This window comes from Liolophura sinensis, chromosome 6 (assembly GCF_032854445.1).
Source record: "Liolophura sinensis isolate JHLJ2023 chromosome 6, CUHK_Ljap_v2, whole genome shotgun sequence".
Classification (NCBI taxonomy): domain Eukaryota; kingdom Metazoa; phylum Mollusca; class Polyplacophora; order Chitonida; family Chitonidae; genus Liolophura; species Liolophura sinensis.
The window spans coordinates 20442063-20582583 of record NC_088300.1 but is presented as its reverse complement, the minus strand read 5'-3'; the positions used below and the strand labels follow the sequence as shown (position 1 = coordinate 20582583).

General features: G+C 39.2%; 5 protein-coding genes, 30 non-coding genes and 27 pseudogenes across 35 annotated transcripts in view; 32 read left to right on the top strand and 30 right to left on the bottom strand.

Moving 5' to 3' along the window:
- The window catches only part of LOC135466763 (DNA-directed RNA polymerases I and III subunit RPAC1-like), an 11756-nt gene extending 1092 nt beyond the window's left edge, over positions 1-10664 (bottom strand). The window contains exons 1-10 of the mRNA XM_064744430.1: positions 10585-10664; positions 9896-9967; positions 9511-9618; positions 6984-7116; positions 6603-6722; positions 5748-5797; positions 5257-5322; positions 3278-3344; positions 2211-2330; positions 1929-2045 (exon numbers count right to left, since the gene is read on the bottom strand). Of these exons, the coding sequence (XP_064600500.1) occupies positions 1929-2045; positions 2211-2330; positions 3278-3344; positions 5257-5322; positions 5748-5797; positions 6603-6722; positions 6984-7116; positions 9511-9618; positions 9896-9967; positions 10585-10644 (913 nt within the window). The 5' untranslated portion in view covers positions 10645-10664. The remainder of the gene's footprint in view (positions 1-1928; positions 2046-2210; positions 2331-3277; positions 3345-5256; positions 5323-5747; positions 5798-6602; positions 6723-6983; positions 7117-9510; positions 9619-9895; positions 9968-10584) is intronic.
- Positions 10665-10684: 20 nt separating this feature from the next.
- On the top strand, positions 10685-14569 carry LOC135466762 (AP-2 complex subunit sigma). Its single transcript, XM_064744427.1, has 4 exons — positions 10685-10759; positions 12262-12411; positions 12816-12989; positions 13921-14569. The coding sequence occupies exons 1-4, from the start codon at positions 10757-10759 to the stop codon at positions 14020-14022; spliced, it is 429 nt and encodes a 142-aa protein (XP_064600497.1). The 5' UTR covers positions 10685-10756; the 3' UTR covers positions 14023-14569.
- An 11797-nt stretch (positions 14570-26366) lies between these two features.
- Positions 26367-27781, bottom strand: LOC135466988 (cyclic AMP-dependent transcription factor ATF-3-like). The gene is made up of 3 exons (XM_064744742.1): positions 27557-27781; positions 26781-26891; positions 26367-26546 (listed from the first exon to the last, which is right to left on the bottom strand). The coding sequence occupies exons 1-3, from the start codon at positions 27779-27781 to the stop codon at positions 26367-26369; spliced, it is 516 nt and encodes a 171-aa protein (XP_064600812.1).
- Positions 27782-31768: 3987 nt separating this feature from the next.
- Positions 31769-55863, top strand: LOC135466987 (TPR repeat-containing protein DDB_G0287407-like). The gene is made up of 27 exons (XM_064744741.1): positions 31769-32023; positions 34554-34730; positions 34974-35108; positions 35375-35413; positions 35986-36181; positions 36554-36691; positions 37155-37387; positions 38076-38237; positions 38566-38670; positions 39297-39364; positions 39533-39617; positions 40352-40491; positions 41042-41104; positions 43183-43231; positions 43546-43688; positions 44055-44214; positions 44509-44604; positions 45926-46071; positions 48135-48243; positions 48791-48949; positions 49898-50016; positions 50797-50941; positions 52284-52401; positions 53575-53818; positions 54291-54516; positions 54815-55033; positions 55320-55863. Exons 1-27 carry the CDS (start codon positions 31769-31771, stop codon positions 55368-55370), a joined length of 3780 nt encoding a protein of 1259 aa, XP_064600811.1. The 3' UTR covers positions 55371-55863.
- A 22885-nt stretch (positions 55864-78748) lies between these two features.
- LOC135469418 (5S ribosomal RNA) lies at positions 78749-78867 on the bottom strand. Its single transcript, XR_010444326.1, has one exon. It is a non-coding gene; the product is annotated as a 5S ribosomal RNA (ribosomal RNA).
- Positions 78868-79231: 364 nt separating this feature from the next.
- Positions 79232-79350, bottom strand: LOC135469423 (5S ribosomal RNA). The gene has a single exon (XR_010444331.1). It is a non-coding gene; the product is annotated as a 5S ribosomal RNA (ribosomal RNA).
- A 120-nt stretch (positions 79351-79470) lies between these two features.
- On the bottom strand, positions 79471-79589 carry LOC135469426 (uncharacterized; annotated as a pseudogene).
- Positions 79590-79709: 120 nt separating this feature from the next.
- On the bottom strand, positions 79710-79828 carry LOC135469455 (uncharacterized; annotated as a pseudogene).
- A 5401-nt stretch (positions 79829-85229) lies between these two features.
- Trnay-gua (transfer RNA tyrosine (anticodon GUA)) lies at positions 85230-85319 on the bottom strand. The gene is given in 2 exon segments: positions 85230-85265; positions 85283-85319. It is a non-coding gene; the product is annotated as a tRNA-Tyr (tRNA).
- Positions 85320-86197: 878 nt separating this feature from the next.
- On the bottom strand, positions 86198-86316 carry LOC135469417 (5S ribosomal RNA). Its single transcript, XR_010444325.1, has one exon. It is a non-coding gene; the product is annotated as a 5S ribosomal RNA (ribosomal RNA).
- A 120-nt stretch (positions 86317-86436) lies between these two features.
- LOC135469452 (uncharacterized) lies at positions 86437-86555 on the bottom strand (annotated as a pseudogene).
- A 410-nt stretch (positions 86556-86965) lies between these two features.
- On the bottom strand, positions 86966-87065 carry LOC135469440 (uncharacterized; annotated as a pseudogene).
- Positions 87066-92405: 5340 nt separating this feature from the next.
- Positions 92406-92524, top strand: LOC135469444 (uncharacterized; annotated as a pseudogene).
- A 120-nt stretch (positions 92525-92644) lies between these two features.
- LOC135469425 (5S ribosomal RNA) lies at positions 92645-92763 on the top strand. Its single transcript, XR_010444332.1, has one exon. It is a non-coding gene; the product is annotated as a 5S ribosomal RNA (ribosomal RNA).
- Positions 92764-98502: 5739 nt separating this feature from the next.
- On the top strand, positions 98503-98621 carry LOC135469457 (5S ribosomal RNA). Its single transcript, XR_010444335.1, has one exon. It is a non-coding gene; the product is annotated as a 5S ribosomal RNA (ribosomal RNA).
- Positions 98622-98742: 121 nt separating this feature from the next.
- Positions 98743-98861, top strand: LOC135469439 (uncharacterized; annotated as a pseudogene).
- Positions 98862-98981: 120 nt separating this feature from the next.
- Positions 98982-99100, top strand: LOC135469419 (5S ribosomal RNA). Its single transcript, XR_010444327.1, has one exon. It is a non-coding gene; the product is annotated as a 5S ribosomal RNA (ribosomal RNA).
- Positions 99101-99320: 220 nt separating this feature from the next.
- Positions 99321-99437, top strand: LOC135469451 (uncharacterized; annotated as a pseudogene).
- Positions 99438-99557: 120 nt separating this feature from the next.
- Positions 99558-99676, top strand: LOC135469430 (uncharacterized; annotated as a pseudogene).
- A 121-nt stretch (positions 99677-99797) lies between these two features.
- Positions 99798-99916, top strand: LOC135469436 (uncharacterized; annotated as a pseudogene).
- Positions 99917-100037: 121 nt separating this feature from the next.
- LOC135469447 (uncharacterized) lies at positions 100038-100156 on the top strand (annotated as a pseudogene).
- A 266-nt stretch (positions 100157-100422) lies between these two features.
- On the bottom strand, positions 100423-100512 carry Trnay-gua (transfer RNA tyrosine (anticodon GUA)). The gene is given in 2 exon segments: positions 100423-100458; positions 100476-100512. It is a non-coding gene; the product is annotated as a tRNA-Tyr (tRNA).
- A 2358-nt stretch (positions 100513-102870) lies between these two features.
- On the bottom strand, positions 102871-102953 carry Trnal-uaa (transfer RNA leucine (anticodon UAA)). The gene has a single exon. It is a non-coding gene; the product is annotated as a tRNA-Leu (tRNA).
- Positions 102954-103048: 95 nt separating this feature from the next.
- On the bottom strand, positions 103049-103138 carry Trnay-gua (transfer RNA tyrosine (anticodon GUA)). The gene is given in 2 exon segments: positions 103049-103084; positions 103102-103138. It is a non-coding gene; the product is annotated as a tRNA-Tyr (tRNA).
- Positions 103139-104106: 968 nt separating this feature from the next.
- Positions 104107-104225, top strand: LOC135469450 (5S ribosomal RNA). Its single transcript, XR_010444334.1, has one exon. It is a non-coding gene; the product is annotated as a 5S ribosomal RNA (ribosomal RNA).
- Positions 104226-104339: 114 nt separating this feature from the next.
- LOC135469433 (uncharacterized) lies at positions 104340-104458 on the top strand (annotated as a pseudogene).
- Positions 104459-104798: 340 nt separating this feature from the next.
- Positions 104799-104917, top strand: LOC135469435 (uncharacterized; annotated as a pseudogene).
- Positions 104918-105038: 121 nt separating this feature from the next.
- LOC135469446 (uncharacterized) lies at positions 105039-105157 on the top strand (annotated as a pseudogene).
- A 266-nt stretch (positions 105158-105423) lies between these two features.
- Positions 105424-105513, bottom strand: Trnay-gua (transfer RNA tyrosine (anticodon GUA)). Its single transcript is given in 2 exon segments — positions 105424-105459; positions 105477-105513. It is a non-coding gene; the product is annotated as a tRNA-Tyr (tRNA).
- A 707-nt stretch (positions 105514-106220) lies between these two features.
- Positions 106221-106303, bottom strand: Trnal-uaa (transfer RNA leucine (anticodon UAA)). The gene has a single exon. It is a non-coding gene; the product is annotated as a tRNA-Leu (tRNA).
- A 94-nt stretch (positions 106304-106397) lies between these two features.
- Positions 106398-106487, bottom strand: Trnay-gua (transfer RNA tyrosine (anticodon GUA)). Its single transcript is given in 2 exon segments — positions 106398-106433; positions 106451-106487. It is a non-coding gene; the product is annotated as a tRNA-Tyr (tRNA).
- A 707-nt stretch (positions 106488-107194) lies between these two features.
- Trnal-uaa (transfer RNA leucine (anticodon UAA)) lies at positions 107195-107277 on the bottom strand. Its single transcript has one exon. It is a non-coding gene; the product is annotated as a tRNA-Leu (tRNA).
- A 191-nt stretch (positions 107278-107468) lies between these two features.
- LOC135469420 (5S ribosomal RNA) lies at positions 107469-107587 on the top strand. Its single transcript, XR_010444328.1, has one exon. It is a non-coding gene; the product is annotated as a 5S ribosomal RNA (ribosomal RNA).
- Positions 107588-107701: 114 nt separating this feature from the next.
- On the top strand, positions 107702-107820 carry LOC135469431 (uncharacterized; annotated as a pseudogene).
- Positions 107821-107940: 120 nt separating this feature from the next.
- Positions 107941-108059, top strand: LOC135469428 (uncharacterized; annotated as a pseudogene).
- Positions 108060-108179: 120 nt separating this feature from the next.
- LOC135469429 (uncharacterized) lies at positions 108180-108298 on the top strand (annotated as a pseudogene).
- Positions 108299-108419: 121 nt separating this feature from the next.
- Positions 108420-108538, top strand: LOC135469445 (uncharacterized; annotated as a pseudogene).
- Positions 108539-108804: 266 nt separating this feature from the next.
- Trnay-gua (transfer RNA tyrosine (anticodon GUA)) lies at positions 108805-108894 on the bottom strand. The gene is given in 2 exon segments: positions 108805-108840; positions 108858-108894. It is a non-coding gene; the product is annotated as a tRNA-Tyr (tRNA).
- An 881-nt stretch (positions 108895-109775) lies between these two features.
- On the bottom strand, positions 109776-109865 carry Trnay-gua (transfer RNA tyrosine (anticodon GUA)). Its single transcript is given in 2 exon segments — positions 109776-109811; positions 109829-109865. It is a non-coding gene; the product is annotated as a tRNA-Tyr (tRNA).
- A 708-nt stretch (positions 109866-110573) lies between these two features.
- Trnal-uaa (transfer RNA leucine (anticodon UAA)) lies at positions 110574-110656 on the bottom strand. The gene has a single exon. It is a non-coding gene; the product is annotated as a tRNA-Leu (tRNA).
- A 97-nt stretch (positions 110657-110753) lies between these two features.
- On the bottom strand, positions 110754-110843 carry Trnay-gua (transfer RNA tyrosine (anticodon GUA)). Its single transcript is given in 2 exon segments — positions 110754-110789; positions 110807-110843. It is a non-coding gene; the product is annotated as a tRNA-Tyr (tRNA).
- Positions 110844-111543: 700 nt separating this feature from the next.
- Positions 111544-111626, bottom strand: Trnal-uaa (transfer RNA leucine (anticodon UAA)). Its single transcript has one exon. It is a non-coding gene; the product is annotated as a tRNA-Leu (tRNA).
- Positions 111627-111816: 190 nt separating this feature from the next.
- Positions 111817-111935, top strand: LOC135469438 (uncharacterized; annotated as a pseudogene).
- Positions 111936-112056: 121 nt separating this feature from the next.
- Positions 112057-112175, top strand: LOC135469456 (uncharacterized; annotated as a pseudogene).
- A 120-nt stretch (positions 112176-112295) lies between these two features.
- On the top strand, positions 112296-112414 carry LOC135469414 (5S ribosomal RNA). Its single transcript, XR_010444323.1, has one exon. It is a non-coding gene; the product is annotated as a 5S ribosomal RNA (ribosomal RNA).
- Positions 112415-112535: 121 nt separating this feature from the next.
- LOC135469441 (uncharacterized) lies at positions 112536-112654 on the top strand (annotated as a pseudogene).
- A 120-nt stretch (positions 112655-112774) lies between these two features.
- LOC135469415 (5S ribosomal RNA) lies at positions 112775-112893 on the top strand. The gene has a single exon (XR_010444324.1). It is a non-coding gene; the product is annotated as a 5S ribosomal RNA (ribosomal RNA).
- A 120-nt stretch (positions 112894-113013) lies between these two features.
- LOC135469424 (uncharacterized) lies at positions 113014-113132 on the top strand (annotated as a pseudogene).
- A 120-nt stretch (positions 113133-113252) lies between these two features.
- On the top strand, positions 113253-113371 carry LOC135469413 (5S ribosomal RNA). Its single transcript, XR_010444322.1, has one exon. It is a non-coding gene; the product is annotated as a 5S ribosomal RNA (ribosomal RNA).
- A 6049-nt stretch (positions 113372-119420) lies between these two features.
- On the top strand, positions 119421-119510 carry Trnay-gua (transfer RNA tyrosine (anticodon GUA)). The gene is given in 2 exon segments: positions 119421-119457; positions 119475-119510. It is a non-coding gene; the product is annotated as a tRNA-Tyr (tRNA).
- A 93-nt stretch (positions 119511-119603) lies between these two features.
- Positions 119604-119686, top strand: Trnal-uaa (transfer RNA leucine (anticodon UAA)). Its single transcript has one exon. It is a non-coding gene; the product is annotated as a tRNA-Leu (tRNA).
- Positions 119687-120091: 405 nt separating this feature from the next.
- On the top strand, positions 120092-120181 carry Trnay-gua (transfer RNA tyrosine (anticodon GUA)). Its single transcript is given in 2 exon segments — positions 120092-120128; positions 120146-120181. It is a non-coding gene; the product is annotated as a tRNA-Tyr (tRNA).
- Positions 120182-120277: 96 nt separating this feature from the next.
- Positions 120278-120360, top strand: Trnai-uau (transfer RNA isoleucine (anticodon UAU)). The gene has a single exon. It is a non-coding gene; the product is annotated as a tRNA-Ile (tRNA).
- Positions 120361-121510: 1150 nt separating this feature from the next.
- LOC135469453 (uncharacterized) lies at positions 121511-121628 on the bottom strand (annotated as a pseudogene).
- Positions 121629-121749: 121 nt separating this feature from the next.
- On the bottom strand, positions 121750-121868 carry LOC135469437 (5S ribosomal RNA). Its single transcript, XR_010444333.1, has one exon. It is a non-coding gene; the product is annotated as a 5S ribosomal RNA (ribosomal RNA).
- A 120-nt stretch (positions 121869-121988) lies between these two features.
- Positions 121989-122107, bottom strand: LOC135469454 (uncharacterized; annotated as a pseudogene).
- Positions 122108-122228: 121 nt separating this feature from the next.
- LOC135469422 (5S ribosomal RNA) lies at positions 122229-122347 on the bottom strand. The gene has a single exon (XR_010444330.1). It is a non-coding gene; the product is annotated as a 5S ribosomal RNA (ribosomal RNA).
- A 120-nt stretch (positions 122348-122467) lies between these two features.
- Positions 122468-122586, bottom strand: LOC135469434 (uncharacterized; annotated as a pseudogene).
- A 120-nt stretch (positions 122587-122706) lies between these two features.
- LOC135469427 (uncharacterized) lies at positions 122707-122829 on the bottom strand (annotated as a pseudogene).
- A 120-nt stretch (positions 122830-122949) lies between these two features.
- LOC135469448 (uncharacterized) lies at positions 122950-123066 on the bottom strand (annotated as a pseudogene).
- A 4150-nt stretch (positions 123067-127216) lies between these two features.
- LOC135469442 (uncharacterized) lies at positions 127217-127335 on the bottom strand (annotated as a pseudogene).
- Positions 127336-140514: 13179 nt separating this feature from the next.
- Positions 140515-140521, top strand: part of LOC135469133 (multiple coagulation factor deficiency protein 2 homolog) — a 9363-nt gene continuing 9356 nt past the window's right edge. The window contains exon 1 of the mRNA XM_064747667.1: positions 140515-140521. This exon is cut by the window's right edge and continues 89 nt beyond it. The gene's annotated coding sequence lies outside the window, so the exon portion shown is untranslated.

Below are 140521 nucleotides of genomic sequence, written 5' to 3'. Positions count from 1 at the left end.
TCAGTCGTACTCAAGAATATTTTATTTATATGGCGGTGGTCAACATTGTGGCGGGAGGAAATCAGGCAGAAACCGGGGAGACCTCCAACCATCCACAGGTTGCTGGTAGACCTTCTCACATACAGGCGGAAAGGAAGCCAGCACGGGCTGGGTGCACAGCGACCGTATTGGTGAGAAGCGAGCGCACTGGTGAGCGGCTCCTAATTCGATGCACCGTGCTGGCAGCTAACCCCTTAGTTCAGGAAGGCCCCTCATGCAGTGTAGGGCGAAGATATGGTGTTAGAAACCACTGGGAGAATCACATAAAACAAATAATTGGGGACAGGTAACTTGTATCGATATTACTTTGTCCTTTTTTATTTTTCTTCTTACAGCTGAACAGTATTATGTTCTGTTCAGTGTAACTTCCGCCGAACAACTTTAGGCTTCAATACCACTATATATATATGTAGCTGGAACTGTATTTTTCTGACAATTCAGCTTATTTGTATAGCCGGTAAATCTGGTAAATCTCCACTTTATTGGATAAAGTCACCATATATTTATTTAATGTGTACTTCAGATTCTAGACAATGGCATTAAGGCTTATGGATAAATCTAGCGATAATAAAGTTGTGGTCCATCCTGCGGCAGTTGAATGGACAAATGCATCCTAATTAGACTCTGTTGGCTTTGGAAGATTAAAGAAACGTTCCGGTGGAGTAATCATTGCACATCCGTGGTGTCCATAAAAGTAAGGGGATATTGAGATATTTTACTTCATAAATATTTACGATGTAACCGTTTGAGGGATGTGTAATGTTCAAGATATCCAGCTTCTGAATGGTAGCTTTATTTATGGTACAGCATGAAGATTTTGTAACATACTTGCCTCGACACAGTTCTCTCTAACTATCAATCAGATTTACACAAACGGACGAGGTACCTGAGACTGATTCCACAAAGCCATTTAAGACTTAACCCAATATTTTAAATGTGCCTTTGGGTTCTCGAAATTAAAACTCTGACCACCTCGCAAATATTATCTAACAAATAAATGGGTCCAAATTTCGACTTTCAGAAGCAAACATTAAGTATTGTGACAAGGTTTTAAATTTTGATTTAAAGGAGAAGAAAACATAAAAAAGATGCCAAAATCTGATTAATGAGCATCAAAACTTATTTGCAAATATGATTTGTAATATTTTCTTGGATTTTTTTTTTTAAAGAAAAAAAGAGTATTTCAAAATATTTTTGTACAGTGGGTATTTGGGACCAACTTATCGGTATTTATTGTTGTTGTATAATAATGTCTTAAATATGGATGTGATTCTTGTCTAATAAATTTATTTGAATACAAATTTGTTGTTTCTATCGAAACATATGCATTTAACCTATGATAATATTTATGAACATATTAAAAATATACATATGATCCAAATTGAGGTTTCATACATTCGTTAGCTGAAAAGAACAAATTCTAGCACAAAAACATTTAATAAACCTGTGATATATCCTCATTTATGACATATATTAAACAAAGACTATAAGTACCAAAAGGTGGTCCCAAATGCCCACCATACAAAAATTATTTTTTGTCATTTGTCATTTTAATGTTTTCTCCACCTTTAAGTTGGAAATGACTTTGTGGAATAGGCTCCAGCTCTTTTGAACTTCAAGTTCCTCATCTAAGAAATAGGTGCTTTTGAGGTAAACATGATGAAAACTTATTTAACAGACTATAGATAAGACCTTCAGCCTTGGTTCTACTCCTTCCAGATGAACTCAAAAAGATAAAGCACCAAAACAGCAATTTTTTTTGTTCTTGTCTTAGGCATGATCCACCTAAGGACTGAACCCTTGCCCTCTTGTCTACACTGTACATCCCATAACTTTTCGCATTGCAGTTTCGTACAAGTACTTTTTAATGTATGAGAGGTAGGACTTACAAATAAAATGGTTTCTTATTCGGCCCAATTTCACACATTCCTTTAAATCTGGGTGTCGGAAAACTTCCCTGCTGCAGGTGTCTCTTCGGGGGTGCGCTACTCTGGCTACAACCTTTCCTACAAACAAACAAACACAGGGTGAAATAGAAATAATTTCAAATACATGTACTATAATTTTTCAAAATTTTAAAAGTAATACAGATTATATTGGAAACAGTCTGAAAATCTTAACAAGGCATTACACTTGTGCTCTCTGTATACAATATCTGTACACGTCTTTACCTTTTACTTCATCCAGTTCAATAACACCTGGGGAAAAACAGCCCTGAAGCCTGCGTGCTGCTTCTCCTTCAACAGGACGAGTTAAGACAATGTCTGGCAACAATCTGTAGGATGCTGTGGCTGCAACACAGAATGTCATAATCACCAATGGAAACCAAAAGTTGCCAGTGGTATGAGAGAATGTAATCCTTCACTGGTTACACAGCAAACACTGAATGCTGTAATGATCTGTTTGATGCTATGGCTGTAACACTGAATGCTGTAATGATCTGTTCGGTGCTATGGCTATAACCACTGAATGCTGTAACAATCTGTTTGATGCTATGGCTGTAACCACTGAATGCTGTAACGATCTGTTCGGTGCTATGGCTATAACCACTGAATGCTGTAACGAGCTGTTCGATGCTATGGCTGTATCCACTGAATGCTGTTACGATTTATTCGATGCTATGGCTGTATCCACTGAATGCTGTAACGATCTGTTTGATGCTATTGCTGTAACCACTGAATGCTGTAACCATCTGTTTGATGTAATGGCTGTAACCACTGATTTCAGGTTCTTCAACCTTTTCACATGTTTGCAAGGTGCTTATTTAACCATATCCTGAGGGCATTCATCAGTATTCAGGTAACCAGGCTTGCAAACCAAAAGTTGCAAGTGCTATGCAAGTGCACAAGCCTTGACTGGTTAAAACCAATGCTTTTCTGACAGATTCTTGTGGAATTGATCACATGAGGAAGGGGACGGGTGAGAGCAAACATTTATGTTTTTACCATAGTTTATTTGTCTGTCTGCAAATTTAAAATAAGTCATGCACGATTTCAAATCCATTATATTTTGCTGGTGCTCATCATCCAGGGATTTTTTCTTTCATTTTTCATTATTTTTAGATTGGACACATAGGCATATTTTACTCTTACCTGGTGAAAGCATCTAGCAGATTTTGTCTAGCAGATGGTGCCATGTGCCTTTGTACATTTAGCAGTTATCAAGGTTTGAGCTCTTGAGGGGCCTTTCACTGCAGCTTACTGTTTACAAACAGGATTATATAATAAACAATGCTTACCAACTGGGGAGAATTTAGCATGGTCTTTTCCAATACCTTTCACACAATGCACAGAAAGGTCAATTTCCTGGGTAAAACAAAAAAGAAAAAAAAACAGGTTACTATACAGAACCATTGTAGAATAAAATCAAATTTATGATTTATTTATTTCAAAGTGTTTTTTGTTTTATCATACTAAGGAATAATTCATGTCTTATGCAGAGCCTGGGGGAAACCCCATACTATCCGCAGGTTACTGACAAACCTTCTCACACATGTTCAAAATTATGTATTTATTTGATATGAGTTTATGCACTTATGTCATGGCAGTCATAGCTGTGGATGGAGGAAAGTGGAATATCTGCAGTGAACTACAGACCTGATAAACCTCCAGATTTAAATCTTTCATCAAACAAGTAAGTGCCTTATATGTATGTCAAGCCTGTGACCCATCAGTTTGGAAACTGATCAAAGAACAATATGCTATAACCTCTGAAGTAGCCAGTGTGGTACCAATAACACTTTTGCCAACATTTGAACACACACATGTACCTATGACTTTGTAATGACTCTCATGGACAAATGACATCAGCTGAATTGAATACCATCTGACAAAGCAATGATGCGAATAGAAGCTATGTTTTATGTTCAAACTTTGTACAGGAACACTAAAAATGACCTTATGTAATGCAAACTAATTTCTTTTAAAGAAAACTCTTTTTTTTCTCAAAATGCATAATGGTGGGTAATTTGGATGCATTTCTGAGCTATTCAGTACAGTAAATTAGCAAGTATTTCTAGGTCCAATCTCATCCTACAGTTTCTTCTGTGAAGTCTAAAATGAGCAAAGTGTGAGAAGTGATTTCTGGAAATACATCTAACATACTTGACTTCTCAAAAAGTTCAACTGAAAATAAAAGGAACAGAATCTAAATTTATTGCAAAAGTATTTCAGATATTTTTCTTTAATTTAATGTTACTTTTAATGTCTATTGGTTAAAACTTCAACTTGAGCAGGTCACACAACAGAAGGGAGACAACTTTGCATCACACAAGATGCACTATTCTGACATATGCGCTGTTTCACATCACACACAAACATCTGATACAAACAGTTGGTGAAAAACTGGGTTTTAATGTACTACAAATCATCAACCATGTCCCCCACTAAAGTATGTTTTTTAGTGAAATTTATGCATACAATTTTTATGACAATGATGTTTCAATGTTTCAAAATATTGGTAGCAGAGGTGGTTAGAAAGGTTGAAGAATTGCGGTATTCACAAGTCATCTCTAACATAACGCATGTAAATTGTCAACTGAATCAAACACTACTGGAGTGGGAATTACCAGTATCTAAATACAGAACATTGCTCTAAACACTCAAGTCAATCACATTATACTATGGTACTAATCTATATGTACTTGTAGCTGCTGAAACCCTGACAATAGTGAAATTCAGAACTTTGACTTCACCATCAAAACTGCATCGATCATGACTCACTCACCAAAAATACCCCGGGCCATTGTACTTCATAAAGCAACATGAATTTCATGTACCATGTACAATGTACAACAATACAATGTAAGTTTTCATGTGCATACATGTATACTAAGTTTTCAAGTACATGTAATAGGTTTTCATGTTCACATGATAAGTTTTCAAGTTCATGTAATAGGTTTTCATGTTCACATGATAAGTTTTCAAGTAGATGTAATAGGTTTTCATGTTCACGTGATAAGTTTTCAAGTACATGTAACAGGTTTTCATGTTCACATGATAAGTTTTCAAGTACACCTGTACTTAGGCCTAGTGGTGCTCAGGGTTATACGCAGGAAACACATGTTACCACCTATAGCTGACCAATCACAGTGTGATGTTTATGACGATTAATGGACCCTATGTAATTAATCCGACTGGGCCGGTGACACTGATGCTTCCACATAATCGTTAGCACCCTATATGTCGATATATTTCAAGTAACCCTTTCAGAACCCACCTGTCCAGGCCTCATCTTTGCAATCAGGATGTCATCGTGAACTGGTCGAAGGTCTCCTTCTTTAAACTGGAAAACAAATTTAGAAATATTTAGAAACATGTATTTCAACAAAGTAACATTAGAAATCTCAAAATCAAAGCTTTTGAGACAATAGGTTTATTGAGATAAATTTGAGCTTTGACTTAAAAACTGAATTACAGTAAAACAAAATCTAATCACATCTCACCAGGGGGGAAGGCCAGCGAGGTTATGTATGAAATTTGTTTGAATTTACATGAACCTGAGTACATGTGTACAGATTTGGCTTAAGCAAGTCACACATGGGTGTTGGTGCAGTAGTTTTGGAGATATTGAGCTTAATAATGGAAAAAGACAGTGGAACATTCCATCAATGGGTCGTACTGGTAACTTCCTTCAGTTCTTTTTATTTCCATTTGAACCATGTGATAAAACAAAATAAAGTAATTAATTTATTCAAGAAATGTACTCACCATATCAGCCTGATTTCCAACAGGGATCCACTTCAAGTCCTTTGTGAGCACTGCAAGATTTGAGAGTGAATACACATTAACATGTACACATTCATCTCGTCACAATTCTACATGTAGAACATGTACACATTCATCTCGTCACAATTCTACATGTAGAACATGTACACATTCATCTCGTCACAATTCTACATGTAGAACATGTACAAATTAACATGTACATATTCATCTCGTCACAATTCTATATGAAGAACATGTGCACACTAACATGCACACATGCATCTAGTCACAATTCTACATGTAAAACACAGTATCGAATTTCATTACCGCTCCTATTACATAATTACATTCCAACTGAGTGACTTGTTAAAGTCTTGTACACTCAATCACGCCTTAAAAATAACAGGTTAATAAAAATTTTCTTGACCACGGTACTATAAACAAGACTAGCTCTTTCATTTTATCTCCACTGCTTTAGGTACAGTATAGTTGTATTACTCCTGTTACATTTAAATATCCTATAGACTGACAGCACTAATCTTTACTTACATGTACATGTATTACAGTAATAATTCTTTTTTATTTTTAGGGCAGACAGGCTGAAAGCTAAAACTTACATTTATGTCCTAGTTCTTCCAGAAAAGTAAAGACATGGATGTGTTGTTTATTAGACGGACTAACCATGTGAAAACAGAGAAACTGTGTATTCCTATTACAAGTACAATTGTATTGGCAAAAGACAAGATTAGATGTCTCAAAACGAGAAGACCAGATGTCTCAAAACAAGAGACTAGATGTTCCAAATAATGTGTGGGTATTTACGGTATAATGTGGCAACACAGTAAATATTTTGTTTACCTTTATGATTGATATACATTTCATCAGGATCTGTGGCCTCTTTCGGAGCTTTGGGCGATTTTGAGCACTTTATTTTCAACTGAAACTCAATAGTATCTTCTGAAGAGCCTTCAAGATCACCTGCAAAGCAAGATAACTGTTAACCATTTTCAGTTGGGACTATGTATGGACTATGATAAGTAAGACTGTGTCAATTACCGTTACATGTACTCTCCAAAAACTGGTTCTACAAATACATATTCATTTGACAGAGGTCAGACATATTCAAATTTTAAACATCAGAGTTTACTTGTACTGTAGACTCTACATGTGTAAAAGAGAAATGTTGTATGTAATCTTATGCTATCAACAAAGCAAAATACATAAAGAGGATTTTCACACCTTCATTTCTGAACTCAAAAAGCCTGGGGTCTGCATTGATGGGGATGAGGCCAAGTCTGTGAGCCAACACTTCATCCTGTATAATGGATGTGTTATTGTTGATGAATACCTTCTCTATAGCCATTGTTGGGACCTGGCAGAAATAAAAGAGGATTTTAAATGTTTATTTTAATTAATGTAATCATTGCTAAGCTGATATCATTTATATTACTTATTTCAAAGGTGGAGAAAAACATAAAAATTACATAAAGTTCAGATGAAATAGTTGAAAAAGTTAGTTGTAAATATGGCCTTCAATATATTTTTTTGGCTTTGTCTTTGGAGAAGAGACACTTGAAAATATTTTTGTATGGTGGGTATTTGGGACCACCTCTGTATATACACTGTTTTCGTACAATGGTATCACAAATGAGGATGTAGAACACCAGCACCAGATGTTGGTCTTTTTCAGCTAACAAATGTGTTCATCCTCAAATTCTAATCATATTGATATTTTCAAAATATTCATAAATACTATCATAATTCAGATTAAATAGATATGCTTGGATATAAAAAAACAAATTTGCACTCAAATAAATTTATTAGACAAGCGTCTCATCCGTCATTAGAACATTAGTATGCAAATGGGTCCCTAATACCCACCATAGACAAGTATTTTCAAATATCCTTTTTCCTGAAAGAAAATATCCCCCAAAATATTAGAGACCATATTTGCAAATAAGATATTACCCTCTTTCATCTGCTTTGGCATCACTTTTATATTTTCTTCTCATTTAATAAGCTTCTTGATGAGGGCAAATATCCAGGTTTCCCTTCTATACAAGTACGTGCATCTTTCTTCCAGCACGGTTGATCCTACTGCGCTACAGGCCTTGTAATCTCCTTTGATGGACTGTACATATGAAAATGTTCAGAAACCCACTCTTTTGATAGCCAAGGGCACTGCGGTCTGCATTAATTCTTCTGCCAGGGGATTTTCAGTCTATCACTGATTATCTTTGTGTACTTTCTTGTTTTGATACAAATGCATGTAGGTTCGGATCCAGTTCATTGTTTGACACAACATTAGAAAACACTAATAAACAGAGCTGTGAATGGTGTTGATGTGATTTTAACAACACAAACAGGCAGTGAAAAGTCAATGTTACATCAGGAAATACCAGTGAGGAAATAACTAGCGAGTACTTTACTCTGAGTATGTTCAGGGAGTTATTGTTTGCGCTATTAAGGCGCCCGTCGACCTTTAAAAAGTGGTACCTGATTGGGCCTTAAATGATGCATATTTATAGAGGAAAAATGCAGGCCTCTGATTCATGAATTAATATGGTTTAGTAAATGCAGGTAGATGATTCAGGACAACGCTTGTTTGAATAAATGAAGATGCAGTATGTGACAATTTAATTTAATACATCCACATGTAGCTTGTAAATATAACAATTTAGCACGGTAAAATTAAAGAGCTACTCTAGCTCCCAAAGCCCAAGAATTTCAAATTAAGTTTAAGTAATAAGGATCACTATACATATACATGTATAAATCAGGGTCTTCTTTCCTTCATAATAACAGGGGTTAAAACAACGCCTTGTCTACCTGTCGCGACAAGTCACAAAAAAATTCACCTGTCGCACTGACATGTAGGCTCAATAAGTTTACAATCATGTTTCAGTCAATATCCATGCATGTCTATGTTTGTGAAGTCTGTACATTCACTTGGTGTTCCCAGAATCAAAATATTATCGCATTTGTGGACAGAAAAAAGTCAACCCTATTAGATGTCATTTAATAGACAAGGAACCTATCGTATTTACGCTTTCAATTCCGAGATCAAACGTACCTTCAATGTCAGAGAACACGCTTTGGTTATCATAGCAACAGCAAAAGTAGATCTGCAAGAAGCCATTTTCATTTTTTGCAAGGATCGACAGCTATGACTGAACGCACAACATCAACAAGTGCCAGTCTACCTGATTTAGAGGACAGTCAACACAGAGCAGTGAATCAATCAAAAATGTAAGTGTCATGCACGACTCAGGATCGAGTCTCCCACCACTACATTTGCAGTCGGTGCGAGTTGCTGGTCACCGTCATATAAATTACATCTTCTTGAGTACAGTGTGAAACATCAGTCAAATAAATAAATGATAAAATGTGAAGTTAATATTTATAGTCCCAACATGTTCTTATGCCCCAAAAGTGTACAGCTTTAGGGCTATCACATATCTAAATGCACACAGACCGGATGGTTTTCCTCGGTTGTCTCCCTTGAACAGGAATTGCATGTGTACACAAGTACAGATTTGAACTAAGAAAGTTACTGTGTTACATACATATGTGGCAGTTTTGTCTTGTACCAAACAGCTGACCCCTGTCAATTTACCACAATTGGGTGTATTTAGTGCAGGGAATTAGACTGGAAAGGCAAACACCAAAACAACATGGTCGTGGCCCATTTCCCCTGGTGACAAAAACGTACGTTCCCAGCCAGAATATTTCTAATAATAAGTTCTAGTCACGTTAAGCACATCACCTCTGCCAGAAGAATTCTCCGGAAGGCATTAGCTATAGCTGCATCCACACCGACCATATCAAACTCCATCAGCTCCTCATCAAGATGTATGATATTGATCTGAAAACCCTGAAAAAGGAGATGTTAGATTCTACTTGGTTCAAAAGCAAGGAATATCGGCATCATCAATGTCAGACTTGGTACATTACAGCTGTTAAAGGGTGATGTACAGATAAAATGGTGTAAAATGCTTGCTTTTGCATCCAGCCATTGGGAGATAAAATATAAAATTTTGCATGACTGTGTTCATGTATCTCTAAGGTCAAAATTTCAGTAAACATTAGATGGTCGACCAGAAGATTTCCACAAACTGGGCGATTTCAGAAGGAAATACCCTTACATGTACCTGTTTAAATTTTTCGAAGTCCCAGTCATCATCATATCCCTCGTAAGTACCAGGGAAATCTGTGCTGTGTACCTAAAACATAAATGGTAGAAAAGTTATATACATTAGATATTTACTTGGCTTGGGATTTAAGGTCTACAGTTCAACATTATTTTTTGTGCCTATTAATTAATTTAAAATTTATGTTCACATTTTCTTTTGTCGTGCTGCCTCATAGGAAACCTGATGCAGCAGAAAGAATGGATTAATGGTCCACTGGACTAGTGGTCAAAGTCAGTAAAACTATACTGCACAAACTACATGTACAACTAGCGAGACAGTTGAGGTTCAACCCCAAGTTTTTATCAGGTTCTACATGGAAATGTGGTAAATATATGGTGAGGTAACATTGCGACAGTTTTGTAAAAGAGGGCCAAGGGTGCCGAATAACGTTGTATAAATAGATCGGTAACTATTCTGCCTCCATGTATGCCATGCATCAATTGGCTGTCACATGGAGAGAGCGGCGCTGGCGGGCGCATCACATACATAACATAACACCAGTGATCTGTGATGTTGTTGTTGTTTCATCTCGTGATTAAACACATCACACTGTTATTAACATTTTATGTCAGTAATTCTAGCATACACCCTTTCACGTAATATAAACTGACAAATAATCTGCCAGTCCGCTGTTTTAGAACACTTACATTTTCAACATTGTGTTCATTGAGCCTTACTCTTGAACGAATGTCTTCTATGTGATCCATGATAAACACGTGAAGTCTAGATTACGTCTTCACTGCGCATGAGCGGAAGAGGAGTTGCCGGATAAAATTAACTCCCTAATCAAGCCTGTGTTAGCATACATTAATTAACGCAATGGTAAGTATTGTAAATTGCCTGTACTTAGAAGTGAATATTTGTATGGGTTTAAGGCAAATATGATTATTCGAAGTTGTTTTCCTCTGGATAACTGAGGATCAAAACGATGTCATTAAATATCAGTAACATGTTATAAAGTGCTCAGTTTTCGCCATTTGTCAGTGGATCCATTTAAAGTGTTAACATACTCTACAGTGTAATACACTAATTAGATTGAACGAATCAGGTTCTTGCAAGCAATATTTTTTTCTTCAAGGGTTCATGGACATGGGCGCTAGCATTAGGCCTAGTGATACCGAAATGGTTAATTCTTGGAAACATTTAAATAATGTGCACGTCTTACTCTACTGAACTGGGTACATAATAGACCTTCCCCTGAAGATCACTGTGAGCCTGTCAGCCAGCTAAGTCTCAGTTTCCTTCATGAACTGTTACTCATTCAAAATAAACCATCCTTAGCCAGGAGATTTCTTACTAAAATATGTCTTGGTATGCTGACAGCAGGCGCTCGAATTCGTAAACCTTATATATGCCATATGCAAATACCAGCCCCTAGCACTATAGGGCTGTGATTATGTATGCTATCCATACTTGATCCATAAGCTTACCTTGCACACCTCTGTACTTCCTGTGCTGGTTTCAATACACTAGTGTTGGCCGCCAAATAATGTGTCTGTCCGTACTTATAGTTGTCTCAGCTATCGATTCCTGCTAGGTGTCCCCATGTATCATTCCTAATAAATCATCACAGGCATGAAACTGATGGCAGCTGGATAAATTCAAACTCCAACTGCCATTTTACTAGGGATGATACATGGGGACACCTAGCAGGAATGAATGGAGATGTCTATGAGGTCAGACACATTATTTGTTGGCCAACGGAAGTGTATTGAAGCCATCATGGGAAGTACAGATGTGTTCAAGGTAAACCTATGAATCAAGACAGGGCTGTGGTAGTATACATAATCACAGCCCCACAGAGCTGACCAGTCCCCTTCATATATTTAAGACTGAACTGTGACTGGGTCAAACTACTTGCAGTGTTTAATTAGGTTAAGGGTTTTGCTGCAGTGAAGTAAAAGATAACCACTGACATTGTGAAGGTGGTATGAAGGTTTACGTGTGTAGCCAGTGTATCTTTGACATAATCTTTGTGTATACATGTGTGTACATGTATAACAGTCAGGATGAATTCAACACTGCAGGGAAGAGAAAGCGAACTGCTGACATTGTGAAGTTGGTCTAAATATGTATCTAGCATGTTGTGACACATATACTCCAGACTAACAACTTTATTAACTATGTCCATCCTTTGCTGAAATAGATATAGTTGTGTTTTATTTTACTTCTTGGTTATTTTTTTTTTTCACGTCAATGCCATCATTCAGTTATAAAGTAGAACCATGTGTTTTTACAAAGTCTGTGTTACACATTAACCTTAATTTTCCAATATCAAGTGGAAAATGAAACAGGGGATCAATTGATGTTTTCACAAATTTCAGATTCGGTTTATCCTGATACAGAACAGAGCTGGTAAGACTCGTCTTGCCAAGTGGTACATGCACTTTGACGATGATGAGAAACAGAAGCTGATTGAGGAGGTCCATGCTGTGGTCACAGTGAGAGATGCCAAACATACAAACTTTGTAGAGGTAAGCAATTAAATGTTTGTACATTTGCCACACAATCCACTACCTTATAAACATTCAGGAAAAAGCGTTCATCTCTATTCTTCTACATTCCAGGACACGTTTTGTTTACTGGTGTATAAATTTGAAATTGGAGAAATCAGTTTGCTTGTATTGCCTCAATTGAATTGAGTTCTGTTTAAGTGAAATCACTAATTATAAGGATGTTTTTCACAACATAATGTTTTGCTAATGTATTTTAATTTTATTTTGTAACGCATGTTTTTTTTAAAACTTTGTTCAGCCTCTGTTTTATAAAATGTAAATATTAAATACATGTACAGACATGGACATACATGTTACATGTTAAGGTTGTATCAGTATAATGAAACAAGTGGAGTTATGATTTTGTAATTTTATGTTTACAGTTTCGAAATTTCAAGATCGTCTATCGTCGATATGCAGGCCTGTATTTCTGTATTTGTGTGGATGTCAGTGACAATAACTTGGCATATTTGGAGGCAATTCACAATTTTGTGGAAGTGCTAAATGAGTACTTCCATAATGTTTGTGAGCTGGATCTAGTCTTTAATTTTTACAAGGTAAGGATGATTTATTGCTTAACTGTTTGTGTAGGCAATTCTTCTCGTATATTTGGCTCTTTCTTGTTGATCTCCTAGCTGTTCAAATCAGGTTGTGAGTTCAAATCTAGTTTTATGCTGGAAAATTTGATTGATTGATTGAAAAATTGATTGGTTTTTAATACTGTAGGTACTTACGTACATACTTACATGTAAAAATTTTACAGGCAGTCGGGATGGGTGAAGAAAATTAGAGTAAACCATCAAGCTGGGCCAGGTACTTTTGAAAACTGGCTCACAGTTGCGGCCAAAACAATGAGAACTGGATTTGAATGTTGCCCTTTTATGTCTGGCGTTCTTTGTCAGTTACAAGTAAATGGACAAAGCACAGTGGGTTTCTTCTGTTCTCCTCACCCATATACCTAACCCATAGACAAGTGTGCTGCTATAATATATATATATATATATATATATATATATATATATATATATATATATATATATATATACATGTATATGTATTGCACCCGCACAGTATTCTAATATTTGATCATAACAGCAGGCATTGGAATATTGTTCCTTTTATTGCAGGACTTTCTCCACTTAAATGTTCGAGATTTAGCTTAGCGAAAATGAGAATACTGTGGGGTGTGCAATGTACATGATGTACAGTATTTCACCTAAAGTTTAGCTTTTTTCAAGTGACACATTTCACCAGAGTTTGATTTATTCTTTCACCTTTTAGAGTCTTTTGTAAAGTTAGATAAACTTCTTATCAGAAAAACTAAGTGTTGGCATCAAAACAATCATTTTAAGGTCTTTATTGGCTTCTGAAAGTGCATTTTTATGTACCAAACTTTAGGTGAAATACAGTAGTTTCCTCAAAAATGTTCATCTTAGTGACTGCCTCACCAATGTAGCAAGTCTGCAGATTTTTATGTTCATGTTTCAGGTGTACAGTGTTGTGGATGAGATGTTTCTAGCAGGGGAGATAAGAGAGACAAGCCAGACTAAAGTATTAAAGCAGCTGTTGATGCTCTCCTCGTTGGAGTGAGCCATTGACTTATGATACACATCATCCCATCTGAACCTGTCTGATGCTGTAAAATCATCATCTATGTCTGATGTCAGAATCCGGTTTTATGAAAGCTGTCGCTGTATTGTGAAATGGTTAACATGAAAAATTACCAGTTTAGAATGTCAACGAGATATTCAATTTAATAGTGGATAATTTTTGTATGCAACAACCAGAATGTCTTTGTCATGTCAAAACCTGGTTGTAATTGTGGTGTTGTGTTGGATTTAGGTAGCCTGAAATGTTTCCCTCGGGTGTATTTCACGCATCATTGACATGAGGAGGTGTAGCTGTGTATTGTGAGGAAGTTGTTCACCCATACTTTTTTTATCAATCATTTGGAACATTTCTGTATGTTAGAGATTTAGAGGGAGAGGTTGAAGAAACAATCTTATGTTGAATGTAAGCAAGAATTGCCAAGGCATTACCCCTAAAGTCATAAATTGCATGTGTATAAGTATTTATGCTGATAAACTGATTCATACAGATCTGTTTATCCTAGACACAGAAATCTGGGAAGGCGTACAGTGTTCGTTTTAATGGAGAGAAGTGCCATTTGCTATCAGTTGTATGAATGTTTTAGAATGATAAAGTTATGTAATACTAAACTGACTCTACACAAAAATACACATGCTTGTTAAGGACTGGTGACAAAACGTTCCACAGCTGCATGGAGTCTGGTTTTAGACTCTTCTACCTTTTACAGGTTTATGTACTTGTAGCCAAGAATGTAAGGTGCAAAGGTTTGAATAAATATATTGAAAGTACCAAGCAATTCACACCCAATATAAGGTCATGACTGTGTTAGGGTGTATGTGTGTAATACTGTGCAAAGGAGAATATTTTAATTTTGGTAAATCAAGAACAAAACAGAGTATTCTAATGTCACAACATTCTGATAGGGGAATTCTGAGTAGCAAGTGACACAAGGTTTCTAAATAACCAATCATATTTGGTTTAAGGTAAATAGGCAAGTTTTCTTGCAATGAATACAGCATTATCAAAAAAACAGATACCTTTATGCCAAATGTTCTACAAAACTTAAAAAAAAGAAGGAAAAAATCCTGAAGTTTTTTTTGATCCTTCTGGTGAAATAGCTAACTGTACAAGTGTACAGCTTTGTCTGTAATGCATGTACACACATGTATATGTATTCTTTGGATCACAATGTTCCAGGTTTTATTACACATGATATGGCTGCTGTGCTAGGTTTATGAGCTGACACCAGTAATATCTTTGGGAAGATTTTGGTGAAGTTGTCCCCCTAGTAGCTAGTCTGTAGGATCATAATCACCTGCAGATATGCTGTACATGTGTAATTAGCAAATTGTGTCAAAAGAAAAGGTTATGACTCATTTGTATATATTACCAACTTTTCTTTATCACAATTCTTGTCATCATTCCTATTTACAATTAATGCTTATTGTACAGGGCTTCGAATATTATTTCATTTATATGTAGATATACAAATACTCAATTGAGATCCCTGGATGAACTTTTTCAAAGCCTGTTTGTCTGGGAACACCCAGAAATCATTAGCAAGCATACTGTATAATAAGATTTATGGTGAGTATATCACATGGAATTAATTGTCGTAGTGGAGTTAGCCCAGAAAGTACAACTCTGTGTACAAATGTTGGTGGATCGTAAATAGAGTTTTTGTTGCTAAAAAGAAATTAAAACTTACTAAACATGCATAGGGAGAACCACTGAAAACTATGGTAAGTGACCCAATATTTCGCCCAAAAAGTTCCATATTAGGGCCAAATTAAGTAACCTAAAATATTACTTTTGGAGCTAAATCTCTCAATTTTCCGTCAAAATGAGCAATTTATCATTGACAAAATATTTGGGTTCGCATAATACCATAAATGCGAAAAGGAATTACTTATTTTGCTGTCAAATGTTAAAGTGTATGCTTGTTATCGGTGATCATCGTGGTTAATTTATGTATGACCACGGTGCGTAAGAATGCCCGTTGAAAAGTGATGCTGAGTGTACAGTAGCATAATGTCTCAGAGATAGGTAACACTGCCTCCACAAGAACCAACTTACAAATGTGGTGAATACAGTGATGCATTGTTGGTGTTTTTTTTTTTGGTGTTTTCCCCCAATTTTTAAATAGTACAAAATTATGTGTAATAAAAATATATCTGGTATGGCCAGTTTGAATTAATGACCTTGTTTTCTTACGTATACATGATATAAATTAATGCACACTCTTTGACACTGGATTATGTTTTGTGAATATTGTAATGCGTGACCATACGGATTAATGTCTTTGAATCAGGTTCACAATGAGGTGACATGTTCAAATCCAGCCCTTGATTGGCCGCACTCTGAGACAGTACACTCGTAATCAACTGTAAATCTTCAACTTTTTCTACCTGAACCTGAAGTATTTTTTCAGTAGAATTTATGCATACAAAAATTATGACAAAGACCCCAAAAATGTTTTGTTCGTGTCAAGAAAAGATGTCGGCTTCATAAAACTCTCTGACTGTTTCAAAATATTGTTCGCATTGGTTGTTGAGACGGTTGAGGAATTTGGGTATGTAGCGAGTTATACAGGTTATGTGTGCAAAAACACTTTGGTGTGGCGATAAATACCATTAAATAAATAAAATAATCAACATACCATGGAGTCCTTCGCAAGCATTATTAAACCATGTACACAGTGACAAAACAAAGGAAAACAGCATGCAAGTCTACTTTATATACCACTTTATCGTCTTGGGCGTACGTGGATTCGTTGATAATGAAGCATGGCATCACCACCGACACCACGTAAGTGTTAAAGTTTTCACAGGCTTGTTAAACCTTTTACATTTACGTGGTGATGCCTCCACTTCTTCATTTTTAAGTTTAAATACTAGTTTGTTTCTCGGCACTCACGTCGCTGAGATATTGATGTAGCAGTAGAAACAATAGTGTATGAAGGAAATGCCTTTACTTTCATCTTTCTAAGCTTTTCCAGAAAGTAAGATATAAGTACGTTGTTCATTAGATTGTCTCACCATGTGAGAAAAAAATATTCTCGCTACAATTACATGTGTACTGGCTAAAAAGAGCAGACCAGGTGTCCCAAAAACTAGAAAAACTACGGTAAATGTATTTCAAATCGGATTATTGCTAATTTAATTTAACAGCACGCTGTCCAAGATATAAGTAATTTCTAAGTAAATTAAGTGTAAGTCCCTAAACTTCGTGGTTTCTCTGGCTGTGCTTTTTCGCGTACCATTTTCTGCATGTGTGTAAACTGGGAATAAATGAATTTGCTCCTACTAGTAATGCAAATGGTGTATGAACTAACAGCTTGAAATCTCTCTTCTGAAGGTGGTTATCAGAGAAATCTCTTTGAGTGGGAGTGGGGGTGGGGGTGGGGGTGAGGTAGGGTTGGAGGGAGCAATAATCCTGAGAGAAACGACCAGGTACAGATTGGCCAATACTGGAAGGTATGCTATCATGTAGCCGATGATTTAACAGGGTGAACATTTTTCATTTTTAAATTAACAAAGTTTCATTTTGTAAAGAAATAGATGGATGCATATAACATAGGAAAGGATTATCTGTTGATGCAAGGTATTAATGTATACCTAAAGCTCTCAGTTTGATCAGGCAGCGTGAATCAGCGGTGCCTAGTTCATTTATTTATATATGTACATGCATTTATTTAATTGCTCTACCCCATTTCCTCTCACCATAATGCTGGCCGCCGTCGTGTAAATGAAATATTCTTGAGTGAAACACCAATCAAATGATAAATAAATAGATATGTATTGATAGGTTGTTTAACGCAAAACTCAAGGTCTTTTCACCCATTCGATGGCGTTGTCCTGAATTTCTACAATCTTTGCCCGATTTCTCCCAACCCTATTTGCTGGCCACCGTCGTAAAAGTACGACCAGCGTAAAACACTAATGAAATAAATATACGATGATGGTCTTTTTTACATCTCACCAATGCGGTCGCTGTGAGTTCAAGACCAGCTCATGCTGCCTTCCTCTCCGGCCGTACGTGGGAAGGTCTTTCAGCAACCTGCGGATGGTCGTGGGTTTCCCCCGGGCTCTGCCTGGTTTCCACCCACCATAATGCTGGTCGCCGTCGTATAAGTGAATTATTGTTGAGTACGGCGTAAAACACCAATCAAAAAAAAAAAAAAAAAAAAAAAAATCTTTTTTACAGGTGGGATAAACCGCAGACCGTTGGCATGGTAATAACGAACTTTGCAACTTTCAGCGTACAGATATGCAGTCTATACATATTGGTGGAAGACAGGTAATCGTCAACGAACGTTGCACTGCAAAACGGCAACATGAGTGTCATCGATTGCTGAAAATTGTCACCAAGGCCCAGCAACAACTGAGAGCGAGCGAAACCACAAATTCCAAGGCCGGGTTTGAACTCTGACCTCCAAGGTGTGTCCTAGCAGTTGAATAGCACTTTACTCAGGGCTAAGTTTTTCTCTCCATTTTTTGGCTGAATGTATGTTGAATACCGACTTGGACATATTGACGGTAACCCTGAAATAAGCATATGGATTCCTACCCCATGGACGGATTGCATGTTGTAACATATACTACGGCGTGTTTAGCATTTGAATAACACAATGCCATTTATGTTATATTATCTTTACTCACGTCCACAATCATTAGATACTACTTCTGCGTAGTGTTTTCACATAACACACTTTTATATATACGGTACTTCTGTGTGTATATACTTAAATAGGCCTATTCCTACATAAACCTGCGACCGACCTGTCGACAATTATTAAGCTTGTATCATGTTAATCTCCATTCAGCAGATTTCGGTAAAGTTACGTTGCTGTGTATAGATGTATAATAATAGCTTGCTGTGGGTGTCATTTACGTGCACTGTGCAACGTGGGTTTAGCTGGAAACTCTTGGGGGTCAAGAAAAGAATGAACCCGAAAGGAATCAAAGAATTTCCGTGACCTTCAAGTCAACTCGGTAAAGTTCCCTGGAAGGGACTATATAGCTATGGTTAAAATATGAAGTGTGTGTGGAAGGGAAGATTTAATATTGCAGATATGTGTCCCTGTAGTAAATCTTCAGATCTACGTCCATTTATATTCCACACATAAAAGATCTTCGACAAATTTGTTTTCTGACTGATGATGGATTGCATTTCGTCGACCTAACAGATTAATCTGTTCCTGATAACAATTCTTTCAATCAATTAGCCTAAGGAACAAAATGTATTTTGAAAAATATATCAGTTAATTCACTTTCATGGTTTTATGTTCCTTTTTTAAAAGACGAAGGAAGTCCAGATTGACTAAGATGCTTCTGTATCAATCCCGATATTGTAAATTTGTAAATTTCATTAGAACTTGGTGACAATGAACGTTTGGCGAGTCTCTTTTCACAGGTCGTTTGTGAAGTCTGTTACGAAAAGGTCACTTATCTTCTATAAATGATGTGCGTATTTGAACGTCAAAAGTGGGAAAGATCAATAGCAGCATGACTGATTTTGATTTGCGCACTGTGAACCCTTTTATGCATTTATATTCTAGCATGACGTACGTGTATTAAGATTTTAAGTGTTTTTCGGTTATAATAGAATGCGAAGACAAAGATGGAAAATTTATACATATATATTTATATATATATTAGACAACATGATCAAGAAGTTAAGTTAGAGTTAAGTCAGATTTAGTTTTAGCTTGTGGTATTATTTTTTGACTAAAGTTTGTACTAATACACGCTAATTTTGATGTCACTGAAATCTAAAACAATTAACACATAGGCCTAGTATTAACACGAAAACTTCTGAGGAAAGTCACAATTTAAATGCAATAAACTGTTCTGAAAGTAGAACTAGCCCTGACTTAAGTATAAGACCGCTTCATGACCCTTTGGCCTGACGTGGTATATCTCTTCAAATATAGTCTTTGAAAGCTTAAATTAGTGTTGTCAGAAGGGATGTTGGCGTATTTAATAATACATAGGTTGTGTCCCTGTTGCTTTTACCCTTGGTACCTGTATCTGTGTTAACGCTACTTCGTCGAGTCCTGGGACCGGATTACACGCAGTGAAAGCACATTGCGTAGCTAGGAGCAAATATGTCATTAAAGACTGATTCGTTATTATATAAGTTGAAAGAACCAGATACTTTGTGACCTAAGCTTGCTTATATGGGCCAGTGTAAGTTGCTACAGGATTTGCTCTACATTTTCTGTTCAACTGATTGGGTGTGTCCTGTGTGAGATTAACCACGAAAACTTACACAATGCTATCAATAAAGTTCAACGCGAGGTTATTCCTTTAATATGTAACATTTGAAGTCATCGTTCCCACTAACTGTTGTGCATAAAAAACTCATAAAAAATGATTCGAACTCAAAGGTATGTACTTTAACACGCATTACCTTCACTTGCACGAACAAACTTCAAACTGTACTTTCGTACTACACGTGGATAGAGTTCAGTGTGCTAACTCATAAACTGCCAACAGTCTTACAATAACAGCGCTATTTGAAACCCCAATCAACTCAGGAACAGAGTGTGTACCTTTAAGAATACTTGCTTAACTAATTCAAGCTATTTTTCTCAAACATAATGGCAGATTTGTTAATGAAAGATGAAATTTTGGCCCTCTCTGGGTTTGGAGAGCTACAGGGGCGAAAAGGACTGCACCAGCAATTTTCTTTGCAGACAGAAAACGACAGAAGGCATAAAGCTTACGTTTTGTAATAATTTAGGGCATTCTATTCTGGTTGTGTTAAGAATAAACTGTTGACTTCAAGTTTAAAGATCACTAGTAAATTCCAAATGGCACACCGTAGTGGTGTTTCTGTGACATCAAACACCAGTGGGGGCCATTGATGCTTCACTAACATCTTGTTCCTTTAATTTGATGTCTTACTTGCATGGTTGCTTTAATTACGGTGTTGACAGTCATTGGTTCGTTGTAACCGCAACCAACTGGATAGAGCAGAAGAGAAGTGATTAATCGAACTCATTCTGAAACATGATTGTTTGCAGACATTTTAACCTTGATCTTATATCTCACTTTTTGATTTAGAAGGAAAACATTGTTGATAAGAAATGTTTTCCAGGGTTTTTCATTGTACCTTTTCATGACCTCCTACGGTTTGTTTCTGTTCCTGCCCTGCACTACTGCTGGAGAAATGAATGAATGCTTATGGATTAACGCCGCTATTTCTGGAGGAAGACTCCTTTTTGTGTACAATATACGGCTTCAAATATATGACTGCAGCATATGACTGCAGGTCCGTCTTGTGTAGCGCAAAGATTCTTTCGTCGAGTTTTTGGATAGCTGTTCTTAGTATGCTGCCATCAGCGACAAGCTAAGCAAACTCGATGGGAGGCTTGTTTGTTTTCGTCCATGAGAGAACAACTGCACCTGCATGATAATCCTTGAGACATCTTGTCTGCCTATTGCTGGGGTAGTGTGCGCCCACAATCTCATCTATAAAGAGCGAATGTGTATAAAGCAAATTTTTGGGTTGAACGCTCTGGAAGTAATTGGTGTATACCTAGAACATCTTTTGCAAATGATAATTATAAGTTAATCACAAGTAAATTTGGACAGTACACTCAAGTTTTTGTCATGGTGAAAGTGCTACTGAACTATTTAGCAGCCATGTTACATTTTTGAAATTTGTACATGCTCAAGTCCTGTGGCCTGATGTCCACCGCTCGTCGTAAAGTGTTCCACGAGCCTAATTTTAAGGCAAAGCGTTATGTGACGTCACAGTACACAGTATGGTCAGAAAAGGCTACTCAAGAATCCAATGTTTTAAAGACAATTTACTAAGTTGTAAAAATTTGAAAGAAAAAGAAGTATTTTATCTGAAATACACTTCACAATAGTGTTTTTTGTCCTTAACTTCATAGTAGACATTTAAGCTGTGCAAAGAATTTCAATTACCAGTATTCTTGATAGAAAGTCAAACAATCTGATCAAAGGTTTGCTCTGACATTGTAGTTTTCAGATATGTAGATCACAGGTGAAGGAAGTGATATGAACGCTTACTCACCTTAGCAAATCTACCTTGACTCACCGTAATAATAGGCGTAGATAAAACAAGTACACAGCTGCGCATACAAGCTGTTGATAAACTGTAATCAACCCAGGTGAAAACCTACATGTAAATGAACAGCTCAACTGAATATTCATCTAATAGCGTGCATGTAATACACACAGAATGCGGACTGCTAAATGTCTGACTTTCATAAATAATACAAACCACCCTTTTAAATTGGTCTTATTATGGTATATACTGATAGTCCATGATATATTGATGTTCTCTTGCTTTTTGTAATTTACGCAACGCTTTATAAGGCGATTTTCCATTTTATCAAATTGCGGGATAAAGCTACCATTTAAGAAAGACTATCATGTCTTGATTTACTTCTTCTGACCCTCGCCTCGTGTTTTCACCTTGTTTTCGCCACTATATGGCTGAACTATTGCCGATGTGGCGTTAAACCATAATCATTCATTCATTCATTCTACTGACCCTATAAACATGTTAGTACCAATTAGGTTTGGCCACCTCAAGTGGTACCAATATCTGGTCTGGGCAATGGACTATAATACATGTAGCTGTGACTAGCATTTCGCCTTGCTGCAATATCGCCCACCCAAAGTATCTATATATGCCTGCATACTTTCCTTTCTGGGCACCGTTTTGAACATAATATTTTTTCTCGCGCACAAAAGAGTAATATTTTGCAAACCATAAATGTTTAACTGCCGTTCATCTCTCTTTAAAATCTGCCATCTGTTGTTCCTTGGCGCCAGATGGATATATATGTTATGTGGACGGTATAGGCATGATATAGATGCCTATGTTATTCCCGGGGTTCCCTCAGACTATCGTGAAAATTATCGATAGAGTAGGGTTTGATTTGATTTTGATTTGATTGGTGTTTTACGCCGTACTCAAGAATATTTCACTTATACGACGGCGGTCAGCATTATGGTGAGTGGAAACCGGGCAGAGCCCGGGAGAAACCCACGACCATCCGCAGGTTGCTGACAGACCTTCCCACGTACGGCCGGAGAGGAAGCCAGCACGGGCTGGGCTTGAACTCACAGCGACCGTACAGAGTAGGGAAGACTATATCGTGAACATTGCGTTCTCGAATTATACGGCAACGCAGCAACGCTAAGCTGGTCTAGAGCTCTCGGCGAGTTCGTGGATGACATCATTTCGGAAAATTTCTGACCATTGACGGAAAATATGCATAGAATGTGGGGTTAATAAAATACGCCTAAAAAGCGATTTTTAAAAACATTTTTGGAGGCATAAGTTTCTTCATTCCTTAAAACCATAATCTTTTGTTAAGAGCTCCTTTTATATATCATTTAGCCATATAAATGTATGCTCGTTCTTAGCAACGATTTGTTTTCATCACTGATTATGGTGGCATCTTTCCCAGTTCATTTCATCAGATCCTCAAAATTTCTACCAGTTAATTAGAGATGTGGTATATTAACGCTGCGCTGAAAGACTTGCCAACAACGGAGTGATGAATATGTGTTAGTTCCAGCACCAGCATTTAACAACCATTTTCCCGGATATCGACCTATATACATGGAGACAAAAACAATAAAAATAAAATGCAACACTAAGTTGGTCTATAGATCTCAGTGGGTTCATCGATGACGCCATGTCAAAAAATCAGCATGTTTTCCTCTGCAGGAGGCCAACAGTGTTATATATAAATGCCCCTGTACACAATTTATGTTGGTCATACGGTAGCGGAAGCAACTGAGAAAACCAAGTTATAAACTGCCTTCAAATGTAACCCACAAAAATATCTGAATTGCTACTTATATTCCTTTTGCCCTCCTTCACAGTTTTGGCTGAATTTTAATTCAAGTAGGCCTACACGTACGACGATTTGATCATAGGATTTATATCATATACAGAACTCCGCAAGGCTCGAAACCACATCCAGTGAGCACAAGGGCACAACACCGAAAGATTTCGGTGCATGAATTCTTCCGGGGTTTTCCATGCAGTTAGCCTCGGTCCATTTATTTTTTAAAACATATTAAATATTCTTGAACATGATTTAAAACGCCATTGAGCCTAAAAAATGCGATTTTTGGCGAAGTTTGAAGAGCCAGCATTAAATCTGTCAGTCAGCCATATATGGTCAACTGGAATCCTGTTTTGGCCAAATTCACACGAGTCGAGGTGTTCCTCACATCGCCAAATTCACTTGCATACATATACCATGTAGGCTACAGGTAAAATGGTCAAATCTTGCTCATGCTGGCTGGCTTTTGACATTCTGTTGTAACGGGTGCCAAGGAAGTGGTAGAATTCATTAGGCTTTTCATTACCAAAATCCTAAAGCTGATTGACACTGTATAATCAAAATATCCTTCTGTAAAAGGGATAAAACAGTCTTCTAAGATAACAGAATGCATTCTAGCATCACTCAGACTTTCTGTTAAATTTAACAGAATATTTTTTTCCGAGTATGTGTGTGCTCAGATCACTTATAAATAGTACACAAAAACAGCTGCATGAAAGCAGAAACCTGAAATTTTTTTTGTTGCGGTTTTGTGTATCCGGTCAGTGTCTCATAATAATGAATTTTGAATATTTATATATTTATAGTTTACTCATATTTACGCACACTATTGTTCATGTTAGCAGTGAAATGATCTAATTTAAGTTTCTTTTTTCTTACAGTTTAAAATCTTCTTTGTAATTTCGACTGTAGTCACTTTCACACTTGTGCAGTACCCATGTCAAGACAGTGGAAATGTACGTCAGCATGCATGGACATACTCATTGTCCGAGTTGCCAAGAAATTTAACATGGATCATAATTATCATGTTTACCTGGTGGACTGATCGACCGGGGACAAATATATCAGTCATCATACTACATTTGGCTTAGTTCGTCACGCCTTTCCTATCGCGGTTTGTATTTCCTGTCACTTTAGTGTGTTTAAAGATGCTGTGAACATTACTACAGTTATTAGATATTGCCGTTTCTGTAGGTTACATATGCACATTTTGGTTTGAACAACGTAAATATTGTCAAGGAAGACAATTGTGGTGTTTGCTCGCGGTTTACAAGAATATCACATGCAGATGCCTCTCTCAGTGTGGTTTCCGGGCCTGTATACGCTATATTTACCTCGAATATAGAACTAAGGGAGTTTCAGATCACATATTTAGCCATAGAAAGACTCAGGCTGTCATAGCTTTTGTTGTGACATTCAGGCAGTCCACTATCAGTGTACACACCGTGGCACACGTATGAGCTACATGACACAGTTTTAAAAATAGCCCAAAGCACAGACATGTTACAACAGGCTTAGCTTTGCTGACAGCTCTGGTTCGAGAGTAGGCCTACTACAGATATGTAGGTTACGCAAATGCCACTGTCTGATACACAAGTAGGCCTATAGCCTGTTACTCACAGCGTACAAAGGACAGAACACATGCACCGTGTACATATAGCATAAAACACAACTCCAAAATCCACTGAAATCATGCTTTATATATAAGGCTATATATTTTTGTATTTTCATCTGTTAAATCATATTATCTTAATGATAGCTGACTTTGAAGTGTAGGCCTAGATCCAGATGCTGGTGACAATGGTTGAATAAAGTTTGATCTTTAGGACAGAGAAGTCATGTATATATATGAGGATTATTCAGAAATACACACAAATGTGCAATAATTTGCACATAAGAAATTCTGTAATGAATACATAGCTTTGAATTTGCGCCAATTACATAATATTAACGCAGCATATACATGTAGGTAAGAATGTGCATTCCAATATTTTTCATAATTCTAACTATTTTTTTGCACACGTTTGTGTACATTCACACACCGTAATATCAGACCGAGATTCTCTCCAGAAAACAAAACCTGTTCTTTTGCAAGGCTGGAAGCGGGTGGTTGCTCTTCATATATGTGAATGTACAAGTGACTTGGATCTTTGGATCAGTGCAGTATCAAAGCCATGATGCAGGTTCCGCCTCCACTCTGTATATACATTGTCATCTCACTGGAAACAGTGTTGATGTTGATAAACGGCTCAAAGTAAAGACTGCTGATGCTGTAAAGTTTCTGGGAACCAACCATCAGGTTGTAGTGAGCGGATTTAGGTATAAAGAAGCTATAGCCAGTTTCCGGATTGTTGTAAACCATGAGCTTATGAGACGCCAAAAAGACAACTTTGTAAACGTTCAAAACTTGTCCGCGACTTTTCCAATTCTGGACATTTGGTTGTGACTCAGGCACCTTTGGACTCTTTGAGACTGTAAAAACATGACAGGTATTTGGCTGTTACGAAAGAGTGGGGCATAAAGTCTGTTGTAAGCCAAGTGGAGATTGGGACTTGTTTGGACCAAGTGGACAGATGCGAAGATGTTCAAGAATTATCCTTTGTAAGTGCTGCTTTTCGGTCTGCAATTCGGCAAGTTCAGCTTTCAGTCGTGCATTGACAGTCAAGAGTTGTGTAGTCTCCTTAATAAAGAAACAAATAACGGGATAAGTAAAATACCAGGAACACAGAGAACAGCGCTTATAAATACCAGTTAAAAGAATATAAGTTCTTTGATACTAATGTATGTTTTGAAATGACGTTATAATAAACGTGAATTGACAAATGTCCGGTTTTCTGCGGCGATAAATCTGGCCATTGCTTGAGTATGGCGTTAACCAACAAACAAATAAATAAATTAATTAAAAACTACCTACTTGTTTAATTAAATGGGCCTCCTCTTTCTTCTTTTGGCGGTATTTCCGAGCTGCCCGTCTGTTCTGTTCCATACGGGAACACCGCTTTTTGAGATCGCACATGCTTATGATCTGCAGAGAAAGGTTCAGATGTATACCAAGCTGACCATTTATCAGAAATTGTTCGATATGTTATATAGGGGAAAGTAAGTTTTACTTTCTATAGCCAAACGGGAAGGACATCAAGGAAAATCCCCTATGTACCAACAGCTATGAGTTTCCTGTATGTGAAAGATAGCTATAGCTGATATAATACGTCGTCAGTGTTATAACAAAGGATCATTTATTTATTTATTTATTTGATTGTTGTTTTACACCGTACTCAAGAATATTTTACTTATACGACGGCGGCCAGCACTATGGTGGGAGGAAACCGGGCAGAGCCGGGAGGAAACTCACGACCATCCGCAGGTTGCTGATTATTAGAAATATTCGAAATTTAAATAGCCGTAAAGGTCGAAGGTAGTTCACAAATATATTACGGTAGAAGCCAGCACATATACCTATACGTAATGTATATAGGCTCAAAAAAAGGGATAAACTTTCATAGTTAAGGTCAGTTTATATATTTATGTAGAAATTACATTGTGTAAGCACGGGATTAAAAACTTTTAGACTTTAAAATGCCATATGTATTTTGACCAACAAGGGCATTTGGGTACTCTTATCAAATCGACCGGAACGTGTTCATATACACAATGTTTGTTTCTTATGTAACGGATAGAGCATATACGCACATCATGGTTTGGGGAGTCTGTCTGATGATTAATGACGAGCTCCTCACACCCCTGGGATAACCGCCGGGATTGGATCACGCACCACAGCTCCTCCTTGATCAGAGGTGTTAACGTGCCGGAGATCCGGGCAGCCTCTGCCGCACTCATCAGCCGGTCATCCTCAACATTACTCTGGCAACTTCGCACCTCCGCCAGAAAATTGAGACTGTCAATCGTGTCTACCATCGTGACGCCGCTGGTTTACTATATGGGTCGGTCGCGTGTCTACGGCTTTAAAACGCGAGCCTCAGGCATGCTGACGTGAGGTAGATATAGCCTCGTTACCAAATGAACACACAATAACACAGGGGACAGAACTACTGGTCTTTACGTGCCTGTGCACATCTTCTCTTGCACTGCCGCATAACCTGGGTGAATAGGACAACGAATGTGGCACATGCTTATCATTCAACGGAGAGGTTGTCAGATGAGAACGTAGCCGGTACAAAATAATGACAATAAAAACGTCAAAGTCTTCTATGAGTTGTCACACAAATTAAATCTACATATTCTTAAAACAGTACGGGTACGTCATGTTTATTATTTAATTATTTATCTGATTAGAGCTTCACACCGTAGTCATTGATGTTTCACTTCGGTCATGCCTGTCGATGAAGCAACCCGCGGAAAAGCACCGCCCCATTTTCGGGCAGGCACGACTGATAAACCCTCTGACCTAAAGCTGCAGCCAAACCACGTAGTGAGATGACTGCAGAGAGAACAATGCTTCAGATGTATGTACCAGCTAATAACGGTGTGGTAAAATCAAAATTTTGTAAAGGTTCCTAATTATCTTTGTACATGAAGGCCACTGAGCCGCTGAGTTGCGCATATGGATAAATGTAAGGCGTAGGTTCGATTTCAGCTCTTGCAGCCTTGTTGTTGCCCGGTAACTATGAAAGTGTGTCTATCTTCCGGGCTCCAGCTTTACGTAATTGTCTAAGCGACATTGACTTAAGTACGTCTAAAGTCTGTCGTAAAAGAGTTAGTTGTATTAATTCATTTAATAAATTAATTATAAATTAATCTCACGGAATTCATTTATTTTTGTATTGATATGAACGCCGTGCTCAAGAGTTTTTCTCTTGTGCGATACTATAATCAGTTTAAAACCATGGAACAGGTAATGTACATCATTTCCTATACAAATGTACACACAGAGATGAATGATTTTTTTTATAATCTTCAGAAGACTTAAAATGTCATTACAGGTATATGTTTTTTTAAAAGTTCATCTGTGTTTGCAGTATATATTACAAATTACAATACATAGCCAGCAGAAGCCAGCGAGAGCTGGTACCGAACCAGCACCCTCATTGGTCAGTTTATCCGAATTAACCATCGGGTCCCCTAAAATACACAACAAACATGCACATATGTACACATATTGTGTTCTAGCCCTGTTATTTGAAACATAGTTCAAAAGGTTTTAGATTTTAAGCACGGTTGAAGGCCTACATGAAACTGAGATCGTAGCCTTAACAGAAACGTTTATATATGATTTAGAAAAACTAATTAGCCTGTTCTAAAAGAGTGGAGTTTGTTGATTTGGAATTGTTGCTGTTTACAATGCACATATTTTAAGTGTCTCAGAGAATAATCATCAGTATGCTGACAGCAAAGGCATTGCGAACCAAGAGGACATAAATTTTCATACCCCAGGCCTGTCATTATCGGGAGAGATTCCAGCCCTATATAAAGAGTTACTTCCCTTGAAAACAACAAAATAACCACGCAAGGTGTATTATCGATGTTTGGTTGGTGCGTAATTCTTCGAATGGAAGAAACTGGTGGAAGCCACAGTGTCTTGACATATACACGACAAACCACCTGTCAAATAAGCGACAGCTGAATTTGAGCTCAGGGTCTCATAAACATTTTGTTTTAGCTGATATGCATTCTTCACACGACCGCCATCTATGCATCTTTAATCAACCACAGATACATAATATATATAACTTTTATAAAATAAGAATAATTTAGCAACCGCAGATTCTCTATTTCCATCATTATCTGGGACTTGGCTGGCCTTTAGTGGGCCATGGTTTTCTCTTGTGTGGACTTGCATGACATTCGCTGAAGCACAAAGGCCTACCTTCCATCAAATACCAGTATCCCATATTACTATTTATTATAACACCTCAACGAAGTTAAGGAGAGGGTATACTGGAATCACCATTTCTGTCTTCTGTCAATCTGTCTGTAGACACGACGTTGCTCGTGCGTTTCCCCTCCAAACCACTGCCCCAATTTTGATGAAACTTAACATCCATATAATCTGAACTTGTGCATGCTTAAGTTAAATGGCGATAGGGGAATTATTTTCATAATTAGCCCCGATTAGTGCTTTGGGTAATAGTACTTTTCCATGTATTCAGATTTTGTCCATTCAAATCTTCCTAAAGTACTAAACCTATTTCCATGAAATTTAGCATACATCTTCCCTTAATCAAAACTTGTGCATGCTTAAGTTTATTTACAATCGGATAATTATTTTCATAATCTCTCCCGTTCAGGTGTTTAGTGCAATAATGGATTTTCATGTACACAGATTTTGTCCATACAACTTCTGCTAAAGAATTGCATTAATTTTCCTGAAACTGTGTGTAGGCCTATATATTTTTATGCATGCTTAATAATAATGAAAGTCTGATTAACGGACAGGGTCTATTTTGGACATCCGGATTTGAGTGTGATTAGTCTTTACGAATACTTAAGTTATATGCCGGAGATAGATCTATCCATGGGTGAAAGAGACCAGTCAGACTTCGATGAAACGTTATTCCAGGGAAAGCGTTTTTCCTATTCGCAATTTTAATGACATTATATAAGAATCAAATAAATAAAGAGAGGGTCTCCCCGGTCTAGTGATTTGCGTGCCAGCACAGCAAAATGACACACCAGCATCTCTCCAAATCGATCGCCATGAGTTCAGCTTATGGGCATGCTTCCTAAACGGTGCATATTACGCGGGAATGTCTGCCATACGACAACCTGCAGAACGTCGTTGGTTTTCCCCGGGCTCTGCCCGATTTCACCAGAATGCTCAGAACTAAACTAAAACCATGCGAGTATTATTTTAATTAATCTAAGTTTTCACTGTTCTCGGGAATCTTTTTGTCATGCAACGTGTGGGAGAAACCGTAACAAATTTTTCAGGTGCATGAACATGGCAAGCCTCTTGACTTCTCAAACACGCAATCCCACTGTTATATGTATCGCAGTCATCTAGGAGCCTCCCACCATGCAATGCGGTCGCTGTGAGTTCAAGTCCAGCTCATGCCGGTTTCCTCTTCGACCGTACGTGTGAAGGTCTGCTAGCAACTTGTGGATGGTGGTGGGTTTCCTCCGAGCTATGCCCAGTTTTTGCCCACCAAAATGCTTGCCGCTGTGGTATAAGTGAAATATTCTTGAGTACGGCGTAAAACAACAACTAAATAAATAAATAAATTTAAAGCACAAAAACAACGGAAACCATATTAGTTGCGGGATTTTGTATGAAATAAGTTAAGCTTCCTTATCAACCAACAGTGGTATGCATATATTCATACTCGAACAAACGTCGCCTAATTCTGGCTAGTTTGTATTCACTGATTTTCCTGATCGATGACGTTTCTCTGGACACAGTTAACCATGTAGCGCGCTGTGCGCCGAACTGTTTACATGTCGCTAAGGCATATGACCTAGTCTGAACGCGTAGCGTCCAGAATTTATGGATCCAAGCCTGAACTGAACGGCTCTATAGGTGTATGTCAAAGGCATGCTTTAACAAGGCCGCTAAACCCGGACAAAACCGCCATGCACGCTGAGCCTCACATCGGGGCATTCACAGAGTATTTCACAACGTCCGCCTCTAATGCATAACGATTGTCATGTATGATATTGTATAGGCCTACTAGCGTGACGAAAAATGAGAGTCATATACATGTAGGCGTACACGAGTATCAGTGTGGAAACCTCAATGCCTGAGGGTTATTCAATCTCCGTCTAAATACACCCGCATGGATGGTTAACCTTTGTGGTGGCGTACGGAACATTTTGTAAGGTGCACACCTGACCTTCGTGGTGGATGACAGGTGAAGGCGATCGGCGCCACTGCTGGTCTACACTATACTGATTAGTACTTTATTCTCCACGTTTGACTAAGGTGTGGCTGCTGCCCTATGAGCGAACATGGGGCTGAAGGATCCACGGACCTGTCGGATCTTCTTCTCGTCACCGTTTGGTGGCATGGAGGGAGAGCGGGAAGAATTGACCAGGAAATACTTCCCTCAACTTCACCATCTCTGTAACTCCAAAGGAATACAGTTTGTGGCCGTTGACATGAGATGGGGAATCACTGCGGAGGCCTCCTCCAACGCCCAGGTCATCAAGATATGTCTGCGAGAACTTGACCGCTCAGATCTCTTTGTGGGCTTCTTTGGTCAGGTAACGGTTAACAGTACGATAATCGAAACCTTTCAAAATGTTAAGAGCGTTATCTTGAACCTATCCTCACAAGTAATAATTTGAACCTATCCTCAGAAGTGGTAATTTTATCCTACCCTCATAAGTGATAATTTGAACCTATCATCACAACTGGTTATCTTATCGTATTCTCACAAGTGGTAATCTTACCCTATCCCCACAACTGGTAATCTTATCCTCTCCTCACAACTGGTAATCTTATCCTATCCTCACAAGTGGCAATCTTAACCTATCCTCACAAGGGGTAATCATATCCTATCCTCACAACTGATAATATTACCCTATTTTCACAAGTGGTAATTTTACCTTATTATCACATGTTATAAATCTTGCCCTATCCTCACAAGTGGTAATCTTACCCTATCCTCACAAATGGTAATCTTATCCTATCATCACTAGTGGTTATCTTATCCTAATCGTATCCGCACAAGTGGTAATCTTACCCTATCCTCACAAGTGGTAATGTTGTCCTAATATCAACAAGTGGTAATCTTTCCCTATCCTCACAAGTGGTAGCCTTATCCTATCCTCACAATTGATAACCTGAACCTATCCTCACAATTGATAATCTGAGCATGTCCTTACAAGTGATAATTTGAACCTATACTCACAAGTGATAATTCAAATTTGTCCTCAGGCAATAATCTGAACTGAATGACAAGTGATAATACGAACGTATTCTCTTGAGAGGTAATCTGAACTTGTCACCAGAAGTTGTACTCTGAGCTTATCCCCACAAGTGATCATCTGAACCATCTTTACAAGTGATAATTTGAACTTATACTGACACATGGTAATCTAAGCATGTTCTCTCAAGTGATACCCTGCGCCTATCCAGACAATATTCTAAATTTGTCCTCACAAGTGATAATGCCAACCTATCCTTACAAATGATAATCTGAATGTCTGCTCACAAGTGATAATGCCAACCTATCCTTACAAATGATAATCTGAATGTCTGCCCACAAGTGATAATGCCAACTCATCCTTACAAATGATAATCTGAACGTCTGCTCATAAGTGATAATGCCAACTCATCCTTACAAATGATAATCTGAACGTCTGCTCATAAGTGATAATGCCAGCCTATCCTAGCAAATGATAATCTGAACATCTGCTCACAAGTGATAATGCCAATCTATCCTTACAAATGATAACTTGAACGTCTGCTCACAAGTGATAATGCCAACCCATCCTTACAAATGACAATCTGAACGTCTGCTCACAAGTGATAATGCCAGCCTATCCTAGCAAATGATAATCTGAACGTCTGCCCACAAGTGATAATGCCAACCCATCCTTACAAATGATAATCTGGACGTCTGCTCACAAGTGATAATGCCAACCCATCCTTACAAATGATAATCTGAACGTCTGCCCACAAGTGATAATGCCAACCAATCCTAACAAATGATAATCTGAGCCTATCCTCACAAGTAAGAATCTGAACATACCCTTCACAAGTGATTAACTGAACCTGCCCTTACAAACAGTAACATGTACCTATCCTCAGTGTTGATGTGAGCCTATTCTCGCAAGTGGCGATCTGAACCTATCATCGCAGATGATGATCAGCAATTATCTTCACAGGTGTTGACTTGAACCCATCCTCACACCTCGTAAAAAATCTGAAGTGTTTATGTCAACGACAGACGACATGATCATTCACAAAGCTTGTTTAACTTAAACAAAATAAATAAATAAATAAATAAATAAATAAATCAATAAAACAAAAAGATCAGATAAACTCAGCAAAAAGTACAGGTTTAATCCAGTGACCAAGCATAAATATTCCTAACGCGAAAAATGAAGAAAGTATGTCCCTCTTTTAATATATAGACCATCAGGGTTTACTCACTAAATAAAACACTCTACGGTGCTAGATATAGACTATTTGTATTAATCTTGTAGTTCTCCCAGTAAATCCTTTTTAGGGTATACTTTTCATTCGAACTACACCTTATCCAGCTGTCCTTGACTCTTTACATACGTAAATATTTTGCAGCTGTACTTGTTATGAACAGTTCATGACTTTTGTTTTACCTTTTTAGCTCTGCTTCACTATTAAAAGTTCTGGTACAATTATCAAGCTTTTTAAACACACAAAATGCAGACAAGCTAGCAAACTAATGTAAGCCTTTGTACTTTTATCGATTCATAATCCGTATACTGTTGCTGCTGTCTATAGCATAGTGTTTCACTGAGGCAGCACGATCAGTATGTCGGCATTGAATCGATAGCTTGTTACAAATACATACAAACACAGTCGTGAAGTGACTCAAATAATGTTAAATGACAAGCTAAACTCTATTAAGGCAACGAAACTATCAAATATGTAGAGAATTCACAATCTAAACATTACATTTCACTTTATTTCATCAATCATAATCGTACATATAGGTATTTCTCATCAGATTTGCTCAGATCATCACCATTGTTATTTGTGAGTTATTTCATGACACCTTACTCTTGGCCCTGACATTGGTTGCAGAGGTATGGGTGGCATGGCAAGAATGATGAGCTGCTGCAGAAGACATTCGACGAGGCAATTGAGAAATATCCTTTCTTGGAAAAGTGGCGAGACAAAAGCGTAACTGAACTGGAATTCCTACATGGTCATTTGAACGCTCCAGGGCAAATGCCAGCCGTGATCTGCTTCAGGGACAAGGTGACAGCGCGGTTTGTTTTCTCAGGCAAAGGTTTTTAAAGTAATCAGTTTTTAAAGAAAAACTCAGAAAATTATCCAAACTTCATTGAATTCCAGAGGCACTGGGAAATTACAGATTGAATTAAAAACTCGGCCATTTTACTTTAATGCATACCCAAACAGACTTACTTACATATAAAGGTATTGCAAAGAAACGAAGACTGTTCACAATAAAGTTTTTCTTGTATGTTTCTGCACAATAAGGCCTTTGATGACATGAGGAGAGAAGAAGGCATTCAGACAGGAAACAAAAGCCTCGTATACAAATACTCGGCTGAAGAAGGTTCAAGACCATTAATGGACGACTTGAAGACACGAGTCAAAGCCACGGAAAGGCAGGTGAGGGAGATCGGAGTTGTTTATAGATTCACGAAGGACAAACTGGGTGGATGGCCTCTCTGTCTTAAGGGTACTTGTTATTAAAAGCATGACACGTAGTTTATTGGCGCGATACGTGTTTAAAATAGATGACATCTGTAGGTAATGTGTCGAACCTGCATGTATGTAAATGTACTGTAAATCTGGATCTTTTGTATTGTGCAGCTATTTGGTTTTAGAAAACGAAGCGAATTTCTCATTTAAATGAATGAAGTTTCTTTTCACAGACACTTGGCGTGAACATGGCGTACAGTACACCTGAAGAGGTAAGTGCATACATACCTTTAAACCTAAATACATATTGCACATTGACGAAATGCTGGCCCCTATATCACGAATCGGTCTGAGACTCAGTCAATATTTCAAATCCCTTCAAAAGTGACATTTCTTATGTAACAATATCAGCATACTTCTTGAAAACGTAAATTCTGGGCAAGATAATGTAAAACAAATTTCAGCTAAAATAACGGAAAGGAAAATACCAAGTTTAATGACTGAAATTATGACTTAGGTCTGAGATCACTTAGTTATCTCGGGGCCGGGTCGGTTGAAGTGTTAATATGTCCAGTATTCTGGATGAATTATTGGTCAGTTTGTTGCTCCTATATGGTGTACGATGTGTACCTATAACAAAATGCCATGAACCGCTTTGTGAAACTGGGCCAAGGATTTTTCCTGTAAACTTCTGTACTAAAATTACTAATGTGTGTATGTAGCAAATTTGTATTAAAACTTATGTAATTTTCATTTACCACATTAAAGTTGACAGTAGTAGGCCTACAACTCGTTCTCCTCTTCCATCTAAGTATGATTATGTACCGATTACAATTCTGAACAGGGGGTCAAATTTATGTTCGACGCTATTTGGAAACACTTAACAGAGGTAACGTTTAAAGATATGTCTAACCAGCAACTGACGAGGCGGGAAAATGAACTCCTCCAGCACACAGCATTCTTAAAGAACCGATCAGGGTTGTATGTAGGCGGAGACAACTACCTCGCCATACTGAATCGGAGCTCAGAGACAACAGAAGGTAAGACAATTACCCTGGCAACATTGGGTAGAAACGTAGAGAATTCAGAAGGTAAGGTTTATTGTAGGAAAACTTCAGCAAGATATAGGCATGCTTAAATAAATAGAAGAAAATAAGAATTGACTATAGAGAGTTAAATTTTTTCAGGCATTAAAATGGTAAATAACAATTAAGAGAAAAGAATTTGAACAATTATACGCGTTCAGAATGCGGCATAAATTTGTATTATATAACAGCAACTTACTCTCATCGATTTAGATTCACTGATTAAACGCTGTCGTTTCTAATGAATGGAATGTCTATTCGTGGTGAATAAACATTATAATTCTTAACACAGGATGAGGAGAATTGTTTTTACTTAATGTTTTACAGGCAAACCGGTGTTTGTGAAGGGAATAAAAGGCAGCGGGAAGTCTGCATTGTTATCTACATGGATAAAAGCACTCCAAGAGAACAACACAGAGATTCTCATTGGGTACCATTTTGTAGGATTTGCTGAGGGCAGTACAGGTGAGCTTACGCAGGTCTTGCAGCAATCTGCGGATGGCCATGGGTTTCTCCCGGGCTCAGCCCGTTTTCCTCCCAACATAATGCTGGAAGCCGGGTTATAAGTGAAATATACTTGAGTGCGACTTAAAACACCAATGAATTATATAAATAAATAAGAAATCTCTAGTCTTTGAGAAGTGAAGTCTTAAGCTAAAATCCGATGTCGGCTGTTTGATTTACTCGAGCAAAATATCCTACAACAAGCCCTAAAAAAACCCCAAAACAAATCGAACAAATGGATATGTAGTAGTATATTTACACTGACAGTCAACAATATTGATTAAGGTAAATTTTTGGCGTTTAAATCTTGAAAAAAAAAACAGTAAAAGATCTTTATTGTTGCGCTTAGCTTTTTAAGAAAGAGAATTTCCGTTTAAGAGGTTACACGTAACGTTAATGATAATATTTTCCTCCTTGCCGCCAGGTATTCCTAACATATTAAGAAGGTTGCATGAAGATCTAGGATGTCAGTTGGGAAGTCATGCAGACTCGGATCAAACGAAGGACAAATTTGACCAGTCCGATTTGATGGAAACAATTCACCACTGGGCGAGGAAACTGAAACTGACGTTACAAAAAATATCTTCTGTTGGCAAGAAGGCTGTTATTGTTATTGACGGATTGAACATGGTCGATAGTCCGGGAAAAGTGGGCAAGGTACGAGATTAGGTTCAATTACTGCATACATGTTGTGTTCCCATAACCCTCAATGTAACATTTTTAGCGAATCAGTACAACATGCTACATTATTATTTTGTTTCGCAGATTCAGATAAATGAAATACGATTTAAAACAAGGTGCGAAGTTTCAGCTAAAACAACCATAAAAAACAATGTAGCCTGGATTGTCGTATACATTACTCTTGAGTCTACCGGTGAAGTACATTTTGACATTTGGCCATACCGGTACTAAATAATGGTGTAATTCTACAAATGCTATTCTCGTTGCTGTTGACAGACCGATTTGTAGTTAAAACTGCACGTAAGAACGTTTCACGGCTGTCAGCTTCATTGATGGAGAAAACTAAAGTGCCCGGGTTAAAAAAACGGACTTCCGCAAGTTACGAAGGTTTTCAATCTGTAGGGCACAGTCAGAGGCCAGTGCGTAAGTTTTCCCATTAGATGAAACTGGATGATTGGGCCGGCGTAACGTTATGACCCTTTTGAGAAACAGCCCCCTGGATGATTGGGCCGGGGTAACGTTATGACCCTTTTGAGAAACAGCCCCCTGGATGATTGGGCCGGGTAACGTTGCCACCCTTTTCAGAAACCGCCCATTTCAATTTCCCATGAAGATATAACCAATGAATATGTTATGGTTCCCCGCTGACTGTTTTGATTCACAGCACCTCTTCTGGCTGCCAGACAGTTTACCTAAAGGGACTCATCTGGTGGTGTCCAGTGTATCTTCAGATGAGAAGACGATCAGAGAACTGGTGGAAAGACGCGGTTTCTCAGTTGTGGAGATCACACCACTTCTTCCCGAGGATCAAGCCACGTTTTGTAAGGTAAGGCGCCTATATAATCAATTGACAAAGTGCTTTAAATCTCCACTAAGACAGTTTCAGCTAATTATTCTGTTACAATGTTTTTACCCTATGCGTCCAAGTACCTTGACTATCTAAATCATACAGCATACATAAAATAATTCAGAAATCAGAAATATCCGCATTATCGTGGTTGTCTGTCATGACTTCGTTTTATTGAATAGTGTTTAATAAATGAACAGTTTGTTTGAATGACTGCATTGCTACTATAAGCTTTATGCAATTTTGTTTCCAGAATGTGACCTAATGATTAGATGACCATTGACCGATTTTTTTTATACCTTTGTAGAAATCTTTGATGGCGTCTGGCAAAGAATTGTCCCCTGATCAGCTGGCCCGGGTAGTTGTTGCTCAAAACACCCACAATCCACTCTTCCTAACAATTGTCATGGAGGTATGAGTTCAGACTTATTTATTTGATTATTTTTAAACTCCAGTTTCAAAACTTGTTCACTTAAACGACGGAAATGAATGGGGTGGGTAGCGTGAACTCAGTGGTTTTGATGGTTAAAGCACTGACTTCCTGCAACCGTCAGGCCCTTGACCACTCTGGTCGCGTGTTCGAATCCTACTCTTACTGTTTCGATAGCAACTTAAAGGGTTTTTTTAGATTCCCGCCGAACCTGACCGCCGTCATATGAAAAAAATTTTTGAAGAAGGCGTTAAATACCAACCAAATCAATAAACAAATAAAAAGATAAATACAGTATGAAACCGGGGGCTAGTATTATATACTAATACTAATACACTGTCGACCACTTGTAAACAGGTCGACCTCTTGTAGAGCTGTCGACCACTTGTAGACGTGTCGACCACTTGTAGACGTGTCAAAAGAAATGATGTGTTTCAGTGTCAAATAATTCTAAAATAATGTTAACTGCTGAATCCCGGTGATGAAGTAGTGGACTGAGCATATCGCTTTGACATAGATTCCTGACTGTAACAGCTCCATGCATATGTGTGGCCATCATGGTCGCAATTTACACCACTATGTTCAAAACAAGTGACGTTTTCTTTCAGGAATTGTGTGTCTTTGGTTACTTCCGCAATTTAGACAAGAAAATCGACTCCCTAATTAACTCCGAAAGGTGAGCTAAATATAGTTGTTTTTCGACAATTCGCAGTTAGATCTACATCAGCTATTGTATTGTATGCAGCATTCAGGTTTTACTGTTAGATTTACAAGATAATAGAAGGATACATGAATAGAAAAATCAAATGACGCACTTATGGCACAAATCCTTTTTAAATTTCAGCGTTGAGGAACTCTTTCTGCAATACCTTGAGCGATTGGAAGTGGACTACAATGTGAACGAATACCCAGGGAATGTTGTTGAAAAGGTGAAATAAACATCTAATCAAGATAATTTATGTTATGTCGGGGATCTAGAGTCACGGGAACATGAAATTCAACGACTGGTAACACTAAATTTCAAGAATAATTTCTGGGTAAAGGAATCTGAACTTCTTTTTTTATTTTCACATATATACCTGTATTAATGTATACCCGTTAAAGGGTAAAACTGTCTTACCAGTGCGCCTTAGACCCTTAGGGTCAGAAAAGCTGCTCATATCTCTCCATAACATATTGGTTTCGTACATTCACTCCAGAGATAAGAACTGCTTTTTGTTCATATAATTACTTTATAATTAAAGTCCTGTGGCAGGACGAGGCCAAGTAGCCAATGAGCCAACGAAAACACCAGACATGACACTCTATCCAGTCACATTATACCGACACCTGGTTGTGTAGACCTGTGTTTCATTCCTCTTTCCTCTCAGCATTGAGCCCCAGGCGAGGCAGCAACGTACCATTTTAAAAATCTTTGGTATGACCCAATCTGGCTTTAATCCCTTGTCTCCCGACGACATAATTACTTTCACCGTCCAACTTTGCGTTTTGTCGCACAGTTTTCAAAATGCCTGCGTTCTTTATGGTGCCAAATTGGGTTGGATAAGACATAGATAAGTAATGCCACTGTACGAAGGAATGACATGCGTAGGCATGAATTATTGGTATAGATTGGACACCAGTGCCCTTAATTGATCCACTGCTGTGTTTCCCTGGCAAACAGGTGATGTGCAGCTTGGCCCTGTCTCACCAAGGCCTTACTGAGAACGAGCTGATAGAGATGCACTGTATCCCCAGCTATGTCTGGTCACCACTCCACTTTGCCCTGGGCAAATACCTCGTGGATAGATCAGGAGTGTACGGGTAAGATCATTACCTCCAGGTCCCTGAATAAGCAAATTCCCCCAAAAGAATTCGGGAATACGCCCTTCGAGTAGAAGTACACTAATCTTTAAACTCCGAAATTATTTATCTTTTAATACATGACTTATCTAATGTTTGTAAGTAAGCGTCAATAGATAAACCACTTCAAAGTATGCATAAATTACTTAGATTTAATTTTTTTCAGATTTTGTAAACATAGTTCAAGGCAATCAAACATTTGACTTGGTTGGCTTTTTTAACCATACAACCAGCGTTTATAGAAGTTCCGACATTAGTGGAAGTTTCAATTCTAAACGAGACATATAATGTTGGAATAGCCCTTTTTATTCATCAGTAAAACATAACTGAAATAATGTTCTCAAAACTTATATGAGATTATATAGTACTCTTCAAAATGCCTTATAAGATAAATGACCGTTCTTTCTGCACACAGTTTTCACTTCAACCTTACTCCATATTTTAGCATTCTATTATTTTAATACAATATTTTGTTTTACAAAGCAGTTTTCTTTAATCTCATTTCTTTTAGGTTTGCATTTAATGAATTAAGATCAGCCGTCGTGAGGAAGTATATGGATTCGCCGGACACAAAGTGAGTAAGCTGTTGTTATGGCCATGCAATATATCATTTATTTTGTCATCGTCTCTCATGCCTAAAGAGACGCTCAGAATGAAAGTGTTGAACGAAATGAAAACAACCACTTTTTTACCATTAGTGGTTAGTGCTTGTGTTTTCGTTGACGCGTTCGCCTGTTGTCATTCCCCAACTGGACAAGACACAGCTCAAATAAGCTAGAAAATCTAGCTAGAAAATGACAGGGCAGAAAAGGCAGCACAAAACTACCGTGAAAAGAAAAAAAGTAAGGCTTTGATATTTTCATAGAGGGGGATATTATCATATCATGACTCCAGAGCACTTGTGTTTCATTTACATGTCTTAACAAGTTAAATACATGTCAGGGATAAAAAATGTCCGGTCATGCGGTTGCTGATTAAACATATTATATCTTAATCATACAAGCCCCGAGCCACACCCCACAATAAATACTGACCGTCTGTTGCAGATCAGAAAACAACCCAGTGAAACCCAATCTTTGGTGATCAGACAGGTGATAGCCTAACCAATCCCAAATCGGCTTCTGTGGCATCTCTACAGGTCATATGATACACTAAATATTGTCTGTGACAACTTCTTTGCTGATCAGACACGTGATAACCTAACCAATCCCAAATCGGCTTCTGTGGCATCTCTACAGGTCATATGATACACTAAATATTGTCTGTGACAACTTCTTTGCTAATCAGACAGCTGATAACCTAACCAATCCCAAATCGGCTTCTGTGGCATCTCTACAGGTCATATGATACACTAAATATTGTCTGTGACAACTTCTTTGCTGATCAGACACGTGATAACCTAACCAATCCCAAATCGGCTTCTGTGGCATCTCTGCAGGTCATATGATACACTAAATATTGTCTGTGACAACTTCTTTGCTGATCAGACACGTGATAACCTAACCCATCCCAAATCGGCTTCTGTGGCATCTCTGCAGGTCATATGATACACTAAATATTGTCTGTGACAATTTCTTTGCTGATCAGACACGTGATAACCTAACCAATCCCAAATCGGCTTCTGTGGCATCTCTACAGGTCATATGATACACTGAATATTGTCTGTGACAACTTCTTTGCTGATCAGACACGTGATAACCTAACCAATCCCAAATCGGCTTCTGTGGCATCTCTACAGGTCATATGATACACTGAATATTGTCTGTGACAACTTCTTTGCTAATCAGACAGCTGATAACCTAACCAATCCCAAATCGGCTTCTGTGGCATCTCTACAGGTCATATGATACACTGAATATTGTCTGTGACAACTTCTTTGCTAATCAGACAGCTGATAACCTAACCAATCCCTAATCGGCTTCTGTGGCATCTCTACAGGTCATATGATACACTAAATATTGTCTGTGACAACTTCTTTGCTGATCAGACACGTGATAACCTAACCAATCCCAAATCGGCTTCTGTGGCATCTCTACAGGTCATATGATACACTGAATATTGTCTGTGACAACTTCTTTGCTAATCAGACAGCTGATAACCTAACCCATCCAAAATCGGGTTCCGTGGCATCTCTACAGGCCATATGGTACACTAAATATTGTCTGTGACAACTTCTTTGCTGATCAGACACGTGATAGCCTAACCAATCCCAAATCGGCTTCTGTGGCATCTCTACAGGTCATACGATACACTAAATATTGTCTGTGACAACTTCTTTGCTGATCAGACACGTGATAACCTAACCAATCCCAAATCGGCTTCTGTGGCATCTCTGCAGGCCATATGGTACACTAAATATTGTTTGTGACAACTTCTTTGCTGATCAGACACGTGATAACCTAACCAATCCCAAATCGGCTTCTGTGGCATCTCTACAGGCCATATGGTACACTAAATATTGTCTGTGACAACTTCTTTGCTGATCAGACACGTGATAACCTAACCAATCCCAAATCGGCTTCTGTGGCATCTCTACAGGCCATATGGTACACTAAATATTGTCTGTGACAACTTCTTTGCTGATCAGACACGTGATAACCTAACCAATCTGTAGAACAAGAGTTTAATCACTTAATCTTTTTTTCTTTTCAGACACAAACATTGCAAAGAGATGATCACATTCTTTCAAAACCAGTTGAAGGTATATGATTCTTGTATATATAGAAAGTGGACACGGCATGGCAACAACATACATGGGTTATATCGACAGTTCTTAGAACATTCCGATGTGTTATACTCTGATGTAGTTGTAGATTTATGAACTGATTGTCATAGTGGCAAAAGAATTAACATTTGCTGAATGGCACGATGACTAGATAGGTAATGTGTTATACTTTATAAATTTGGTTCTTCATGCGTCAGAGTAAAGATAACACAATCTTTACAAAATGTAATACAGCAAAGTGTATAACATGTTGAATATTAGTTGATGTGGTTCCATGTCTTCGTTTTCAGAATGCTCTAAATATCTCATTCTCCGACAAAGCACAGAACGTTCGCCCATGTTTTGAGCTTCCATGGTTGTATATTGAGATAGGAGACAAGCTTGGACTTGCAACGGTGTTATCTCATTTACTTGTGTTCAATATCCTGTACAGGTAAGGTTATTTCAGCGAAATAATAACTTTCCTTGTGAAACGGTTTCCTTTTGTAAGCTCATATGGAAATTATATAGACAATAAAGTCATCGATACCTTTAAATCCATGTATGTATTTATTTCTTGGGTGTTTTACAACTTACTCAAAAATATTTCACTTATACGACGGCGTTGAAAGAGTTGTTTCTCTGCAAGGAACAAATCCTGCACTTAGTAATGGCAAATTCATTTTGGCCAACAGTCTTTGACTCTCTATTATGTATAGACAATATCACAGAATAGGAAAGACGAAAAGTAAAACGACCCTAACGTGGCCAAGTATATTTTATTAGTCTTTAATTACATCACCCTGTATTATCATTTCAGCGACGATGTCTACCAGTTGTTGGAATTATGGAAACAAACAGGTCTAAATGGGAAAGAAATAGCCAAACGTTGCATCCGGTCCTTTAACGCTCTTTTGACGAAAGAGTATTGCGAAAAAATGGAGGACTTTTTGGACCAAGACATGTCTGCTCGAATGAAGGTAATGACGATGGATAGTCAATCAAGAATTATTACCGACTCATGCAAACGTGCAAACATTTGATTTCACAATAAATGCTATTTCATGACCACAAATCTGCAAGGTGACAATGACATTATACGAAAGCTTTATATTTTATATGTTACAACAAACGTGTTTCAATATTTCCATATCAAGACAAATGCAACGGGTGCTACACTAGTAATTAATTGCTAAGCCTTCTTTACATCTGTTTGACCCCTGTATCAATACAAATATATAAACTTCTTCAGTGAATATTAATGTTCGTTGCAGTTACTGGATTTGCTTGATAAAGTTCGAGAACTCTTAAACCTTGCTCAGATGATAGAAGGCGAGGAAATGATTCTTCATAGAGCTAAGGAACTGATGGTATGTTCACGGGAATTAGTAGAATCTGGCTATCAACAAAGGTGTGTGGGAACTTATATCTGTCCGTCGATTTTCTCTTCAACCATATATCTGATCGACTCCACCCTCCACCATGTATAGCTCGAACATTATTTTTTTATTTATTTGATCGGTGTTAGACACCATGCTCAGGAATATTTCACTTATATGACGGCGGTCAGCCTTATGGTGGGAGGAAACCGGGGAGAACCCGAGGAAAACCCACGACCATCCGCAGTTTGCTGAAAGACCTTCCCAAGTACGGCCAGGAAGCCAACATGAGCTGGACTTGAATTCAGAGCGACTGCTTTGGTGTGAGGCTTCTGGATCATTCCGCCACGCTGGCGTGCTAACCCCTTCGTCAACGAAGACCCCACTCATAAAGTAACGCAAAGATTTATTTATTTATTTATGTATTCATTTATGTATTTATTTGATCGGTGTTTTACGCCATACTCAAGAATATTCACCTAATTATTGAAAGGCTCCTGGGTCATTGCGCCGCGCTAGCACGATATAACCACCTCGTTTTATGGAAGTTTAAATTAAAATGACAGCGTCTTAAACTGGGGATTAGAGTTCAATAGTTTCGCACTTTAAGATCAGTAAAATTTCATTGCCTTTATATGACGTCATCATAACCTAAGTTGCATGCACAATTTGCAATTTTTGGAGTAGTTCCTTTGCTCCTCAACAATACGTCCGGCAAGTAGTCTGGGAAAACGTTTGTAGAGAAAACTGAAGAAAATACATACAAGCATACACACACGCGCACGCACACATACAGAGATTCCTTCACTTATGGTTCAGACTCTGGTCGGGTCATACCAAAGACTTTAAAAATGGCACTGAGAAGTTAAAGTGAGGAAAAAGGACTGCTTGGTCCGGTGTCGATATAATGTGACTGGGTGGGGTTTCATCTCTGGTGTCTTGGGCATGGTACTTCAGTGTCGGCAGCGCTTTGGAAGCATGAACTTTGCATTTTTTCCTTCCGCTATAATGATGGCCGCTGTGGTATAAGTGAAATATTCTTGAGTAGGGCATTAAACACCAATCAACTAAATAAAAAAATAGCTTATTTGATCGGTGTTTTCACTTATACGACGGCCGCCAGCATTCCTATTTCATTTGATGCCAATCAAATAAGTAAATAAATAAATAAATAAATTGTTTGCTATAATCCTGCGTGTCTAAAACTATAAAACATATTAACAAGCGTTGAGAAATATCGAGCTTGCTTATGTTGATTTATGCAGAACGTTAAGGCGTGTATTTCTGAAAAAATAAATAACATATATTACAGGAGAATTTGGAGGGAAAGATGGACGAATCAGAATGGACGGATAAGTTTAACAGTATTAAATACTCGCTGGCATGTTTATACTGTGACACGGAACGATTTGAGGAGGCACAAAGGCTCCACGACGACGTCATTACTTACAGGCTAAGGTGTGTATATATTGCTTGTTGATGGCCCTAGGTCCGTTTAACATTTTGTTATTGGTGCTTCAATTGCTATGAGGTCGCGAGTCTTGCACACTGAGCTGCTGGTGCCGTTAATGGGGCACTCTTAACCGTATCAGTGGAGTTATATTTATAGAGCCTTTTCAGTAGGACGTAAAATACTATAATAATAATCTATTGGATGCCCATAAAAACCAAAATGTATAGTGATATCATAAAATTGGAGTAGATCGACGTATAACCTGAGCTACTGAAAATGCATACAGGGATTTACCTAAATTGGTAATGGCATGAATTGAAAGCGTCGGGCCTACAATATTTAAAGCATAATGATGGACTTCTAATCAACCAAATACATACAACAGAATAATTAATTTATGCAATAAAATCACATGCAAGAGTAAGCACATTTATTATGTATACATCAGTAAAATCCCAGTATTTCCTTCGCTGATAGAACTTATATCTTCACTAGTTAGATATCACTTTTGGAATTACGTTTTGCTATTACACGTCTGGAGACTTTGACCCTTCGTGGATCGCATCACAAGGCTCTGCACTCCCGCACAATATATAGTTTGCCAAGAAAGAGGTAGAAATTCTTCATATGCTTAATTTACATAAATACCTATATTGCATTAGCATCGACGCTTCACGTCTCCTAGGTTATCATTTCCACCTCTATAAACAATATTTATGGTATTCAACCTTCACTGTGCAATATCCTCTATGACTTCGATTTGCAATCCACATGTGGGTTATTATATGCACTCTGATTTGAGACATGAAGACTTTCATAAACATGGTAATACATACAATGGCAAATCGGTAATGTAAATCTTGTGATTTAATATAAAACTTTTAACAGCCTGCAATTTGTGGTCTTCAAGGATTTGTTTCAAAATATTTTTAAAGCGAAGTCAAGAAATGTTTTTAATAAAACGCCTTACTAAGTTGATATTTAATAATTCGAGTATTTCAGCGATTAGGTGTGCCTCTGTTATCTTGGTTGGCGCACGATAATATCTACCTTGGACAGATTCTCCTGCTTTTATGGGTCGTGCAATTTTGCTGACATTAAGCGCATATAGGGCCACATTAAGCGCATATAGGGCCACTTGGACAGTTTTGTATACAATAAATATGGTAATTAGTAACTTGCCAAAAGTCGTAGGTTTACGCTGGGCACTCCAGTTTTCCATCACCGTTAATATCAACAACCATTTTATAAGATAAAATAATCATCAGTTTATGCCTTAAACGAAAATTTATTTATTTATTTGTTTCATTGGCCTTCCACCATAATGCTGGCTGCCGTTGTATGAGTGAAATATTATTGACTACGGCATAACACACCAAACAAATAAATAAATATTATATCGGTGTTTTACCCCGTACTCGAGAATATTTCACTTATACGACGGCGGCCAGCATTATGATGGAAGGAAACTGGGTAGAGTTCGGAAGAAACCCACGACCATCCGCAGGTTGCTAGGGAACCTTCCCACGTACCGAGGAAGCTAGTATGAGCTGGACTTTAACTCAGAGCGACCCCATGGCATGGTGGGAGGTTCCTAGATCATTGCGCCGTGCTGTCGTAGGCCACGGAGGCCCCATAAACGACAGTCAGATAGACAAATAGATAAGGTTTGTATAAAATGTGGCATAAAACTCTGAGAAACTCCCGACTGCATACTTTGGCATATGTAAACGGACAGGCCCCAATTAATGTTGTTAAATTCATACCAAACGTTAGCATTTTTCAAAACAACTACACATTTCATATACTACCTGTTTCATTGTTTACAGCATGTATAGTACACAGTATAGTACTACTTTTTTAAACAGTAAGAAAAGTCTATCTGATGGGATCACCTATCTGGACGGTGATCGTACCCCTGACTCCATGATGAAACTGACGAGAGGCACCTCAGGAGTGACACGTGATATGCAAGGGATTTGTATGGTTTTCTCTCTGGGCACAGCTTTACTATCAAAATAATCTGTACGATGCAGATTTATCTCTTTTTTTGTTTAACATATTACAGACTCTTTGAGACGCCGGGTCATTCACCAAGCTTACAGGAGATCCGAAACTTGGCTGTTAGTTATCACGGCGTAGCAGCCACACATTTGTGTCAGGGAAACTGGGACAAGGTAAGCTGCTCTAAAATTAGGGCTTTATGTGTTTTCCTTGCCAGGTGTAATGACCCAGGAGTTTCTCACCAATGCGGTCGCTGTGAGTTCAAGTCCAGCTCATGCTGGCTTCCTCTCCGGCCCTACGTGGGAAGGTCTGTCAGCTACCTGCCGGTGGTCGTGAGTTTCCCCTGAACTCTGCCAAGTTTCCTCCCACGATACTGATGGCTCCCGTCATAAAAGTGAAAAAAATTGAGGATACATTAAATATAGTGACGTGGAATAATCTGTTTTAAATATTTTATGAAAGCATCGCAAGCAGCGTTCTGAAAATTAGCGTTGGCTTTCTTCAGACTTTATTAAGTTTCCTAAACTTAGTGTTATTTGACTTCATTTATTTATTTGATTGGTGTTTTGTGCTATACTCAATGATATTTCTTTTGTCAACGGCGACTAGAACTATAGTTTGGGGAACCGGGCAGATTCCGGTGGAAACTCAGTTATTTGTTAGGCTGTATGGACATTTATTTATATGGACAGATTTATGGAATATTTGCCTGTTTCATAGGCTGAAGAAATGTTTTACAAATCCATCGAATACGAAGAGAAAGTGGAACAAAATAAGGCGGAGAAAACTGCTGATTGTTACGTAAACTTGGGAAATGTCTATATGAATGGACGTTCGGACTTCGTTAAGGCTTTAGAATACTACAGAAAAGCCTTGCAGGTATGTTGCAGAACAAGTATTACCAAAAGCGAAACAAAAAAAAAAAATAGAGGAGGGCGTTATTGGAAAGATCAGTTAAAACTGTACCCCAAAATACCTTAAAATAAAGGAACACATTTATACAACGTATACCTTAAATAAAAGAGCTATACAAACTGTATGAAACTTTTTTTTATAGATTTTCTAAAGTTTTCTTAAGAAAAAAAACTGTTTTAAGCATCGATCTTTTCTACAAAATCCACCGATTCGAGGAACATTGAAACCCCGACATGTTTTTGGGCTTGTCCATCGAAAACCTTCTTGACTCCTCTTGAATATTCATTGCGACGTCATGATGCGTAAGAATTTACTCTTACCATATGATTAACATACATTTCCAGTCTCAACTATATACACATGTATATCGTGACAATCGTGGTGTTAAAGTCTGTGAAAACCAACTCTAAAATGGAAAAGTTTTGGATGTGCTACCGGGCCACACAGCTATACATGATGACGTATGTAATCTGGTAAAATCACGGCCTAAAGAAGATTTCTAAGTCTTTGATCTTCAACTATTTAATATTCAGATAACAAGCACTGCTGGCAGAAAATTGAGATCTTTCATTTAACCTCAGGTATAGCTCTTTCATTTAAGGTATGGGTTGTATAAATATGTTCTTTTCTTTTAACACATTTTTTTCGGATTCTCTTTTGACGGAATAAAATGCAGTTAAATGGTTAAATTCCATATATGGGCCAACTAACCATATTTATAATGTTGCATGTCAGTTTTTGTACTTTTGTTTTCGCCTTTGGGTGAAGTTTTTATTACTTCTACTGTTGTAATATTTACTGTTGAACGGAAAGAGTGGATTCTAAGATTAAATACGGTTGTTGGGATCATAAAATATTTGTGATTTTATAAAACCATGCACCGACACAAAATTCAAAATTAACATTTTTCAGATGTACGAGGAGGCTTTTCCCGGTCAGCTGCCATTAACAATAGGAAATTTGATGACAAACATGGCCCTCTGTCACAGGAAGATGAACCAACTTGACGAAGCTGAAAAACTGTATAAACGGTGAGCTTTTGTAGATACTAACACTTGTCTTTTTTATGTGAATGGTCTTCAGCGCCGTGCTCGGGAATTTTTCTTCTGTCCAGATCCTGGTTAGGCCACCAGCCATTACGTCAATTTTGTAGGGCTGGTGTCGGTTCATTTCGTCTCAAATGTTCTCAGTAGGTCCTAAACCATGTGAATTTGTAAGCCATGCGTCCACATGAAAGTTGTTTGCATCCATAAATGTTATTGTCATCCGAACCGTATTGAAACGACCATTGTCCTGCTGAAATGTGATTCGGGCCGTGACACTATTGGAAAGGGAACGACATCAGACTGAAGGATCTGATCTCGATAACCTGCAGCATTCAAGTTAAGCCATCAAGAAAGGAGTACGGTGGCGAAATGTGAAAGTTCGCCGCCAAAACGGTTTCTCTCTGTTCTTTGTTGTTGTCTCTACGTAAGTGCGTGTATATTTTATTCAATTTTTTCATTTAAGAGTTCCAGTTTTTGTCCAAAACTAGATCACTTATAGGTCGTAGAAGTTACGCCTAGCGGAGAGATTTAAGACGTGCTTTGAGATACCGACGTAGTACATAAAGTTAGTCCGTCGAGGAGTCATTAGTTGTGTGCAGATAAACTTGTTGTCGGATGGTGGCGAGTTTCCGCAGGGTCTGCCCAGTTCCTCCGACCATAATGCCGTCACAGAAGTGAATGTTCTTCAGTACGGCGTAAAACACCAATGGAATAAAAAAAGTAAATAAATAAATAACGTAGCTTTAAGGCCATTATGTGTTGTAGATCGCTGGAGATAAAAGTGAATGCAGTGGGAGAAGATCATCCGAGCACAGCTGTGGCTAACTTGAACTTGAGTACACTCGAAGTTATACGCAACAACTTTACCAAGGCTGAGGAGTACTGCAGAAACGCCTTAAGAATCTATGAGGTGATGTTAAAACCAACAACCGTGAAACATGGAGAAAAACATAATGTCGATTTATTTATTTATTTATTTCATTGGTGTTTTACGCCGTACTCAAGAGTATTTCACTTATAGGCCAACATTATAGTGGGTGGAAACCGGGCAGAGCCCGGGGGAAACACACGACCATCCGCAGGTTTTCGACAGACCTTCCCACGTTCGACCGGAGAGGAAACCAGCATGAGCTGAACTTGAATTCACAGCGACCGCATTGGTGAGAGACTCCTGGGTCATTACGCTGCGCTAGCGCGCTAACCAACTGAGCCACGGAGGTCCCGTAATGTCTAGCCTTTATACATTACAACTCATACCCAAATGCTAAGAGTAATCTATGATGGTCCATATACGACATTTTCCTTTTTTCCTTTTATAACTTTTTTCTTAGGTTTCCACTTGGTTGAAAGGTTTTCACCTAGGTGAGAAGGTTTGCGCCCAAATGGAAACCGTTTTCACCCAGGTGGAAACTGGTTTCACCTGCGTGAAAAGGTTCACCCAGGCGATACTCATGTGATACCAAATGCCTCGTTTTGGTCCAAAAATGGCGGAAAATGGAAGATGAAATCATTTTGACTACAGATAAAATTTTGGGGACACATTTTGGGGAGGTCGTGTGGAATTCCATGTGACTTGTCTCTTCCACGCCTTTCTCCGTCATGCTGAAGCTCTTACCTGTTGTAGTTCATCATCATTCTGCCCACGGAAACGAGAACGAGGCTTCTTGCATCACGTGAGTTTCCACCTGGGTGAAAACGTTTCCACTTGTTTCACCAAGGTGAAAACGTGGAAACCTAGCAAAAAGTTACAAAAGTTAAGAAAAAGGGAAAATGTTCTGCTATTCTGCTATGCTATTCTGGATGTTAGAATATCGCGAACGCATAGTTGTACATATCTATACTTTTTTACTCTGGCTAAAAAATACACAATAACCCCTCCTGTATAGTTGTTCTTGTTAAGCATTCTTGCGTATATGTTAACACCGCCTGTCTAAGTAGTTTTGTGTACAAGTTAACACCGCCTGGCTAAGTATGGTAGTTGTGTTAAGTCGTGAAAGTTTAGTTTACAGGTGGAATAATTTAGTGTTTGGTAGACACGTATTTTTGACAAGTTTAACTTTGAAATTTTGCAACAAGGTGCAGCTCAGATTTAAGTAGATTTCTTATCCGACATGCTGCTTTTTTGTGTTACTCTATTTACTCGGATTTTGCTATATGTCATTATTCACAATGTCGGGAACAACCTTTACTGTTATCTACTCCTTTTCCTCTACTTGAAAATCTTACTCCTTTCATATCTTTTTCCATTATAGGTAAATGAATATCCAAGTCACCTCAAAGAGATAATCATGGCAAGAGAGAACCTGGCGCTCAACCTAGCTAGGCATCAAGGCAGACAAGAGGAGAGCCTCCCTTATTACTGGCCGGCGTGTAAGTAGGCTTTTCCGTTGACGATATTTGTTAGCGAAGTACCGAAGACACAGAAGAGTTTTGTATGTAATTGAATCCCGGTGTTAACATAAACGTTAAACGTCTCATACCAGTAATGAAGTCATAGTACATATACGCCAGACTTCCTCTTATACCATGCAATTATGAAGTCCATCTTGCTCCTTGTTGGTTATCGTATTTATTTATTTGATTGGTGATTTACGCCGTATACTCAATGATAGAACGGCGACCAGCAAGAAAACAAGAAGACCCCGAAGGATCCCGACGCCCATCCACAGATTAACAGTGCTTAAGTTATGTGGCATGTGGGACGTTCTCGTCATACCAGCACTGGAGGTTGTTTCTCAAAAGTGTCTTAACTCTGTGACGGCGTATGGTATTTACGACAGACTTACTATTTTTCTGCGTCGGTTTCTCAAAGCACGTCTTAAATCTCTCCAGCGGGCGTAGCTTCTAGGACCAATTAACTACCTAGATTTGAACAAGATGTAGAGCTCTTCAAAGAAAAATTAAAGGTAAAAAAAAGTTGACGCAACATCGCAGGGACAACAACATAAAAGTTGACGAAAGGCTGCGACGAGTGTTTTCTGAGGCGAGTTACTGAAAAATGCATAATGTTTTCCCTGACGCTTAACGTGGCGTCTGTGTTCCACATTTGCCATCATATTTACAGGTTTTTCGTGGCTTAAGGCGGGCGTAAGTGTAAGATCGTCGTAAGTCCCCTTTGAGAACAAGCCCCATGAAATCGCCAGAAGTTTCTGTAACACGAGTAGTGCGCCTGAGCGTCATATCCGACATTTGTATACCACTTCTAAACCACGGAGCCACGTTCCTGAGCGCAACACCCATTTAACCTAGACACCAGTAGAGTAATTAGGTAGTAAATGTGGTAACATGTAACCATGGACAGATGATTTTCTAAGCATGGATTCAAATTCAATTCCAAAATGTAACAAAATGAAGGCATGCATGATACATATGTCTACATGCGCCAAGCCCTGCTCTCGTAACTGTGCTAAAGCCATGGTAGTTGGAAATGAAAACTGTTTAAACTGTAACAGTCACATCCGTGATGTTTTGTGGTCAGATTCAGATTTAGCTGTCCCATGCTTTTTGTGGTTGTTGTAAGATATTACTTTTCCCGATTTTCAGTCAATGCTCTCGTTGAAAAGAATGAAATGGACCGTTGTCTGCCAAGGCTGCACGCTGAGATTGCCCGCTACTGTTTGGAGAAGGGTCGCTATGATGATGCCAGGAAGATAACCATGGCGATGCTGAAGAGTTCGGTTGCGTGCGACAGAAACTACATCCACCTTCACTTCTTAGACTCAAAGCTCCCAGAGGACCAAAGGCCGGAGCATCCTAAAGAATATAGTTTGGAACATGCTATCTCAATGTCAGTGTAAAGTATTAAACAATTTTATAACGGGAAGACATTTGTGTATTGCTCAATTCCAAGTGTTGTCCGTTTGTGCCCAGTTGTTTTTGTGATGAAGCAGTTCGACGTCGGCTATCAAAGTAATAGCACACAGTTAAATTTAACAGAAATTCTTTTGTGTGAGTGATGCTGAAATGTATTCTGCTATTACATCAGGTCATTCTCTTAAATGTAACTCACAAATTCTATTAGACTTAAACAATATTATCTTAAATGTGACAGAATATTAATAGGACATTATGTTATAATAACAGGACAAATTCTAGCATCACTCAGACTACAGAATTTCTCTTAAAATGAACAAATTAATTTTTTAAGCGTTTCCAAAACACAGTTTACACTCGGGTAAATATTCTGTTAAAGCATTAATAAATGCATAACTGTTTTATGCCTGCACCTTATATTATTCCAAGTTTTAACTAAATTTCAGCTGGCCGTTCTCAAAAGGCTTGGTTGAGTATACCGCGGAATTGCACATGATACCGCGCGATGACAAGGAAGGTTTCCTGCGAATGATTGAGAACTATCATACTTCCACTGAGGGGACAGAAGGGGACGAGTTCTTCAAACAAGCAGCTGGCTGGTGTGGACCTGAAAAGAGAGATCTGATAATGGAGGTTCTGCACATGGGATTGAAATACTTCCCAAGCAGCAAGGTGTGTGATGAATGCTATTATGTAACTTATATATATATATATGGATACGACTGAAATGAAACGTCTCATATTCTAATAAATACATACCATCGCCCACAAAATCGCCTCTTGGGTGATGGAAACATTTAAAACACAGATCCTGTTGTGTACCGCTTTAGTGCAAAGAGGTATGAAAAAGTGTGAACATTGTATAAGGCTGTGAATCGATTTTTCTTCTAGAAAAGTATTAAAACATTCGTTTTCACTTTAGGATGGAATTCAGATTTCATGGCAAACTGTTCACTCTTTTTGATTGTAGATATTGTTGTGCAATGTAATACTATACATGCGAGAGGACAATCAAGTTTGTGACGCTGTCCCGTTTGCAGAACGACTCTACGAGAGTTCCATGGATGAATGTAGGTTCCAAATGTTTGCCTCAGAGACAGTTGCCATGGCAGCTAGATTTGATCTCGCGAGAAAATTTCTCTCTGAGATAAAGGTTAGATGGAGCAACGAGGATGGAATTTCAGAAAAGGTGAGAAGGGACAAGCCTTAATACCACATGGCAAATTTTTGGGAAGAACATTGAAACAACAAACTAAAATGTACCGTAAGAAGCAAAAACCTAATTAACACTACTGATACCTTAAAAGCAGTTTCTTAAATGTATTAATAACTACTATGTAGTGTTATCAACTGATATTATGGCGATTATATATTTTCATTGGAAGTGGCTCTAAAATCAGAAAATGCTTAGTTTAGAAATTATTTGAGTATAAGAAATATAGTTCTGTAAATTTGTAAAAATTTCGCAATTGTAGGTGGAAAACGTTCTCAAGGTTTTAGATTCAGCTGAGGCAGAAACCAAATAAGCACCAGTAAACAACGAAGAATTATCTACACCAGAATCTAAAGTGTCACCATCCGGAGAAACGGAAGAAAAACAGAGCTAACTCAAGGGATATCCGACCTTCAGAGTGCTCGAAGATAAAATATCTTTTTCCTAACTTTGGAAACCACAGACGTACATGTATAAAGGCACTGGAACTAACTCTGGCCAGAACTGAGCAGATCCTGGAAATATGTATGGCATTTAGCCTACTCACAAATGTTGATTGAACAACATACTACACGTGGTCGTCTCGGAATTATTCTTGATGCGACTGGCTTCCCGTATGGGTTGTAGGTGAAATAACGATCACTTTATATTCGAAAAGGTCAGGGTAGGAAATGTCAGGTTACACAACGCGGCTTTGTTGTTGTAATTAATCCCCTCATATGGCGACATCGGTAGGAAATACCCAATCCCATGTTTCTATTTGTAGACGAGTACGTAGCAATGTACTCTTATAAAGTTAATAAATAAAGGACTGAAAGTGAAATGCTGCAGACATTTGTCGAGAAAACGGAGGTGAACAATGTTTGTGGACGAGTCAAAATGAGACACCCAATTTTATTCTATACAACATTAACAGTTCACCAGATGCTATTTATTACTTTTTAAAAATCCTTTTCTTTCTGCAACGACCAGGGAATGCAAGCTTACGACTGATGTATGTTTGCATGCATGCTTGGGATTTAAGATTGTACTAAACAATTTTGTCATATGACGATAATGAGTCATTATATGTGTATATCATGTCTCCATGGTGACATGGCGAGACCATGTCGCTAAAGTGCTGCAGCCACTAAAGTATCATGCTGAAGACATTAGACATGACACCCCACCCTGTCACAGTATACTGACACCGACCCAACCAGTCATGGGCCCGGTTTCACAAAGCTTTTTAAGTTCAGTAAATTGTTTAAGTCGTTAGTGATTTGCTTAAGTCCAACATGGTGTGGTTCTCGAAAAAACTTAAGCCACACGCAAAACTTGAGCAAATTACGTAAATTGCTTAAGTATAGTAAGGAGGTTGCTTAAGCAAAATACTACCACCAATCATGGCGGCTGCTAGGCGAAATATCAGGCGGACAATTGATCGCATTTGTCCAGAAGGTGTTTTACGTGACAGGCAAAATCTGTTGGAACAATCATGCACACTTCACCAGGTACGGGTGTGGTACCGATTTTGGCCCAAGACGATCATATTTTTGTCAGGCTGCCTTGTTTACTTGGAGAGAAACACATCTGGTGCACTGCCTGTGGTGGTCCAAGTCTGTATGTCTCTGATTTATGACCAAGGACAGCTTTCTGATAACCATGGGAGACTGTTCATGTGATATTTTCAAGTCTAGTGTGTCTAGGATTGTGCGGGAAGATGTAGCAGCCAGTATCGGTCGATTACTAAGGAGGTTTCCGAGAGGGCTTGAAGCTGATCAGGTCATGGCTGGCTTTCGTCGCATTTCAGGTACCTTTTTATCATTTTAGAAACAGCATTTATTGGCGCTTGGTTTAATTGCCTTGCCATTGAAACATCGTTGTGGAAATGTGAAAAACACATACTTGTGGTAAATCAAAAAGATGGACTTCAACAAAGTCTGGAGAAGAATTAAGAAAAAATTCGTGATTACCAAATGGATACAGTAACGGGTATTTTTGTGTGTATATGTGAGAAACTTTTACCTCACACGATACACATGCACACGCCAGAAAAATTGTAAACATCTTTAATGTCCCACTGCCAAAAGTAAATAAGTTATAAAAATTATGAAAAAACGAAGAAGGTAAAGGGAGGTAATTTGATACAGAAATTATATAAATATAATGTAAAATATATTTATTTACTTGGAAGAAAACCTCACCCTGCAGGAACCCCACCATCAGAGGTACAAGTGCCCACGCAAAGGCCAGGGTGCAAGTGGGGCAGACGTTTGAGGTGCAAAAGCTTAACTTGCCTTCATGAGCATGGTACTAAACAAAGCACACATACCTATACCTCTACGCAGAGACAACTCTCAGCTATGGACAGAGGAGACATTTTACACCGCCCCCCCCCCTCCCCCGTCCCCGCTGTGGAGAACACATGTACATGTAATAACAGGGAATTGTAAATTCTTTTATAACACTCATAAACGACTAATACGGATAATTAATTATAAAGTAAGAATAAAATTACAATTTGAATGGTTACCACATCACTACTGTCCAAACTCAGATCAGTTATCAGTACACGTTTTATATGTAAATGTGTACACATATATATTTTGAATTAAATGTTTTACGTGTAATATCACTGGAAGTGTGGAGGATGTGTTTCCCCACCGGTTTGCTAATTTATGTTCATCATTCAGTCCAGCATTTCTCAAGAGTACTCGATCACCTAGTCGACTCTCTTACCTCTCCTACCGCTTCTTATATCTACTTGAAGACTTAAAAGCTTCAGCGGAGGCTAATTTGTAAGCACACTCCAACCTTTTTTGGAGTTCGGAGGCGTACGTTGTTTTAGGTGACTTTATGTTACAATCATTAGGGTCAATACCAAATATGCATCAATAGGCAACCGAGGGTGTCGGTCGAACATAAGGTAATATGGAGTATAGGTTGTTGACTCGGGTCTGGTGCCATTGTATGCGTGTACAAGACACGGAACATGGCTGTCCCAATCAGACTTCTGCTTTTCCGCTAGAACACCTAGCGAAGTGAATCAAATTCTAATTAAAACGTTCACACATACCATTACCTTTTGGATGGTAAGAGGTCGTCCGGGTCTTCTCCTCTCCAGCAATTGTACATAACTCTTTGATCACATCGGACTCAAAATTTCTACCTTGGTCACTATGGAGTCGCACCGGGAAAGCGTAATGTACAAAGCAATAATCGAACAATACTCAAGCCGTTAATCTGACAGTTTCATTCTTGGTCGGTAAGGCCTGAGCGTACCGTGTAAAATGATCAGATATCATCATAACCTCCCTTGGAAGTTTCCAAAGATGGGTAATCAAGACAAACCAACTCCATGGGCTGGGTGGAATTAACCCTCACAAGGAAGGAGGTTTTACTGGGCGGTTTGGATTTACGACAAATGTCCAGGGTACTGGACACGCCAAGGTGACCCATGTCGTCACGCACTCCCTTGTTTTGAGGTTGTTTTCCGTCCGCTATAAAGTTGTTTATAAAAGCAACTCTTGCAATTGCTGGGTCAGAAAGCTGAGATGAACGCCATCCAGAATGATCGGATAGAAAAGGCAAACATCGGATAGCAATGGCAAACATACCAGAGATGCCGCCACACATGTTAAAAGACTCACCTTTTCTTCCTAGTCACGGTCCAGAGAACACCCTAAACTTTCCACCAATGGTCCAGCACCCAAACTTTGGCCTGCGCAAACCGCAGGAGATAAAATGGCAGGATGCCGAGAAAGAGCGTCCACTCAAAAATATTTCACTTATACGACGGCGCCCAGCATTATGGGTGGAAACCCGCAATGTTGTAAACCGGACATGTACACGACATTTAAGTCGTACGTGGAGAAGTATAGCAAGGTGCGCATAATTTTACCACAAAACGGCCGTAATACCCCGAGAATCCGAGGAACTGTCTAAGTTCTTTTGGATTTCTGGGCTCCGGCCAGCACTTTAAAACTTCGATTTTCTCAGGATCAGCTTGAAGGCTGTGCTCCCACACAATGTGTCCCAGGTATCTGACTTTAGTTTGGAAAAAACTCACCCTTAGAAGGCTTCAGTTTTAAACCATGCTGCAGGCGGACGAACACGTTTTCCGGTCGCACTAGATGTTCTTCCAAGGCCTTAGAGAAAACAATGTCGTCAATATAAACCTGACACTCTATTAGATTGATATCCCTAACACAGTTTTACATAAGCCTGTGAAAGGTAGCCGGGCGTTAGTGAGGGCAAACATTTTACATTCATAAAACCCGAGTAGTTCTACGGATAAGGCAGTTTTGTATTTATCCTCCTCTCGAACTTCTATCAACCAGAAACCTGGTCGAAGCCCAAGTTTGGTAAACAATTTTGCACCTGTTAGGCAGTCCAAGGTCTAATCGATGCGAGGCAAGTCATACGCGTCTCTGATTGTTCTGGAATTAAGTTAGCGGTAGTCCATACTAAATCTCAAAGAATTTTCTGTGGGGAATGGGCTGTTCCACTCTCGTATGGCACCTATATCTAGCATTTCTTGTATATTTTTACTTACATCTTTGGTCATAGCAGAATCCTCCTATGAGGTTCTTTGAAAGGCGTCTCGTCATGAAAGTTGATTTCGTGGGTCACCGTTGATGTGCGACCTCAATCCAAGGAATTCTGGGAAAAGACTCCAGACCAACGATTTAACAGTGATTTTACCTTAACACGTTTGTGCCGGTGTAAGTTTGTCACCTAAATCAGATTCTATCTCAGTCTGCTCATGCTGTTGTTTAGGTTTAGGACCCGACAACGACGAGCCCTTGGGGGACACAAATGAAACAGCCTGAATGGCACACAGCTTACTTTTTGGCGAAATAATGATGGGCTTAGCAGAAACATTACAAATTCGTATGGTTACAGTGGCTGTACCCCCATCTGGCGCATACTCCACAAGCTGTGGACTGACAGGTAAACTGGTGTTTAACCCTACATTATCTCATTCTGCTATAACTGGTTGGGATACCCTTAGAGGGTCCTAACAAACCCCATGACACACACTTGTTGATCGGACTGAATACAGACTGGTCGACAGCTTGTGGCCCGAACAATACCTACCAGGCATCCAGTCTCCAACACTTTGGCTGCTTACCTCATCTACATACAACTTAATGACATTTGTCAAGACAATCATCGGAACATGGTTGTTATGGGCGGTATCTGGAACCACGAGCACAGGTGCTACAATACTTCTCCTTCCACCTGGAACCCCTAGCAAGACTTCTACATACCCGTGGTAAGGAAGGCTATCTCCTTCCACTCCACAGATATGTAATGTAAACTCTTCAAACATCTTTCAAATGGTTAATATAAAAACAATATGAAACAGTAGTGACCACTGAAACAGTGTCTAATAGACACTTGTAGTGTTTACCATTAACAATTATACTGGGCTCATTTGACTTCCTACTGAGCGTTGTGGTATCCGGGCACGCAGCAGAACGACTCCCAATCCGCCCGGTAGGGGAGGTCGTTGTTCGTTGATTAAGTCCAGACGTTCGAGTATTTGGGACAAACCGTGGGAACGGTTTCTTCAGACTTGTTCTCATTGTCTTCCAAGCGTTCCATGATCGATTTTAACTGAGCTCTGTTTTCATTACCACTAATTTCTATTGAAGTTTGTTGGACCCTTTTCGATTTACCCGGTTTTAAATGGCCTGCATTCAGCATATTTTCTTCACTGCTCGAACTTGACGTAACAGATCATTATACGAGATGTCCGAATTAAAATTATATAGCAGCCTTGAAGCTTTCATTTAGTAACCCTGTCAAGAATGTAGTTCTAAGCCTTTGTCTTTCACCCAGAGGTGCCTTTTGTTAACTTATTGAATTGTATTCTCTCACCACTAACCACCTGACTAAATGTAACTTGACTAATTTGACTAATGTCAAACCCTAGCAGCTTCACCTCGTAATGACTTTCTGATAGCATCTAAGATAGCTTTGTTAGAACATTCTTTTTCTCTCGGAAGTCAGTTAACTTCACACTTTCACAGTTGAAAACACTTTTCGGACTTAAGGACTGGTTCTAGCCCTGAAAAGAAGATGCACGCGGTAGCTGGAAATATGGCTCGCTTGAAGGAGCGGAAAGATTTGCAACAGGACTGGTATTAACCCTGAAAAGAACGGTGTACTAGGTAGATGGAAATAGGCCTCGCTTGAAAAGATTTGCAACAGGAGGGACAACAAATGAATTGTTACTCGTTGGGGTAGATTTTTTTTTTTTTTTTTTTTGATTGGTGTTTTACGCCGTACTCAAGAATATTTCACTTATACGACGGCGGCCAGCATTATGGTGGGTGGAAACCGGGCAGAGCCCGGCGGAAACCCACGACCATCCGCAGGTTGCTGGCAAACCTTCTCACGTACGGCCGGAGAGGAAGCCAGCATGAGCTGGACTTGAACTCACAGCGACCGCATTGGTGAGAGACTCCTGGGTCATTACGCTGCGCTAGCGCTTTAACCGACTGAGCCACGGAGGCCCCCCGTTGGGGTAGAGGGCATGGTCCTAGGCACGCGCGTCCGATCACGGAACGATATTGTATTTACCCGTTCTGTTTAGATAATCAACCATTTTAACCTCATCCGCATCGGGTAACTGCCTTCCAGCGATGTAGTTTCCTGTGGATTATCACAGGAATCACTGGTTACCATAGTAACTTGTACTGTTGATCTGCAAGGGAAACTAAGGAAAATATAATGAATAGATTTGGGAGAATTTTTAGGGCAAATAATGTAATTCATACAATTTTCTCACACCAGTTTATATGTCCATTGTTTACTCATATGTATTAATATTAATAAAAATATAAATGAACTATATAACTGAACTTGAGGATAGAGTTTATTTATTTATTTATTTTTTGGATTGGTGTTTTACGCCGTACTCAAGAATATTTCACTTATACGACGGCGGTCAGCATTACGGTGGGAACAAACAGGGCAGTGCTCGGGGGAAACCCACGACCATCCGTAGGTTGTTGACAGACCTTCCCATGTACTGCCGGAGAGGAAGCAAGCGTGAGCTGGACTTGAACTAAAAGCGACCGCATTGGTGAGAGACTCCTGGGTCATTACGCTGCACTAGCGCGCTAACCGACTGAGCCAAGGAGGCCCCGCCTTGAACAAGTTCACCAAATTATATTATACCGGAAACGGTTCTCAAGATATTCTGGTAATAGACAGACAGACAGACATAATTTTGACAATACAGTGAACCTTCTGGTTGAAAATGGTGAAAAACTGATAACGCAAAACGCTTAATAATCAATTTTGTTATCTTCTTGAATGCCCAGCTGTTGACCTCCTTCTTCTTGGGCCTCCTTTCAGATATATTGGAAGACAGCCAGACTGTGTCATGATCTTGATCCAGCAAGGTAAACATACCAGGTAGTCAAGCCAAGTCACCAACTGTAAACTCAAAGGCAAAACTATAGCAAGGATAAAAAGAGATAACCGCATGTCAACTCCATGTATTTGAAGTGATAACCCTATCAGAATGCAAAACTAAATGCCTTGGTGTAACGTAAAACAGAATGAACACCAATCATTGACATTGACTCACACGTGTATAAACTATCATGTAAAACAACACTCGTATTTAATACCATTAAACAGCTGAAGAAATGTGACCCACATAAACCAAAAAACTTGGCATGATTAATTTGACAATGATGTGATGGTTGTTGTGCTATGTAAAATAGAGACAAAGATAGTCAAATACAGCTATACACATATTCTGACAAACGCCACTATCATCAGGATACTCATGCTGAAGCGCGATTTTTTGCATGATGGGGAACTCCAAGAGCATATTATTAGGTAATATTTCACGAACCATGACGAAAATATAAAACAACTTACATTAGGCCAAGTATTTTACGAAAACGCTTGTTGAGTCTTACCCTACGTGCGCGTAAAACTAAAATGTTGTTGACTTGTAGCCCTGGATGACAACGTACGTCCCCATAGCTGGGTGCCCTTTAGCCCGGTAGGATGAATTGTGAAATTTCGGAAAACAGTCAAAGGCCGCCATCTACACGGCGCGCATGCGCTTCCAGGCACCTGGATACGAAACTATCCCTCCCTTCAGTTATGTTGCTTATGAAGTCCATTTGTCGTCATGTGAAGGCTGATGTTTTGACATGCGTTGTTTTGACATGCCTGACCTCCCACAAATGAAGCCGTGTAGATGGCAGCTATTTCGTAAATGAAAAAGAGGAGAGGCGGACTTTAATAAATATTTATGGATATTTACCTTTCGGAATGATCGACTTCTCGGGATTTTAACAGTCACGTGCCCTATGACCCTAACCATTCTAAAGGATGGATGGGTGACGTACGGTAGTAATCGACTGTTTTCCGAAATTTCACAATTCATCCTGCCAGGCTAAAGGGAACCCAGCCATTACTACGAGGCCCTACGAGCGTTGTCATCCAGGGCTATTGACTTGAGGTAGCTAAGTTAGGCCTAGTGTTGGACACTATCTTTCAACGCACCTGTTAATGGCTGACCTCTGCGTGTCGATCCTGGCAGATTGTTTTGTACTCCTTGATACGCGATTACAACTACTCGGTCTCCGCTTCTATGCTTCTATGCTTTGGTGAAAGCAGGAGGAAAGTTTGGATATATATTATTGCAAAATCACAAACGGTTTTAAAAATAACAACAGCAATAGTCATTTTTTTTGATAATAAAATAATTTATTCACAAGTCACGATGTACATCCATTTAGCCTTATTCAATACTATGAGCAGTATTATGGCGGATAAAATATATACTCAGTTTGACTCAGTAACCTGTTGAAACTTCTGCATACTTCCCCATCATATATATATATTTAGCCTTATTCAATACTATGAGCAGTATTATGGCGGATAAAATATATACTCAGTTTGACTCAGTAACCTGTTGAAACTTCTGCATACTTCCCCATCATATATATATATATATATATATATATATATATATATATATATATATATATATATATATATATATATATATATATATATATATATATATAGTTAATATTAGTCCATACAACATAGTTAACATCTATTAATTTGTTTTGATACACCACACCATTGCGAGCACACCACAGGGAAAACAGTATAACATGCAAACATACAGTTCGGACATTTTCACCTACATTGTCAAAATCTTATTGAATAGGCTCTCTTCATTTAAGCGCGGTATAAAATTTCATACAAAGCCAAAACACGAAGAAATTCATTAAATACTTACTGCACCATGCGGCATTTAACAAACAGATGTATCTGCGTTTTTGAGTCCTGACAGAAAACACATGAGACATTCGTGGCGATATTACGGTAATACCCTTTCCTGAACAGGCAATATATCATGAAACATCTTGAAATAGAAATTTAGCAAGTTATGAAACAGAAATGGGCAAAAAACTGTCTTCGAAATAACAGGTCAGTCTAACTGAATGCGCTTCATTACAACTCTTGGAACCTCTACAACACTTTTAATGAGCTGAGTGTAAATGAACTTAATGGTATATGGTAGCACAAGTAATGTTTGTCCCTGGTAAAACTCTTTCCATGCTGTCATGACGAACTGATAAAATGGTCGTGCATATTGAAAGTGAGGTATGTTAGGCCTGCCAAACTCTGGCCTAACATTCCGCAAAGACAGCCCTATCCAATAAATGGCGAAAGTAAGTCCAATTGGCCGCGAACCAAGAAATAAACTTCAAAATATGTCTGACAGTTAAAGCATTTTTTTTACAATCTATGTGTTGTACATTAGTCCGCCAGCACGAAGGTATAGTATACGACAGTTCTTTTCAAAGAATCGGGTTTGTTGTTACATTTGGGTACACTGAGTAACACATTTACTATGTAGACATACACACTGAGTAGTAACCATAACATAAAACCAACATCAGGAAACACTGTTTCAACCCACTACCCAATGGGGAGAGCGGCATTTTTCGAAAGACTTAGTTTTTTTCCCCATGCTTTACCATACATATCAGCCACCATAATCAGGTGCAGGACCGAATTCTCCTCAGAAACAATGGCAGGTGTATCATCTGCAAAAGCAGAAAGCTTTGCCTGTCTGTCCGTTTCTGGCATTCCCGCGCCTCTAATTAAGCTATTGTTCAAACTGCTGCAATGAATGGCTCCAATGACAATATGTAAAGTAGCGGCGAAAGGGCACTGCCTGTCGGACACCACGAGATAAGCTAAATGATTCTGTCATGTGACCATTAACAATAACACGGCTAGTTACATTTGTATACATCAGTTTTACAAAAGTCATCTAAACAAAAACGACCAGTTCAGTGTAAAATGCCTTTTCCTGATCCAAATTAATAAAACAGACCTCAAGGTCCTTTTGTTCAACACAATCTTAAATATTTCTTAACAGATGCAAATTATCGAAAATACTCCTTCCAGGAAGTTTAGTTTTGTGGGACTGTTGTGTCAGTAACGGACTTAACGGAGGTTACACAGAGGCAATTTTGTAATCCACGTTGATTGGTCTCCAATTTTAATATTGTCTGGATTGTAAGGATTTTTACAAAGGAGGTTATCAAACTAGATATCTGAGATGAGGAGAGTAATCCTGAACGAAAGCAACAACTGACGACGTATGTATACGCTTCACCAAAGATGGGACAAAACTGAATATAGAATTCCGCTAGAAGGCCGTCACTACCAGGAGAACGGTATTTAGACATACATGTATGTTTTAAAGCAAAATACACTTCATCCTCAGTTAGTATACCCTGACAGGTATCTCTGCAATTCTGTGACAACTGACAAAAAGGTACCTTGCAAATCGGTATCAGTTGTCTCCTTAGAATACAAATATTTGTAATACACACGGATACAACCAGCAATATCACTTTGCCCTGAATGAACGTTTGAGCCTTCCTTATGACATTTAATATTCTTAATCATTTTCTTTTTTGATGGCCGACCTCCCGCTTAATAAAGTACCTTGTGGGCTTTTCACCCTGATCAAAATACACCGATTTGACTCTAATTACCGCTCCATCACGGGCTAATTTGTGAAGGGCATCTATTGTTTTCTTCATTGAGTTCTTTCTCCAAATCCGCTAATTTGCACATTCTTCTGGAGGAAATAATACCATAATGTGTGCGAATAACATCCTTGCAATCACATTTAAGTTCATCCCAGCTATTAATTAAATTCCTTTCATTCATATTATCTATATTAGCGAAATGATTATTGTATACATTCTTAATTTTCCGTGGCTTAGTTGGTTACCGCGCTAGCGCAGCGTAATGACCCAGGAGTCTCTCACCAATGCGGTCGCTGTGAGTTCAAGTCCAACTCATGCTGGCTTCCTCTCCGGCCGTCTGTCAGCAACCTGCGGATGGTCGCGGGTTTCCCCCGGGCTGTGCCCGGTTTCCACCCATCATAATGCTGACCACCGTCGTATAAGTGAAATATTCTTGAGTAAAACACCAATGAAATAAATAAATAATCTTAATTTTAACAGTTAACTTCGGGTCTAACAGCGCAGGCACATCACATTTCCAGTAAAATGGACCCCAGGTGATAACATACTTAAACACGCACATCAAAGTAATTACACGAGTGGTCAGGGAACGGCACATGAAAAAGATTAGATGATATTACATAATTTTAAAGAATTGTTGGCAAATATAATCGGTGAATTCGCCTAGCCCGTCTGGTTTCTTGACCAGGAAGAACATTTCCTATCAGGGTAACACAAGAACTTCACTACCACATACCAAAATGTCTAAACTGGAGGAGAAGTCTATCTTTACAACTGCTAGGGGCATAAATGCACACAAGGTAAAGGGCAGTGTTATTATCTCCATACGGGAACCTAATTACCTTCCGTATGCTACAGTCTACGATATATCTTATAATGATCCACACCCAACAGCTTCTGTTTGTCCCAAGCGCCCATTGTGCATCACCGCGGATATTTACACCTTTTTGTGTCGTTATGATTGGCAAAATGGGTTTCTTGCAAAGAAAGGACATCAATATCGTTCTTGAATACAAAATTCTTCACCTTGCTCTTGCTAGTTAGCATTACGCAAACCATTTACATTTAATTAACCAAAACGAATTGAGCCTTGGACAGGCACTATAAATAGTAGAAGAAAGGCCGTACATACTCATTGTTCTTAATTAGTTATACGCAAATTCTTGTCCAGTCAGTCCATATAACCTTTCTTAACGTTCTTGCACGGGAAGTTAAAGATTTCCGCTTTGAAATTCCAGTCAACTTATTGTCACTGTCCTGAGATGGTGCTGGTGTCATCTACACTAATGAAACCTCCGGATCATCACGAACCACGTCATCGGACGTAACAGTGCAAATACTGTCATCCATATCAGCCAATGTAGCATCTCTTTCAGGGACGTTGGTCTTTTCCAGTTTCGCTTTTCTCTGTTGACCCATTGTCTTAAGATGTGTTTTCATCGTGATATGGCCGTAGGCGAAAGCAGAAGGAAAGTTTGGGTATATATATATTTGTTTGGGAACATAAAATAATTTATTCCAATAAACAAATACAGAGTTGACATTAAAAACATCAGCCCAATTAAAACAATAGATGTGTTTATCACAGTAGATGTGGGCTGTCGTCTTTTTACATTTATGCATGGTACATGTATTTATAACAGATCAAGTATTCCATTACAGAAAGAACTTAAGCTTTGAGTTGTCAATAGCACATATAACGTTTCCTCTGGCCCATGTTTTCCTGAAAGTTGACTTTACTGAGACGGAAGAAGTCTGACAAACTCGTGATTCAGACATGACTTAATAGGACATAACTATGCTTGCAACAGATTTCCTTTTACCTTGAAAAACAGTCCTCATTTCTAGCGCACCATACACAAAACAAACAAACTGTTATAAGGTATGTGTACATTGAATTCTCGTCCTTTGATAGCGGAACACCAAACAATTTGTGTATTAGATCCTTCTCTGAAAAGCAGGGGAAAAGCTTCCATACATCCAAAAAAGCCTTGAAAATTCAACAGTACCTGTTGTGTAACGTCGCATTCTACAAACAAATGATTCCTGGTGTCGGATTTACCACAAAAGCTACACAAATCATCTGTGCATATATTTCTTCTTAAGAGAATCTCCTTGATAGGCAGAATATTTATGAACTAATTTAAATGAAAATTTATAAGATTGTTATCCAGGAAGCCGTTGAACACTGTGCACCAAATCAGAGGCCACGGTAACATTGGTTGAGAAGCTACAACTCTCGGAGGTTCAGAAATCTTGGACAGAAAGACACTATATATAATTTTATTGGGAAACATTGCTGGAGATAACTGTTGACCATGATAAAATTCTTTCCAGGCAGACAACACAAACCTATAAAAGGCTGGAGCATTAACGAGTGCGGTAAGCTTGACCTCACAAACTCTGGCTTAACCTGGTTTGCCATTCCAAAGAACTTAAAGACATGCTGAGTACAGTGTAAAATACATTTTGGTGTTAACATAAAACATTGGCCAATATACCACAGAACAGAACAAGGCAACAGTGTTAATTATAACAGCCCGGCCCCGCATTGTAAGGTACCGGTCACCCAACATGACACATTTTTTTTACTTTCTTGAGTACACGTTCAATGATTAGATCTTCCTGGTTTTCACCAAAATATACACCACATATTTTAATGTTTTCGACAGTCCTAATGCCGGCTACAGTATCGTCACTGACCTTCCATGTACCAATAGGAAGTACCACACTTTTAGGCCACATTAAGTTTAGCCCCTGATGGTCTCCCAAATTCATGGACCAATTTAATAACATGATGAGCTGATTCTTCATCAGACACAATAATCGTAGCGTCGTCAGCATGTGCAGCAATTTTAGACTGTCTGCTTCTACCAGGCATAGGTATACCACTAATTCTTTCACACTGCCTGACAGCCTTTATAAAGGGTTCTAAAGTAAGTATGTACAGTAATGGTGATAATGCACATCCTTGTCTAACACCTCTTTCTAGAGCAAAACTGTTCAGTAACATAACCATTAACTAATACAGAGCTATTTATATCAGTATATAATAACCTCGCCCATCTGCAAAATGATGGCCAAAATTATACTTTTCTAAACAATTAAATAAGAAAGACCATTCAACCCTATCAAATGCTTTTTCTTGGTCTAAGCTAATAAAGCAAGCATCCAATTCTTTTTGACCTACATAGTCATATGTACTTCTTAATAGATGCACGTTATCTAAAATTGATCTGCCAGGAACACCAGATGTCTGGCATTTGTCTACAACACTAGCCACCACTACTTTGAGACGATTACATAAGACTCTAGACAATATCGTGTAATCTACATTTGACAGAGAGATAGGACGCCAGTTCTTTATCATATTCGAATTTTCAGTACCTTTACACAGCAATGTTATCAAACCTGACTTCTGGCTTAAGCTCAAGCAGCCCTGGCTGAAGCATTGATTTATAACCTGGGTATATGTGTCTCCAATAACTGACCAATAGTGAAGATAAAATTCACATGGCAAAACCATCACTGCCTGGGTGACTTATATTTAGACATACCTTTAAGGGCAGCAAATAATTCATCATTTGGACATAATTCCTTCACAGACACCCCTATCAGCACTGTTCAAACAGGGCAAGGAGGACAAAAACTTATTTGGGGCATCTGTGTCAACCCCTTGAGAAGAATACAAACTCTTATAATAACTGCACACACACTTAGAGAGGTCTGCTTGTTTGTCATGTATACATGATTCGTATCTATGACATTTCATAGATTTTATCATTTTCTTCTTAGAACGCACATTCACGTTGTAGAAAGTACCTCGTTGGCTTTTCATTGTCTAGAAAATGGGTAGCCTTAGTTCGAATTATTGAGACCCTTTTAACTTCTGCCTGAATGTCGTTTATAGCGGCATCAGTATAGAAATTTCATTTTTGTTCCCTACTGGGTCAGATTTCAGACTGTTCAGTTCTTGATTTAAATCCCTTAGCTTTTGCTTTGATACCTTATTTTTTCTTTCCAGATTATTCTTGAATTATCTGTTTGGCTTTGGCTTTGAAATAATGCCACTTTTCAATAATATCTACTATATACCCAGTCCCAAAAATGTCCTCGTGCAATTTCTCAATACTATGTAACAATTCTGCTTCCCCCAGCAAAAACACATTACATTTCCAATAGCTTGGACCACACACAAAGGCATTTCTAAAAGACAAATCAATAAAAATACATGAGTGGTCTGAAAAGGATAGGGGAACAAATCAGCCAATGTCTTGTTAATGAGGTAGATACATAAAATCTATCGATTCTAGATGCTGCCCTGACCCCTACACCATGTATACACTTGACAATTTGGATACAGTTTTCTGTAAACATCACAAAGGGAAAAATCATGTTTTAAACAGTTCATTTCAATTTTACCAAAGTTAATTGCTAATGGATCACCTCCATACGTGTCCCAGGTTATTGTTTTCAACAAAGTTAAAATCACCACCTAAAATTACAGGACTACTTCCAGCGATAAGTTTGTCCATATTCCGAATAAATTCATTCCTATCAACAGGCGCATTAGGTGCATATATACATATTAATTTAACCGGCGTATCATTTATGACTGCTGATATCGCCACATATCGACCCTGAGGACAGTATTGCACATGCTTAATTGTGCAATCCACAGAATATCTAACAATAATTCCGACACCACAACTCTGAGTCGAACCATAAGTCCACCTGCAATCACCAGGATATTGAGTTTTTTAGTGTCACTATAACAGGCAAAATGCGTTTCTTGTAAGATAAGTATGTCAATATTATTTTCGAATACAAAGTCTCTAACTTGGTGCTTTTTAACATCATTTCGGAGCCCATTCACATTCAGTGAAGCAACTCTTACACTGTCAAGGACAGACATGTAGATAACTAAAAGTAAGACCTTGTAATATCCTCTTCTCGAGTGCGGAAGTCACGTTTATTTGTGTTCGGATCTTTATTATGATTATACAGTGTTGACTGTGTAATTTGTTTAACACGCTGACCTCACCTGACCGACAAGGTCGTCAAGGACTCTAAACTGAAGTTTTCAGTTTTGCAAAGGACGTTCGTTCTGCCACAAGGTGACATTACTCTACGTCTCTGAACGGCTCGTTTGTGAGCTTCTGCGGGAGCTGTGACTGATCTAAAGTGGATTATACCTCCATGCCTGTATTTAGCCTGTGTTGTGCTCTGCGGGTGTGACGTCATTCAAAGGCTTGACTGTTCCAGTTCTGTGTAACCTGTGTACTGTGTTCGCGTTCGCTATCCTGGCGAAGTACCTGTCTAGGACAATTTGTGACTTGTGTGAATTGTGTGTTTATCCCATGGTCTTTACGTTGGATCTCCTGGAACACGTTCCTTGGGATGAAAAGGTGAACTGGAAACTTTTAAAGACCGGTAATACTGATATGTATGTTTTTTATGTTGTTGTTGTTGAACTGTCTGTAAAACTGTACGTCTCATTTTATATATAAAGCATTGTTTACATTGTAATATTGAGTCACTGAGTCTGTTTTCTGTTGCTGTTTTCAATACCGTAACAGAAATTGGGGGGCCTGTCCGGGATCTGATTGTTTCCCTTTGGTTTTGCACCGGATATTTGAAGTTAAACACAAGTGAGAAGCGATTGCTTAATTTTAACGGTGAATGATTCAGTGGCTAAATATTTACAATGGGAGATTTTGATCCTAAACAGTTTGTTAATGCGCCCGATCAGGATGTTTTTGAGAGTTTAAAGAAGGAAGACTTGGTTAAGTTAGGGACATTTTTAGGTTTGTCCATAAAGTCTTCATGGAGGAAAAGAGATATGCAGCATACTTTGTTTAAACATTTAGTGGAGATAGGGAAGTTTGATAGTTCTGCATTATCTGAGTATGAGTTCGAGAGTCAGTCTGATGCCGAGCTTAAGTTTAAGCAGTTAGAGTTAGAAAAGTTGAGATTGGAGAAAGAGGAAAGAGAGAAAGAGAGGGAACATGAGATAGAAAAGTTGAAAATGGAGAAAGAGGAAAGAGAGAAAGAAAGAGAGAGGGAAGTGCAGAGAGAGGAAAGAGAGAGAGAGGGAAGTGCAGAGAGAGGAAAAAGAGAGAGAGAGGGAAGTGCAGAGAGAGGAGAGAGAGAGGCAAGAAAGAGAGAGGGAAAGAGAATTGGAGTTCCAAATGAAAAAGTTAGAGGTAGAGAGAGATGGGAAACCGGGTCCTTCCGGTAGACAGGATGCAGGATTTGATGTGACCAAATACATTCGGTTAGTTCCATCCTTTCAGGAAAAAGAGGTGGATAAATATTTTCTGCATTTTGAAAAAATTGCAAATAGTTTGAAGTGGCCCAAAGAGTTCTGGACTATGTTATTACAGAGTGTGCTAATTGGAAAGGCCAGGGAAATTTACACTCAGTTAAGTGTAGAGAATGCTTCCAATTATGACTATGTGAAAGAGGTAATTTTGAAGGGTTATGAATTGGTGCCTGAAGCTTACCGCCGAAATTTCGTAACTATGAAAAAGGTAGAGATCAGACATACGTTGAGTTTGGTCGAGCTAAGGAGCAGTTGTTTGATCGCTGGTGTACAGCCAAGAAAATAGGCAGGGATTTTGAAAGTTTGCGTCAGCTCGTGCTGGTAGAAGAGTTCAAGCGTTGTATTCATAATTATGTAAAGGTGTTCGTTGATGAGCAGAAGGCGAGTACACTTGAAGAGGCAGCCAGTTTAGCTGATGATTATTCCTTGACACGTAAGGTTACATACACGGGTAAGCCATTTAATTCATTTATACGTAGAAATACCCAGTCACATGCAACAGGTAGAGGTAGCTCTATACAGAAGAGTTCTACACCAGGCTCCAATGGTTCTACAGCTCATGGTTCACGTAGTTCAGATTGGAATGGTAGTCCTCGAAATAGGGTCACTTGTAATTTTTGCAAGCGGGTAGGTCACGTGATGAGTGAATGTTACAAGTTGAAAAGGATACGGGAAGCTCAGAATGAGTCTAAGCCCACAGGTCTTTGTGTTGCAATGCACAAAACATTGCCGGAAGTTACATCAGCAGTTAAAAGCAGATCTGAGTTAGCTGATACGGGATTGGATAAGATTCCCAAATGCTCTATGGATAGCTTCGCTCCGTTTATCAATTCTGGTTCAGTGTCGCTTAGAAGCGACATGTCTTGTGCTACCCCTATAAAGATATTAAGGGATACTGGGGCATCTCAGACTCTGTTGTTGATGAATACTCTGCCCTTTTCTGAAGAGTCATACTCTGGGGTTCGTGCCCTTATTAGAGGTGTAGAGTCTAGTGACTTTGTCAGTGTTCCCCTTCATGATATTTATTTGTCATCAGATTTGATATCTGGACCTGTCAGGGTAGGCATTAAGCCTTCATTACCTTTTGAGGGTATTCATTTGTTGTTGGGAAATGACTTGGCACATGATAAAGTTACTGTTGATCCCTTAATGGTTGATAAGCCTTCTCTGAATTCAGTCACAGAGCCAGTTGAAAGCGAGATAGCGGGTTTATATCCGTCCTGTGTTGTTACAAGAGCTATGTCTAGAAAAGTCAGTACAGACCAGGGTAGTACTGTTGATTTGAGTGAGACTTTTCTCAACAACATGTTGGATGGAGATTCTTCCAAATTAGACAGCCAGCAGGAAGTAGATACTAATTTTGTTAGTGGTGATCAGCCATTTTGTAGGACTGAGTTGATTGCTGAACAACACAGTGATCCAAGTATTTCTTGCTTGTTTAATGATGCAGCTAAAGATGGTGAATCTTTACCTGACCCATGCTACTACTATGTCAAGTCTGGCATATTGATGCGGCAGTGGAGACCTCCCGATGTTTCGTTGGAGGATGAATGGGCAGTTAAGCATCAGGTAGTTGTGCCCAAGTCTTATCGTAAAGACATACTGACTATAGCGCATGAAACGCCGTTAGCAGGTCATTTAGGTGTTAATAAGACCTATCATAAGATTCTCAGTCATTTTTATTGGCCAGGAATAAGGAAAGATGTTACTGAATTTTGCAGGTCTTGTCATGCATGTCAGTTAGTGGGGAAACCTAACCAGACAATCCCCAAGGCAGCCTTGAGGCCTATTCCTGCAATTGGTGAGCCATTCAGTAGAATCTTAATAGATTGTGTTGGTCCGCTACCTAAGACAAAGTCTGGAAATCAGTATATGTTAACCATAATGTGTACTTCAACTCGTTTCCGTGAGGCAATTCCGCTAAGGAATATTACTGCCAAGACTGTAATTAAGGCTTTAGTTAAGTTCTTCACCATGTTTGGTCTGCCTAAGTCAGTACAGTCAGACCAGGGTTCAAATTTCATGTCTGGTGTGTTCCAACAAGTTATGCATGAGCTAGGTATTAGCCAGTATAAATCCTCAGCTTATCACCTACAAAGTCAAGGAGCACTAGAGAGATTCCATCAGACACTGAAAAGTATGATAAGAACTTACTGCTTTGAGACAGGGAAAGATTGGGACGAGGGTGTACCTTTGTTAATGTTTGCTGTAAGAGAGTCTGTACAAGAGTCACTTAGATTTAGTCCATTTGAGCTTGTGTTTGGTCATACTGTGCGTGGTCTACTACAGTTGTTCAAGGAAAAGTTTGTGTCTGGTGATAGTGACAATGTTAACCTATTACAGTATGTGTCAAGTTTTCGTACTAAGCTCAACAGAGTATGTGAGTTAGCCAGAGAGAATCTTACAGCTTCTCAGAAGAGTATGAAAACTAAGAATGACAAAGAGACAGTAAGACGCAGATTTGAAGTTGGTCAGAAAGTACTGGCCTTACTTCCAGTTAGTGGTAAGCCACTTGAAGCTCGTTATTTTGGACCTTATGTAGTAGACAAGAGGCTAAGTGATCTTAATTATGTTATTTTCACTCCTGATCGGCGCAAATCTAGACAACTTTGTCACATTAACATGTTAAAGCCACATGTAGACAGAGATAGCACTGATCTCAATGTTGTACATCCTAGTGGAGTTGTTACCTCTAACTTATGCCCTGATTCAGCTGTTAGGGTTGATCAAGATTTTGACTTAAGGTTCCGGTCAGCCAAACTCCAGAATTCAAGTATTCTTGAGAACATTGATTCTGTGTTGGGTCATCTGGAATATCAGCAACGCCAGCAGTTGAAGGATTTGGTTCGTCGATATGAACATTTGTTCCCTGATGTTCCAACCAGGACTGAATCCATCTACCATGATGTTGAAGTTGGAGATTCCAAGCCAATTAAACAGCACCCATACAGACTGAACCCAACTAAAACTGAATACTTGAGAAAAGAAGTTCAGTATTTACTGGAAAATGATCTGGTCGAGCCCAGTAACAGTAACTGGAGTTCACCTTGTATTCTTGTGCCAAAACCAGATGGGACGTACCGTATGTGTACAGACTATCGCAAAGTGAATGCCGTCACTAAAGCAGACAACTTTCCCATTCCAAGGATCGACGACTGTATCGATGCCGTGGGAAAGTCCAACGTTGTCTCCAAGTTTGACCTATTGAAAGGATTTTGGCAAGTACCGCTCACGCAGCGTGCTCGTGAGGTGTCAGCGTTTGCTACCCCAGATGGTTTATACCAGTACAAAGTCATGCCCTTTGGGATGAAGAACAGCCCTGCCACCTTTCAACGACTTGTGAACAACGTTACATCAGGCCTTAAAGGGTGTCGTGTTTACATCGACGATGTAATTATATTCAGTGACACTTGGGAGGAACATTTAAATATCATGGAGGCATTATTTGCGAGACTGTCCCAAGCCAATCTTACAGTAAATTTGGCCAAGTGTGAGTTTGGTTGTGCTTTTGTCACATATCTAGGGCATGTTGTCGGACAGGGTCAGGTAAAACCTGTTAATTCTAAAATCAGTGCTTTCTCTTGTTTTCCAGTGCCAAGTTGTAAGAGAGAGTTAAAGCGTTTTTTTGGCATGGCAGGTTATTATCGAAAGTTCTGTAGGAACTTTTCATTTGTTAGTGAGCCATTAACTCAGCTGTTAAAGAAAGGTGCTAAATTCTTGTGGTCCATTGAGTGTCAGAGATCTTTTGATAGATTAAAGGCCATGCTAAGCAGCGGCCCCATACTTGTAGCACCTGATTTTAATTTACCATTTAAGCTAGCTGTTGATGCTAGTGATATATCTGCTGGGGCAGTTTTGTTACAAGAAAATGAAACAGATCACGTTGATCACCCTGTATGTTTTTTTTCTCGCAAATTTGACAAGTGCCAGAGAAATTATTCAACAATAGAAAAGGAATGTCTGTCCTTGATTCTAGCATTACAGCATTTTGAAATATATGTGACTTCGTCAAGTTACCCCATTGTTGTGTATACAGATCACAATCCCTTAACCTTCTTGCACAAACTAAAAGGTAAAAACCGAAGATTGTTACGGTGGAGTTTGCTTTTGCAAGAATTTAATCTAGAGATTAGACACATAAAAGGGAAAGATAATGTGATTGCTGATTGTTTGTCACGTGTCTAGTTGGTTTTCTGCAGCTTTGTTTTTAAAGACTGTGGTAAACGTTATTATTATTCATAATTATGAATATGTTAAAGAAAGTTTTATGCAAAAACTTTCTTTCCCTGAAGGGTGGGGGTGTTATGTATGACTATTTAACGTCTTCATGTACTGTTAGTCTGCGGACCTTTGTGAAAGCATAACAGGCCCTGTTATATATGTACAGCGCGGACCTGGCCGAAAGCACCTTGTTCTATGCTCTGTTTTTTTAACTGGCTGTTCATTGGCTGTTAAGCTCTGTGTTTAAAAATAGTTGAATCCACCTGGCACGTATATCAGCCGTTTTCTGTGCAGAGGGGAGGTATTTTGCTGCATCCACTGGGAGCGAGGAGAGTGTGCGACGCTCTCGTATCGAGTCCATTGTATTTATATGAGCTGGTGATGCCAGTTTCATTTGGGAGGACAGATTTTTAGGCCGGCACCGTTTGTGTACCACAGTTGTACTGATGTCTGGTTTATGTGAATTTCTGCGGAAGTCACGTTTATTGGTGTTCGGATCTTTATTATGATTATACAGTGTTGACTGTGTAATTTGTTTAACACGCTGACCTCACCTGACCGACAAGGTCGTCAAGGACTCTAAACTGAAGTTTTCAGTTTTGCAAAGGACGTTCGTTCTGCCACAAGGTGACATTACTCTACGTCTCTGAACGGCTCGTTTGTGAGCTTCTGCGGGAGCTGTGACTGATCTAAAGTGGATTATACCTCCATGCCTGTATTTAGCCTGTGTTGTGCTCTGCGGGTGTGACGTCATTCAAAGGCTTGACTGTTCCAGTTCTGTGTAACCTGTGTACTGTGTTCGCGTTCGCTATCCTGGCGAAGTACCTGTCTAGGACAATTTGTGACTTGTGTGTTTATCCCATGGTCTTTACGTTGGATCTCCTGGAACACGTTCCTTGGGATGAAAAGGTGAACTGGAAACTTTTAAAGACCGGTAATACTGATATGTATGTTTTTTATGTTGTTGTTGTTGAACTGTCTGTAAAACTATACGTCTCATTTTATATATAAAGCATTGTTTACATTGTAATATTGAGTCACTGAGTCTGTTTTCTGTTGCTGTTTTCAATACCGTAACACACTAGTAAGTGCATCACGTTCCTCCAGTTTTCGCTTTTTCTGTTCCGGTCCTGACTGCAGAAAACAAACTTCACTTACCCCAGCTTCGGTGAACGCCACGGTGCAGTCAGCCTGCACTACCTCCTGCTCTGCCTCAGTCTCTCTGCCTGCCGCTATCAGACAGCCTTCTCGCTCACCGTCCTCGTCGGATAAGCTTTCAGCCGAGTCAGTGCCAACACTGTCCCCCTCCTCCTCTCCCCCCTCGGACTCACTGGTAACGGACTCCCCCTCCACATCTACCTCGCCCTCCTGATCGCCGTTATGTTCCATGCGAACAACAAAAACTTTTAAAGTTCGGCACGTACCTGGTCTTATGGCACCGAAACCTGTACACTCGTATGCCTCTCCTTACATGAGCGATCTCAACTTGGGAAAACTTAGGTTTGTTTACACTGAAGCATGTCCCGTAAGGCTGTAACGCCGCCGCTATTATGTCATCGGACATTTCGTCCGGGGCCCAGTGCACAGTTAAATTCATGTAGATCGAGCTCGCCGGCACAATGCTCCACATAGTATTGCCCATAACAAAATTCCCTTTACTCAACAACCTGTTATGAGCAGGCTGGGTGGCCACACGAACGTAGAACATTTTTTTCAAATAATTCTTCTGGAAGCTGACTAATTCTGCCTTTATGTCAATCAAGTCAGACAACACACCAAAAAAGTCTCTCTGAACAGCGCTAGAAAAACTGGCATTACTCTGCGTGGAAATCGCTACCGACAAGGTTCGATCAGGTTTCGTTGCAGGGTTGTACGACACAGGTTTCGACATCCTTACAGAATTAGGGCTACACCCAAAACAATCTTTACCTGCAACAAGCTCAGTACAATTCCGGCACACTGCAGCTGCCCCGAAAGAAATTCCTCACGTTGTTGTTGTACTCAGTATTTGCCAGGAGCTTGTAAAACACGTCTGCACTCTCAGGACACCAAGTTACTCTCTCCTCAGTGATTTGCTTGCACTCAAAGCAAAAAGACAAGAGCCTACAGGACTCGGTGTTCCCAGGCAGTCACCCATCCAAGTACTGACCAAGCTCGACGTTGCTTAACTTGGGTGATCGGACGAGAACCGGTGTTTTCAACGTGATATGGCCGTAGGCGAAGGCAGAAGTAAAAATTGAGTAGGCCTATATTTTATTGGAAAATCACAAAACTTTAAAACATGCCAACAGTAATTGTAAAAGTTCTCTCAGTGATTTGTTTGCACTGGAAGCAAAATGACAACAGCCTACAGCACTGGGTGTTCCAAGGCAGTCACAAATTCATGTACTAATCAAGCTCGACGTTGCTTAATTTCTTTGATCGGACGAGAACCGTTGTTTTTAACGTGATATGGCCGTAATCAAAAGCTATTAAAAAGTTTGAGGGTATATCATGGAAAATTGAAAAGAGGTTTAAAAGCGGTCAACAGCAATGGTAAGAGTTCACTCAGTGATTTGCCTGCACTGGAAGCAAAATGACAACAGCCTACAGCACTCGGTGTTCCCAGGCGGTCACCCATCCAAGTACTGACTAAACTCGACATTGCTTAACCTCGGTGATCCGACGAGAACCGGTGTTTTCAACGTGATATGGCCGTAGGAGAAAGCAGATGGGAAGATTGATAATATTTTTTTCGAAATTGACAAAAAGTTTAAAACATGCCAACAGTAATTGTAAAAGTTCTCTCAGTGATTTGCTTGCACTGCAAGGAAAATGACAACAGCCTACAGCACTCGGTGTTCCCAGGAAGTCAAAAATTCAAGTACTGTTCAAGCTCAACGTTGCTTAACTTCGGTGATCGGACGAGAACCGGTGTTTTCAACGTGATATGGCCGAAGGTAAAAGAAAAAGGGAAGATTGAGTATATTTTTTTGGAAATTGACAGAAAGTTTAAAACATGCCAACAGTAATTGTAAAAGTTCTCTCAGTGATTTGTTTGCACTGGAAGCAAAATGACCACACCCTACAGCACTGGGTGTTCCCAGGCAGTCACAAATTCAAGTACTCTTCAAGCTCGACGTTGCTTAACTTGGGTGATCGGACGAGAACCGGTGTTTTCAATGTAAAATGGCCCCGGAAAAAGGTGAATAAAAAGTTTAAGTGTATATTATTGCAAAAGGACAAAAGGTTTTTTTTTTTGAAAATTGTTGAATTTATTACCAGATTGTCATCAAATACAAAAGATTTAACATTACCCGGCTATCACAAACTTTTGAAATCACAAGGCAGTCTTAATTAAAATAAAATATCGCAGAAAAGATGACTGCTTTGTGAATAGAACAATTGCACATTAGCTGCTCATTTCAATAAATACACAAATTTATCATTCCGTAATGTACAGAAGACTTTGTTTATACACCAGATTTTCTCGAATGATGGCCTGTCTAGCCGAAAAAAGTCAACATGAATACGGGTTTTAATTATTCCTTTGGCAGCCTTAAGAATAGCAACAGCATCCCTGCTCTTTTTCTGAAATATTATGTCGTTGCGTGCACACCAAATACTAAACTGAAGAACACATATGACATACACCATCACCGCTCTGACTTCCTGGTTAAAGGTGGAACTGAATACCTTGTAAATTAATGTTTCCGAGTCCATATTTGGTAGGTAGTTCGCAAACAAAACAAATATCCGGTTAATGTCATTAAACACATCCTGAACGATTTTACATTGTACAAACAAATGTTGCCGAGTTTCAGACAGGGAGCAAAAAACACACAAGTCATCGGTGGCTACATTTCTCCTAAGAAGTTTTTCCTTAACGGGCAAAATGTCATGAACCAACTTGTAACTGAAGTTGACCAAATTGTGGTCTAAGAATTGATGAAAAACAGTTTTCCATATTCTAACCCAGTCCAAATGCGGCATAGACACCATTGCTCTTGGACAATGTACTATTTTTGTCACAAAATATTCATAAATATACCTGCTTTAACACAATGTTACAGGTTGCTGTACACCTGTGGTAAATTCTCTCCAGGCGCTCAAGGCCAGTCTATGAAATGGTGGAATGTTTTCAGAATGTGGAACATTGGAACGACAGAATTCACGACAAACATGCCTTAAGGGTAAACCCAACCAATAGATGGCAAAGTATTTCCATTCCGCTGTTGTTCCATGAATTAATTTTAAAACATGCCGAGTAACAAGTGCTTTTATTTTACATTCTATATTATGTACGTTTAGACCTCCATTCCCTATTTTATTATGTGCGACAACTCTCTTCAAAATTTCGGGCTTGTTATCCCACAAAAATCTGAACACAGTTTGGGAACATTGATTGACACATTTAGGTGGCAACAGAGTACACTGTGCAGAAAACCATAAGACAGCTAAAGCAACTGTATTAATTAAGACAGACCTCCCCCGTAGGGTCAAATATCTTCCATTCCATGCTGATACATGTTTCTTTACCTTACTTAAAACACGCTCAGAATTGAGTTCTGTTTGATCTGGTCCAAAAAATACCCCACAAATTTTCTTTGAGTTTGTAGTGATGTTAAGCCCACCACTGTGCACGTTAGTTTCGTCCCAGTTACCAATAGGAAGAACCGTGCTTTTCAACAAGTTGAGTTTTACTCCTGAGGCTTTTCCATAACTTTCTGCTAGTTTAATTACATGCGGAACAGAACTCTCTTCAGATAAAATTGCAGTCGTATCATCTGCAAATGCCGACACTCTTGTTTCCTTATTTGTGCCGGATAACCGTACACCATTAATTTCGTCATTGTTTCTAATGGCGGCTATAAAGGGCTCTAAGGACAACACATAACAATAATGGTGACAAAGAACAACCCTGTCGGGCACCTCGACTCTTCTGTTATGTGTCCGTTCACAATTACACTACTTGTAATGTCAGTATATAACAGTTGCACCCACTTACAAAAGTCGGGTCCGAAGTTAAATTTCTCTAAACATTTGAACAAAAATGACCAGTCTGCTCTGTCAAAGGCTTTCTCCTGGTCTAAGTTAAGAAAGCATCCTTTTAAATCTTTTTGTTCAACATAATCATATGTATTTCGTAATATGTGAAGGTTGTCAAAAATACTTCGGCCTGGTATTCCACATGTCTGATTCTGAAGTACAATTGTATCGATCACATTTTTTAACCGATTGCACAAAGCTTTAGAAACAATCTTATAATCTACATTTAGTAAGCTAATTGGCCTCCAGTTTATTATGCTTTCGACATTGTCGGGGTCCTTACATAATAGTGTGATTAACCCAGAACGCTGTGAATTACTTAATCTACCCAAGTTAAAACAGTAATTAACTACATCCGTAAACACACCCGAAAACAGGGGCCAAAGTTGTACATAAAACTCTGCTGGCAAACCGTCGCATCCCGGCGAACGGTTTTTAGACATATTTTTTACTGCAAAAAACAACTCCTGTTCAGTCAAAAGGCCTTCGCAGGCAGTTTTACAATCGTCATTTAACATCGGAAGCGATGACAAGAACTCATCTTGAATGGAGGAGTCAGTATCTTGTTCAGTATACAATTTCATATAATACGACCTTATACACTTAGCAATACCTTCCTGAGATTCATGGGATATTGAAGAATCACTATGACAAGTAATACTTTTGATCATCTTCTTTCTGCCCCTGCCAGCTTCTCGTCTAATGAAATATTTGGTTGGTTTTTCTCCCTGATCAAAATGAACAGCTTTAGCACGGATAACCGCTCCCGCATGATTCGACTTATAAAGGGCATTTAGAGTCTTTTCACAATGTCAATACGCTCACAGTTAATGATTTGACTAGATTTCAACGCATTTAATTCTTGTTCAAGTACCAACAAATCACGTTTTTTGTTCATAGATTTCTCCTTACAGTAACTCCGAATTCTGTCTTTACATTCCCTTTTAAATGTCTCCCATCTGTCTATTAGATCTGCATGACCGGTTGTACAGACAGAGAAAATATCATGGAAGACGGATTTAATATCATCAACAAGCTCCGTGTCATTTAACACAGAAGTATTACACTTCCAGTAGAACGGCCCCCATGAAATGACATCTTCAAAAGAAATATCAAAAAACAAACACGATTGATCGGAGAAAGACACATGTACAGCATCACACTGGGTTACATACTTAAACACAGCGTTAGGGATATAAAATCTATCCAATGTACTGGCACACTGGCGCCTAGACCACGTGTAACAATTCTTATTCCGATGCAGTTTCCGAAAATTATCACAAATACCAAAATCTCTTTTCAAATTATTAATTTCGTCCACTCCATCATTCCTTCCATTAGTGGCACAGCCAGCTCTATCTAATTCAATGCTCTCGACACAATTAAAATCCCCACCCATAATAACCAACTCACTGCCCTGCATCACATTATCTAGATTAGAAATAAACTCTTTTCTTTCCTTTGGATTATTAGGGGCATATACACAAACAAGGTTTAAAGCAGTGATGTTGAGCTCAACCCTAAGGCTTATGTAGCGACCGTTAGGGCACCTCTGTATTTTCCGTATAAAGCAGTCTACCGTATACCTAATAATTATTCCCACCCCACAACTTCGATTGGACCCATACGCCCACCTTGCATCGCCCGGGATTTGCAAATATTTAGTGTCATTATAGTTTTCGAAGTGTGTTTCCTGTAAGAATAGTACATCAATTCCTGTATCGAAAAATAATTGCTTGACATGTTCTTGTTTAGACGGATCCCGTAAACCATTAATGTTTAAAGTCCCAAAACGAATATTATTTAAGCTCATTATACAAATAAGTAAAGGTAGAGCGTACATACCCATTGTGGTCAAATAAGAGAGTCCTAATTACGCTACAAATCATTTGTCTCTTTTCATTCGCTGCCTCGCAGGAGAAGCAAGTGATTTTCTTTTCCTGTATTCCAGAAGCATGGTGTCCCCCTCCTGAGATGGAGTCGGCGTCATACAGTCTGACGACTGATCGGCATCAACACCATCATAATCAGTAGGATGGGAACTGGGCGGGATAAATGACGCTGCCTCTTCGGCTGTACTGCCATTGTCCAACTTAGCTCGCTTTTCCTCGACTGGGACTGGTGAACGCATGTCGGGAGCGTGCACGTCAGCCACGACCACAGTCTTCACTCTCAGGACAGCTGATGACGTTTCATTATCACCAACATCCACTTCTTCGGTGTTCTTAGTATTCTCCCGGACGTCCATCTCCTTATCAGACTCGCTGTTGTCGCTGACGTCATCATCGGCGCTGTCGTCACCATTCCCGTCGATTTCGTCTTCGTTCTCGTCGTTGTCTTGAACCAGTTCCATAGCAGGTGCGTTGAATGGGTCATCATTTTCGCTGACGTCAACATCAACGTCATCTTGTTTAACGGCGTCTTCCTTATTATACTGGCGCATAGTCGGTAGGTTTCCCTTAACTCGCGCCGCGTACGACATTGCTCTCGCACAACAGTCTCTGACCGTATGAAGCCCCGAAACACATTCGGCATGGATCTGTACAGTCCTTCTCTGTATGAGGATTCTCATGGGGGGGGGGGGGGGGGGGGGAGAAACCGTCGCAGTTAGAACACCACAGTGCCCTACACTCTGCCCTGCCGCCTTGTGTGATTTTTGGCCACACTTCCGACATTCATAGGTTTGCCCGGGGTAGGTAAACATAACAATATCGCCACCGAAATTAATAAAATTTGGTACATAACGAACTTTGTGACACCTAAATCTGTAAATCCGAATACCTGTCCGAACATGTGAGAGCTCCAGGTCTGAAAATCTGGGTTTCGTCACACCCAGGCATTCACCATAGGGTTTCAAAGCTGCCTCAATAGTGTCATCTGACATTTCATCCGGTGCCCAGTGGGCCGTCAGATTCAGGTAAACTGACGACGCGGGCATAATGGACCACGTCGTTCCATTTATAACAACATTGGATTTACTCACTAGGGCATTATGCCCAGCCACTGTAGACACGCGGAGATAGAAGTGTTTCTTTAAATAATTCTTCTGAAAACTTATTAGCTCTGTCTTGATATTTAACACACTTGACAGAAAAGGGAAAAAAGTCCCTTTGGACAGCCGTAGAAAATGCCGGGCTGCTTCGTGTAAAGATTGACACAGACAAAGTTCTGCTTGGCCTGTTTACAGGCGAGAACGACACGGGCTTGGACATACCTGATCCAACGGGGCACACACCCTTCACCAAACAGTAACCACTGGCCAAACTCAAGCTCTGTGGGCACCCAGTTCATCAAAAAATCAGTTTCAAAAACAAGCGTTGTTGTGGCACAAATGTGTAAACAGCAGAGAATAACCGACACGTCCGTTCACTTCGCCGTCTAGCACCTCTCTCCCCACGCGGGCTCTTGTCTATTGGGACTTAAGTCCAACGCCTTAACCACTCGGCCACCGTACTATACTATCAACATCATGCAACTTCATGTCAGTTAATTTGTACACGATTGGAGTTTTAACACGTAACGAGGATAAATAAAAAAATAAAGAAACCGAAGTTCCGTCGAGCCGGAATCGAACCAGCGACCTAAGGATATCAACTTTCATTTCCGCTACAGTCCTCCGCTCTACCAACTGAGCTATCGACGGATCGCTTTCGGTTCGTGCTAAATATTTGACGCAAGAACAGGGATTCATGAAAATGAAAATCCATGTCAAGGAAAAACAATCCGTTCGTATTTCTTTGACAGTAATATGCAAACAAAGCCATCTGTTTTCTCTCAGAAATGACAACTAAACATTCCTTTCTTTGGACCAAAAAACATTTTCAAAGAAAAGACTGTAATTCTATGAAATCAATGCACAGTCTCACAAAACAAACCACTTTACAAAGCTAAATCTTGTAATAGTTTCTATAAAAAATAAGTATTTTACTTTATTTGGGGCACATTTATTTCATACAAATGAATGTAATACTTGTGACAATGTATCATACAATGACAAACTTGTCGTTCCGCAAGATAATGACTGTCTTCTAATCAGTTCAAAACATGTTGTAATTTTTGATCAAAACCTGTACATAGTACATTAGCCTATAAATACACCGATGGTTTGCAAAATCCTTCTCCACTAAGTCAAATAAAATAGGCAGGAATTGTTATTTCCAATAACTGATTTGACCTCAACAGCGATTTTCTTAACCTATCGGTATGTTTCTTCTCACGGTCCACCTCACATTAAGGACACTACACAGAAAACTGTATGACGTTAAACAAAGTACAGAGAGCTGCGTCGCTTTCCTCACTCAGGTTGAAAGTAGAGAAAATTCCTACAGTGAATCTTTAATCAAAATGAAACAAATAAGTACGGGTGGGGTTCGAACCCACGCGGACTCTTGTCCATTGGAACTTAAATCCAACGCCTTAACCACTCCACCACCGTTCTATACTATCAACATCTTGCAACCTTATGTCAGTGAATTTGCACACGATTGGAGTTTTAATACGCACTGGAAGCAAAACGACAACAGCCTACAGCACTCGGTGTTCCCAGGCGGTTACCCATCCAAGTACTGACTAAATTCGACGTTGCTTAACTTCGGTGATCGGACGAGAACCGGCGTTTTCAACGTGATATGGCCGTAGGCGAAGGCAGAAGTAAAAATTGAGTATATTTTATTGGAAAATCACAAGAAATTTAAAACATGCCATCAGCAATTGTAAAAGTTCTCTCAGTGATTTGTTTGCACTGGAAGGAAAATGACTACAGCCTACAGCACTCGGTGTTCCCAGGCAAACACAAATTCAAGTACTAATCAAGCTCGACGTTGCTTAACTTCGGTGATGGGGCGAGAACCGGTGTTCTCAACGTGATATGGCCCTGGATTTTTTTTTTTTTTTTTTTTTTTTGATTGGTGTTTTACGCCGTACTCAAGAATATTTCACTTATACGACGGCGGCCAGCATTATGGTGGGTGGAAACCGGGCAGAGCCCGGGGGAAACCCACGACCATCCGCAGGTTGCTGACAGACCTTCTCACGTACGGCCGGAGAGGAAGCCAGCATGAGCTGGACTTGAACTCACAGCGACCGCATTGGTGAGAGACTCCTGGGTCATTACGCTGCGCTAGCGCTTTAACCGACTGAGCCACGGAGGCCCCCGATATGGCCCTGGGCAAAAGCTGATTAAAAGTTTGAGTGTATATTATTGCAAAAGGACAAGAGGTTTAAAAACTGCCAAAAGCAATGGTGAAAGTTCTCTCAGTGATTTGCTTGCACTTGAAGCAAAGTGACAACAGGCTACAGCACTTGGGGTTCCCAGGTGGTCACCCATCCAAGTACTGACCAAGCTCGACGTTGCTTAACTTGGTGTTTTCAACGTGATATGGCCGTAGGCCAAAGCATAAGGAAAGATTGAGTATATTTTTTTGGAAAATGACAAGAAGTTTAAAACATGCCAACTACAATTCTAAAAGTTCTCTTAGAGATTTGCTTGCACTGGAAGAAAAATGACAAGAGCCAGATGAGTAACTTGGAGTCCGGAGAGTGCAGACGTGTTTTACGAGCTCCTGGCAAATACTGGGTACAACAACAACGTGAGGAATTTTTTTCGGGGTAGCTGCAGTGTGCTGGAATTGTACTGAGCTTGTTGCAGGTAAAGATTGTTTTGGGTGTAGCCCTAATTCTGTAAGGATGCCGAAACCTGTGTTGCACAACCCTGCAACAAAACCTGATTGAACCTTGTCCGTAGCGATTTCCACGCAGAGTAATGCCAGTTTTTCTAGCGCTGTTCAGAGAGACTTTATTGGTGTGTTGTCTGACTTGATTGACATAAAGGCAGAATTAGTCAGCTTCCAGAAGAATTATTTGAAAAAAATGTTCTACGTTCGTGTGGCCACCCAGCCTGCTCATAACAGGTTGTTGAGTAAAGGGAATTTTGTTATGGGCAATACTATGTGGAGCATTGTGCCGGCGAGCTCGATCTACATGAATTTAACTGTGCACTGGGCCCCGGACGAAATGTCCGATGACATAATAGCGGCGGCGTTACAGCCTTACGGGACATGCCTCAGTGTAAACAAACCTAAGTTTTCCCAAGCTGAGATCGCTCATGTAAGGGCAGGCATACGAGTGTACAGGTTTCGGTGCCATAAGACCAGGTACATGCCGAACTTTATAAGTTTTGCTGGTGATGTGGTGATGTTTATATACCCTGGCCAGATTTATGAATGTAGGAAATGTGGGCAAAAGAATCACAAGATTGCCCAGTGTAAATCGGTGTGGTGTAAGAACTGCAATGGATTTTCTCCTCATGAAAATCCACACGGGGAAAAAGACTGTGACGATTTGTGCCGCTCGTGCGGCTAGAGCTGCAACCCACACCATCAGTGAGTGTTGTGCCCGTGCGTGCTCGTATGCAGCACGGGTGAAGGGTGACAACGTAGCAGTGTCACAGGCTACTGTTGTTCGCATGGAAGATAACGGCGATCAGGAGGGCGAGGTAGATGTGGAGGGGGAGTCCGTTACCAGTGAGTCCGAGGGGGGAGAGGAGGAGAGGGGACAGTGTTGACACTGACTCTGCTAAAAGCTTATCCGACGAGGACGGTGAGCGAGAAGGCTGTCTGATAGCGGCAGGGGGAGAGACTGAGGCAGAGCAGGAGGCAGTGAAGGCTGACTGCACCGTGGCGTTCACCGAAGCTGGGGTAAGTGCAGTTTCTTCTCTACAGTCAGGACCGGAACAGAAAAAGCGAAAACTGGAGGAACGTGAGGCACTTACTAGTGTCAGTGATTCACAGCTTGTTGGGGCGGTGAACGAAGTTTCAGATTGTTTACGAGTTATTGAAACTCAGGATTCAAGGAATGATACAGTGGCTGGTTATCAGGCTGATGCCAGTGTCGGTGTGGTAAGCACTCGAGAAGAGGATATCGTAGGTGTCAATGTGGGTGACTTGTGTGCAGATCCGACCGGTTTTCCTCACACTCAAATGACACCGCGACCCATGGAGATCACCGAGATGTCAGTGGTAGACATTCGAAAGAAGACGAGGAAGGGGAAGAAGAAGGTATAGTGCGTCTCTTTAATTACCCATCAACTTTCAAGGTCTTACTTTTAGTTATCTGCATGTCTGTCCTTGACAGTGTAAGAGTTGCTTCACTGAATGTGAATGGGCTCCGAAATGATGTAAAAAAGCACCAAGTTAGAGACTTTGTATTCGAAAATAATGTTGACATACTTATCTTACAAGAAACGCATTTTGCCTGTTATAGTGACACTAAAAAACTCAATATCCCTGGTGATTGCAGGTGGGCTTATGGTTCGACTCAGAGTTGTGGTGTCGGAATTATTGTTAGATATTCTGTGGATTGCACAATTAAGCATGTGCAATACTGTCCTCAGGGTCGATATGTGGCGATATCAGCAGTCATAAATGATACGCCGGTTAAATTAATATGTATATATGCACCTAATGCGCCTGTTGATAGGAATGAATTTATTCGGAATATGGACAAACTTATCGCTGGAAGTAGTCCTGTAATTTTAGGTGGTGATTTTAACTTTGTTGAAAACAGTAACCTGGACAAGTATGGAGGTGATCCATTAGCAAGTAATTTTGGTAAAATTGAAATGAACTGTTTAAAACACGATTTTTCACTTTGTGATGTTTACAGAAAACTGTATCCAAATTGTCAAGTGTATACATGGTGTAGGGGTCAGGTAGCATCTAGAATCGATAGATTTTATGTATCTACCTCATTACAACAGTGTGTTACATTGGCTGATTTTGTTCCCCTATCCTTTTTAGACCACTCATGTATTTTTATTGATTTGTCTTTTAGAAATGCCTTTGTGTGGGATCCAAGTTATTGGAAGTGTAATGTGTCTGTGCTGGGGGAAGCAGAATTGTTACATAGTATTGAGAAATTGCATGAGGGCATTTTTGGGACTGGGTATATAGTAGATATTATTGAAAAGTGGCATTATTTCAAAGCCAAAGCCAAACAGATAATTCAAGAATAATCTGGAAAGAAAAACAAGGTATCAAAGCCAAAGCTAAGGGATTTAAATCAAGAACTGAATAGTCTGAAATCTGACCCAGTAGGGAACAAAAATGAAATTTCTAGACTGAAAGCCACTATAAACGACATTCAAGGCAGAAGGTGAAAGGGGCTCAATAATTCGAGCTAAGGCTACCCATTTTCTAGACAATGAAAAGCCAAAAAGGTACTTTCTACAACGTGAATCTGGGCGTTCTAAGAAGAAAATGATAAAATCTATGAAATGTCATAAAGACGAATCATGTATACATGACAAACAAGCAGACCTCTCTAAATGTGTGTGCAGTTATTATAAGAGTTTGTATTCTTCTCAAGGGGTTGACACAGATGCCCAAAATAATTTTTGTCCTCCTTGCCCTGTTTGAACAGTGCTGATAGGGATGCCTGTGAAGGAATTATGTCAAATGATGAATTATTTGCTGCCCTTAAAGGTATGTGTAAATATAAGTCACCAGGCAGTGATGGTTTGCCATGTGAATTTTATCTTCACTATTAGTCAGTTATTGGAGACACATATACCCAGGTTATAAATCAATGCTTCAGCCAGGGCTGCTTGAGCTTAAGCCAGAAGTCAGGTTTGATAACATTGCTGTGTAAAGACACTGAAAATTCGAATATGATAAAGAACTGGCGTCCTATCTCTCTGTTAAATGTAGATTACAAGATATTGTCTAGAGCCTTATGTAATCGTCTCAAAGTAGTGGTGGCTAGTGTTGTAGACTTTTATCACACCCTATCAAATGCTTTTTCTTGGTCTAAGCTAATAAAGCAACTGTCCAATTCTTTTTGACCTACATAGTCATATGTACTTCTTAATTGATGCACGTTATCCAAAATAATGGTCTTTCTTATTTAATTGTTTAGAAAAGTATAATTTTGGCCCATCATTTTGCAGATGGGTGAGGTTATTATATACTGATATAAATAGCTCTGTATTAGTTAATGGTTATGTTACTGAACAGTTTGCTCTAGAAAGAGGTGTTAGACAAGGATGTGCATTATCACCATTACTGTACATACTTTAGAACCCTTTATAAAGGCTGTCAGGCAGTGTGAAAGAATTAGAGGTATACCTATGCCTGGTACAAGCAGACAGTCTAAGATTGCTGCACATGCTGACGACGCTACGATTATTGTGTCTGATGAAGAATCAGCTCATCATGTTATTAAATTGGTCCATGAATTTGGGAGAGCATCAGGGGCTAAACTTAATGTGGCTAAAAGTGTGGTACTTCCTATTGGTACATGGAAGGTCAGTGACGATACTGTAGCCGGATTTAGGACTGTGGAAAACATTAAAATATGTGGTGTATATTTTGGTGAAAACCAGGAAGATCTAAACATTGAACGTGTACTCAAGAAAGTAAAAAAAAAAGTGTCATGTTGGGGTGACCGGTACCTTACAATGCGGGGCCGGGCTGTTATAATTAACACTGTTGCCTTGTCTGTTCTGTGGTATATTGGCCAATGTTTTATCTTAACACCAAAACGTATTTTACACTGTACTCAGCATGTCTTGAAGTTTCTTTGGAATGGCAAACCAGAAGCTATTAAGAGATCTGTTTTGTTTAATGCATATGATAACGGTGGGTTAAATATCCACAATATTTTTTGCAAACTGAAGGTATTTGCAGTCAAACATGTCTTAAAATTATTGAATGACACTGAAGCGGATTGGAGATATTTTGCTATTTACTGGCTTGGAATTTCACTGAACCAGGTTAAGCCAGAGTTTGCGAGGTCAAGCTTACCGCACTCGTTAATGCTCCCAGCCTTTTATAGGTTTGTGTTGTCTGCCTGGAAAGAATTTTATCATGGTCAACAGTTATCTCCAACAATGTTTCACAATAAATTTATATATAGTGCCTTTCTGTCCAAGATTTCTGAACCTCCGAGAGTTGTAGCTTCTCAACCAATGTTACCGTGGCCTCGGATATGGCGTACAGTGTTCAACGCCTTCCTGGATAACAATCTTATAAATTTTTCATTTAAATTAGTTCATGATATTCTGCCTATCAAGGGGATTCTCTTAAGAAGAAATATATGCACAGATGATTTGTGTAGCTTTTGTGGTAAATCCGACACCAGGAATCATTTGTTTGTAGAATGCGACGTTACACAACAGGTACTGTTGAATTTTCAAAGGCTTTTTTGGATGTATGGAAGCTTTTTCCCTGATTTTTCAGAGAAGGATCTAATACACAAATTGTTTGGTGTTCCGTTATCAAAGGACGAGAATTCAATGTACACACATATTATAACAGTTTGTTTGTTTTGTGTATAGTGCGCTAGAAATGAGGCTGTTTTTCAAGGTAAAAGGAAATCTGTTGCAAGCATAGTTACTTCTGTTAAGTCTTGCGTAAAATCACGAGTTTGTTCAGACTTCTGCCCTCTCAGTAAAGTCAACTTTCAGAAAACATGGGCCAGAGGAAACGTTATATGTGCTATTGACATCTCAACGCTTAGGTTCTTTCTGTAATGGAATACTTGATCTGTTGTAAATACATATACCGTGCATAAATGTAAAAAGACGACAGCCCACATCTACTGTGATAAAAATATTGTTTTAATTGGGCTAATGTATTATAATGTCAACTCTGTATTTGTTTATTGGGAATAAACTATTTTATTTTCAAAAAAAGAAAAAAAAATATAGACTTAAACTTTTTATTCAGCTTTTGTCCACGGCCATTTTACGTTAAAAACACCGGTTCTCGTCCGATCACCGAAATTAAGCAACGTCGAGCTTGAAGAGTACTTAAATTTTAGACTGCCTGGGAACACCAAGTGCTGTAGGCTGTTGTCATTTTCCTTCCAGTGAAAGCAAATCACTAAGAGAACTTTTACAATTACTATTGGCATGTTTTAAACTTTTTGTCAATTTCCAAAAAAATATACTCAATCTTCCCTTCTGCTTTCGCCTACGGCCATATCACGTTGAAAACACCGGTTCTCGTCCGATCACCGAAGTTAAGCAACGTCGAGCTCGGTCAGTACTTGGATGTGAGACCGCCTGGGAACACCGAGTGCTGTAGGCTGTTGTCATTTTCCTTCCAGTGCAAGCAAATCACTGAGAGAACTTTCAAAATTGCTTCTGGCAGTTTTAAAACCTCTTGTCCGGGAGAGTGTGCTAGACGGCGAAGTGAACGGACGTGTCGGTTATTCTCTGCTGTTTACACATTTGTGCAACAACAACGCTTGTTTTTGAGACTGATTTTTTGGTGAACTGGGAGCCCACAGAGCTTGAGTTTGGCCAGTGGTTACTGTTTGGTGAAGGGCGTGTGCCCCGTTGGATCAGGTATGTCCAAGCCCGTGTCGTTTTCGCCTGTAAACAGGCCAAGCAGAACTTTGTCTGTGTCAATCTCTACACGAAGCAGCCCGGCATTTTCTACGGCTGTCCAAAGGGACTTTATTCCTTTTCTGTCAAGTGTGTTAAATTTTAAGACAGAGCTAATAAGTTTTCAGAAGAATTATTTAAAGAAACACTTCTATCTCCGCGTGTCTACAGTGGCTGGGCATAATGCCCTAGTGAGTAAATCCAATGTTGTTATAAATGGAACGACGTGGTCCATTATGCCCGCGTCGTCAGTTTACCTGAATCTGACGGCCCACTGGGCACCGGATGAAATGTCAGATGACACTATCGAGGCAGCTTTGAAACCCTATGGTGAATGCCTGGGTGTGACGAAACCCAGATTTTCAGATCCGGAGCTCTCACATGTTCGGACAGGTATTCGGATTTACAGATTTAGGTGTCACAAAGTTCGTTATGTACCAAATTTTATTAATTTCGGTGGTGACATTGTTATGTTTACCTACCCCGGGCAAACCTATGAATGTCGGAAGTGTGGCCAAAAATCACACAAGGCGGCAGAGTGTAGGGCACTGTGGTGTTCTAACTGCGACGGTTTCTCCCCCCATGAGAATCCTCATACAGAGAAGGACTGTACAAATCCATGCCGAATGTGTGACTCAGGGCTTCATACGGTCAGTGACTTGTGCGAGAGCAATGTCGTACGCGGCGCGAGTTAAGGGAAACCTACCGACTATGCGCCAGTATAATTAGGAAGACGCCGTAAAACAAGATGACATTGATGTTGACGTCAGCGACGATGACCCATTCAACGCACCTGCTATGGAACTGGTTCAAGACAGCGAGGAGAACGAAGACGAAATCGACGGGAATGGTGACGACAGCGCCGATGAAGACGTCAGCGACGACAGCGAGTCTGATAAGGAGATGGACGTCCGGGAGAATACTAAGAACACCGAAGAAGTGGATGTTGGTGATAATGAAACGTCATCAGCTATCCCGAGGGTGAAGAATGTGGTCGTGGCTGACGTGCGTTCACCAGTCCCAGTCGAGGAAAAGCGAGCTAAGTTGGACAATGGCAGTACAGCCGAGGAGGCAGCGTCATCTATCCCGCCCAGTTCCCATCCTACTAATTATGATGGTGTTGATGCCGATCAGTCGTCAGACTGTATGACGCCGACTCCATCTCAGGAGGGGGACACCATGCTTCTGGAATACAGGAAAAGAAAATCGCTTGCTTCTCGTGCGAGGCAGCGAATGAAAAGAGACAAATGAGTTGTAGCGTAATTAGGGCTCTCTTATTTGACCACAATGGGTATGTACGCTCTACCTTTACTTATTTTTATAATGAGCTTAAATAATATTCGTTTTGGGACTTTAAACATTAATGGTTTACGGGATCCGTCTAAACAAGAACATGTCAAGCAATTTGTTTTCGATACAGGAATTGATGTACTATTCTTACAGGAAACACACTTCGAAAACTATAATGACACTAAATATTTGCAAATCCCGGGCGATGCAAGGTGGGCGTATGGGTCAAATCGAAATTGTGGGGTGGGAATAATTATTAGGTATACGGTAGACTGCTTTATACGGAAAATACAGAGGTGCCCTAACGGTCGCTACATAAGCCTTAGGGTTGAGCTCAACAACACTGCTTTAAACCTTGTTTGTGTATATGCCCCTAATAATCCAAAGGAAAGAAAAGAGTTTATTTCTAATCTAGATAATGTGATGCAGGGCAGTGAGTTGGTTATTATGGGTGGGGATTTTAATTGTGTTGAGAGCATTGAATTAGATAGAGCTGGCTGTGCCACTAATGGAAGGAATGATGGAGTGGACGAAATTAATAATTTGAAAAGAGATTTTGGTATTGGTGATATTTTTAGGAAACTGCATCGGAATAAGAATTGTTACACGTGTTCTAGGCGCCAGTGTGCCAGTAGATTGGATAGATTTTATATCCCTAACGCTGTGTTTAAGTATGTAACCCAGTGTGATGCTGTACATGTGTCTTTTTCTGATCATTCGTGTTTGTTCTTTGATATCTCTTTTGAAGATGTCATTTCATGGGGGCCGTTCTACTGGAAGTGTAATACTTCTGTGTTAAATGACACGGAGCTTGTTGATGATATTAAATCCGTCTTCCATGATATTTTCTCTGTCTGTACAACTGGTCATGCAGATCTAATGGACAGATGGGAGACATTTAAAAGGGAATGTAAAGACAGGATTCGGAGTTACTGTAAGCAGAAATCTATGAACGAAAAACGTGATTTGTTGAAACTTGAACAAGAATTAAATGCGTTAAAATCTAGTCCAATCATTAACTGTGAGCGTATTGACAATGTGAAAAAGACTCTAAATGCCCTTTATAAGTCGAATCATGCGGGAGCGGTTATCCGTGCTAAAGCTGTTCATTTTGATCAGGGAGAAAAACCAACCAAATATTTCATTAGACGAGAAGTTGGTAGGGGCAGAAAGAAGATGATCAAAAGGATTACTTGTCATAGTGATTCTTCAATATCCCATGAATCTCAGGAAGGTATTGCTAAGTGTATAAGGTCGTATTATATGAAATTGTATACTGAACAAGATACTGACTCCTCCATTCAAGATGAGTTCTTGTCATCGCTTCCGATGTTAAATGACGATTGTAAAACTGCCTGCGAAGGCCTTTTGACTGAACAGGAGTTGTTTTTTGCAGTAAAAAATATGTCTAAAAACCGTTCGCCGGGATGCGACGGTTTGCCAGCAGAGTTTTATGTACAATTTTGGCCCCTGTTTTCGGGTGTGTTTACGGATGTAGTTAATTACTGTTTTAACTTGGGTAGATTAAGTAATTCACAGCGTTCTGGGTTAATCACACTATTATGTAAGGACCCCGACAATGTCGAAAGCATAAAAAACTGGAGGCCAATTAGCTTACTAAATGTAGATTATAAGATTGTTTCTAAAGCTTTGTGCAATCGGTTAAAAAATGTGATCGATACAATTGTACTTCAGAATCAGACATGTGGAATACCAGGCCGAAGTATTTTTGACAACCTTCACTTATTACGATTTATTTATTTATTTATTTGATTGGTGTTTTACGCCGTACTCAAGAATATTTCACTTATACGACGGCGGCCAGCATTATGGTGGGTGGAAACCGGGCACAGCCCGGGGGAAACCCACGACCATCCGCAGGTTGCTGGCAGACCTTCCCACTTGCGGCCGGAGAGGAAGCCAGCATGATCTCGACTTGAACTCACAGCGACCGCACACTTATTGCGAAATACATATGATTATGTTGAACAAAAAGATTTAAAAGGATGCTTTCTTAACTTAGACCAGGAGAAAGCCTTTGACAGAGTAGACTGGTCATTTTTGTTCAAATGTTTAGAGAAATTTAACTTCGGACCCGACTTTTGTAAGTGGGTGCAATTATTATATAGTGACATTACAAGTAGTGTTATTGTGAACGGGCACATAACAAAAGAATTTAAACTGAGTCGAGGTGTCCGACAGGGTTGTTCTTTGTCACCATTATTGTATGTTTTGTCCTTAGAGCCCTTTATAGCCGCCATTAGAAACAATGACGAAATTAATGGTGTACGGTTACCCGGCACAAATAAGGAAACAAGAGTGTCGGCATTAGCAGATGATACGACTGCAATTTTATCTGAAGAGAGTTCTGTTCCGCATGTAATTAAACTAGCAGAAAGTTATGGAAAAGCCTCAGGAGCAAAACTCAACTTGTTGAAAAGCACGGTTCTTCCCATTGGTAACTGGGAAACTAACGTGCACAGTGGTGGGCTTAACATCACTACAAATTCAAAGATTTGTGGGGTGTTTTTTGGACCAGATCAAACAGAACTCAATTCTGAGCGTGTTTTAAGTAAGGTAAAGAAACATGTATCAGCATGGAATGGAAGATATTTGACCCTACGGGGGAGGTCTGTCTTAATTAATACAGTTGCTTTAGCTGTCTTATGGTTTTCTGCACAGTGTACTCTGTTGCCACCTAAATGTGTCAATCAGTGTTCCCAAACTGTGTTCAGATTTTTGTGGGATAACAAGCCCGAAAGTTTGAAGAGAGTTGTCGTACATAATAAAATAGGGAATGGAGGTCTAAACGTACATAATATAGAATGTAAAATAAAAGCACTTCTTAGTCGGCATGTTTTAAAATTAATTCATGGAACAACAGCGGAATGGAAATACTTTGCCATCTATTGGTTGGGTTTACCCCTAAGGCATGTTTGTCGTGAATTCTGTCGTTCCAATGTCCCACATTCTGAAAACATTCCACCTTTTTATAGACTGGCCTTGAGCGCCTGGAGAGAATTTACCACAGGTGTACAGCAACCTGTAACATTGTGTTCAAGCAGGTATATTTATGAATATTTTGTAACAAAAATAGTACATTGTCCAAGAGCAATGGTGTCTATGCCGCATTTGGACTGGGTTAGAATATGGAAAACTGTTTTTCATCAATTCTTAGATCACAATTTGGTCAACTTCAGTTACAAGTTGGTTCATGACATTTTGCCCGTTAAGGAAAAACTTCTTAGGAGAAATGTAGCCACCGATGACTTGTGTGTTTTTTGCTCCCTGTCTGAAACTCGGCAACATCTGTTTGTACAATGTAAAATCGTTCAGGATGTGTTTAATGACTTTAACCGGATATTTGTTTTCTTTGCGAACTACCTACCAAATATGGACTCGGAAACACTAATTTACAAGGTGTTCAATTCCACCTTTAACCAGGAAGTTAGAGCGGTGATGGTGTATGTCATATGTGTTCTTCAGTTTAGTATTTGGTGTGCACGCAACGACATAATATTTCAGAAGAAAAAACAGGGATTCTGTTGCTATTGTTAAGGCTGCCAAAAGAATAATTAAAACCCGTATTCATGTTGACTTTTTTCGACTAGACAGGCCATCTTTCGAGAAACTCTGGTGTATAAAGAAAGTCTTCTGTACATTACGGAATGATAAATTAGTGTATTTATTGAAATGAGCAGCTAATGTGCAATTGTTCTATTCGCAAAGCAGTCATCTTTTCTGTGATATTTTATTTTAATTAAGACTGCCTTGTGATTTCAAAAGTTTGTGATAGCCGGGTATTGTGAAATCTTGTGTATTTGATGACAATCTGGGAATAAATTCAACAATTTTCAAAAAAATAAAAAAAAAAAAACCTTTTGTCCTTCTGCAATAATATACACATAAACTTTTTATTCAGCTTTTGTCCACGGCCATTTTACGTTGAAAACTGCGGTTCTCGTCCGATCACCGAAGTTAAGCAACGTCGAGCTGGGTGACCGCCTGGGAACACCGAGTGCAGTAAGCTGTTGTCATTTTGCTTCCAGTGCAAGCAAATCACTGAGAGAACTTTTACAATTGCTGTTGGCATGTTTTAAATTTCTTGTGATTTTTCAATAAAATATACTCAATTTTTACTTCTGCTTTCGCCTACGGCCATATCACGTTGAAAACACCTGTTCTCGTGCGATCACAGAAGTTAAGCAACGTCGAGCTTGGTCAGTACTTGTATGGGTGACCACCTGGGAAAACCGAGTGCTGTTGGCTGTTGTCATTTTGCTTCCAGTGCAAGCAAATCACTGAGAGAACTTTCAAAATTGCTTTTGGCAGTTTTAAAACCTGTTGTCCTTTTGCAATAATATACACTCAAACTTTTTATTCAGCTTTTGTCCACGGCCATTTTACGTTGAAAACTGCGGTTCTCGTCCGATCACCGAAGTTAAGCAACGTCGAGCTTGGTCAGTACTTGAATTTGAGATTGCCTGGGAACACCGAGTGCTGTAGGCTGTTGTCATATTCTATCCAGTGCAAGCAAATCACTGAAAGAACTTTTAAAATTGCTGTTGGAATGTTTTAAATTTCTTGTGATTTTCCAAAAAAATATACTCAATTTTTACTTCTGCCTTCGCCTACGGCCATATCACGTTGAAAACACCGGTTGTCGTCCGATCATCGAAGTTAAGCAACGTCGAGCTTGGTCAGTACTTGGATGGGTGACCGCCTGGGAACACCGAGTGCTGTAGACTGTTGTCCTTTTGCTTCCAGTGCAAGCAAATCACTGAGAGAACTTTTACAATTACTGTTGGTATGTTTTGAAATTTTTGTCAATTTCCAAAAAAATATACTGTTGTCATTTTGCTTCCAGTGCAAGCAAATCACTGAAAGAACTTTTACAATTGCTTTTGGCAGTTTTTAAACCTCTTGTCATTTTGCAATAATATACACTCAAACTTTTATTCAGCTTTCGTCTATGGGCATATTACGTTAAAACACCGGTTCTCGTCCGATCACCGAAGTTAAGCAACGTCGAGCTTGAAAATACTTGAATTTGTGACTGCCTGGGAACACCGAGTGCTGTAGACTGTTGTCATTTTGCTTCCAGTGTAAGCAAATCACTGAAAGAACTTTTACAATTGCTGTTGGCATGTTTTAAAGTTCTTGTCATTTTCCAATAAAATATACTCAATCTTTCCTTCTGCTTTCGCCTACGGCCACATCACGTTGAAAACACCGGTTCTCGTCCGATCACCGATGTTAAGCAACGGCGATCTTGGTCAGTACTTTTATGGGTGACCGCCTGTAAACACCGAGTGATGTAGGCTGTTATCATTTTGCTTCAAGTGCAAGCAAATCACTGAGACAACTTTCACAATTGCCTTTGGCAGTTTTAAAACCTCTTGTCCTTTTGTAATAATATAGACTTAAACTTTGTATTCAGCTTTTCTCCACGGCCATTTTACGTTGAAAATACCGATTATCGTCCGATCACCGAAGTTAAGCAACGTCGAGCTTGGTCAGTACTTGGATGGGTGATCGCCTGGGAACACCGAGTGCTGTGGGCTGTTGTCATTATGCTTCCAGTGCAGGTAAATCACTGAGAGAACTTTTACCATTGCTTTTGGCAGTTTTGAAACCCCTTGTCCTTTTGCAATAATATACACTTAAACTTTTTATTCAGCTTTTGTCTACGGCCATTTTACGTTGAAAACACCGGTTCTCGTCCGATCACCGAACTTAAGCAACATCGAGCCTGATCTCTACTTGAATGGGTGACTGCCTGGGAACACTGTATGCTGTAGGCTCTTTTCCTTCCAGTGCAAGCAAATCACTCAAAGAACTTTTACAATGGCTATTGGCATGATTTAAACTTGTTGTCATTTTCCAAAGAATATACTCAATTATTCCTTCTGCCCACGCGAAATCTTTCCATTGGAACTTAAGTCCAACGCCTTAACCACTCGGCCACCGTACTATACTATCAACATCTTGCAACCTAATGTCAGTTAATTTGTACACATTTGGAGTTTTAACGCGTAACGAGAATAGAAAAAAGTAAAGAAACCGAAGTTCCGTGGAGCCGGAATCGAACCAGCGACCTAAGGATATCAACTTTCATTTCTGCTACAGTCCTCCGCTCTACCAACTGAGCTATCGACGGATTGCTTTCCCTTCGTGCTAAATATTTGACGCAAGTCCAAGGATTCGCTGAAGATCCATGTCAAAGAAAAACCATCCATTCGTATTTCTTTGACAGTAATATGCAAACAAAGCCATGTGTTTTCTCTCAGAAATGACAACTAAACATTCCTTTCTTTGGACCAAAAAACATTTTCAAAGAAAAGACTGTGATTGTATGAAATCAATGCACAGTCTCACAAAACAAACCACTTTACAAAGCTAAATCTTGTAATATGTTGTATAAAAAATAAGTATTTTACTTTCTTTGGGGCACATTTAGCTCATACAAATAAATCTAATACTTGTGACAATATATCATACAATGACAAACTTGTCGTTGCGCAAAATAATGACTGTCTTCTAATCAGTTCAACACATGTTGTAATTTTTGATCAAAACCTGTACATAGTACATTAGCCTATAAATACAGCATTGTTTTGTAAAATCCTTCTCCACTAAGTCAAATGAAATCCGCAGGAAATTTTATTTCCAATAACTGATTTGACCTCAACAGCGATTTTCTTAACCTATCGGTATGTTTCTTCTCACTGTCCACCTCATTTTAAGGACACCACACAGAAAACTACAGTCATGGAAAAAATTATTAGACCACTCATATTTTCTTTGGGTTCTTGTTCATTTTAATGCCTGGCAACCCTAAAGGTGTATTAACCGAAGATTACAATGAATACGATAAAAATCCAGCTGATTCCATAATACTTTGTCGTATTTGATATGCTTTAAGGTCAGTTGTATTCCTAGGGTGTATGCCAGGCAATTTCATGCTTTCCATTTACATGCAGACTTACATAAAGAGTGGTTTCCTGTTTACATGTAGGCTTACATAAATAGGGGTCTCTTGTTTATATATTAAGACGCAGCACAACTCGGTAGTTGTCAGCTCTCATAATGCCTAAAACGAAAGAATTATGTGGAGCCAGAAAGGCAGCCATCTTGGCGTAGCTGGATACTGGATTGAGCGAGCGACAAGTGGCCAAAAAACTGAAGATCTCTAAGACAGCAGTTCATTACACCAAGAAAAAGCAAGCCGAACATGGTACTACAAAACTGCTAGCTGGTCGAGGCAGGAAACGTCTTTCTACCCCACGAGATGACCGAGCACTCATCCGGTCCTGTATCAAGAATCGTCGTCAGACCTCCAGAGACCTTAGAAATGAGTGGGCATTGTCAACAAATGTGACTTGTTCAGCAAGAACAGTTCGAAACCGACTTCTTGAAGCTGGTCTAAAGTCGCACAAGGCACGGAAGAAGCCCTTCATCAACGAGAGGCAGCGGAAGGCCCGCTTGCGTTTTGCGAGGGATCACAAGAATTGGACTGTTGATGATTGGGCTAAAGTTCTCTTCAGTGATGAATCCAATTTTGAGTTGATGCCTACTCCAGCCAACTTACTGGTTAGGAGGAAGCCTGGGGAAGCCTACAAACTTGCTCCTACTGTAAAGCATGGGGGTGGATCAGTGATGATCTGGGGTTGTTTCAGTATGGGTGGAACAGGACAGATGCAGTTGTGTGAAGGGAGAATGAACCAAGTCACATACAGAGCTACTCTTGAAAACAGTCTTCTTCCATCAGCTGCTAAACTCTTTCCTGGCTCGAATGACTGGATTTTCCAACAAGACAATGCCCCTTGCCACACGGCAAGGTCAGTTAAAACCTGGATAGAGAACCGGAACATTCGAACCATGAACTGGCCTGCTCAGTCACCTGATCTGAATCCAATTGAAAACCTGTGGAATATTATCAAGTTCAAAATGGAGAACCACAAGCCCAAAAACAAAGCAAATTTGTTCGAATTTTTGCAACAGGAATGGGCTGCTGTGACCGCAGGGCAATGTAACAAACTGGTGGAGAGCATGCCAAGGCGCATGGCTGCAGTCATCAAAAACAATGGGCATGCAATCAAGTACTAACTCCCGTGTGAGACTGAGAGTCATGTGACTACGTGACTAGGAGACATAAGAAAAAATGAAATGCCAAAATGTTTTTGAGAATACAGTTGCCACATCTACAGATGTATGAACTTAAGTGATTTTGGTCATTGTCAAGAAAGTCATAGAGAACTGATAGATATCACCTCTTAAATAAAACCCTTATGAACTATTTCTATTTTCATCACTTGCTTTGCCCAAACAAATGTTCCTTCAGTTGTGCAAGGTTTTAAAATGAACAAGAAATGGGAGAAAGCAAGGGTGGTCTAATAATTTTTTCCATGACTGTATATGACGTTAAACAAAGTATAGACATCTGTGTCGCTTTCCTCAGTCAGGTTGAAAGTAGAGAAAATTCCTACAGTAATTCTTTAATCAAAATGAAACAAACTAGTACGGGTGGGGTTCGAACCAACGTGGACTCTTGTCCATTGGAACTTAAGTCCAACGCCTTAACCACTCGGCCACCGCACTATGCTATCAACATCTTGCAACCTCATGTCAATTAATTTGTACACGATTGGAGTTTTAACACGTAACGAGAATAAAAAAAAAAAAGAAACGGAAGTTCCGTCGAGCCGGAATCGAACCAGCGACCTAAGGATATCAAATTTCATTTCCACTACAGTCCTCCGCTCTACCAACTGAGCTATCGACGGATTGATTTTGACTCGAGTTAAATATTTGACGCAAATCCAAGGATTTGCTGAAAATCCATGTCAAGGAGAAACCATCCGTTCGTATTTCTTTGACAGTAATATGCACACAAAGCCATCTGTTTTCTCTCAGAAATGACAACTAAACATTCCTTTCTTTGGACCAAAAGACATTTTTTCAAAGAACAGACTGTAATTGTATAAAATCAATGCACAGTCTCACAAAACAAACCATTTTACAAACTAAATCTTTTAACAGTTTCTAAAAAACGTAAGTATTTTACTTTCTTTGGGGCACATTTATTTCATGCAAATGAATCTAATACTTGTGACAATATATCATACAATGACAAACTTGTCGTTGCGCAAAATAATGACAATCTTCTAATCAGTTCAACACATGTTGTAATTTTTGGTCAAAACCTGTACATAGTACATTAGCCTGTTAATTCACCGATGGTTTGCAAAATCCTTCTCCACAAAGTCAATTGAAATCTGCAGGAAATGTTATTATCAATAACTGATTTGACCTCAACTGCGATTTTTTTAACCTATCGGTATGTTTCTTGTCACTGTCCACCTCATTTTAAGCACACCACACAGAAAACTGTATGACGTTAAACAAAGTATAGACAGCTGTGTCGCTTTTCTCAGTCAGGTTGAAAGTAGAGAAAATTCTTACAGTGTATCTTTAATCAAAATAAAACAAACTAGTAAGGGTGGGGTTCGAACCCACGCGGACTCTTGTCCATTGGAACTTAACCACTCGGCCACCGTACTGTGCTATCAACATCTTGCAACCTTATGTCAGTTAATTTGTACACGATTGGAGTTTTAACATGTAACGAGTATAAAAAAAAATAAAGAAACCAAGCCAATCATTGAGAGAACTTTTACAATTGCTGTTGGTATGTTTTAAATTTCTTGTAATTTTCCAATAAAAAATATACTCAATTTTTACTTCTGCCTTTGCCTACGGCCATATCACGTTGAAAGCACGTGTTCTCGTCCGATCACCGAAGTTAAGCAACGTCGAGCTTGGTCAGTACTTGGATGGGTGACCGCCTGGGAACACCGAGTGCTGTAGGCTGTTGTCACTTTGCTTCCAGTGCAAACAAAGAGAACTTTCACCATCGCTTTTGGCAGTTTTAAAACCTCTTGTCCTTTTGCAATAAAATACATTTAAACTTTTTATTCAGCTTTTGTCCACGGCCATATCACGTTAAAAACACCGGTTCTCGTCCGATCACCGAAGTTAAGCAACGTGGAGTTTGATCAGTACTTGAATTTGTGACTCCCTGGGAAGACCGAGTGCTGTAGTCTGTTGTCATTTTGCTTCCAGTGTAAGCAAATCACTGAGAGAACTTTTACAATTACTGTTGCCATGTTTTAAACTTCTTGTCATTTTCCAAAAAAATATACTCAATCTTTCCATCTGCGTTCGCCTACGGCCATATCTCGTCCGATTACCGAAGTTAAGCAACGTCGAGCTTGGTCAATACTTGCATGGGTGACTGCCTGGGAACACCGAGTGCTGTAGGCTGTTGTCATTTTGCTTTAAGTGCAAGCAAATCACTGAGAGAACTTTCACCATTGCTTTTGGCAGTTTTTAAAGCTTTTGTCCTTTTGCAATGATATACACTCAAACTTTTAATCAGCTTTTGTCCACGGCCATATCACGTTGAAAACACCGGTTCTCGTCCGATCACCGAAGTTAAGCAACGTGGAGCTTGATTAGTACTTGAATTTGTAACTGCCTGGGAACACTGAATGCTGTAGGCTGTTGTCATTATGCTTCCAGTGCAGGTAAATCACTGAGAGAACATTTACCATTGCTTTTGGCAGTTTTAAAACCTCTTGTCCTTTTGCAATAATATACACTTAAACTTTTTATTCAGCTTTTGTCTACGGCCATTTTACGTTGAAAACACCGGTTCTCGTCCGATCACCGAACTTAAGCAACATCGAGCCTGATCTCTACTTGAATGGGTGACTGCCTGGGAACACTGTATGCTGTAGGCTCTTTTCCTTCCAGTGCAAGCAAATCACTCAAAGAACTTTTACAATGGCTATTGGCATGATTTAAACTTGTTGTCATTTTCCAAAGAATATACTCAATTATTCCTTCTGCCCACGCGAAATCTTTCCATTGGAACTTAAGTCCAACGCCTTAACCACTCGGCCACCGTACTATACTATCAACATCTTGCAACCTCATGTCAGTTAATTTGTACACATTTGGAGTTTTAACGCGTAACGAGAATAAAAAAAAGTAAATAAACCGAAGTTCCGTGGAGCCGGAATCGAACCAGCGACCTAAGGATATCAACTTTCATTTCTGCTACAGTCCTCCGCTCTACCAACTGAGCTATCGACGGATCGCTTTCGGTTCGTGCTAAATATTTGACGCAAGTCCAAGGATTCGATGAAAATCAATGACAAAGAAAAACCATCTGTTCGTATTTCTTTGACAGTAATATGCAAACAAAGCCATGTGTTTTCTCTCAGAAATGACAACTAAACATTCCTTTCTTTGGACCAAAAAACATTTTCAAAGAAAAGACTGTGATTGTATGAAATCAATGCACAGTCTCACTAAACAAACCACTTTACAAAGATAAATCTTGTAATATTTTGTATAAAAAATAAGTATTTTACTTTCTTTGGGGCACATTTAGCTCATACAAATAAATCTAATACTTGTTGCAATATATCATACAATGACAAACTTGTCGTTGCGCAAAATAATGACTGTCTTCTAATCAGTTCAACACATGTTGTAATTTTTGATCAAAACCTGTATATAGTACATTAGCCTATAAATACAGCATTGTTTTGTAAAATCCTTCTCCACTAAGTCAAATGAAATCCGCAGGAAATTTTATTTCCAATAACTGATTTGACCTCAACTGCGATTTTCCTAACCTATCGGTATGTTTCTTCTCACTGTCCACCTCATTTTAAGGACACCACACAGAAAACTGTATGACGTTAAACAAAGTATAGACATCTGTGTCGCTTTCCTCACTCAGGTTGAAAGTAGAGAAAATTCCTACAGTAATTCTTTAATCAAAATGAAACAAACTAGTACGGGTGGGGTTCGAATCCACGTGGACTCTTGTCCATTGGAACTTAAGTCCAACGCCTTAACCACTCGGCCACCGTACTATGCTATCAACATCTTGCAACCTCATGTCAATTAATTTGTACACGATTGGAGTTTTAACACGTAACGAGGATAAAAAAATAAAGAAACGGAAGTTCCGTCGAGCCGGAATCGAACCAGCGACCTAAGGATATCAACTTTCATTTCCACTACAGTCCTCCGCTCTACCAACTGAGCTATCGACGGATTGATTTTGACTCGTGCTAAATATTTGACGCAAGTCCAAGGATTTGCTGAAAATCCATGTCAAGGAGAAACCATCCGTTCGTATTTCTTTGACAGCAATATGCACACAAAGCCATTTGTTTTCTCTCAGAAATGACAACTAAACATTCCTTTCTTTGGACCAAAAGACATTTTCAAAGAACAGACTGTATTTGTATAAAATCAATGCACAGTCTCACAAAACAAACCACTTTACAAACTAAATCTTTTAACAGTTTCTAAAAAAACATAAGTATTTTACTTTCTTTGGGGCACATTTATTTCATACAAATGAATCTAATACTTGTGACAATATATCATACAATGACAAACTTGTCGTTGCGCAAAATAATGACAATCTTCTAATCAGTTCAACACATGTTGTAATTTTTGGTCAAAACCTGTACATAGTACATTAGCCTATTAATTCACCGATGGTTTGCAAAATCCTTCTCCACAAAGTCAATTGAAATCTGCAGGAAATGTTATTACCAATAACTGATTTGACCTCAACTGCAATTTTTTTAACCTATCGGTATGTTTCTTGTCACTGTCCACCTCATTTTAAGCACACCACACAGAAAACTGTATGGCGTTAAACAAAGTATAGACAGCTGTGTCGCTTTTGTCAGTCAGGTTGAAAGTAGAGAAAATTCTTACAGTAATTCTTTAATCAAAATAAAACAAACTAGTACGGGTGGGGTTCGAACCCACGCGGACTCTTGTCCATTGGAACTTAAGTCCAACGCCTTAACCACTCGGCCACCGTACTATGCTATCAACATCTTGCAACCTTATGTCAGTTAATTTGTACACGATTGGAGTTTTAACATGTAACGAGTATAAAAAAAAATAAAGAAACCAAGCCAATCATTGAGAGAACTTTTACAATTGCTGTTGGTATGTTTTAAATTTCTTGTGATTTTCCAATAAAAAATATACTCAATTTTTACTTCTGCCTTTGCCTACGGCCATATCACGTTGAAAGCACGTTTTCTCGTCCGATCACCGAAGTTAAGCAACGTCGAGCTTGGTCAGTACTTGGATGGGTGACCGCCTGGGAACACCGAGTGCTGTAGGCTGTTGTCACTTTGCTTCCAGTGCAAACAAAGAGAACTTTCACCATCGCTTTTGGCAGTTTTAAAACCTCTTGTCCTTTTGCAATAAAATACATTTAAACTTTTTATTCAGCTTTTGTCCACGGCCATATCACGTTAAAAACACCGGTTCTCGTCCGATCACCGAAGTTAAGCAACGTGGAGTTTGATCAGTACTTGAATTTGTGACTCCCTGGGAAGACCGAGTGCTGTAGTCTGTTGTCATTTTGCTTCCAGTGTAAGCAAATCACTGAGAGAACTTTTACAGTTACTGTTGCCATGTTTTAAACTTCTTGTCATTTTCCAAAAAAATATACTCAATCTTTCCATCTGCGTTCGCCTACGGCCATATCACGTTGAAAACACCGGTTCTCGTCCCATCACCGAAGTTAAGCAACGTCGAGCTTTGTCAATACTAGCATGGGTGACTGCCTGGGAACACCGAGTGCTGTAGGCTGTTGTCATTTTGCTTTAAGTGCAAGCAAATCACTGAGAGAACTTTCACCATTGCTTTTGGCAGTTTTTAAAGCTCTTGTCCTTTTGCAATGATATACACTCAAACTTTTAATCAGCTTTTGTCCACGGCCATATCACGTTGAAAACACCGGTTCTCGTCCGATCACCGAAGTTAAGCAACGTGGAGCTTGATTAGTACTTGAATTTGTAACTGCCTGGGAACACCGAATGCTGTAGGCTGTTGTCATTATGCTTCCAGTGCAGGTAAATCACTGAGAGAACATTTACCCTTGCTTTTGGCAGTTTTAAAACCTCTTGTCCTTTTGCAATAATATACACTTAAACTTTTTATTCAGCTTTTGTCTACGGCCATTTTACGTTGAAAACACCGGTTCTCGTCCGATCACCGAACTTAAGCAACATCGAGCCTGATCTCTACTTGAATGGGTGACTGCCTGGGAACACTGTATGCTGTAGGCTCTTTTCCTTCCAGTGCAAGCAAATCACTTAAAAAACTTTTACAATGGCTATTGGCATGATTTAAACTTGTTGTCATTTTCCAAAGAATATACTCAATTATTCCTTCTGCCCACGCGGAATCTTTCCATTGGAACTTAAGTCCAACGCCTTAACCACTCGGCCACCGTACTATACTATCAACATCTTGCAACCTCATGTCAGTTAATTTGTACACATTTGGAGTTTTAACGCGTAACGAGAATAAAAAAAAGTAAAGAAACCGAAGTTCCGTCGAGCCGGAATCGAACCAGCGACCTAAGGATATCAACTTTCATTTCCGCTACAGTCCTCCGCTCTACCAACTGAGCTATCGACGGATCGCTTTCGGTTCGTGCTAAATATTTGACGCAAGTCCAAGGATTCAATGAAAATCCATGACAAAGAAAAACCATCTGTTCGTATTTCTTTGACAGTAATATGCAAACAAAGCCATGTGTTTTCTCTCAGAAATGACAACTAAACATTCCTTTCTTTGGACCAAAAAACATTTTCAAAGAAAAGACTGTGATTGTATGAAATCAATGCACAGTCTCACTAAACAAACCACTTTACAAAGATAAATCTTGTAATATTTTGTATAAAAAATAAGTATTTTACTTTCTTTGGGGCACATTTAGCTCATACAAATAAATCTAATACTTGTTGCAATATATCATACAATGACAAACTTGTCGTTGCGCAAAATAATGACTGTCTTCTAATCAGTTCAACACATGTTGTAATTTTTGATCAAAACCTGTATATAGTACATTAGCCTATAAATACAGCATTGTTTTGTAAAATCCTTCTCCACTAAGTCAAATGAAATCCGCAGGAAATTTTATTTCCAATAACTGATTTGACCTCAATAGCGATTTTCCTAACCTATCGGTATGTTTCTTCTCACTGTCCACCTCATTTTAAGGACACCACACAGAAAACTGTATGACGTTAAACAAAGTATAGACATCTGTGTCGCTTTCCTCACTCAGGTTGAAAGTAGAGAAAATTCCTACAGTAATTCTTTAATCAAAATGAAACAAACTAGTACGGGTGGGGTTCGAATCCACGTGGACTCTTGTCTTGAACTTAAGTCCAACGCCTTAACCACTCGGCCACCGTACTATGCTATCAACATCTTGTAACCTCATGTCAATTAATTTGTACACGATTGGAGTTTTAACACGTAACGAGGATAAAAAAATAAAGAAACGGAAGTTCCGTCGAGCCGGAATCGAACCAGCGACCTAAGGATATCAACTTTCATTTCCACTACAGTCCTCCGCTCTACCAACTGAGCTATCGACGGATTGATTTTGACTCGTGCTAAATATTTGACGCAAGTCCAAGGATTTGCTGAAAATCCATGTCAAGGAGAAACCATCCGTTCGTATTTCTTTGACAGCAATATGCACACAAAGCCATCTGTTTTCTCTCAGAAATGACAACTAAACATTCCTTTCTTTGGACCAAAAGACATTTTCAAAGAACAGACTGTATTTGTATAAAATCAATGCACAGTCTCACAAAACAAACCACTTTACAAACTAAATCTTTTAACAGTTTCTAAAAAAACATAAGTATTTTACTTTCTTTGGGGCACATTTATTTCATACAAATGAATCTAATACTTGTGACAATATATCATACAATGACAAACTTGTCGTTGCGCAAAATAATGACAATCTTCTAATCAGTTCAACACATGTTGTAATTTTTGGTCAAAACCTGTACATAGTACATTAGCCTATTAATTCACCGATGGTTTGCAAAATCCTTCTCCACAAAGTCAATTGAAATCTGCAGGAAATGTTATTACCAATAACTGATTTGACCTCAACTGCGATTTTTTTTATCCTATCGGTATGTTTCTTGTCATTGTCCACCTCATTTTAAGCACACCACACAGAAAACTGTATGGCGTTAAACAAAGTATAGACAGCTGTGTCGCTTTTCTCAGTCAGGTTGAAAGTAGAGAAAATTCTTACAGTAATTCTTTAATCAAAATGAAACAAATAAGTACGGCTGGGGTTCGAACCAACACGGACTCTTGTCCATTGGAACTTAAGTCCAACGCCTTAACCACTCGGCCACCGTACTGTACTATCAACATCTTGCAACCTCATGTCAGTCAATTTGTACACGATTGGAGTTTTAACGCGTAACGAGGATAAAAAAAAAGTAAAGAAACCGAATTTCCGTCAAGCCGGAATCGAACCAGTGACTTAAGGATATCAACTTTCATTTCCGCTACAGTCCTCCGCTCTACCAACTGAGCTATCGACGGATTGCTTTCGTTTCGTGCTAAATATTTGACGCAAGAACAAGGATTCGCTGAAAATCCATGTCAAGGAAAAACAATCTGTTCGTATTTCTTTGACAGTAATATGCAAACAAATCCATTTGTTTTCTCTCAGAAATGACAACTAAACATTCCTATCTTTGGACCAAAAAACATTTTCAAAGAACAGACTGTAATTCTATGAAATCAATGCACAGTCTCACAAAACAAACCACTTTACAAAGCTAAATCTTGTAACAGTTTCGAAAAAAAATAAGCATTTTACTTTCTTTGGGGCACATTTATTTCATACAAATGAATCTAATACTTGTGACAATATATCATACAATGACAAACTTGTCGTTCCGAAAAATAATGACTCTCTTCAAATCAATTCAACACGTTGTAATTTTTGATCAAACCTGTACATAGTACATTAGTCTATATATACTCCGATGGTTTGCAAAATCCTTCTCCACTAAGTCAAATGACATCAGCAAGAGATGTTATTTCCAATAACTGATTTGACCTCAACAGCGATTTTCTTAACCTATCGATGTTTCTTCTCACTGTCCACCTCATTTTAAGCACACCACACAGAAAACTGTATGACGTTAAATAAAGTACACAGCTGCGTCACTTTCCTCACTCAGGTTGAAAGTAGAGAAAATTCTTACAGTGAATCTTTAATCAAAATAAAACAAACTAGTACGGGTGGGGTTCGAACCCACGCGGCCTCTTGTCCATTGGAACTTAAGTCCAACGCCATAACCACTCGGCCACCGTACTATGCTATGAACATCTTGCAACCTTATGTCGGTTAATTTGTACACGTTTGGAGTTTTAACATGTAACGAGTATAAAAAAAAATAAAGTAACCAAGCCAATCATTGAGAGAACTTTTACAATTGCTGTTGGTATGTTTTAAATTTCTTGTGATTTTCCAATAAAAATATACTCAATTTTTACTTCTGCCTTTGCCTACGGCCATATCACGCTGAAAACACCGGTTCTCGTCCGATCACCGAAGTTAAGCAACGTGGAGCTTGATTAGGACTTGAATTTGTAACTGCCTGGGAACACCGAGTGCTGTACGCTGTTGTCGTTTCCCTTTCAGTGCAAGCAAATCACTGAGAGAACTTTCACCATTGCTTTTGCCACTTTTAAAACCTCTTGTCCTTTTGCAATAATATACACTTAAACTTTTTATTGAGCTTTTGTCCACGGCCATTTTATGTTGAAAACACTGGTTCTCGTCCGATCGCCCAAGTTAAGCAACGTCGAGCTTGAAGAGTACTTAAATATGTGACTGCCGTGGAACACCGAGTGTTGTCGGCTCTTGTCATTTTCATTCCAGTGCAAGCCAATCACTGAGAGATCTTTTACAATTACTGTTGGCATGTTTTAAATTTTTTGTGAATTTCCCAAAAAATATACTCAATCTTCCCTTCTGCTTTCGCCTACGGCCATATCACGTTGAAAACACGGGTTCTCGTCCAATCACCGAAGTTAAGCAACGTCGAGCTTGGTCAGTACTTGGATGGGTGACCGCCTGAGAACACCGAGTGCTGTAGGCTATTGTCAATTTGCTTCCAGTGCAAGCAAATCACTGAGAGAACTTTCACCATTGCTTTTGGCAGTTTTGAAACCTCTTGTCCTTTTGCAATAATATACACATAAACTTTTTATTCAGCTTTTGTCCACGGCCATTTTACGTTGAAAACACTGGTTTTCGTCCGATCACCCAAGTTAAGCAACATCAAGCTTGACGAGTACTTGAATTTGTGACTGTCTGGGAACACCGAGTGCTGTAGACTGTTGTCATTTTTAATCCAGTGCAAGCAATTCACTGAGAGATCTTTTACAATTACTGTTGGCATGTTTTGAACTTTTTGTCAATTTCGAAAAAAACATACTCACTTTTGCCTTCTGCTTTCGCCTACGGCCATATCACTTTGAAAACACCGGTTATCGTCTGATCACCGAAGTTAAGCAACGTCGAGCTTGGTCAGTACTTGGATGGGTGACCGCCTGGGAACACCGAGTGCTGTAGGCTGTTGTCATTTTGCTTCCAGTGCAAGCAAATCACTGAGTGAACTTTAACCATTGCTGTTGACCGTTTTTAAACCCCTTTTCAATTTTCCATGATATACACTCAAACTTTTTGAAAGCTTTTGATTACGGCCATATCACGTTGAAAACACCGGTTCTCGTCCAATCACAGAAATTAAGCAACGTCGAGCTTGATCAGTACTTGGATGGGTGACCTCCTGGGAACACCGAGTGCTGTAGGCTGTTGTCATTTTCCTTCCAGTGAAAGCAAATCACTGAGAGAACTTTTACAATTGCTGTTGGCATGTTTTGAATTTCTTGTGAATTTCCAATAAGATATACTCAATTTTTACTTCTGCCTTCATCTACGGCCATATCACGTTGAAAACACCGGTTCTCGTCCGATCACCGAAGCTAAGCAACGTCGAGCTTGGTCAGTACTTGGATGGGTGACCGCCTGGGAACACCGAGTGCTGTAGGCTGTTGTCATTTTCCTTCCAGTGCGTGTTAAAACTCCAATCGTGTACAAATTAACTGACATAAGGTTCCAAGATGTTGATAGTATAGTACGGTGGCCGAGTGGTTAAGGCGTTGCACTTAATTTGTCATAGACAGGAGAGTGTGCTAGACGCCGAAGTGAACGGACGTGTCGGTTATTCTCTGCTGTTTACACATTTGTGCAACAACAACGCTTGTTTTTGAGACTGATTTTTTGGTGATCTGGGAGCCCACAGAGCTTGAGTTTGGCCAGTGGTTACTGTTTGGTGAAGGGCGTGTGCCCCGTTGGATCAGGTATGTCCAAGCCCGTGTCGTTTTCGCCTGTAAACAGGCCAAGCAGAACTTTGTCTGTGTCAATCTCTAAACGAAGCAGCCCGGCATTTTCTACGGCTGTCCAGAGGGACTTTATTCCTTTTCTGTCAAGTGTGTTAAATATCAAGACAGAGCTAATAAGTTTTCAGAAGAATTATTTAAAGAAACACTTCTATCTCCGCGTGTCTACAGTGGCTGGGCATAATGCCCTAGTGAGTAAATCCAATGTTGTTATAAATGGAACGACGTGGTCCATTATGCCCGCGTCGTCAGTTTACCTGAATCTGACGGCCCACTGGGCACCGGATGAAATGTCAGATGACACTATCGAGGCAGCTTTGAAACCCTATGGTGAATGCCTGGGTGTGACGAAACCCAGATTTTCAGACCCGGAGCTCTCACATGTTCGGACAGGTATTCGGATTTACAGATTTAGGTGTCACAAAGTTCGTTATGTACCAAATTTTATTAATTTCGGTGGTGACATTGTTATGTTTACCTACCCCGGGCAAACTTATGAATGTCGGAAGTGTGGCCAAAAATCACACAAGGCGGCAGAGTGTAGAGCACTGTGGTGTTCTAACTGCGACGGTTTCTCCCCCCATGAGAATCCTCATACAGAGAAGGACTGTACAAATCCATGCCGAATGTGTGACTCAGGGCTTCATACGGTCAGTGACTGTTGTGCGAGAGCAATGTCGTACGCGGCGCGAGTTAAGGGAAACCTACCGACTATGCGCCAGTATAATAAGGAAGACGCCGTAAAACAAGATGACATTGATGTTGACGTCAGCGACGATGATGACCCATTCAACGCACCTGCTATGGAACTGGTTCAAGACAGCGAGGAGAACGAAGACGAAATCGACGGGAATGGTGACGACAGCGCCGATGAAGACGTCAGCGACGACAGCGAGTCTGATAAGGAGATGGACGTCCGGGAGAATACTAAGAACACCGAAGAAGTGGATGTTGGTGATAATGAAACGTCATCAGCTGTCCCAAGGGTGAAGAATGTGGTCGTGGCTGACGTGCACGCTCCCGACGTGCGTTCACCAGTCCCAGTCGAGGAAAAGCGAGCTAAGTTGGACAATGGCAGTACAGCCGAAGAGGCAGCGTCATCTATCCCGCCCAGTTCCCATCCTACTGATTATGATGGTGTTGATGCTGATCAGTCGTCAGACTGTATGACGCCGACCCCATCTCAGGAGGGGGACACCATGCTTCTGGAATACAGGAAAAGAAAATCGCTTGCTTCTCGTGCGAGGCAGCGAATGAAAAGAGACAAATGATTTGTAGCGTAATTAGGACTCTCTTATTTGACCACAATGGGTATGTACGCTCTACCTTTACTTACTTTGTATAATGAGCTTAAATAATATTCGTTTTGGGACTTTAAACATTAATGGTTTACGGGATCCGTCTAAACAAGAACATGTCAAGCAATTTGTTTTCGATAAAGGAATTGATGTACTATTCTTACAGGAAACACACTTCGAAAACTATAATGACACTAAATATTTGCAAATCCCAGGCGATGCAAGGTGGGCGTATGGGTCAAATCGAAGTTGTGGGGTGGGAATAATTATTAGGTATACGGTAGACTGCTTTATACGGAAAATACAGAGGTGCCCTAACGGTCGCTACATAAGCCTTAGGGTTGAGCTCAACAACACTGCTTTAAACCTTGTTTGTGTATATGCCCCTAATAATCCAAAGGAAAGAAAAGAGTTTATTTCTAATCTAGATAATGTGATGCAGGGCAGTGAGTTGGTTATTATGGGTGGGGATTTTAATTGTGTTGAGAGCATTGAATTAGATAGAGCTGGCTGTGCCACTAATGTAAGGAATGATGGAGTGGACGAAATTAATAATTTGAAAAGAGATTTTGGTATTTGTGATATTTTTAGGAAACTGCATCCGGATAAGAATTGTTACACGTGGTCTAGGCGCCAGTGTGCCAGTAGATTGGATAGATTTTATATCCCTAACGCTGTGTTTAAGTATGTAACCCAGTGTGATGCTGTACATGTGTCTTTTTCTGATCATTCGTGTTTGTTTTTTGATATCTCTTTTGAAGATGTCATTTCATGGGGGCCGTTCTACTGGAAGTGTAATACTTCTGTGTTAAATGACACGGAGCTTGTTGATGATATTAAATCCGTCTTCCATGATATTTTCTCTGTCTGTACAACTGGTCATGCAGATCTAATAGACAGATGGGAAACATTTAAAGGGGAATGTAAAGATAGGATTCGTAGTTACTGTGAGGAAAAATCTATGAACAAAAAACGTGATTTGTTGGTACTTGAACAAGAATTAAATGCGTTGAAATCTAGTCCAATCATTAACTGTGAGCGTATTGACAATGTGAAAAAGACTCTAAATGCCCTTTATAAGTCGAATCATGCGGGAGCGGTTATCCGTGCTAAAGCTGTTCATTTTGATCAGGGAGAAAAACCAACCAAATATTTCATTAGACGAGAAGTTGGTAGGGGCAGAAAGAAGATGATCAAAAGTATTACTTGTCATAGTGATTCTTCAATATCCCATGAATCTCAGGAAGGCATTGCTAAGTGTATAAGGTCGTATTATATGAAATTGTATACTGAACAAGATACTGACTCCTCCATTCAAGATGAGTTCTTGTCATCGCTTCCGATGTTAAATGACGATTGTAAAATTGCCTGCGAAGGCCTTTTGACTGAACAGGAGTTGTTTTTTGCAGTAAAAAATATGTCTAAAAACCGTTCCCCGGGATGCGACGGTTTGCCTGCAGAGTTTTATGTACAATTTTGGCCCCTGTTTTCGGGTGTGTTTACGGATGTAGTTAATCACTGTTTTAACTTGGGTAGATTAAGTAATTCACAGCGTTCTGGGTTAATCACACTATTATGTAAGGTCCCCGACAATGCCGAAAGCATAAAAAACTGGAGGCCAATTAGCTTACTAAATGTAGATTATAAGATTGTTTCTAAAGCTTTGTGCAATCGGTTAAAAAATGTGATCGATACAATTGTACTTCAGAATCAGACATGTGGAATACCAGGCCGAAGTATTTTTGACAACCTTCACTTATTACGAAATACATATGATTATGTTGAACAAAAAGATTTAAAAGGATGCTTTCTTAACTTAGACCAGGAGAAAGCCTTTGACAGAGTAGACTGGTCATTTTTGTTCAAATGTTTAGAGAAATTTAACTTCGGACCCGACTTTTGTAAGTGGGTGCAATTATTATATAGTGACATTACAAGTAGTGTTATTGTGAACGGGCACATAACAGAAGAATTTAAACTGAGTCGAGGTGTCCGACAGGGTTGTTCTTTGTCACCATTATTGTATGTTTTGTCCTTAGAGCCCTTTATAGCGGCCATTAGAAACAATGACGAAATTAATGGTGTACGGTTACCCGGCACAAATAAGGAAACAAGAGTGTCGGCATTTGCAGATGATACGACTGCAATTTTATCTGAAGAGAGTTCTGTTCCGCATGTAATTAAACTAGCAGAAAGTTATGGAAAAGCCTCAGGAGCAAAACTCAACTTGTTGAAAAGCACGGTTCTTCCCATTGGTAGCTGGGACGAAACTAACGTGCACAGTGGTGGGCTTAACATCACTACAAATTCAAAGATTTGTGGGGTATTTTTTGGACCAGATCAAACAGAACTCAATTCTGAGCGTGTTTTAAGTAAGGTAAAGAAACATGTATCAGCATGGAATGGAAGATATTTGACCCTACGGGGGAGGTCTGTCTTAATTAATACAGTTGCTTTAGCTGTTTTATGGTTTTCTGCACAGTGTACTCTGTTGCCACCTAAATGTGTCAATCAATGTTCCCAAACTGTGTTCAGATTTTTGTGGGATAACAAGCCCGAAAGTTTGAAGAGAGTTGTCGTACATAATAAAATAGGGAATGGAGGTCTAAACGTACATAATATAGATTGTAAAATAAAAGCACTTGTTACTCGGCATGTTTTAAAATTAATTCATGGAACAACAGCTGAATGGAAATACTTTGCCATCTATTGGTTGGGTTTACCCCTAAGACATGTTTGTCGTGAATTCTGTCGTTCCAATGTCCCACATTCTGAAAACATTCCACCTTTTTATAGACTGGCCTTGAGCGCCTGGAGAGAATTTACCACAGGTGTACAGCAACCTGTAACATTGTGTTCAAGCAGGTATATTTATGAATATTTTGTAACAAAAATAGTACATTGTCCAAGAGCAAGGGTGTCTATGCCGCATTTGGACTGGGTTAGAATATGGAAAACTGTTTTTCATCAATTCTTAGATCACAACTTGGTCAACTTCAGTTACAAGTTGGTTCATGACATTTTGCCCGTTAAGGAAAAACTTCTTAGGAGAAATGTAGCCACCGATGACTTGTGTGTTTTTTGCTCCCTGTCTGAAACTCGGCAACATCTGTTTGTACAATGTAAAATCGTTCAGGATGTGTTTAATGACTTTAACCGGATATTTGTTTTGTTTGCGAACTACCTACCAAATATGGACTCGGAAACATTAATTTACAAGGTATTCAATTCCACCTTTAACCAGGAAGTTAGAGCTGTGATGGTGTATGTCATATGTGTTCTTCAGTTTAGTATTTGGTGTGCACGCAACGACATAATATTTCGGGAAAAAAAACAGGGATTCTGTTGCTATTGTTAAGGCCGCCAAAGGAATAATTAAAACCCGTATTCATGTTGACTTTTTTCGACTAGACAGGCCATCTTTCGAGAAAATCTGGTGTATAAAGAAAGTCTTCTGTACATTACGGAATGATAAATTAGTGTATTTATTGAAATGAGCAGCTAATGTGCAATTGTTCTATTCACAAAGCAGTCATCTTTTCTGTGATATTTTATTTTAATTAAGACTGCCTTGTGATTTCAAAAGTTTGTGATAGCCGGGTATTGTGAAATCTTGTGTATTTGATGACAATCTGGGAATAAATTCAACAATTTTCAAAAAAAAAAAAAAATTTGCCATAGACAACAGTCCGCGTGGGTTCGAACCCCACCCGTACTAATTTGTTCTGTTTTGATTAAAGATCCACTGTAGGAATTTTCTCTACTTTTAACCTGAGTGGGGAAAGCAACGCAGCTGTCTGTATTTGTTTAACATCATACAGTTTTCTGTGTGGTGTGCTTAAAATGAGGTGGACAGTGAGAACAAACATCGATAGCTTAAGAAAATCGCTGTTTAGGTCAAATCAGTTATTGGAAATAACATTTCCTGCTGATTTCATTTGACTTAGTGGAGAAGGAGTTTACAAAACAATGATGTTTTAATAGGCGAATGTACTATGTACAGGTTTTGACCGAAAATTACAACATGTATTGAACTAATTAGAAGGCGGTCATTATGTTTTGCATGGACAAGTTTGTCATTGTATGATATATTGCCACAAGTATTAGATTCATTTTGTATGAGCTAAATACTTATTTTTTTTAGAAACTGTTACAAGATTTAGCTTTGTAAAGTGGTTTGTTTTGTGAGACTGCGGATTCATTTCATACAATTACAGTCTTTTCTTTGAAAATGTTTTTTGGTCCAAAGAAAGGAATGTTTAGTTGTCATTTCTGAGAGAAAACAGATGGCTTTGTTTGCATATTACTGTCAAAGAAATACGAACGGATGATTTTCCCTTGACATGGATTTTCAGCGAATCCGTGGACTTGCGTCAAATATTTAGCACGAAGCGAAAGCATTCCGTCGATATCTTAGTTTGTAGAGCGGAGGACTGTAGCCGAATTGGAAGTTGATATCCTTAGGTCGCTGGTTCGATTCCGGCTCGACGGAACTTCGGTTTCTTTTTTTTTTTATCCTCGTTACGTGTTAAAACTCCAATCGTGTACAAATTAACTCACATGAGGTTGCAAGATGTGATAGCACAGTATGGTGGCTGAGTTGTTAAGGCGTTGGACTTAAGTTCCAATGGACAAGAGTCCGCGTGGGTTCGAACCCCAACCATACTAGTTTGTTTCATTTTGATTAAAGATTCACTGTGGGAATTTTCTCTACTTTCAACCTGAGTGAGAAAAGCGATGAAGCTCTCTGTACTTTGTTTAACGTCATACAGTTTTCTGCGTGGTGTGCTTAAAATGAGGTGGACAGTGAGAACAAACATCGATAGGTTAAGAAAATCGCTGTTGAGGTCAAATCAGTTATTGGAAATAAAATTTCCTGCTGATTTCATTTGTCTTAATGGAGAAGGATTTTGCAAACCATCGGTGAATTTATAGGCTAATTTCTGAGAAAAAACAGATGGCTTTGTTTGCATATTACTGTCAAAGAAATACGAACGGATGGTTTCTCCTTGACATGGATTTTTAGCGAATCCGTGGACTTGCGTCAAATATTTAGCACGTGTCGAAATCAATCCGTCGATAGCTCAGTTGTTAGAGCGGAGGACTGTAGTGGAAATAAAAGTTGATATCCTTAGGTCGCTGGTTCGATTCCGGCTCGACGGAAATTCGGTTTCTTTTTTTTTTTTTAACCTCGTTACGTGTTAAAACTCCAATCGTGTACAAATTAACTGACATGAGGTTGCAAGATGTTAATAGTATAGTACTGTGGCCGAGTGGTTAAGGCGTTGGACTTATGTTCCAGTGGACAACAATAGGCGTGGGTTCGAACCCCACTCGTACTAGTTTGTTTCATTTTGATTAAAGGTTCATTGCAGGAAGTTTCTCTACTTTTAACCTGAGTGGGGAAAGCTACGCAGCTACCTGTATTTGTTTAATTTCATACAGTTTTCTGTGTGGTGTGCTTAAAATGAGGTGGACAGTGAGGAGAAACATCGATAGGTTAAGAAAATCGCTGTTGAGGTCAAATCATTTATTGGAAATAACATTTTCTGCTGATTTCATTTGACTTAGTGGAGAAGGATTTTGCAAACCAATGGTGTATTTATAGGCTAATGTACTATGTACAGGTTTTGACCGAAAATTACAACATATGTTGAACTGATTAGAAGACAGTCATTATTTTGCGTTGTATGATATATTGTCACAAGTATTAGATTCATTTGCATGAAATAAATGTGCCGCAAAGAAAGTAAAATACTTATTTATTTTAGAAACTGTTACAAGATTTAGCTTTGTAAAGTGGTTTGTTTTGTGAGACTGTGCATTGATTTCAGACAATTACAGTCTGTTCTTTGAAAATGTCTTTTGGTCCAAAGAAAGGAATGTTTAGTTGTCATTTCTGAGAGAAAACAGATGGCTTTGTGTGCATATTACTGTCAAAGAAATACGAACGGATGGTTTCTCATTGACATGGACTTTTAGCGAATCCTTGTTCTTGCGTCAAATATTTAGCACGAAGCGAAAACAATCCATCGATAGCTCAGTTGGTAGATCGGAGGACTGTAGCGGAAATGAAAGTTGATATCCTTATTCGATTTATTCTCGACGGAACTTCGGTTTCTTTATTTTTTTTATCCTCGTTACGTGTTAAAACTCCAATCGTGTACAAATTAATTGACATGAGGTTGCAAGATGTTGATGGTATAGTACGGTGGCCGAGTGGTTAAGGCGTTGGACTTTAGTTCCAATGAACAAGAGTCCGCCTGGGTTCGAACCCCACTCGTACTAGTTTGTTTTATTTTGATTAAAGATTCACTGTAACTTCGGTGATCGGACGAGAACCGGGGTTTTTAACGTGATATGGCCATGGGAGAAAGCAGAAGGCAAGAGTGAGTATATTTTTTTCGAAATTGACAAAAAGTTTAAAACATGCCAACAGTAACTGTAAAAGATCTCTCAGTGATTTGCTTGCACTGGAAGGAAAATGACAACAGCCTACAGCACTCGGTGTTCCCAGGCAGTCACAAATTCAAGTATTTTCAAGCTCGACGTTGCTTAACTTGGGTGATCGCACGAGAACCGGTGTTTTCAACGTAAAATGGCCGTGGACAAAAGCTGAATAAAAAATTTAAGTATATATTATTGCAAAAGGACAAGAGGTTTTAAAACTGACAAAAGCAATGGTTAAAGTTCTCTCAGTGATTTGCTTGCACTGGAAGGAAAATGACAACAGCCTACAGCACTCGGTGTTCCCAGGCGGTCACCCATCCAAGTACTGACCAAGCTCGACGTTGCTTAATTTCGGTGATCGGACGAGAACTGGTGTTTTCAACGTGATATGGCCGTAGGCGAAAGCAGAAGGAAAGATTTAGTATATTTTTTTGGAAATTGACAAAAAATTTAAAACTTTCCAACAGTAATTGTAAAAGTTCTCTCAGTGATTTGCTTACACTGGAAGGAAAATGACAACAGCCCACAGCACTCAATGTTCCCAGGCAGTAACAAATTCAAGTACTCTTCAAGCTCGACGTTGCTTAACTTGGGTGATCGGAGGAGATCCAGTGTTTTCAACGTAAAATGACCGTGGACAAAAGCTGAATAAAAAGTTTAAGTGTATATTATTGCAAAAGGACAAGGGGTTTTAAAACTGCCAAAAGCAATGGTGAAAGTTCTCTCAGTGATTTGCTTGCACTGGATGCAAAATGACAACAGCCTACAGCACTCGGTGTTCCCAGGCGGTCACCCATCCAAGTACTGACCAAGCTCAACGTTGCTTAACTTCGGTGATCGGACGAGAACCGGTTTTTTCAACGTGATATGTTCGAAGACGACAGCAGATGTAAAGATTGAGTATATTTCATTGGTTAATGACAAGAAGTTTAAGACATGCCAACAGCAGTTGTAAAAGTTCTCTCAGTGATTTGCTTACACTGGAAGCAAAAAAACAAGAGCCTACAGCACTCGGTGTTCCCAGGCAGACACAAATTCAAGTACTGACCACGCTCGACGTTGCTTGACTTCGGTGATCCGACGAGAACCGGTATTTTCAACGTGATATGGCCGTAGACAAAAGCTGATTAAATGTTCAAGAGTATATTATTGAAAATTGACAAGAGGTTTAAAAACTGTCAACAGCAATGGTGAAAGTTCTCTCAGTGATTTGCTTGCACTGGAAGCAAAATGACAACAGTCTACAGCACTCGGTGTTCCCAGGCGGTCACCCATCCAAGTACTGACCGACCAAGCTCGACGTTGCTTAACTTCGGCGATCGGAAGAGAACCGGTGTTTTCAACGTAATATGGCCGTAGGTAAAAGCAGAAGGAAAGATTGAGTATATTTTATTGGAAAATGACAAGAAATTTAAGACATGCCAACAGTAATTGTTAAAATTCTCTCAGTGATTTGCTTGCACTGGAAGCAAAATGACAACAGTCTACAGCACTCGGTGTTCCCAGGCAGTCACAAATTCAAGTATTTTCAAGCTCGACGTTGCTTAACTTCGGTGATCGGACGAGAACCGGTGTTTTAACGTAATATGCCCATAGACGAAAGCTGAATAAAAGTTTGAGTGTATATTATTGCAAAATGACAAGAGGTTTAAAAACTGCCAAAAGCAATGGTGAAAGTTCTCTTAGTGATTTGTTTGCACTGGAAGCAAAATGACAACAGCCTACAGCACTCGGTGTTCCCAGGAAGTTCACGAGGTATGCTCTTCAGCGCCAGGGCAGCTCAAAAAGGCGAAACTGGAAAGGACCAGTGTTCCTGACGAAGAGGTGAGCCCTGCTGATATGGACGACAGCATTTGCACGGTTACGTCAGATGACGTCGTTCATGAAGGCATACAGGATTCACCAGTGGAGACGACCCCTACTCCATCCCAAGACAACAACACCGTGTTACTGGAATATTGGAAACGAAAATCGATCACCTCCCGCGCTAGAAGGCGGTTAGAGAAAAAGAAAATGGATTATTTGGACTGATTGGACAGAAACTTGTGCATAATTAATTATGAAAAATGGGTATGTACGGACTTCTATAATGTCAGTTCACGGCTCAATTCGATTTGGATCTTTGAATGTAAATGGTCTGCGTGGTGTTAACAAGCAAGAGCAAGTGAAAAAAATTTGTATCTGAGAATAATATTTTTTGCAAGAAAACCATTTTGCCAATTATAATGACACAAAAGATGTTTGATTTCCCCGATGATGCACGGTGGACGTATGGGACAAACAGGAGCCGTGGGGTGGGGATCATTATAAGGTACACCGTAGACTGTTACATACGGAAGGTAACTAGGTGTCCGTACGGTCGTTGTATAACCATGAAAGTGGAAATCAGTAACACTGCCCTCAATCTTGTGTGTGTGTACGCTCCTAACCGTTGTAAAGAAAGAAAGGGCTTTATCACCAATTTAGACCCCTTGCTGTGTGGTAGTGAAGTACTTTTATTAGGGGAGGGGGACTTCAATTTTGTTGAGAATAATGTATTGGATAAATGTGGCAGTAACGCAAATGCTAGAACCGATGGTCTTGGTGAAATTAATGTTTTAAAGACAGATTTTGGTGTTTGTGATGTACTTAGGAAAATTAATCCTGATAAGAAATGTTATTCTTGGTCGAGAGGCCAGGCAGATAGCCGAATTGATCGATTTTATTTACCTACAGCTGTTCAAAATTATGTAACGTCATCTGATCTTTTGCATGTGTCTTTCTCTGACCACTCGTGTGTATATTTTGATGTGTGCTTTAAAGATGTAATTACCTGGGGTCCTTTTTACTGGAAATGTAATGTGTCTGCTGTAGGAGACCCGGACTTGACTGTTAAAATCCGGAATGTGTTCAATAGTCTTTTTGCTATATGAATATTGTAAACGAGACGGATTTTATTGATAACTGGGATCAGTTTAAGTGGAAATGTAAGGAGGTTATCCGTACACACTTGTAGTACTGTTTCTGCTAGGAGAAAGGGTAAATTAGCGGATTTGGAGAAGGAACTGAATGTTTTAAAAGAAGACCCTGTTAATAACGCTGAGGAAATTGAAAATGTAAAGAAAACAATAAATGTTCTGCACAAGACAGCACGTGATGAGGCTGTAATTAGACCCAAGGCTGTGTATTTTGACCAGGGTGAAAAGCCGACGAGATACTTTGTGAAGCAAGAGGTCGACAGAGCCAAAAAGTATCAAATGTTATAAGGAAGGCTCAAAAGTCCATACAGGTCAAAGTAATATTGCTGATTGTATTCGCTCTTATTACAAAGATTTGTATTCAAAAGGAAGTACTGACACAGTGTTGAAAGATGTCTTTTTGTCCGAATTACCGGAGTTGTCAAAGAATTCCAGAGATTCGCGTGAAGAAGAATTATATTTTGCTGTGAAGCATCTGTCTAAATATGCTAGTGATGGCCTTCCAGCGGAATTTTATGTTCAGTTTTGGTCCGTCTTTGGAAAAATTTATACGTCTGTTGTCAATTGTTGTTTTCGTTCTGGATCACTTACGTCATCTCAAAGATCTGGTTTAATTACTCTTCTTTGTAAGGATCCCGACAATTCAGACAATATTAAAAACTGGAGACCAATTAGCTTGTTGAATGTTGACTACAAAATTGTCTCCAAAGCCTTGTGTAATGGACTGAAATCTATCATTGATACCACTGTTGCACAGAACCAAACCTGTGGGATCCCGGGAAGGAGTATATTTGACAATTTACACTTGCTAAGGAAAACGTATGCTTTTGTCGAACGAAAAGACCTTAAGGCTTGTTTTATCAATTTGAACCAGGAAAAAGCCTTCGATCGAGTAGATTGGTCGTTTTTATTTAAATGTTTGGAAAAGTACAATTTTGGTCCCGACTTTTGTAGACGGGTGAAAATGTTATACACAGATATTTCCAGCAGAGTGATTGTAAACGGGCATTTGTCGGACTCCTTCAACTTATATCGAGGTGTCCGTCAAGGCTGTGCTCTTTCTCCGTTATTGTATGTATTGTCTCTCGAGCCATTTATTGCAGCTATTCGAAAGGATTTGTCAATTAAGTGAGTAAGTATGCCTGGGACTGACAAACAGGCGAAGGTGTCCGCCCTTGCGGACGATTCAACTGTCATTGTTTCTGAAGAGAGTTCTGTTGATCACGTTGTAGAAGTAGCACAGAGGTACGGTAAAGCATCAGAAGCAATGTTGAACTTGTCGAAAAGTGCCGCACTTCCCATAGGCAAATGGAACAGTCATGATGTTGCTGACATTGGCCTGAAGACAGTCAAAAATGCTAAGATATGTGGTGTGTACTTTGGTCCTGATGCAGAAGATTTGACCTCTCATCGTATTCTCACCAAGGTTAAAAGAAATATATCTTCCTGGGCAGGAAGGTTTCTAACTCTCAGGGGGAAATCTGTGTTGATCAATTCAGTTGCCTTAGCCGTCTTGTGGTTTACTGCCCAATGCGTTTACTTGCCCACTAAATGCGTTACATTATGTAATCAGACTGTTCACAGATTTGTATGGGATAACAAACCAGAGTGTCTAAAAAGAACCGTTGTACGCAATTCATTTGCGGCTGGCGGTCTTAATATTCAAAATATTTGTTGCAAGCTTGAAATGTTTGGTATAAAGCACATTTTGAAATTGTTACACGGGTCCACCGCTGATTGGACACACTTTGCCATTTACTGGATCGGATGATCACTACGTAATGTTAGACCTGATTTTGGCAGATGTAGTATTCCTCATTCACAGAATGTGCCTAGGTTTTACAAGTACGCCCTCGATGCTTGAAGGGAATTTTATACAGGGCAGAGATTATTTGTTCTAGCAAGGCTATTTATATCCAGATTCTTAAAAAAGTCATAGAAGCCCCACGTGTTGTTGTGAAGCGGCCGCAGTTGGAATGGCCAGTTATATGGAAATGTATTTAACAAATTCTTAGATCACAACTTGATTAATTTTTGTTTTAAACTAGTTCATGACATCCTACCTGTTAAAGAGAGGCTTTTGCGGCGAAATACAGCCACTGACGACACATGTGTTCTGTCAAGGCTCAGAAGCACAGGCACATTTATTTGTGGAATGTAACATGATTAGACAAGTAATTAATGAATTTCTTGGAGTGATTATCAGATATGCCAATTTTGTACCGTCCTTTAACTAAAAGCACCTTATCCATAAATTGTTTGGAAATGTAAACAAATCAGACGAATCAGTTTGTTTGTATATTCTTTGAGTGTTCTTTAATTTTCATTGTGGTGGGCCAGAAATGACATAATCTTTAATGGTAAGCAAAGAGACGCCAGTCATATTGTCTCCGCTGCAAAGGGTATTGTGAGAACTCGGGTTCATGTTGATTTTGTTCGTCTCGGCCCAAGGTGTTTCAAAGATATATGGTGTAAAAATAACGTGATCTGTAAAGTTGTAAACGATAAACTTATTTACTTCCTGAGGTAACGTCCTCAAATACTGATACTTCCATCAGAAATACGCAATCTAGGTCTCTGTGATATATTTTTTTTCTTTTAAATTAGATTGCTGTACAGATAGTGTCTCGTACACTGTATTGTCATTCAAGTAAATATGTCTTATGGTGAATAAGTTTTCTTATCCAAATAAAAAAAAACATACAACCTTTTGAAATGCAAACAAAAAGAAAAAAAAGCAATGGTGAAAGTTCTCTCAGTAATTTGCTTGCACTGGAAGCAAAATGACAACAGCCTATAGCACTCGGTGTTCCCAGGCAGTCACCCATTCAAGTACTGACTGAGCTAGACTTTGCTTAACTTCGGTGATCGGACGACAACCGGTGTTTTCAGCGTGATATGGTCATAGGAAAAAGCAGAAGGCCACATGATATGTTGTCTTTCCCTCACAGAAGTTCATGGCTACCACATGACATGCTGTCTTTGCCTCACAGAAGTCCATGTCTACCACATGACATGTTGTCTTTCCCTCACAGAAGTCCATGGCTACCACACAACATGTTGTCTTTTCCTCACAAAAGTCCACGGTTACCACATGACATGTTGTCCTTCCCTCACAGAAGTCCATGGCTATCACATGACATGTTGTCTTTCCCTCACAGAGGTCCACAGTTACCACATGACATGTTGTCTTTGCCTCACAGAAGTCCATGGCTACCACACAACATGTTGTCTTTTCCTCACAAAAGTCCACGGTTACCACATGACATGCTGTCTTTGCCTCACAGAAGTCCATGGCTATCACATGACATGTTGTCTTTCCCTCACAGAGGTCCACAGTTACCACATGACATGTTGTCTTTCCCTCACAGAAGTCCATGGCTACCACATGACATGTTGTCTTTCACTCACAGAAGTACAAGGTTACAACATGAAATGTTGTCTTTTGAAGTCCATGGCTACCACACAACATGTTGTCTTTACCTCACAGAAGTCCACGGCTACCACCTGACATGTTGTCTTTCCCTCACAGAAAGTACAAGGCTACCACATGGAATGTTGTCTTTCCCTCACAGAAGTCCAAGGCTACCAAATGATATGTTGTCTTTCCCTCACAGAAGTCCACGGCTACCAAATGACATGTTGTCTTTCCCTCACAGATGTTCATGGCTACCACATGATATGTTGTCTTTCCCTCATAGAAGTCCATGGCTATCACATGACATGTTGTCTTTCCCTCACAGAGGTCCATGGCTACCACATGGCATGTTATCTTCTCCTCAAAGAGGTTCATGGTTACCATAATATGTTCTCTCTCTCTCACAGAAGTCCACGTTTACCACATGACATGTTGTCTTTCCCTCACAGAAGTCCATGGCTACCACATGACATGTTGTCTTTCCCTCACAGAAGTTCATGGCTACCACATGACATGTTGTCTTTCCCTCACAGAAGTCCACGGTTAACACATGACATGTTGTCTTTCCCTCACAGGAGTTCACAGTTACCACATGACATGTTGTCTTTGCCTCACAGAAGTCCACGGTTACCACATGACATGTTGTCTTTCCCTCACAGAAGTCCATGGCTACCACATGACATGTTGTCTTTCACTCACAGAAGTCCACGATTACCACAAGACATGTTGCCTTTCCTTTACCAAAGTTCGTGTCTTTTGCATGACTTGCTACATCAGACATGCTGTCTTTCACATAAGTTCACATTTAACACCAATCATGCTGTCCTTCCATCACAAAAGTTTATGGCTACAGCCAGATATACTGTCTTTCCCTCACAGGAGTTGATGGCTACCAACAAAAATGCCATCTTTTCCTTGTAGACATGATACTGCAAAGCAGCTGATACTTCTCATGTGCGGTTCCATGCTTTAAGTTACCATAAAGCACTGTTTTTCCCATGCAGAAGGAATATCCAGTCAGATGCGTCCTTTGAATAAGAATAAGAATAAATACAGGAAGTCTCTCACATCGTCAAGTAACATCCAATTCACGCAATAGTGATTCAGCTTGTTTTATGACTGGTTCCGAGGCTGCAACAGTCGCTGAAACCATCTCTGAAAATGTATTACCTGCCAAGAAAAAAGGTCAATTTAAATGTGCACTTTAAACTTTTTTCTCTTTATGAAGACTTTGATAAAGTAACCAGAGTAAGAACTGATTATATAATAAAAGTGACAACTGTGAAGACTTTCTGCTGTTTTAACTTTCATCCAGAGTTACTAGTATTAGATAAAAATTTCATGCTCACTCATCAAGCACTTTTCATTTTTGCAAGAGATACTTGCAGACATAAGTCCAAAGTTAATCTACTGGGAGACAAATTCAAGTACACAAGGGTAACCCCTTTCCTGGGAGAACCTAACAGATAATGTGACCAGCAAGAGTTTCTGCAGCTTGTATCAAGAAAAAAATGTGAGCTTTTCAATCCCAAAATGCTATCAGGAACCTTCAGGATGCAATATACCTTTGATAAAAACTGATCACAGACAAATAGTCCATCACCATAATTGAAGTACTTGTATGTAAACGTACCCAGTAAAATTTAAGAATTTCAAGAAAATTATTACCACTGAATACATGAGATCGAACATACCTGAACCCAGTAAAAAGACTGCCAGTCCACCTTTGAAAGTTAACAATGCATCTGGGACACCTTTCTTTAACTCTAAATCTACAGAGTCTGGTAAGAAATGATAGTTAGGCCACCAAGAAGATCTGTTATCCCAACATTGTTGGATCACCGACACACCATCATTGTCAGCCCTGGATAATTAAAATGGGAAAACCATGAACCTTACGCACAGTACCGATTAAATTGTCTGATTTTATACCACTTGAAAATACAACATACAATGACTGAAATACCTGTATGTCCCGTGTACGACACTTAAAATGTACCACCACAAGTATCTATAGATCTAATCTATAGATTAGAATCAAGAATGTGGGGCAAGTTGGATATACTGCCCAGCCACCATATAAGTCTGATCCAAGCTGTGTAAAAACACATTATTCTCTACCTGTTTGCTGCAGTACTTGTTAAGTTTGCTTTACAATTCCAAGTATACACAAAAGGTGGCATGTACCAAGCTGGAGCAGCTTGTTTTAGAGGGCAATGTTCCAATTTAGACGATTTAGAATGAATGACTGAAGTAACCTGAATTTGATAGCTGAATAAAATTTAAATTATTTTACAACAGGCTAATGTCACCTTTTCAGCCATGAATTTGGGTATTCAAAAGTAATTGGGTAAACCTGTTTTTTTTACTTCAGTTTCTCTGAATTGATCTTTTGAGTCTGCTTTGATAAAAAGGCAGTATCAGGAGTAGTACACTACCCCATACTTTTAGTAAAGCTTTAAACTGGTAGACAGGTACGTTAACATGTACCTATCCTGTCTTCGGGGATGCATTTCAATGTGGAAACATTACTTCACAAAATCCATGTTAACCTGAGCACAGAAGGATCTAACTCATCCATTGTACAGCTACACGTACATGTTACTAAACATACTCAGTAGGGTAGGCAGATGAACACGCTACTAAAAGCTGATACAAATGCTAAACTAAGATTCGAAGATGACTTCATACAATTCACATCTTTTTTATTAACTACTTTTATGTGCACTTAAAATGGGTTAACTACATGTACATGCACCATATTTGTTGAATGCTACAGCAAGAGATACATGTAGAATATAAAAGTGAAATATATATATACATGCACCATATTTGTTGAATGCTACAGCAAGAGATACATGTAGAATATAAAAGTGCCATATATGTACATGTACCATATCTTTGAGTGCTATAGCAAGAGATACATGTAGAATATAAAAGTGAAATATATATACATGTACCATATTAGCTGAGTGCTATAGCAAGAGATACATGTAGAATATAAAAGTGCCATATATGTACATGTACCATATTTTTGAGTGCTATAGCAAGAGATACATGTAAAATATAAAAGTGCCATATATGTACATGTACCATATTTGTTGAGTGCTATAGCAAAAGATACATGTAGAATATTAAAAGTGACAAATGTGTACATGTATATATAGAGGTACATGTATTTTCTGCTCTTTTGATATTACCATTAAGAATGGCACGGTTTAATTATCCATATTAACTACCTAATACCTAGAGTATATATCAGTTATCAAAGAAAGTAGAGTCTGCCATGGCTTCTCTTTATCCTTCCAGGTAGGGTAATCCAGCATGTTGAACAGTGCGGGGAGCAGCTCAGCAGGGGAAGCACCTGTACATTATGAAGTAAACAAACATACCTGTACACACACGTATTTGTATAATGTATAGTCATTTATCAGAATACATTTAAATGACTTGGCTTTCGTAATGTTCTTGAGACAGCTGTGACTCAGATTGTTGGAAATCTGAGGTTGAGTGAAACTATGATAAATGACCTAAAATTTCACACATGACTATTAAAAGTCCTACAATCCACCTGATTCTAAGAGTCCTTTTGGTTTGAGAACAGTGTTTTTAGGTTTTTCTGGGGCATAGTGGATAGCCTATTGGTAAAATGCAAGTTTCAGCGCCAGAAATAGTATTTCATGACATTTATTTGCCTCTATAAATGGACTTTATTGGGCCAAATTATAAATTTTTCACTGTAATAGTGACTTGGAAAGATGGACATATGTGTACCTCCCACAACACACTATATGCATCAGCAGGAGTCCGATTCCACCACACCTGTCCACTTTGCTAACTGACAAATACTAACCTCATCTGTTTTCATTCACAGAGAGATAAAGTTTGAATTATTTTTATCTTACGTTTAAAGACCACGGGCTGATTCCACAAAGACATTTCTCACTTAAGTCAAAATATACAGTGTTGTCACAGTGTTCAGTTGTTGTCTTTGCAGAGGTGGTCAAAATTATAATTTACAGGGCTCAAAAATAGGTTCTAAAATCATATTTTAAAGTTTGACTTGTGTTAAAACTGGCTTTGTAGAATAGATCCCAGAAGAATAAGAATTTAAGAATATTTCATTTTATTTAATACAAGATAAAAGTGTGGATTATAATGGTGAGGATTGTCCAGTAGGAAAAATGCTTCAGCAAGCCTCTTTTATCTCACCACAGGTACATATACCAGTGCCTGACAAATACATACAAACATTTGAACACACAATCTCAATGGTTAATAGTTTAATAGTAGTTTAAAGTGTCTTTCTTTGAGCACCCTGATCAGTAAGTACATTGTGCACCTGGCCAATTTTAAATTTAGGCATTATACATCAATAATTTATTTGTTGAACATTAGAGGCCAAGGTAATAATATACTGAAGACTTCTACACATACCTGCAATGCATGTAAGACCTAAAGAGTATTCGTTTCTCTAGAAAAGGCCTGAGCTTATGACATTACCTTTTGACTGTTGCAGCTGGCATAGCTCCAGAGCTAAACAATCCGATGGTACAGCCTGGATGTATAACTGAAAATGTAAAGGTGTGCATTACCAATAAATCATTCATCACGACCATCATATTTACACAAGGGTTGCCAAGGACAAAGCCAGTTCAAAACTAAAAGTTATCTTTTTTCCTTCATGAAGTGTATTTAACAAGGGACATGACAGATAGCATCTTCCCTGAGCTCAAATTACAGCAACCAATACAACTGTGAAAAGTGAAATATAAATAACATTCGTTAAAAGTTTTCAAATGGTTAAAGATTTACAGTAGATCTCCACATCTCACCTTTAAAGCAGACATCATTTCCTCAGAGTCTGGACGCCATCTCTTGTAGAACCAGTATAAGTATCTTTGTGTGTTAGGATTGTCTGGATGTTTTGTGGCATAGCTCTTTAATGCAACCTCAGCCTCCTCAAACTCCTCATAGTACTGCAGAAGCTGCAAATGAGTGTCTGATTGGTGAAATGGAGTTTCATGTCTATAAGGATTGCTGTTTATGTTAAAGTGACACATTCTACTTGATTTTGATGGAATCATCCACTTTTACATGTACATGTAGTTTTTTGTGATTAATTTCTTGTCAGAAAATGTGAAGTACTGGCTTCAAAAGTACCAGTTTACGCTTCCTTTACATGTACTGCTAAAGGAGCATTTTCACATACCAAAGTTTGGGTGAAACACAGTCTAACCGAAATTATCCTAGACACTGCTGGAAAGCTTTAATACTGCATTTGTATTTGGTACCAGTGTATTTGACATACTCAATCTTTCTGTCTGAAACTGATCTATTCTCATCACTACACAGATATTATAAAACAGAGCAGCAAACATTCTCACTGCCAAACTAGGTTTTGAGCACAAATCCAGCTCTTGCTGTATCCACTGCAGCTAAAAGTCCAAAGGTTTGTCAGGTACCTTGTGAAGGTACTTTCATTTCCCCAACATCTTGCATGTGAATCACCAATCAATAAATCACTTCAGTCAGAAAATTAAACTTTTAAAGGCTAAACTTTGTAAAATTAAAACTGTACCTCCACATATTTCATGATAAACATGTCCATCACAACAGCAGAATCCTTCAGAGATCCAAATGCAGCCAGTGCCTTCTCAGCATGTCTACGCATCAAATCTTCTTCTGTCATTCTGGATTGGGCGCTTGAGTGGGAGACGAAATAATCGTCTGTGAAACATGAAAAACAATTGCATCCAGACATAAGTCTTAGTGATACTAGAGTACCTATTTGATTACTAAAGGTTAAACACCGCACTCAAGAATATTTTACTTCCAAAAATTGTGTATAGTAAGCAGACAGCTTTATGGGTGGAGAAAATTAAAAGAACCTGGAGAAAACTACTGCCTTTCCCAAGCCATCTGACAAACTGATAAAAACCTGTAGTGGTAAAATCTGCAGGAGAACAAGGGATACGCGTAGCTGGATTCAAGCACATAAACTCATTGGTCAAGTACGTCGACAGCCGATATACTGTGGTAGGACCAACAATTTAGCGGAATGATTCATTAAAGGACCTCAGATCAAGAACATTAAATACACAATTGGTAAATAATCCTTGGTTGTTCAGAGAAGTGTAATCACATGGCAAGCCACAACAGTCATGCGATATGTTCCAAATACAGTGTAGGCTGCAAATTCTTTTAATTGAAAGTCCTTAAAACTGACATCTGTCTTGTAATGTACACATAGACTAATGTAGGATTTTTGTAAAATGTACAAGTTATAAAATATGTAGGCCTTCCAACCTTCCTCATACTGTTCCTGTAGCTGATCCAGCTGGTGTTTCCGCCTCAGCCACTCAACATACCAGCAGAGGCCCTGGTACGCTTTCAGTTCAAGTTCAGCCTCAGTCTTCCTCAATAAAGTCCTCTGGCGTTTAGCAGAAACATTGGCCATCTAAAAGTAAACCAGACCACCTTGAGAAAAATAAACTAACTATCTGCAGTTTGGCACACCCAGGAATGGTGATCTAATTGGGCTTTTATTTCACTTTTTTTTATTTCATTGGTGTTTTATGCCGTACTGAAGAATGCTACTTTAACAACTGTTATCAACGAACTGTTACAGACCATGATTCTCCTTATCACACATGGACAAAAGATCTGTAACTACATATAAATATGCAGGTATTCATAAAATTCTACAAGAATTTGTCAATCCACCAGTTTATAATACATGCATGTGCAATTACCACTACACAAAATATGAGAACAATTTATGTTACAGTTAACACAAATGTGAAGTGCCTCTGGAGATAAAATAAAGCATGACATGATCATCCATTTCCAAAAGCAGGAGTTGGTCAAATATTCTACCCCGCTGTTGGTCATGGGCCATGTGCAAATATACATATTAAATAGATATGACATTTCAAACAACACCATGCAACAAATCAAGAACATCTAACTCCCCAAATAATATCAAACCATGCTGTTTATTTCTACAAATGAAAGAATTTGAGTTTGCTTGTTAGATTTGCTTTTATGGTTCATACAAAGGCAAACTATAGAAATTTCGTACAGTGATAAAAGTGTTAATTATTTCGCACAGTTTATAGATATCACTTTTGTTTTCACATTTTTACACCCAGGTGCTATGACGTGGAAAAGAAAAAACACTTGTTTTATGACATTCCAATCCAAGCTCAGAGGTATGACGTCATAATACATGTGCTGTAAACTTTTACATTCCTACGTCACACAACAACAAGACACGACAATGACCTAAGCTTTTCGCTGATCAGTCTACATCCATGACATTTGCTGAGGGAGTAAAAAAAGAAAACAGTATTTTCTTTGGGGGTGGGGAGGAGGGTAGACTTTAACACCTTTATCTTTGACTTGGTGATGATGACCGGCCCCTATAGCGCTGTTGTTAGAGCGTTCACTTCGAGAACAGTAGATCCAGGGTAAATCCTGGGTCAGGTCACACCTAAGACTTTAGAAGAGGAAGTTGTAGCTTCCTTGCTTGATGTTCAGCATGAAGGGGATAGTGCAGTGAATGGTTGACCCATATCAGTATAATGGATCGGGCGGGGCGGCTTACTTGCCTTTGGTAATTGAAGCAGCACTAGATAAAAGAGCGATGCAAATCCGTCCTACAACAAGGAGGCACATTACACGTACATGCTAAGGATTCCTTTGCATAATATGACTGAAATATTGTTAAGCACAATGTTAAACCCGAAGTACTCGCTCATTCACTCTTGGTGTTGGTTGTGTAACCCAATACCACTGAAGCTTGTTTTGTGCCTCGTTAAATCGCATTCTCGGGATTTGACTCGGTACAGAACACGGTTCAGCAGTGCCAGGTTACACAACAATCGCCACTACGGCGGTGTTAAACCCTTAAAAAAGACTCACTATACATGTACAAAAAGATTAATATGATATCTTAAAATTGGCTCTCTTAACCAAGATGACCAGATTAGAAGGCTATCATGAATGACAGGCAGACTTACTTCAAACACCTGTGCTGTATCCTCCAACCTTCCCTGGCACAACACATACTTCACATACTCCAAGGTGACTTCTTTAGCTTCTATATCTTTTAGATTTCTCAGCTGACTGTACATAACAGAATAAACAGTATATTTTTAACGTTACAACACAGTACAGTACGTTTAATTACATACGTCAATTAATTAATATGAAACACGCAAACACATGCACCCAAAAATATATTTCCACGATATTGGCTAGACAGGCTTATTGGTCAAGAACATCCTATGCAAATCACGTAATATAACCATCAAAAGTAGATAAACTTATTGAAAAATCCAAGACATGAAAATAAAGAACACCTGACCTCATTAGATGGCCTTGTATGAAACAGCAGAGAAATCGACCAGACAAATCACATAACCCAAGGGCAGATAACTCCAAAAAGTGAAAAATTAATCACACAGAGCATCATTTCAAGTGACATTGCATAGGACGTATATTTCAGGGATTCAGATTTCAAATCACCCATGATATAGGCCCATTCAGGTTAAATAGTCCAAAAATATATTTAAAAAAAAAGCAAAGAAAATAAAACATCACACATAAATCCATCAAGTTTCACAATCCTATGTCACACAGACAGATAGTTGCTGACAAAACTGCATATTCTCAGAATTAAACACGTTTAGGTTAGGTCACATTCTTGCACTGATGTACATGAATGTATCTATCCATCAAAAATTTGAACTATTGCTTTAAAATTCTGGGCAATACATGCCACACCTGAATAACCCCAATACAAACATACACCAAAAATGTATAGCTTGCGGTAATGCTAGTGGACCATGAACACATGTGTCTATCCAGCAAACATCAAAACTGTATCCCTACATCATAACTAGAATCTGGATGTCCAAGTCCAGGTACCACAGCCCCCTTCCATCCCCCAACACTTCCAAGAACAAAAAATGATAATCAGACTGTCATTATTAAGCATGGGAATGTTTAGATGATACGTCTATATATATGCAAATTTCAGGAAAATTGGTGCAAAGCTTTAGCAAGACAAAAAACTGTGTAGATGACATTTGTTACTTCAATAACTACAGCACGTGAACAGGTGTAAATATGAAAATAATTACCCAACTGTAATTAAACTTAGGCATGCACAAGTTTAGATGATAGCGAAGATGTTTCATCAAAATCGGCTGTGTAGTTTGGAAGGAGACGGATGGACAAAATCATGTCCACAGAAAAAATCATGTTTCATCAAAATCGGCTGTGTAGTTTGGAAGGAGACGGATGGACAAAATCATGTCCACAGACAAAATCATGTCCACAAACAAAATCATGTCCACAGACAGACGTACAGATGGAGTGTTCAGGGAGTATAAAAACAATATGGTACATGTAAACAAGGATATGATGAGCAGACAGCCAAGGATCCACCTTCATGTATTCTGTGACACTATAACACTATAGAACAAAGAGTTTAACAGAAAGGTTAGTGTACTTACTTGACAAGCTGTAACATAAGACCACTGCTTCCGTCTTTATCAGACATCAGGACTTCAAATCCAACCTAGAAGTAAAATTAGGAGAACTCTAACATGTGCTAGTAAAAAAACATGAGACACTTCAAAAACTTCAAGAATTGACAGGTATGCATTTAGGGCTTAATACTGCTGTTGTCTGCGAATATGGTGACCTCACAACTGTCACATTATTTCATTCAGCCACAATCTGACAATGATTTTATAATAGGTAAACAGTCCACTAACAGGCAATCATATGAGGCAATCTTTCTGGTACAAAATTCACACTGTGATCCAAAATAGGTTTATAACACCCTAGAGTCAACAAAAACAAAATTATCAAGCGTTTCCATCAGATGTAAAGTAACAATGTTGGAATATGATGTTCTATCTTGCAGATATGATGTTATCTACAGCAGTTTGTGTCCAAAGCATTTCTGGGTACATGTATTCAAAGCAAGTCTTCTTGCCTGATATCACGTAGGAAATACATGTAACAGAAGTTAAACAAGTGTTCATGAGAGACCCACTGTAGCTCACTTCAATGGTTTGAGAAAATGATGGCATCTTCAGATATGCCCCTTACATTAAACATGCCAAGCAATAAAGTGCAAGCACAAGCATGAGCACAAATTTACATTGCATACACCCATCCACTTGAATCGCCACCATCACTTTCCCACATTATCACAATACCTCACCTTTATTCGTAACTAGAAAATATGGCTTGCAAGATAAGAACGGGAAAAAGTGGAAAGTTAAAACCTGGAAAAATGAAAACCTAAAAACTAGAGAAGATGGGAAATCTAAAAACTGAAAAAATGATAAGCTAAAAACTGAAGAAAATGGGAAAGATAAAAACTGGAAAAATGATAAGCTAAATACTGGAGAAGATGGGAAAGCTAAAAACTGGAAAAGATGGCAAGCTGAAAACTGGAAAAGATGGCAAGCTGAAAACTGTAAATGATGGCCCTCTAAAAACAGGAAAAGATGGCAAGCTAAACACAGGAAATGATCGCAAGCAAAAAAACTGGAAAAGACTGCAAACTAAAAACTGGAAAAGATGGACAACTACAATCTAGAAAAATGATAAACTAAAATCTTGAAAGGATGGGCAAGCTACATGTTAAGACTGGAAGAGATGGTGTCATAAAAAATGGAAAAGGTGGCAAGGGAAAACCTGGAAAAGGTAGCAAGGTAAAACCTGGAAAAGATCACAAGCTAAAAACAGGAAAAGATCGCAAACATTATGTTTCAGTTATAAGATTCACCTTCCACAATGTGACGGAAGTATTCCTAGTCTCCAGTCCCAGAACCCTGAGCACCTCAACAACCCCAGTCCATCTGTGTGATGCCAGACACTCCTTCAATAAAGCCATCAGCTGAGGAACAAGCATCACCTTTGACCGAGGGGTCAGTTCTTCAGATTGCGCTACAACAACAAAACACTGCATAATTATGCATGTACTGTAAGAAAAGTATCCAGCAGAAGTTTGAAATATGAAAGTTAAAACATCTGTATGATTGTGTCCAAAATACATTTTCATGTACCGGTACTTGTATTATCCCTATCTTGTACAAACACATACAGGCCTTCATGAGCAGGTGTGTGAATATCAACCCTCTGCAGAGGGTTAGGAGTGTTTTGCACTCCTGCATTCAAACTCACCACATCGATTATGTCAGCCGCACACCTTGATTTTGCTTCAGGAGTGTGAAGGTGTGGCAGTATGATCACACACCTCAAACTCCAAGACCTGCACAACTCAATTTATACAATATGTTAACTTCTCCAAACACAGGAAGTTAAAGTGCTTTTGGCTTCATGTACATGTGTTGTACAACCTACAACCAGATATAGTTCACAAATCACGTTAGTTACGTTTAATTCAATGGTTGGCATTTACATGCGAAAATGAGTAAACATGGAATATACTGAAGGGATCTACAGCATGTATGTGATTACCTTTCAGCTTTTGGCTGGCAGAGAGAAATGCTGCTGATAGGGGATCACTAGCTTGGGGAACAAGCTTGTTCAAGATTTTGGTCCTGTTGACCGAGTAGAGGACTGGTTCTGTAAACAGGCTCAATATGTCCAACTGTAAAATATCAGGATACACAAACTAATAACAATTACATGTACATGTTAATGATGCATGCATTGTACATGAATACCATTGATTTACTTCACAACACAAGCTGCACGTAATTTGTCTAGAAAAGATTGATGTTGGTTGATGGACAGGACTGCAATTTACACACAAAATAAAGAGGTACATGTAACCCAGAAATATCTGTTGTGAGTGCAACTGTCTGATACTGTATGGACGACTACGAGTATAACTACTGATAAATGGACTGAATGTCATTCATGGGCAATATTACTTATTTTACTGACGTTTTTGCCTTACTTAAGCTCCATGTGACCCATTAGTCTCCCTTCTATTAGCGTGTGATGGCCGCACACTGGAATACTACTTCGTAATTTCACAGATGCCTTTTTTTTTCGTTAATTTACATGTATTTGTTTTTCACGGGTGTAACCAGTCTTGGACTGAACCTTTTAATGCATGTATGTGAAACACACATCATTTACATGCTATGCAATGTTTCACTGCTGTATACTATATCCCGATTTTAATTTCGTCTTTATTGATCAAGATACGAGGTCTTCTATTAGTGTTTGTAACCGACAGTGTTTTTTCTGCCGAAGCCAAAGAAATGATACAAAATACACCATTTACTCCGTCAGCCCAGTATAATGAAGAGAAAAGTTGAAATGGGCACCCGAGGCGACTTAGGCCTGTATGATAACGACCGGAATTTATGAACACGATTTTCTTTTTTCTTTGTTTTTCTAGCATCTGTACCAATGCTTCAGCATTGCGCGAGACATCCGCATCTGCTGCCTCTTCCTCCGCATTATGAACTGACATATCAGTATCCATACTCGTCATCTCCGAAAATTTCAGCTTTCTAAAGTTTGTAGATGGCGCTTTAACATAGAGTGACTTTTAGCCTCCCAACACTAAAGAGCTACCAATAGAGGACTTCGTGCAGAGGTTGAAGTTTTAGCGTTGGTGATATGTGAGTAGTCTGCGTGGAGAGTTCACATGTTGATCCAGTGCCCTGTGTG

Bases quoted from the DNA above. Each gene is read 5' to 3' on its own strand.
- LOC135466762 (XM_064744427.1), top strand. The intron at 12,412-12,815 runs GTAAGCAATTAA...TTATGTTTACAG, and splicing joins AACATACAAACTTTGTAGAG to TTTCGAAATTTCAAGATCGT. The intron at 12,990-13,920 runs GTAAGGATGATT...TTCATGTTTCAG, and splicing joins TAGTCTTTAATTTTTACAAG to GTGTACAGTGTTGTGGATGA.
- LOC135466988 (XM_064744742.1), bottom strand. From the start codon at position 27,781: ATGGTAGACACGATTGACAGTCTCAATTTTCTGGCGGAGGTGCGAAGT. The intron at 26,892-27,556 runs GTGCGTATATGC...CTTTCTCTGCAG, and splicing joins CAGACTCCCCAAACCATGAT to ATCATAAGCATGTGCGATCT. The intron at 26,547-26,780 runs GTAGGTAGTTTT...TTCTTTATTAAG, and splicing joins AGGCCCATTTAATTAAACAA to GAGACTACACAACTCTTGAC.
- LOC135466987 (XM_064744741.1), top strand. From the start codon at position 31,769: ATGGGGCTGAAGGATCCACGGACCTGTCGGATCTTCTTCTCGTCACCG. The intron at 44,605-45,925 runs GTATGTTCACGG...CATATATTACAG, and splicing joins ATAGAGCTAAGGAACTGATG to GAGAATTTGGAGGGAAAGAT. The intron at 55,034-55,319 runs GTGAGAAGGGAC...TCGCAATTGTAG, and splicing joins AGGATGGAATTTCAGAAAAG to GTGGAAAACGTTCTCAAGGT.